The sequence below is a fragment of the Protopterus annectens genome, chromosome 14.part0, assembly GCF_019279795.1.
Source record: "Protopterus annectens isolate FY-2018-M chromosome 14.part0, PAN1.0, whole genome shotgun sequence".
Lineage (NCBI taxonomy): Eukaryota > Metazoa > Chordata > Ceratodontiformes > Protopteridae > Protopterus > Protopterus annectens.
The window spans coordinates 1016191717-1016335895 of NC_056748.1; positions in this window are offsets into that span (position 1 = coordinate 1016191717).

Consider the following 144179-nt stretch of genomic DNA (forward strand, 5'->3'; position numbering starts at 1 on the left):
TGAAATATAAATGGTAAGCTCAAGGAGTTTGATGTAAAATTATAGAAATGTAAAAGTCACAGTTTGAAAATGCCTATCTAAGGGAATGTATCAGGTTGAAAATCATTCCCAAAGGGTTACATTTATGGCATTATCCAACAGGCCTATTTGAAAATTCTGTAGTACATACTGATTTGGTAACGCTGTTTGCTAGGTATGGTACCGAGATTCTTGAGATACTAATAAAACATAACCAAGTTCAAATTGAAGCATTAAGTGAGAGTTAGATACATTGGATAGAGACATCCAGGAAGATAGTACATACAAGCAAGTTAAATATGATTTTCTTTGTATTTATAACAGCATTGAACAGGATGTGAGCAAATTAAAGATGGGGAAATTTAAATAAATCAATAGAGATGCTCAAAAATATACTAACAGAACAGCTTACCCTCGGCCCCCGACCTTGCAAAAATGGGGTAGAGAACAAAGTAGAAATACAGGTGACATTAATTATAACCATCTAGGGGACAATACTCAAGGCAACTCACAAGATAGAAACAACTTTGGAGATGGCCTATTCAATATGATAACAATAACTTTCCCGAGTTGAGGAGATCGGAAAGGATAAAAAATAAAGGAAACTACAATAATAATAAATTTCACCAAGGAACAGGGTTTCGATCAACAGGACCCAAGAACAATCAATGGAGGACATAGTACACCTAATAGCCTCTAGAACTGTACCATGCTCTGTGAAGATTGGGTACAGATGGGTGAAGGCAGCCAGCCTAGCCAAATAGAATTTGATACATAATTCTATTATTGTTAAATACTGTGAATGTTGAACTTAAAACAATGTGGCAACATTGCCATCTGCTGTATGGAAAACTAAGTCAAGCATTTCACATCTGTTCTTTGAAATTAAAATTATGTCTTGTATGTTATTTTGATCTCCAAAGCTCAGAGTCATTATGTCTGGACTACCACATTATTTCTATTGATTTAAGGCTAAAGTTAATGACCAGAATTTACATGTGGAATGTCCTTTATTGCTTTAAGTGTAAAAGAATGTAAATGCAGTTTCTGTGTGGCCTGGGAACCAGGAAAGTGTCAAACTGATGTAATGCATATACTGGGAAAACCTAAGTGTCAAATGATGTAATCTGGGAGGGCCCAGCAGAAAAGTTTGTTGGTGATTTTAACAACTATTGCTCAGAGAGAGACTGGAAGCATTTTGATCTTGGACATCTAACTTAGCACTGCCTATTGTCTTAAATAAGTTTTCTTAGAAGTGTGTTTTCTGGTAGAAATAGCTAGGACTATAAAGATTAGACTAAGGGTTTTTCTGTTATGTCAGAACTGTACTACTGAATTATTTTAAGTTTCTGTGTGATCTCTAAACTCTTGAATAGCACTGTGGTGTAGTAGTATTGTGTTGTGTTTTTAGTATTTATTATTAAATATTTTAACCCTTTTCAACTGTGGCTGGTTTATGTACAGATAAATTAAGCTCTAGAGTACATTACATGCTTATAAGTGATCCTGGACTAAGCCCTTCCAAATAAGCCTTAAGACTGTTTAGTCACTTACTATTGGATAATAATATTGCACAGTAATAATTGGACACCCTTTTAAGGGCCTTTGTGTAGCTGATAATTATTAGCTGGTGGTGGCAGGAATTACTACTGTATAGTCTGGGTATTGGGGCACAGCTGGAGAATTTGTGTCAGCCTTTCCTAGGAGTGTCTGTGAAGTTGTATAAATACTTTTCTCAAAGTGTGTGTCAGCTACTTGGGCAGGGGCAGGAAGCACTGGTGGGATAGAGAGAGTACTGGAGGTTTTAGCTGCTAGCTATGCTGAGATCTGGACACTATAACTGTGCCAGTGGGGAGTCTTATTGGGGACCTGGGGAGCAAGGGAGCAACCAGCCCCGGACTGACTGTGATCTCTGTATGCTCTTAAGGGAAATTGCACTTTACTGTGTGTATTTGTTATCCTTTCCTTTCATATGAGACACCCTCTCTGGTGTTAGTGGTGAGGATTGAGGCTCCTTGATTGCTGGGCCAGGACACATGTGGTGGCAGTGGTGGGATATCCACATCACATATTAAGTAGTTGCAAATACTAATTGGCTTGTACTGGTGTAGGTAGAGTGAATCCTGTAGCATATGTACAGTGAGGTTTGAAATTGTTTTGTACTCTAAAACAGCCATGCAGTGAATACTCAGAGTTCGTATCACAATTGTTTTATTTCTTTTGTTAGCTTAGTTAGTTAGAGTGAGCAGGCAGCATGTCAGCCAAGGAGTATGTAAAGCTGATAAGGAGCCAGCTGGTGGAGATGTGCCAGGCTAGGGGACTTGTGCATGGAAACCTGAAAAAGCAGACCTGATTGCAGCCTTGGTTACAGCTGCATCAGAAAACAGCATCCAGGAGGACAATCAGACTTGCAATTTCAACAATTGGCTTAAGTATTGGTGACATTCAAAGGGGATCCAATGCCTGTCAGCCTGGGATGACATGCTCGACAAGCCATGATGCTTCGCTAGGGATGGCTTGCACCTGTCACCCCTGGGCTTTCGGATATTGGCAAAGGCTATTGCTACCCCCATAGTGCCTTTTTTAGCAAGGCTCAAAAGACAAACCCACCTCCATTGGTATCACAAGGGATAAGAAACTAAGAGTAATGCTACTCAACGCCAGAAGTCTAAACCTCAAGATGCATGCACTCAAAACTCTCCTTAGCATGGAGAACATTGATATCTGTGCAGTAACAGAAACCTGGTTCAAGGCTCCCGAGAGCACCCCAGCACTACCAGGTTATACCTCATACCATGCTTTGTAGCCCCAAAACCTGGACCAAACCACAAAAGGAGGGGGAGTATCAATATTTGTCAAAGATACCCACACCTCCAGGTTGGTGGCACAGCACGAAGCATCAGAGACTATCCATGTGCAACTAACAGTGGGTAAAACTGCCTTCCCGTTTATAGCCTGCTACAGACCACCCTCCCATACCAAGGAACCCCACTTGGCCTTCCTGAGAACACTGGAAAATATGAAGGTCTCTCCAAACACCATTATATTGGGCGACTTCAACTACCCAAACATAGACTGGGAGCATTACTCTAGCTCCAACACCCTAGCCCAAAGGTTCCTAGAATTTATAAACTCAAATGCTATGGAACAACTTGTTACCACTCCCACAAGAGGGGAAACATACTGGACCTGATCATCACCAAGATGGGGACTCTATGCTCCAGACCAGAAGTGTATCCCTCACTGGTAAGATCAGACCATAAACTAATCTCACTGGATATTCACATCCCGACCCCACCCCCTGCCCAGAAAACCACAGTGAAAAACTTCTCTAAAGCAAATTTCACACTCCTCAAAACTGAGGTGAAATCCTTCAAAGCCTCCGGGCCTGTGGAAAATACAGCCCAGACTGCAGAATCCTTTATAAACGCATTCTGTGAACACCTTCAGGAATGCATGGATCATGCAATCCCAAATAAAACCAAGACCCAATCCTCCAAAGGCAGACATCCTGTCTGGTGGACCCCAGCCATAAACAAACTATACAATAGAAGGAGGAAGCTACTACATGATAGAGCAAAATCCCAAAAAGGGAAGGCATCTCTGATCAGTATTAGCAAAAAACTATGGGCATTCATAAAAATCGTCTAAGGCCAGCTTCGAGAGAAAAATTGCACAGGACACTAAGGATAATCACAAGGCTTTCTTTAGTTATGTTAGGAACCTGGGTGGGAATTCCCAGATATGCTTAGAATTAGTCCAAAATGACAAAAAATACACAGAACCCACAGACATTGCCAACATCCTAGCTGACAGGTTCAGCGCAAACTTCTCCCCCCCCTCCCAACCAAAAGGGCAAATATCTATCCCAGCAGAGTGCTGCCCCCTTGACATCTCAGATGCTCAGGTAAGAGCTGCCCTCTCCACAGCAAAAAACACAGCATCAATGGGACCAGTCGGTGTCCCGGGCTGCGTCCTACATGAACTCCAAGAAGAGCTAAACCCAAACATAAAACTACTGTTCAATCCCAGCCTTACTACAGGATATGTACCCAAAGAGTGGCGTACAGCAACAGTGGTCCCTCTCCACAAAGGTGGTGCCTCAACGGATCCTGAAAACTATCGCCCCATAAGCCTGACTAGCTTGGTCTGCAAAGCTATGGAAAGGATCATCATGAACCTCATAAATAAAGATATTGGGGACCTACAGACACTGGATCCTACCCAGTTCGGCTTTGTTAAGGGCAGATCCTGCCTCTTAAACCTGGTCGATTTCTTTGAAACAGTCACCAAGGCCATTGACGAGGGGAAGGTGGTCCACACAGCCTACCTGGACCTCGCAAAAGCCTTTGATACAATACCCCACTCGGGCATTATAGATAAGCTCACCAGCTTAAATATAAACCCCTATGTCACTAGATGGGTTGCAAACTGGCTCAAGGACAGAACCCACATGGTTAGAATTGCTGGAGCCATGTCAGACTCCAAACCAGTTACAAGTGGCGTCCCACAAGGCTCAGTCCTGGGACCTCTCTTGTTCGGTATATATTTCTCGGAAGTACCGGCCAACACGGAAGGACTGTGGCTGACCGAGTTCGCAGATGACTGCAAACTGGGCGCCATAATTGACTCTCCAGCCGACACAAGCATCCTCCAAAAGGGCCTCATAGAAACAGGCAACTGGTGCCAGAGCCATGGCCTCAAGCTAAACGCCAAAAAGTGTATAGTCATCCCCTTTGGCAAAAACAAAGTGCCCACAAATTACCACATAGGTGGTAATCTATTAAGTACAGAAGAAGTAATTAGGGACCTGGGGACCCAAGTTAATAGCAATCTCTCATTTGACAACCACGTGGCCAAAGTGGTTAGAAAAACATTTTATGTAGCCCACCTAATCATGAAGGGATTCACATCTAGATCAGGGGAGGTCACCGTGCCTCTTTACTCATCCCTCATCAGGCCCACAATTGAGTACAATGCCCCTTTTGGGATGTACCTTACCAGACACCTGCAGCAACTGGAAAGACCCCAAAAGTACCTCACCAAGAGGATCAAAGGGCTCAAACAGATGCCATAAACTCCAGCTCTACTCAGTGGCATACCGCCTGCTCAGAGGCGATCTGTGCCTGACGTATAAAGCCATGTCCAACCCAGAATTAATGGGCATGCTGCACCTCGGAAAATCCAAATCCCATCGAGCTATGCACTCGGGAGACTTGAACCTCAGCACTGAAATAAATAGGACATGCTGGAGGGACAGATTCATAACCCAGAGGCTCCCTTCACTCTGGAATAAAATCCCAGTCCAGGTTAGGCAGAGTCCCTCACTGACACTCTTCAAGAGGAATCTTGATGAGTGGATGAGAGATCGTAGGTTTACCCCGGGTATCACTTCTGTGTCACTGTTAGACAGAGGCACAGTATACTAACCTCGAAAAAGGGCATAGCAAAATTAATTTAAAATGGGTGGCGAAAGCCAAACACACTCTGGCTAGGCTTATAAATGCCCTAGGGCAGATAGCCTAGTATGAACCTATGAACCTATGAACCTATGAGATACAATATCCTCGGAGAATGGACAGCTCAACCTTTCTGCGAAGGACAATCAGACTGGCAGTAAAGATACAATATCCTCAGAGAATGGACAGCTCAACATTTCTGCAGTGGACTTAAAAATCCAGCTGAAGCTAAACAAACTTGAGTTGGAGGCCGGGGGTTGGAGATAGAAGCCGAAGAAAAGGAGCATCAGAGGAGGCATGAAAGGGAAATGCTGACTCTTCACCAGAGTCATGGAGGTAATGGGGAAGGGAGTAACTGGACACCAGAAGCACAACAGGTTAGTAAATTTCTTCTGCAATTTAAAGAGGGGGATAATTTTAATAGTTTCATTCATATGTTTGAGAGGGTATGGTATAGTGTTGACCTAAGGCTCTGGGTATGGTTCCTGACCCTCATACTCCATGGTAAAGCTGTAAATGCATTGGCTACAATGCCTGAATGTCTGTTTTGATTATACTGCTGTATAAAATTGTCTTTTAGAATGTTTTAAGCTAACACCTGAAATGTATAGGAAAACCTTTTATGAGCATAGACGCAAAGGCAGATGAAAGTGTGTGTGAATATGTTGCTGAACTGAGCACTTATTTTCATAGCTGGGTGAGTGGATGTCAAGTCACCTCTTTTGAAGGGCTGGCAGACATTTTGGTGAGGGAACAAGCCCTTAGCACTTTGCCTGAGGACATGAGGATCTGGTTAGCTGATAGACAATTTGCTACTTCAGATGAGTTGGGGAAGAAGGGAGAACTATACCTGGCCAGCAGGGCATTTCTGCACAGGAAGGGGACCCCCAGTACTGCTCAGGAGTCTAAAGGAACCCATGGTGGGCAGCTCAAACTGCCCCAATGGAATGTGCCAGTAGCAGGGGAAGCCACTAGTCCAGGTACATGTCCAGGAGCTAGGGTTAAATGTTTTGAGTGCAATAAGTGGGGCCATGTGGCATACAGGTGTCCATGGAGGCAAGGTGGGGAACCAAAGGTGAGGGAGCCAGTAAGTGTGAAAGACAAAATGCCAATAGTAGGGTGTCTTGAGACAACAGGGGTACTAAACTACCATCCTGCAGATGCCCTGAGAGGGAAGCATTTGGATGAGGCAGTACCATGTACTTATGCAATTACACGCAATGAGGCTAAGAGCAAGCATGTGGGTCTGGTAGCCTGGGTGAGACCCAGACAGACTGCATACTTGCAGCCAGGACTGCTGAGGTGGTTACTTCAGGGAGTGAGCTACGCTGTAGCAGTGAGACTGAAGGTTAGCCACAGCTGCTTGTGATTACTGATGTTCCCTTGGAAAGGGTAACTGCAAAGGTAGAGGTGAGTAGTAGTACCCAGGCTGACAGTGAGGCACTGATGTCAGAGGATGCCAGACCTCTTGTGGAAGGGGAGCTGGGAAGGGTTGCAAGGAAAGAGTTGAGACAGGCTCAGCTCTCAGACCTTACATTGCAAGGCCTGTGGCAGGCAGCTAGGGAGGCGCCTTATTCTCAAGAAAAGGGTGAATCTGTATACTGGGACAAAGGGTTACTATACAGAGAATGGAAACCTGAGGGAGGGATAGAAGGTGAGAGAGTACAGCAGTTGGTAGTGCTTAAAGCCTACCATCTGGCACTTCTAGCCATAGCCCATGATATTCCCTTTGCAGGCCATATGGGCATAAAACATACAAAGAGGCATATTATGCAAAACTTCTATTGGCCTGGAATTTCCAGAGATGTAACAGGGCACTGCAGGACCTGTGAGCAGTGCCAAAAGGTAGGCAAGGCAGGAGACAAGATGAGAGCTCCTTTGTTGCCCTTGTCTGTGATTGAGGAGCCATTTCAAGGGGTAGCTATGGATGTTGTGGGTCCTCTAAGTACCCAAAGTTCCACAGGGAAAATGTATGTCCTAGTGGCAGTGGATTATGCTACACTATAACCTTAGGCAGTGGCTTTGTCCACCATTGAGGCAGAGAAGGTGGAAAATGCTTTGTTAGAGATTTTCAGCAGGTTGGGTTTCTGAAAAGAAATACTGTTTGACAAAGGTGACGATTTCATGTCAGACCTGTTGGCTTGTCTGTGGAAGTTCTGTGAGGTGAAGCACATGAAGACCACCCCCTACCATCCCCAGACTAATGGTCTTGTTGAGAAATTAAACTCTACAATCAAGTCTATGCTACGGGCATTTGCAGATCAGTTTAAGAGGGAGTGGGACAAATATTTGCCCCATTTGTTGCTTGCTTACAGAGAGGTTCACCAGGAATCCACAGGTTTTTCACCCTTTGAGTTGCTGTATGCGCACAGGGTGAGGGGACCTCTAAATCGAATCCGAGATGAGTGGGAAGGTGAGTGTGAACCTCACAAGGAGTCTGTTGTGGCATACATCCTAAACCTCAGGACAAGGCTCAGGGAACTCATGGGCTTGGCCCAGGCGAACTTGGCAGCATCCCAACAACATAAAAACGTGTGGTATGACAGGAATGCTCGAGCTAGAGAGTATGCTGTGGGACAGCAGGTAATGGTTCTCATTCCTGTCAGACACAACAAGCTGCAAGCAGCTTGGGAAGGTCCCTACAAGGTGATAAGAAAGGTAATGTTAACTACATGGTGGAACTGTTAGGCAAATGGCAAGGGCAAAAATTGTACCATGTTAACATGAAGAAACCTTACCATGATAGGAAGTCCCTTGTGCTGAACATTTGCAGTGGATTGCAGGAAGAGTCTGAGGGAGATCTGGGGACTGCTCTTCTCAGTGAAGCTTGGGCTGACACCTCAGTGGAAGGGCTAGCAATGTACCAACAGCTATCTCCTACCCAGGTTCAAGAAATCCGAACAGTGTTGCAGGAATTTGGGGACGTGTTCACTGGGAAACCAGGGTGCACCCACCTGGTGCAGCACCGGGTGGATACAGGACCCCAAAGGCCTATTAGGCAGGCCCCTTATAGGGTGCCTGAGAGAGTCAAACAGACTCTGAGGGAGGAGGTACAGGAGATGTTGGAACTAGGGGTTATTCAAGAGTCCAACAGTCCCTGGACTGCCCCAGTGGTGCTGGTGCCAAAGAAGGATGGCAGCACCAGGTACTGTGTGGATTATAGGAAATTAAATAGTCACACAGAGTTGGGTGCTTACCCAATGCCTAGGACAGATGAGACCCTAGAGCAGCTGGGTGGGGCTAAGTATCTTACAACCATTGATCTTACCAAGGGTTACTGGCAGGTGCCCTTGACTCCCAGTGCAAGAGAGAACTCAGCGTTTGTGACTCCTTTTGGCTTGTATGAGTTCACAAAGATGCCCTTTGGGATGAAGAATGCCCCAGCGACTTCCCAGAGGCTGGTAGATTGTATTCTAGCAGAAGCAGGAGGGTTTGCCCTTGCTTACCTGATGATATTGCCATCTACAGCCATTCCTGGCCAGAGCACCTTCAGCATGTCAGGGAGGTGCTGGGCAGACTACAGAGGGCAGGGTTGACCATTAAGCCCAGCAAATGTCAGGTGGGTATGCAGAGGTCTCCTACCTGGGACATAGTGTGGGGAGTGGTAAGATTAGGCCAGACCCTGCCAAAGTGGAAACCATTCAGGCATGACCTGCACCTGTTACTAATCTTGGACTAAGCCCTTCCAAATAAGCCTTAAGACTGTTTAGTCACGTACTACTGGATAATAATATTGCACAGTAATAATTGGACACCCTTTTAAGGGCCTTTAGATAGCTGGTAATTATTAGCTGGTGGTGGCAGGAATTACTACCGTATAGTCTGGGTATAGGGACACAGCTTTTCCCAGTAGTGTCTGTGAAGTTGTATAAATACTTATCTCAAAGTGTGTGTGTGTGTGTGTGTGTGTGTGTGTGTGTGTGTGTGTGTGTGTGTGTGTGTGTGTGTGTGTGTGTGTGTGGGTGTGTCAGACACTTGGGCAGGGACACAAAGCACTGGTTGGATAGAGAGGGTACTGGAGGTTTTAGCTTGCCAGCTAGGCTGAGATCTGGACCCTATAGCTGTGCCTGTAGGGAGTCTTATTGGGGACCTGGGGAGCAAGGGAACAACCAGCCCTGGACTAACTGTGATCTCTGTGTGCTTTTAAGGGAAATTGCACTTTACTGTGTGTATTTGTTATCCTTTCCTCTCATATGAGACGTCCTCTCTGGTGTTAATGGTGAGGATTGAGGCTCCTTGATTGCTGGGCCAGGGCACGGGCATCACATGCTCTATGAACGAAATAAGAATAGATCAGTTGACAATAGACCATCATTACAGATGTGAAGAAGTGAATAGCAGAACGAACGAAGGAGTTTGTGAAATAATTAAAAATAAAAACAAAGACTTTAATATATTTAATTTTTTTGAAATGCAATGTGATTGTAGTATTGCTGATTTGTTAGCTAGAGGTATGACTTTCATACCTAGCAGTGATTTGAATGAAACAAGCACCATCATTGATTAAAAAATGTACTTGCGAAAAATCAATTTGCTTTTATTATATGATGAAAGTATAAATAATCAGATAACTAATAAATATGCAGTTAGCAGCACTTATAATCCACCCCTACATCCCCTTTTGGCTACTTATGAGAAGGCATGTGAATTGGATTTTAGAAAAATGTTTTCAAATAAGAAAAAGAAACATGAAAATAATTTCAATTTAGATGAGGAAGAACAAGTTATGTTAAAGCATTTAAAAGAACAACAGGTTAGAATAATGAAGCCTGATAAAGGGGGAGGGGTGTTAATAATGGATTTGCATGATTACAATGGGAGGTTGGAAAACATTTTGGATACTAACACATATCAAAAAGGCTCATTCAATGAGTTAAATGGGGCATATTGGAAAAAAGAAACATGCAGCTAAACATTTTGTGGCGGACGTATTGACTTAAATTTATATAATTATTTGACTATTATGTCACCTAGAATCCCTGTCTTCTTTGGGGTTCCAATGATCCATAAAAACGTGGAAAATCCACCTATGCACCCCATAGTGGATGGTATGGATTCAATTACGCCAGCTTGTGCTAACTATATAGACTATGAATTTAAAAAAATACTAAATAAGGAAACAAATTTGCAAAGATTCCTGGACTTTTTTGAAGTTCATAAATCCAGTCCAGTATGAATCATCTGATATGTTACTAACTACTGATGTTCACGATCTATATACAGTAATTCCCCAGGAAGTATGTTTGGAATGCGTGACTGAAATGTTAACTGAATATCATATACCACAAGATCAAAAACGGATACTAAACTGATATAAACGACCAACAATACAAAATGAAATATCAGCAGAGAAAGACCGCAACCACCAATAGATAACGACCAACAAGTTTATTATAAACTTGTTGGTCGTTATCTATTGGTGGTTACGGTCTTTCCCTGCTGATATACCACAAGATAAAAGCAATCTGCTATTGGAACTTTTAGAATTAATTCTCAACAACACTTATGTCAAATTCAATGGCCAATATTACTTACAAAAGAAAGGAATTGTGATGGGTTCCCCATGTGGGGGGTATGCCAATATGTTTATGGCATACATGGACAGAAAGTATGTTTTGACACTGATTATTATAATAACGTAAGATCATATTTTCATTTCCAGGATGATGTTAGTATCATATGGAAAGGATCCCAAAGTTCTTTGGATGAATTTGTTGGCTATATTAATGGCACCACTACTTTTTTTTACATTTCACATGTAATCACAATACTGATTACATGATTTATTTAGATGTCCATCTATCAAAGGATAGAGATAAGGGGCAATATATTTCATGTAGTCATAGGAAGGATACATATTGCAACAGCTTCCTGCACTATAATATCTCCCACCCAGAACATCAAAAGCAATCTGTGGTCAAGGGAGAGCTCGTAAGGGCAGCCTGAATGATCACAACACAAAAACATTTTTTTGCAAGAGTGTGAGAACTTGCAAATTTTGTTTCAGGAAAGGGCATATCCTGATGTAATAGTGGAAGAGCTAATAATAAGGGATCTGGGGACTGAAGTAGATAGTAACCTCTCCTTTGATAATCACATTGCCAAAGTGGTTAGAAAATCCTTCTATGTGGCCCACCTAATCACAAAAGGGTTTGCATCCAGATTGAAAGAGGTCATTGGGCCCCTCTACGCATCACTCATCAGACCCATCATAGAGTACAATGCCCCATTTGGGATGTACCTTACAAGACACCTGCAACAACTTGAAACACCACAGATGTTCCTCACCAAGAGGATCACTGGCCTCAAGCAGCTGCCCTATGCAGCTCGACTGAAGAAACTCCAGCTGTACTCAGTTGCATACCGCCTACTCAGAGGTGATCTCTGCCTGACATACAAGGCCATGTCCAACCCAGAATTGCTGTACATGCTCCACCTAAAGAAAAACATATCCCCTCAAGCCACACACTCCAGGGGATCTAAGCCTCACCACAACAATAAATAGGATGTGCTGGAGGGACAGATTCCTGTACCAGAGACTTCCCATGCTCTGGAACAAGATTCCAATCTACATTAGGCAGAGCTCTTCGCTAACCCTCTTCAAGAGAAACCTTGACGAGTGGATGGGAAACAGAAAGTTTACCCCATGGATCACTTCAATGACTCTGCTGGACAGAGGTACAGGGAACTAATCTAAGGGGGTGGCAAAAGCCAACACATTCCAACTAGGCTTATAAATGCCTTCGGGCAGATAGCCTAGTACCTACCTATGAACTTATGAACCTAAGATGTTAGAGGGAAAAGAGAATGTGGTTATTTTCAACCTATTTTGGCATGTAAAGCCACAGATAGTGACCTTTTTAATAGCGGGATTAATAATGAGAGTATAGAATCAGGAAGGATTGAAACAAATGGGTATGGCAATATAATGCACACATATCAAGTTAATGAAGAGCATAACAACACAGATTTTACAAAATCTTTTGTTACTAAATATATTGAAGATTATAAGAAAATGAAATGGATTTTAAACAAAAATTGGCCTATTTTAGCAGGTGATTTAGGTATATGAAAAACGTGGGGGCACAGCCATGTATAATATATCACAGAGGGTTAACTTTTAAGAACTTACTTGAATCTGTTGGAAGACATGTTTTTTTATGGAAACAATGGCATGACTCAATGTGGAGCATGTAAAGCGTCTATATCACGTTATCAAAATCTTACTACATTGAATCACTAAAGGTCGACCTCCAGTGATCGATGTAGTAAAACATTGAATAACGTTTAAAAAAAAAAAACAAACAAAAATAAAAATTCACTAGCGTAGGCAGGGGGGCAAGCCCCTCTGCACGCCTTATTCCAACTCCGAGACTGCACTAAATTGAGGTAAACGGAAATCTCCTACAAAGATTTCCATTTACCTGCATGATGTTCTGCGCTTTCGATGTTGTGGTGCCAACAATATCAGCTTCGATATTGTCGGCTTTCGACATGGTGAAGTAGACCTCATGTAAATGGTGTCAAAAATAAATATTGGCAACAGATTCACAGTAAGGAATATATCATATAATTTAACGGGGAAGTATAATTGTAATACAAAAGCAGTAGTATATCTTGCAACATGTGAATTTTGCCCAAGTTTCTACATCGGCAAAATGGAAAGGTGGCTCACTCAGAGCATCTATGAACATGAATATGCTATTAAAAATCTAGTTTGAGTAACGCTGTGGCGAAACATGTGCAAGATAACCCCAGTCATCAATTTAAATGCATGTCTACTGATAATGTGAAGATGGATGTAAAAAACAGCATGGATGTTACACTTAGAAAAGAAGGAGTTATTATGGCAGGTAGGATTACAGACGGACAGTTAGCCAGGAATAAATGAACATAGCTCTATAGCACCCATATTGAAGTTAAAGGCTTTAGAAAGAAGAAGTTGTGAAAAGCATTAAGGAAAGTTTTTATATACATTTTCGCAAGTTTAAAATCTTATTTATATATGTTTTTAAAATAATTTTAATTATGTGATAACAAGATGGGATGAATTATGTTTAGTAATGTTTTAATGTAAATAACATCAAGTGTTTTATTAGGTATACAGTCATTGATCGGTCGGTGGATGGCTGACCGGAAAATGTTCGAAAGCAGTGCAGCAAATTCTCCCAATAGCAAACGCAATTTATGCGAAATGCAAAGTATTCCCCCTTTTTGACCCATGGTAGCGCTTGTTTAGGTGGTAGAGTGGTCAGAAACGTTACATTCGGTGTTTTGTATGACATTCCGATCGTTCGTCACTGAGAGATTCGACATTACAACTCGACATTATACCTGTTCAAGGTAAGTTAGGTCTCAAATGAACGTATTCTGTTTTTCTGTTTTATTAATGTATTTACAGTTAAAATGATGTAAGAAAAGTTTGGTAGGGCTAAACAATCAGGAGTAGGCTGCTGGTATTTAAAGGTGCAAATAATTAATGATTAATGTCTGATGATATTTATTACTGTAATAAATGAAAGCACTAACAATAACTTTTGAAATCTGTTTTTTATCCTTCATTAAAGTACACGCAGTGATTTGGAATTACCATCCGGTCTGTCGTCTGTTCATAGGGAGTGCACAGTGTTTTTTCTCACAGCCGAAAGTTTCTTTAGTTTGTTTTTTCATGTTATTCAATAATATCATAATCTCCACAAATAATGCAGCTTGTGATAGTAAAGTATACAACTGCTTGGAATTCCAGTGACATGAAGAACATGTGGCTTGGATGGTAACTTCACAAGAACATGCAAACAAAGTATTTGAACCATTTGTAATTAAATTGCTCCATTTTTACTTCAGCATAGCAACTTTGCATACTGTTTTCTTGTTTGAAATATCCTTAGCACAGCACACTGCTGATAGGGTTATCACTCATGCTCCCACAGCTGAAGTTCTGGGTTCAAATCCCATGTGGGTGGAGTTTCAATGTTCTCCCCATGTTTGCGTGGGTTTATTCTGGGTACTGTGGTTTCCTCCCTCAGTCCAAAGACATGGAGGTTAGGTGAATTGTCAATGTGAAATTGACCGTGTCTATGGTTTGCAAGTGAGTGTTGTAGTCCGTGCCCTGCGATGAGTTGGCGCCTTGTCCAGGGATTACCCAACCCAGTGCCCTATTCCCTCTGTAGATAAGCTCCAGATCATTGTAACCCCGAAATGAGAAAAAGCGTTTTTTGATAATGTGTGTGTGTGTATGTGTGAAATATCTTCAGAAGCAGCCAGTGTGAATTGAGAGACTTTATACCTAGGGATGCACTATGAGTCATTTGAACTGTTGTACAGTTCTATTACATCCCCAAGATAGTATTTGATGACGTATACAAAAGTTTGGCTGTTGTTGCAAATTGTGTAATAAGAGGTAAAATCAACCATCTTTTCAGCATCTGCAAACTCAGTGGCCTGTGCAAGGTGTGTGTCCTCCACTTGATAAGCCATGATCTTTTTCTTTCACTTGTAACTGCTCTAGTGTCTCCTGCAAGCCTTAATGGTGTGTATGAGCCATTATTTCAGTGGTTTTACTGTAAGTTTTTGGATACTTTAGCAGATTAAGGTTATAAAAGTCTACAAATCACCCAATGTGAATTTCAAGAAAAACTTACACCAAGCTCAGTGCTTTAAATCTCTGGTCTGCAGCATACTGAAATAAAGCAAATGTTTGAAATTAATTGTATCATTCTCCTGAAACCTATGTGTTCTTTGTAAGGCTCTCTGCACATCACTGGGCAGCACCTTTACTAACACCCTACTTGTTCATCTCTATTTTTCTGCAAATACTGGTACCCCCCCCGTAAATTTCCTTCCTTCCTTTTTATCCCCTCTCACTGCTTTGTGTTAAGTCTGTGATATCTAGTAAACCCTACCTTATACTATAGCTCAATACCTTGCATTTCTCTTCCTTTTACCCTTTCCTTTGCATTCCTGTCATTAAATATTCAGTTTTGTATTAGAACATTACCCCACCAGATGCGCAGTAGCAAGGACCACCCAAACCCCGCCCAGCACTATGTGCATAACGTTTACTTTTAGAAGTGCTTTCAATAAACATAGGAAGACCATCGTCAGAAAAATCAGTATGCTAAACTTTGTAATTATTTCAATGCAACGCCTTTATTTCCTCCCTTATATATGAAAATTAAATGGGCAAATTAGACTAGATAATGTGCCCATTTAATTTTCATTAAGTTAGTAAAAAGTCATATCTGTTACATGGTGACTTTTTATCCCTTTCATTTGGAGTGAGTTGCTTTTTTATAATTACACTGAATTTACAGAGTCTTTAAATGAACGAAATACTGTTAAATGTGTTTTTCCTGCTTTATGAAATTTCACGAGGTAACACGATAATTTCTTAAGATCAGGTGTTTGTCTGTTTAGTTGGTTTATAAAGTTAATTAACTTAAACAGGATGGACTTGACAGTAGTTCGGTGTTGACATTTGAAAAGTTTCTGTTACTTTTCTGAATGTCACAATTAAGAACTGCTAGTTTTGCAGGATCCCTGTTGTGCACACAAAGTATCATATGGCTTTATGCCTGAATTCGCACAGAGAGGTCTGGTATTTCCTTTGAAAAACTTAAACTTCCTGGATGGGGTACACAGCTGACTGTGGGGTAACCAGTGTACACCACATGTCAGATATTGCTATTACATAACAAAGGTTGTATGGGAAAAAAAAATTAATGTTTAATAGTCCATACGTCTTGGGGGGATTACCTTTTAAAATAACCCTGCAAGATGGAGCACATGTATCGTTTTTTGCTCCACTTTTTAATTTCCTTATTAAAAACTAAACAGACTTGTTAACGTTTTGTTTGAAAATGCAGTTGTAAAATGATATTCTGCTTAACACTGGTTGTTTAGTTTGTATGGAGAGCAGCCATGTGAAATGGGGAAATGGTGTGGGGGGTGCAGGGTGGCTTGTCCCCTGTAAAAGCAATTACTGCACAAAATTATAATTAAAGATACCATAAAAAAGCATGAAGCCTGTGTTAAAAATGGTCAGAGAATGAATATTCACAATGAATATTCAGCTATGTCACTGAATACTCTGCGTGGCTTGTCACTCAGCCGTGTTTCCCATGCAATGTCACACAGGCTTGCTCTGTCAATCATTTTGGCCACACCCATTCCTGCACAAAAATCATGGTGGAGTAATGTTCTAATACAAAGCCAAATATTCTATAATAGTCTAAATACTGATTATTGTACTCTTCTTACATTTCCAGTGATAAGATTCTGCTGACAGATGCAGTCTGGTTTCACTTTCTGTATGTATTCCTGTACCTAACCTTTTTGGACCCATTCTTGTCCTGTACTTTCATTTCTTTACTCCCATACTGCCTTGCTACCTTCAAACAGTTTCAGTCAGTGTTTGACACCATCTTTTCTTTCACTTTTAACTGCTCTACTGTTTCCTGCAAGCCTTAGTGCTGTGAGTGTATGAGCCATTATTTCAGTGGTTTACTGTAAGTCGTTGGATACTTTACCAGATTAAGGTAATTTTTTTATCTTCATTTAATGTACATGTATTTTTCTTTTTTGAAATCTGCTTTAGTAACAATGCTCCATTGCAGGTATTTGTATTCAGCTGTAACTGTAGTGATTTCTAGCAATATATTTAATGTTTATTTTTGATTGCATCTATCTAGGATTATTTCTGGGATATTTCCGAGTTTGCTAACTGTTTCAGGTGTCTATACAGTAACCTGCCTAGCAGATAAACCTCATACAGTATAAACTGTTTTATCAGTTTAGAGGTTTGGCTTATTAAATGTTGATTTAGCTACATGAATCACTACAGTATGGTGAGATTAATGGTCTTTTTTGTTGTTTGTGTTGATTGTAAAGACACTGTAAACTTAACTAGCTGATGGTTAAATTTGTTGCATTTCTTTGCCTATAGATCATGTCTAGTCACATCTTTGTTAGCTTATACAGTAGTAGCACTTTCAGGAAATGCATGGTAACAAAAACTCTTATTCTAGTAACTTTCTAAGATTATACAAGTAATATTTCAAATGTGTCCCTGGTTTTGGGCCTTTGACCACCCCCCCCCCCCATAAATTTAACTTTTTCCAGATGTCTTGTACTACAAAGTTGAGAGAGATGGCTGAGTTTCAAGTGCATTTTACAAGGAGCTGAGAGCTGCAGGGGAAGAGAAGTTTAGTGCTGCTTATATGCCAAGTCTGTTTACAATGTTCAACTGTTGTTTAGCAAATGATATCACTACTATTGTACTAAAGTATTTGCAAGCATTAGTAGCATGGCAGGGAGTATACTTGCTTTTGAAGAAGGCTGTGGGTTCTACTCCCTCACCATGCAGATTGAGTGCTGGTATTGCAATGCCCTTTTGATTGCTAATTATTTGGTCCATTTTAAGGGGGGGGTATGGTTCTGCACTCCTGAGTGTGCCCTCCTTTGTATGAGATGCCTATTAACTTGGCAGTTTGTAAGTCATTCCATATTGCAAAATTGCCAGCTTACCAATTTTTTTCTTTTTAATTTAACATCAGCAGTTCAATTCTTCAAGGGCAGCAGGCACTGAATTTTTTAGATGAAACACTGACATGTAAAGTTCTTTGCTAGCAGCAACCTCTTACGTTTCTGTTTAATGTGGAATTCTTCAGATGATTTTTACTTCTGCAGAGATTGTGCTTATTTACTGATATTGGTGGATTGTAATGATAGATGTCTGTGTGTCCTTTTATGTTTGAAATTTTCTGAATTGAGTAGTTTTGTCATTATTGGTTTATACATTTGTTTCATTGCTTACTGAAAGAATGTTCAAAACTACAAATTTAAAACACATTCTAACAAGTGGGGCTGAATTATACAAGAAATATAATTTAATAGAATCAGAAAGGTGATTCAAAGAACACATACATGTATGCAAGTCCCTGAAATTCATGCAAGGAGCCTATGGTTTGAAAACAGCCAAAGGTAAATGTAATCCTCCAATGGCCAGATGCATTTTATCATACTTGCATATTATCGCAACCAGGTTCCAAACACACAAGTACCCACATTTTGTTTTGTTTTCTTGAGGCTACTTGGGTGAGTTTTAATGCTGTTTCAATGAGTTTCAAGGCAGAGAAGTTTACTGGTCATGCTAAGTCTATTGTCATTGTGAGACTGTGTTGTTTGTTTAGCAAATGGATATCGGTGTTTGTGCTATTTTATTTCAATATCTGTGATCATTGTAGAAGTAAATAAGAAAGCAGTACACAACAGGTATGGTAACTGGGGAGAAATAGCCAACTCATGAACACTTGAATGGCTAGGGCTGCTTTGGAGGTGTAGGGGGTTGCTGCAAGAGGGGCTACTCTGGGGGGGCCCAATGTCAATTGGCAGTAATTGGTTCATATACTGCTGTGTAGTGGAGCCAAAGCTGTTCAGTGTGGAACAATGGGTACATTTATGGCCAATTGTGGAGCATTATGCATAATCTGGAGCAAATGGCTTCTCTTTTGTTTTAAGTGTTTGTGGACTGACGGGTATGATTGGAAAAATCCCCACAAAAGGTATGTTTTATTCTGGGAGGAGGAGGGGCGAGGGGTGGTAAACTCAACGACTGCATCTGGCAGCATAAACTCTAACTATGCCACTGGGCCCACCTAGGTGCGATCTGAAGTTGTTGCAGTTATTTATTGCTAATAGTCGACTTTACCAGAAGTCCAGCTCAACTTTTGAGCTGATGGGCAGGTTTTCTACATTTGAAAAGTAAGTAGAGAGTTGTTTACTGGGCCATTCCCATACTGCAAATGAGTGACAATTTTTCTTGCTTCAGTTAGGTTCATAGGTAGGTATTGGGCTATTGGCCCTAGGGCCTATATAAGCCTAGCCAGAAAATGTACCCTGGCTTTCGCCACCCAAGAAAATTATTTTCTTGTACCCCTGGCGAGCAGAGCCACAGAAGTGATCCCTGGGGTGAATTTCCCATTTCCCATCCAATCATCAAGATTTTTCTTGAAAAGTGCTAATGAGGAGCTCTGTTTGACATAGATAGGTAGTCTGTTCCAGAGTATGGGAAGTCTCTTGGACAGGACTCTATCCCTCCACCGTGTTCTGTTTATTGTGGTGACAAGGTTTAGGTCCCTAGAGCATGTAGCTTGTAGGGATTTCTTTAAGTGGAGCATGTCCAACAGCTCTGGGTTTGACATAGCTTTGTATGTTAGGCAGAGATCGCCCCTGAGTAGGCGATATGCGATGAGTAAAGCTGTAGTTTTTTAAGACGGTATGCGTAGGGCATCTGTTTGAAGCCAGTAATCCTCTTTGTGAGGTATTTCTGTGGTCTTTCCAGTTGTTGTAGATGTCTTGTGAGGTACATACCAAAAGGGGCATTGTACTCTATAATGGGTCTAATGAGTAATGAGTAGAGGGGAACAATGACCTCTTTTTTTCTGGATGAGAATCCTTTTGTGATGAGATGAGCCACGTAGAAGGATTTCCTGACCACTGTGGTGATGTGATTATCAAAGGAGAGACCACTGTCCACCTGTGTCCCAAGGTCTCTTATCACATTTTCGAATTAAGTAGATTACCAGCTATGTGGTAGTTCATGGGTACAGAGTTTTTACCAAAGGGGACGACAATACACTTTTTGGCATTGAGCTTCAGGCCATGGCTTTGACACCAGGTATCTGTCTTAGTGAGGCCCTTTTGTAGTTTGTCCACATCGTTAGGAGTTTTGATTATGGCTCCTAGTTTGCAGTCATCTGCAAACTTTGTTAGCCAAAGACCTTCTGTATTAGCCTGCACTTCAGAGAAGTAGATACCAAACAGGAGAGGACCCAGGAATGAACCCTATGGTACTCCACTTGTCACTGGTCTGAAGTCGGATTTGGAATCCGCTACTTTCACAGTGTGGGTTCTGTCCATGAGCCAGTTGGCAACCCATCTTGTGACATAGGGATTTATACCTAGTTTAGTTTAGTGAGCTTATCTATAATTCCAGAGTGGGGGATGGTGTCAAAAGCCTTGGCGAGATCTAGATAAGCTGTGTGAACCATTTTACCCTCATCTATGGCTTTGGTGACTGCTTCAAAGAAGTCAATCAGGTTTAGGAGACATGATCTGCCTTTTACAAATCCAAACTGGGTAGGGTCCAGAGTTTGGAGATTACCAATGTCTTTGTTTATGAGTTCTACAATGATACATTAAAGCTCGTCAGGCTAATGGGGCGGTAGTTCCCGGGGTGCGTCGTGGCTCCCCCTTTGTGGAGTGGGATAACCGTCACAGTACGCCATTCAGTGGGTACAAAGCCTGAGGTGAGGCTGTGATTGAACATGGTACTTAGGTTGGGTGCCAGTTCATTCTGTAGTTCATGTAGAATGCAGCCTGGGATATTGTCAGGTCCCATGGATGCTGTGTTCTTGGCTTTGGAAGTGTGTTTTTTACCGGTGCAGCTGTGATTATAGGAACTTTGCATTATTCCGGTATAGAGATGGGCCCCCTAGGGGGTGAGAGGGGGGTAAGGTTAGCACTGAACCTATCTGCTAGGATCTTGGCAATATCAGTTGGTTCTGTATATTTAGTGCCATTGTGCTGTAACTCGGACCAGATCTGAGTGTTCCCATTGAGATTCTTGACATAGCTATAGAATGCTTTGTGGTTGTCTTTAGAGTCAGTGGCAATTTTGTTTTCGTAACTAGCTTTGGAGGATTTTATGAGGGATCTCAGCTTCTTACTGAGGTTGACCAGGGAGTTCCTCCAGTCATTGGGATTTTACTCTTTTTTGCAACAGTTTCTTTCTTCTGTTGTAGAGTTTGTTTGTTTATGGCAGAGGACCACCAGATTGGCTTCCTTTTTTTGGAAGATAACATCTTGGTTCTGTTAGGGATAGCATGATCCATGCACTCGTGTAAGTGCTTATAAAGTGCATTTGTGTAGGATTCAGCAGTCATTTCCATCTGCATGGGTGTCATGAAGTTTGCCACTTCTGTCTTAAGAAGTGTGAAGTTGGCTTTGGAGAAGTTTTTTTACGATGGTTTCCCTAATTGGGGGTGGGATGTGAATGTCTGGGTTGATTAGCTTGTGGTCGGATCTGACCAACGAAGAATTCACCTCTGGTGTGGAACACCAGTTTCCCATGCTGGTAATGACCAGGTCTAGGATATTGCTGCCCCTGGAGGGGGTGAGAATAAGTTGATCCAAGGCGTTGGAATTTATGAATTCTAGAAACCGTTGAGCAAAAGAGAGTTGGTACATGAGTAGTTTTCCCAGTTAATGGTGGGGTAGTTGAAATTGCCCATTATTAGGGTATTGGGTTGTACCCTAATACTTTCCAGTGTATCAAGAAATGAGGAGTGGGAATCCTGGGGCATGGTGGGTGGTCTGTAGCAAGCTACAATTTGGATTGCGGTCTTGCCCAGAGTTAGTTGCACTTGGATAATCTCTGATACATTATGCTGTGCAACTAGCCTGGAGGTGTGGATATCCTTAATGAATATGGACACGCCTCCACCTTTAGTGCTTTGTTCTGGGTTAGGTGGCCGAAAGGTGTGGTATGAATTGTAGCCTGGTAATGCAGGGGTGCTCTCTGGAGCTTTGAACCAGGTCTCTGTCACTGCACAGATGTCAATGTTTTCCATTTTAATGAGTGCCTCGAGTGAGTGCATTTTGAGGTTTAGACTTCTAGCATTACCCTCAGATTTTGCTTGCTTGTACCTGTTACGGTGGTGAATTTGTCATTTGAACTTTTCCTGAAAAAGGCACTATAAGGGTGGCAAGAGCCTTAGCCAGTATTCGGAATCCTAAGGGCGACAGGTGCAGGCCATCTCGGGAAAGCATCGTGGTCTGTCGATCATGTCGTCCCAGGCAGACAAATACTGGATCCCCTTAGAATGACACCAGAAGCTTAGCCAATTGTTGAAGTCAATCATTTTGTCCTTGTACTGTGGTATCATTCTGGGTGATGGCAGGATGCTACTCAGGGTTAGAGTCATACCTGCCTGGGATACAAGATCGGAGAACTCCTCCATGTCTCTTTTCATGTAGTCCAGGGAGGTACATCTCAGGTCATTCACATCAACATGGACAAGGACAGTGTCATATTTGTACATATTGTGGAGTGACCTGAGTGCATGCGTTATGTGGCGGATCCTGGCAAGTTTGTAAGATGTAATGTCTTTCCTTGTGTTTTGTGGTATGCTTTTGTGAAATGTTTGATTTTAATGCATACCTGGAGACATTATTGAAGGGGTTGCTTGGGTGAAATGCTTTAATTTTGTGCTTGTGCATACCTGGAGACATTACTGAAGGGATCGCTTGGGTGAAGTGTTTTAATTTTAGTGCTTTTGTATTTTATGACACATTATACTTCTTTGATTCATTGATGTAAAAGTCACCTTAAGAGAAGTTGGATAAAAATTTATTATGTTGGATATTATATTTATGTGCATTACTATAAAATTTCACTTTTAAATGAACTGAAGATTGTAATTGTTGAAAATAATAAGTTGCTTGATCATTTACTGTGTGAGTAACTGTGTTTTCAGCTGCTAATATAGCCTCTCTAAAGAGGATTTATGTGTCTCTTTCCTGGGCCAAAGCACTTTTTCAGAAGGAGAACCATTTGGAGACTTGCTCGTAGTGAAACTGAGGTAATCACATTTTGACAAATTTTCTCATGGGACAACCTTTAATATAACCATGAAGTATGTTCTGTTATCATATAATCATTTCATGACCATTATACATTTTAGAGACTGCATTTTTTTATGTTTCCTTGTTCGTACAGTCAGTGTTCTTTGCCTTATAATTACCATTAAATATATGTTTCTCATGTACAAGGCAAAGAATCAGACCTGTGTAGACCAGCCACCTCCTCTTGGACCTATGTTTTCAGCCTCTCTCTTAGCCCTCGTCCCTCTCCATCCACCCATAATTCTCCAAAGCCAAGAGACCAGCATGTTATCATCAAAATTGTACAGCTTCCAAGGGTCTATATTATATCATCGAATGCTTAAAGTGAATGATGACTAATCAACCCCATGTAAGCGAAAACTTACAATCTCAAAAGCTGAGAACAGCGATTTTCTTTTTTCCCAAGGGAAAAAAATCACTGTTCCAAAAAAGAAAAAAAAAATGAAATAATACATAAAGTGGGGGGCTTTGCCCCCCACACCCCCTACTTAAATATACCAACTCCGAGATCACACTACAGTGTAAAAAATGGCAAAGTAACGGAAGCGGCCAGGCAAATTCTTTCCCTGGGAAAGAATTTGCTTAAAAGCTGCTTTGCTATTTTGTCTTTTCGTTGTTTTAAGTTCAACCAAGACACGTTCGATAGAATGTATCTTCAGTCATCTAATAGGAACCTGCTTCTAAGCCTGCAGTATGTCTTCTACACAGAGATGGAGCAGTCGAGAAACATATTTTTTGAAAAGCAGCATGCTGGACAAGAAGGTGACTACATCCTTTCGAAAGATCTTCACTGTCAATTAGTCAGAAATATAGTGACAAGCATGATTTCCATTAAGTGAGCATCTGGGGATGCCTTCCAGTACCCATGCAGATGTGAACTTACTGTTATGGCAAAGCATCTCACAGAGTACTACCCAATGCTGCAGGACGAATCTGCACCCATTGGAGCTCTGTGTATGTCAGTAGTCTGCTATTGATGTTTCCAAATTCAGCACTGTGTATACTTGCCCGCTAAACTGTAAACATCTGACACCAGTGTTAGGAGGTGTTTTATGTGTAAATCAGGCCAGCATGTGTCTGTATCTATTAATTTTAGGTCAACATGTGTCTGTATCTATTAGTGTTATGAATCTCATTTAATAAAACTGAATCCAAAAATTAACAGTTATGTTTGTCTGTTAATTATTAGGAATCCTTGAAGAAGCAGCTGTTGAAAAGGGTTCAGAATATGACAACCCCCAAAAAGAAGTAGGGAGCGACCCCTTCAAGAAAGAGACCACAACACCTTAGCTTTCAAAACAGCCAGGAGATGTCCACTGATGAGACTGATGACTCAACTCTGTGATAGAGAGGTCACCACAAACAATGTAGCACCCCAGAGCTTAATAGGTTAGATGGTAAGAACCCAACAAGAAGGATGTTTCACGGCTCTGGACCTTGAATTCCAAGCAAGATGCACCTTCATTGACTCTGACTCTGATGTTACTAAGGAGCAGGACAAGCCTACCAAGATTCTTCAAGCATATTTATGCTTCAGGGAACTGGATCATGTAAGCAAATGTGTTCATTTTAAGTAAACATATATTTAACCAAATTCTAAATGAGATATGGTGTAGCAATATCAGCTGAGTCACAATAATGAATGCAGAATAAAAGATGCAAAATTTATTTATTTATTTAACATTTGTTTACCGGGAAAGTCTAACTGGACACGGATCCCATTTTTGGTGGAGCCCCGGGGGAGAAAAGCTACACAAAGATTAGTACAGCAAATACATTAAATATAGGTTCATATGTTCATAGGTAGATACTAGGCTATTGGCCCTGGGGCCTATATAAGCCTAGCCAAAAAGGTACCCTGGCTTTCGCCACCTAAGAAAATTATTTTTCTGTGCCCCTGTCAAGCAGAGCCACAGAAGTGATCCCTGGGGTGAATTTCCTATTTCCCATCCAATCATCAAGATTTTTCTTGAAGAGTGCTAATGAGGAGCTCTGTTTGACATAGGTAGTCTGTTTCAGAATATGGGAAGTCTCTGGGACAGGAATCTATCCCTCCAGCATGTTTGGTTATTGTGGTGACAAGGTTTAGGTCCCTAGAGCATGTAGCTCTGAGGGATTGGAATTTCTTTAAGTGGAGCATGTCCAACAGCTCTGGGTTTGACATAGCTTTGTATGTTAGGCAGAGATCGCCTCTGAGTAAGCGATATGCGACGGGGTAAAGCTAGAGTTTTTTGAGACGGTCTGCATAGGGCATCTGTTTGATGCTAGTAATCCTCTTTGTGAGGTATTTCCTTTGTGAGGTATTTCTGTGGCCTTTCCAGTTGTTGTAGATGTCTTGTGAGGTACATACCAAAAGGGTCGTTGTACACTCTAATGGGTCTAATGAGTGGTGAGTAGAGGGGAACAGTGACTACCTGTTTTTTTCTGGATAAGAAACCTTTTGTGAAGAGGTGAGCCATGTAGAAGGATTTCCTGACCACTGTGGAGATGTGATTATCATAGGAGAGACTACTGTCCACCTGTGTCCCAAGGTCTCTTATCACACTTTCGGCGTTAAGTAGACTACCACTTATGTGGTAGTTCATGGGTACAGGGTTTTTACCAAAGGGGATGACAATACACTTTTTGGCATTGAGCTTCATGCCATGGCTTTGACACCAGGCATCTGTCTCAGTGAGGCCCTTTTGTAGCATGTCCGTATCATCAGGAGTTTCGATTATGGCTCCTAGTTTGCAGTCATCTGCAAACTTTGTTAGCCAAAGACCTTCTGTGTTAGCCTGTACTTCAGAGAAGTAGAAACCAAACAGGAGAGGACCCAGGACTGAACACTGTGGTACTCCACTTGTCACTGGTCTGAAGTCAGATTTGGAGTCTGCTACTTTCACAGTGTGGGTTCTGTCCATGAGCCAGTTGGCAACCCATCTTGTGACATAGGGCTTTATACCTAGTTTAGTGAGCTTATCTATAATTCCAGAATGGGGGATGGTGTCAAAAGCTTTGGCGAGCTCTAGATAAGCTGTGTGAACCACCTTACCCTCATCTATGACTTTGGCGACTGCTTCAAAGAAGTAAGTCAGGTTTAGGAGACATGATCTGCCTTTTACAAACCCAAACTGGGTAGGGTCCAGAGTTTGGAGATTACCAATGTCTTTGTTTATGAGTTCCATGGCCTTGCAGACCAGGCTCATCAGCCTAATGGGGCGATAGTTCCCAGGGTCTGTTATAGCTCCCCCTTTGTGGAGTGGGATAACCATAGCGGTGCACTATTCAGTGGGCACAAAACCTGAGGTGAGGCTATGACTGAACATGGTACTTGGGTAGGGTGCCATTTCATTTTATAGTTCATGTAGAACGCAGCCTGGGATACTGTCAGGTCCCATAGATGCTGTGTTCTTGTCCTTGGAGAGTGTATTTTTTACCTGTGCAGCCGTGATTACAGGAACTTTGCATTCTTCTGGTATAGAGATGGGCCCTCTAGGGGGTGAGAGTGGGGTAAAGTTAGCACTGAACCTATCTGCCAGGATGTTGGCAATATCAGCTGGTTCTGTATATTAAGTGCCATTGTGCTGTAACTCAGAGCAGATCTGATTGTTGCCATTGAGATTCTTGATATAGCTATAGAATGCTTTGTGGTTATCTTTAGAGTCAGTGGCAATTTTATTTTCATAACTAGCTTTGGAGGATTTTATGAGGATCTCAGTTTCTTACTGAGGTTGACCAGGGAGTTCTTCCAGTCATGGGATTTTACTCTTTTTTGCAACAGTTTCTTTCTTCTGTTGTAGAGTTTGTTTATGGCAGAGGACCACCAGATTGGCTTCCTTTTTTTGGAGGATAGCATCTTGGTTCTATTAGGGATAGCATGATCCACACACTCGTGTAAGTGCTTATAAAGTGCATTTGTGTAGGATTCAGCAGTTGTACCTCTATTATCAATCTGCATGGGTGTCATGAAGATTGCCACTTCTGTCTTAAGAAGTGTGAAGTTGGCTTTGGAGAAGTTTTTTATGGTGGTTTCCCTAACTGGGGGTGGGATGTGGATGTCTAGGGTGATTAGCTTGTGGTCGGATCTGACCAACGAGGAATTGACCTCCGGTGTGAAACAGCGGTTGCCCATGTTGGTAATGACCAGGTCTAGGATATTGCTGCCCCTAGTGGGGGTGTGAATAAGTTGATTCAAGGTGCTGGAATTTATGAATTCCAGAAAATGTTGAACAAAAGAGTTGATACATGAGTAGGTTTCCCAGTTAATGGTGGGGTAGTTGAAATCGCCCATTATTAGGGTGTTTGGTTGTACCCTAATACTTTCCAGTGTATCAAGTAATGAGGAGTGGGAATCCTGGGGCATGGTGGGGGTCTGCAGCACGCTACAATTTGGATTGCTGTCTTGCCCAGAGTTAGTTGCACTTGGATAATCTCGGATGCATTATGCTGAGCAACTAGCCTGGAGGTGTGGATATCTTTAATGAATATGGACACGCCTCCACCTTTAGTGCTTCGTTCCAGGTTAGGTGGCCGAAAGGTGTGGTATGAATTATAGACTGGTAACGCAGGGGTGCTCTCTGGAGCTTTGAACCAGGTCTCTGTCACTGCACAGATGGTGATGTTCTCCATTTTAAGGAGTGCCTCGAGTGAGTGCATTTTGAGGTTTAGACTTCTAGCATTGAGTAGCATTACCCTCAGATTTTGCTTGCTTGTTCCTGTTACGGTGGTGAATTTGTCATTTTAACCTTGCCTAAAAAAGGCACTATAGGGGTGGCAAGAGCCTTAGCCAGTATCCGGAATCCCAAGGGTGACGGGTGCAGGCCATCTCCGGCAAAGCATCGTGGTCTGTCGATCATGTCGTCCCAGACAGACAAATAGTGGATAATACACATGTTAATAAAATACAGTACAAAGTCAAAAGTTAATAAAGTACAGTTTCAAGGCCAAGAAAGGCGCAAAAACTAGATATACTATAAGGAGCACATACAATAAACAATACAGTTGAAAGGACATTTTGTTCAGTCATTTGGTTACGTTCATCAGTGGCTAGTATAGTAAACACACGTTGATTAAGAGTTTAGAAGTTGTTGCAAGCTTTCATAGAAGGTTAAGGTATGATATGATCTAATTAAATGAAGCTACACAGGGTCAGAACAGTTACATAACCAAGAACTATGTAAATGGGACCTGAGGAGTTTTTTAAAATTATTTTTGTTTTCAGTGGTCCTAATATCTATGGGGATGGTAAAACAAGGAGACCCCAGAGCTATTGTTGCTTTATTATTTTTGAATACCCACAAAAATATTAAAACATTTGATCTTTTCTGGCTAATCTTTACTTACCTAGCTATAACGTTTACATATGTTTGACATTGCGCTCTCTCTTTCTTTCCTTCTTTCCTTCTTTCCTTCTTTCTTTCCTTCTTTCTTTCTTTCCTTCCTTCTTTCTTTCTTTCTTTCCTTCCTTCTTTCTTTCCTTCTTTCTTTCCTTCCTTCTTTCTTTCTTTCCTTCCTTCTTTCTTTCTCTTTTTTTCTTTCTCTTTCTTTCTCTTTCTCTCTTTTTTTTTCTTTCTCTTTCTCTCTTTTTTTTTCTTTCTCTTTCTTTCTTTCTTTCTCTTTCTCTCTTTCTTTCTTTCTTTCTTTCTTTCTTTCTCTTTCTTTCTTTCTTTCTCTCTCTCTTTCTCTCTCTTTCTCTTTCTCTCTCTTTCTTTCTTTCGTTCTTTCTTTCTCTCTCTCTCTTTCTTTCTTTCGTTCTTTCTTTCTCTCTCTCTCTTTCTTTCTTTCGTTCTTTCTTTCTCTCTCTTTCTTTCTTTCTTTCTTTCTTTCTCTCTCTCTCTCTCTTTCTTTCTTTCGTTCTTTCTTTCTCTCTCTTTCTCTCTCTTTCTTTCTTTCGTTCTTTCTTTCTCTCTCTCTTTCTCTCTCTTTCTTTCTTTCGTTCTTTCTTTCTCTCTTTCTTTCTCTTTCTTTCTCTCTCTTTCTTTCTTTCTTTCTTTCTTTCTTTCTTTCTCTTTCTTTCTTTTTTCTTTCTCTTTCTTTCTCTTTCTTTTTCTTTCTCTTTCTTTCTCTTTCTTTCTTTCTTTCTTTCTTTATTTCTTTCTTTCTTTCTCTTTCTTTCTCTTTCTTTCTTTCTCTTTCTTTTCTTTATTTCTTTCTCTCTTTCTCTCTCTTTCTCTCTTTCTCCCTCTTTCTCTCTCTCTCTTTGTCTTTCTCTCATTCTCTCTCTGTCTCTATCACTCTTTCTTTCTCTCCCTCTTTCTTTCTCTCTCCCTCTTTCTCTCTCTTTTTTCTTTCTTTCTCTCTCTCTTTTTTTCTTTCTTTCTTTCTCTTTTTCTTTCTCTTTTCTTTTCTTTCTTTCTGTCTTTATTTCTTTTCTTTTCTTTCTTTTCTCTTTCTTTATTTTCTTTCTTTCTCTCTTTCTTTTCTTTCTCTCTTTCTTTCTCTCTTTCTTTCTTTCTCTCTTTCTTTCTCTCTTTTTCTCTTTCTCTTTCTTTCTTTTCTCTCTTTCTCTTTTCTCTTTTTCTTTCTTTCTTTTCTCTTTCTTTCTCTTTCTTTCTTTCTTTCTCTCTCTTTCTTTCTTTCTTTCTTTCTTTCTCTTTCTTTCTTTCTTTCTTTCTTTCTCTTTCTTTCTTTCTTTCTTTCTTTCTTCTTTCTTTTTTTCTCTTTCTCTCTCTCTCTTTCTCTTTTTCTCTCTCTCTCTCTTTCTCTCTCACTGTGTGTGTATGTCAGCTTATGGATGAGCTCCAACAGATCCCTGATTGAGGGAACTACTGTTTAACTGATCTGCAGACTTGCTGGGGGACCTTTTTCTGAGAAGGCACAGCTTTATGCAGTATTCAGAAAGCTCATAAAGCCATCGTTGCTGGACAAAGGTAATTATTAGCTTTTATTTTCTTCCATGTTATAGTTTGCTTTTGCAAGCTTGGGCTTATACCTTCATACTGTAGGTAACATTCTGAGTATGATTAAGTACTTCCTACTATAGGGTTGTCAAATATATGGAAAGTATCGTTTTGATCATGTATTTCAATTCATTTTTTTCATGGCATCTACTCTACAACGTGCACTTCCAGTTCACTCTTGACTATTGAGAGTGGGCTACCACCACACAATAATTACCTCAAACCTATCAAAAAATTAAACTCCACATAGGTCTCAAGGAAAGTGTTTCTTTATCACTGAATAGACTTTAGATAAAGAATTATTTAAGCAGTCAGTCAATTTGTAGTATAGTATACCTTTGTCTGTAAATTCCAGGGTATTTTGTCTCATTTCAAGACATTTAAAGCAGCACTGAATGTTAAATTCAAACAAAATTTCCTACAATTTTAGACAAAAGGGCTTATCTTTTGCTTTGCATCTAAAAAATACTTAGTTTTAGTCTGGTTGCAATGGTTTTAAGATATAATTCCTAAAAAAATGTTTCAGGACAATCACTAGCACTTTCTAAATTGAAGTAAACTTTCCTACATATTCAGAAAATACATCTTAATTTATTTCCGTTGTACTAAACAAATTTGCTTGTTTTAAGTCTGAATGCACTAGTTTTAAGATGCCCGTGGGGGGGTTGGAGGTTAGAAATATTTATTTGTCTTGACAAGTGAAATTTTCCTGTTCTGTTGGCAGATAATTTTGCTTATTTTAAGTAATATTTACATCTTTTATTTTTTACTTGTTTTTGAGAGATGAGTTTTTGCAGTGTATGGTTATCGCCTATGTCTGTAAATGACATTAGTTCTATGAAAAGGCCAAAATATGTGTTGTGTATTGGACAGAAGTTTGTGAGTATTTAGGTATTCCATGACTTGAGTATGAATATACCTCTCTAGGATTTTGGATAGAGGGAGAGAATGGTGATGGCATAGTAGTTAGTTCTTTAGAATTACCTCTTTTGTGAAGTGGGATTATGTGGGATATTTTCCAGATATCAGGGACTAGATTTTCAAATTAGCTTCATAGGTTTATAGGTAAGTACTAGGCTATTGGCCCTAGGGCCTATATACGCCTAGCCAAAAAGGTATCCTGGCTTTCACCACCCAAGAAAATTATTTACCTGTGCCCATCAAGCAGAGCCACTGAAGTGATCCCGGGGTGAATTTCCTATTTCCCATCCAATCATCAAGATTTTTTGAAGAGTGCTAATGAGGAGCTTTGTTTGAGATATATATATATTAGTTTGTTCAAGAGTATGGGAAGTCTCTGGGACAGGAATCTATCTCTCCAGCATGTTCTGTTTATTGTGGTGACAAGGTTGAGGTCCCTAGAGCGTGTAGCTCAGAGGGATTGGGATTTCTTTAAGTGGAGCATGTCCAACAGCTCTGGGTTTGAGATAGCTTTATATGTTAGGCAGAGATCACCTCTCACCTCTCAGGTGATATGCGATGGAGTAAAGCTGGAGTTTTTTGAGACTGTCTGCGTAGGGCATCTGTTTGAGGCTGATAATCCTCTTTGTGAGGTATTTCTGTGGCCTTTCCAGTTGTTGTAGATGTCTTGTGAGGTACATACCAAAAGGGGCATTGTACTCTATAATAGGTCTAATGAGTGATGAGTAGAGGAGAACAATGACCTCTTTTTTTTTTCTGGATGAGAAACCTTTTGTGATAAGGTGTGCCATGTAGAAGGATTTCCTGACTACTGCGGCGATGTGATTATCAAAGTAGAGACTACTGTCCACCTGTGTCCCAAGGTCTCTTATCACACTTTCGGCATTAAGTAGACTACCACTTATGTGGTAGTTCATGGGTACAGAGTTTTTACCAAAAGGGATGACAATACACTTTTTGGCATTGAGCTTGAGGCCATGATTTTGACACCAGGCATCTGTCTCAGTGAGGCCCTTTTGTAGGATGTCCACATTGTTAGGATTTCGATTATGGTTCCTAGTTTGCAGTCATCTATGAACTTCATTAGCCAAAGACCTTCTGTGTTAGCCTGTACTTCAGAAAAGTAGATACCAAACAGGAGAGGACCCAGGACTGAACACTGTGGTACTCCACTTGTCACTAGTCTGAAGTCGGATTTGGAGTCTGCTACTTTCACAGTGTGGGTTCTGTCAGTGAACCAGTTGGCAGCCCATTTTGTGACATAGGGATTTAAACCTAGTTTAATGAGTTTATCTATAATTCCAGAGTGGGGAATGGTGTTGAAAGCCTTGGCAAGATCTAGATAGGCTGTGTGAACCACCTTACCCTCATCTACGGCTTTGATGACTGCTTCAAAGAAGTCTATCAGGTTTAGGAGACATGATCTGGCTTTTACAAACCCAAACTGGGTGGGGTCCAGAGTTTGGAGATTACCATTGTCTTTGTTTATAAGTTCCATGATGATACGTTCCATGACCTTGCAGACCAGGCTAATGGGGTTGTAGTTCCCGGTGTCTGTCATGGCTCCCCCTTTGTGAAGTGGGATAACCATAGCGGTGCACTATTCAGTGGGCACAAAGCCTGAGGTGAGGCTATGATTGAACATGGTACTTGGGTAGGGTGCCAGTTCATTTTGTAGTTCATGTAGAACGCAGCCTGGGATATTGTCCGGTCCCATGGATGCTGTGTTCTTGTCCTTGGAGAGTGTATTTTTTACCTGTGCAGTCGTGATTACAGGAACTTTGCATTCTTCCGGTATAGAGATGGGCCCTCTAGGGGGTGAGAGGGGGGGGTAAGGTTAGCACTGAACCTATCTGCCAGGATGTTGGCAATATCAGTTGGTTCTGTATATTTAGTGCCATTGTGCTGTAACTCGGAGCAGATCTGAGTGTTGCCACTGAGATTCTTAACATAGCTATAGAATGCTTTGTGGTTGTCTTTAGAAACAGTGGCAATTTTGTTTTTGTAACTAGCTTCGGAGGATTTTATGAGGGATCTCGGCTTCTTACTCAGGCTGACCAGGGAGTTCCTCCAATCTTGGGATTTTACTCTTTTGCAGCAGTTTTTCTTCTGTTGTAGAGTTTGTTTATGGCAAGGGACCACCAGATTGGCTTCCTTTTTTTGGAGGATAGCATCTTGGTTCTGTTAGGGATAGCACGATCCATGCACTCGTGTAAGTGCCTATAAAGTGCATTTGTGTAGGATTCAGCAGTCGTACCTCTATTGTCCGTCTGCATGGGTGTCGTGAAGTTTCCCACTTCTGTCTTAAGAAGCGTGAAATTGGCTTTGGAGAAATCTTTTACGATGGTTTCCCTAATGGCAGGTGGGGGTGGGATGTGGATGTCTAGGGTGATTAGCTTGTGGTCATATCTTACCAACAAGAAATTGACCTCTAGTGTGGAACACTGGTTGCCCATGTTGGTAATGACCAGGTCTAGGATATTGCTGCCCCTGTTGGGGTTGTGGATAAGTTTATTCAAGGCATTGGAATTTATGAAGTCTAGAAAACGTTGAACAAAAGAATTGGTACATGAGTAATTTTCCCAATTAATGGTGGGGTAGTTGAAATTGCCCATTATTGAGGTGTTTGGTTGTACCCCAACATTTTCCAGTGTATCAAGAAATGAGGAGTGGGAATCTTGGGGCAAGATGGGGGATCTGTAGCAAGCTACAATTTGGATTATGGTCTTGCCCAGAGTTAGTTGCACTTGGATAATCTTGGATGCATTATGCTGAGCAACTAGCCTGGAGGTGTGGATATCCTTAATGAATATGGATATGCCTCTGCCTTTATTGTTTTGGTCCAGGTTAGGTGGCCAAAAGGTGTGGTATGAATTATAGCCTGGTAATGCAGGGGTTCTCTCTGGAGCCTTAAACCAGGTCTCTGTCACTGCACAGATGTTAATGTTCTCCATTTTAAGGAGTGCCTCAAGTGAGTGCATTTTAGATATATTTATAAGTATGGCTACAGGGTAGGCAAATTGTCTACAGCTAATAATTCCAAGAGGACTGAGGGTTTTGTTAATGCCTGCATAAGGTAATGCTATACCGCAACTGTTAATAGAATGGCAAATGGTTAATTTAGAGTGTAGCTGCAAGTATATGCAGCTGCTCATTAAACATGCACAAACTGAGATTAATGAACTTTTTGTCCAGATAAAGGATCTATATAATGTACTATTTCATGACTTTGACAATGATTTAGTCGATAAATACATAACGGAGGTCATAGATTCTGTTACAGCGTATGAACGCAGACTGTGTCGTATTAAGCAGAAGAAATTATGTAGAGATAGAGCAGACTTTGCACAAGGCATTGTCTTTGTGGCCGCGAATTGTGCAAGATGATGCAAGTACTGTCTCTGCCACTCATAATCTACATGCACCATTGAGCAGAAATGCTGCTCCTCCTTTGAGTGAGGTTTGTGATCCAGGCAGCGAAGCGTCTCCACAGCCGGCAAGCATTGAATCAGCAGATATGCCGGCTGTATCAGCAGGAACGAGGAGGCATATTTTTCAGGTTACAGCGCAGGTGCACCAACCTAATGTTTGCGGGAGTGTGGTTAAGAATACAACAGGTCCTGTGTCATCGTCTATGAGTTCAGTCCAAACAACAGGCCCTTTTTTACAGGGCAATGGAAGTTTCCCTTACCCATCAAAATGTTGGTGAGGGACACAGACAGGTCTCGTTCTCTGGGGAGAAAGCGAATGAAGACAAAGCCAGAAGATGAGGCTATGGGTACAGCGACCATCAAGAAATTCCTGAACAAGGTATGAATCAACTAATTTGGAACTTGTCCAGTCATGTATTAACTGCCACTGAGATTAGAGTATTATCGAAAGGACTAACATTTATCCCTACTCAGAAGCAAGACTTCGCGGAGGCAATTATTGACTTTAAATTGTTTATTAGGAATATTTTATTGAAATTGTGTTTTAAAAATTGTGAAAGAGATAATGGTAGGAAATTGTTTAGTAAGCCCAGTATGTTTATACCGAACCCGCATCCTTTAGTTACAGCTTTTGAGAAATTGTGTTTGGAGGATTTTTATAAAATGTATAGTTCTGGTAGTAGTAGAACATACGGTAAGTCTAATATGTCTAAGGATGAGTATCAAGCTTTAAATGGCCTACAAAATAATTGTCATTTAACCATCAGACCCGCTGATAAAGGTGGGCCTATTGTAATTTTTGATACTGAGGTATACAACAAAGCTATGGAAAGTATGTTGGGTGACGAAAGCTTTTACACAAGAATTGCTCTTGAACAGGTGGATGCTATGATCAAAGAGGTTAATGGCACTTTTTTAATGCTTTTAGATGGTTGTATTATTGATAGAGAGTTGTATAACTATTTGATAGTGAGGGGAAGCATTAATACCTGTCATTCAGGGCATGCCCAAAATACACAAAAAACCCTCAAATCCACCATTTCGACCTATAGTAGCAGGGAGGAACTGGTGGACTGAGCCAGCCTCCATTTATGTAGAGAAACAGTTACAGTATTGAATACATGTCTTATATTGTACGAGATATGCAGCATTTTTAAATGGCTTGTATTCCTTTCTTATGTCATATGAAAAGAGGCGAACATTGCATTTAGTGACACTTGATGTCACTTCTTTATTCAGTGTCATCCCAAATGAGGAGGGTTTATCTAGTACTAAGCATTTTTTGTCACAATACACAGATTTTGGCAGCATTAAAATAAGATTAATATGTCAATTATTGGAGTGCATTTTGAATAATAATGCTTTTTTTATTTAATGGGCATTATTACTGGCAGAGACATGGCGTAGGTATGGGCACTTTGTGTGCCAATAGCTATGCTATGTCGTGATGAATGTAACAAAGGTTTATATGTGAGGGACCATTTAAAGCTCCGGTGGTTTTCTACTGTAGGTTTGTGGATGACATTTTCCTCATTTGGGATGGTATGAAATCTATGTTGCAAGATTTTATTAAATATTTGAGTGAGACTACTACTTATTTGAGGTTTTCATGTAACATCTCTACCTCCTTTGTTGATTTTCTAGATGTTAGAGTAATCTGTGATATCGATGGACATATCTACACAGAATTACATAAGAAGCCTTGTCACTGTAATCATCTTTTGTATAATGAGAGTATGCATCCTCTGCACGTCTTGAAGTGTTAGGAGTCAGACTTTTAGGGCTTCTAGATTAAGTGTGAGAGAATCTGACTTTAATACACAGGCTGGGTTGTTGAAAGATGCTTTAGCATCAAGGGGATATAAACATCATGAGATCAGTGAAAACATCGAAGAAGTAGTTAGGCTAAGCAGCACTAGAGCTAGGCCTTATTTTGGAGAAAAGTATGAGAAGAAAATTGAAAAAGAAGTGGGTAGAAATAGTAGACTGAGAGTCTGTGTCTTATTCTAGAGGCGTTAGACTTTATAAGGAAGTCATAGAGAAACATTGGAGAGTTAACAACAGACAGTGACATCACTGATATAGTTGATGTAAGACCATCATTTCTTTATAAGAATATATCTTCACTTAAGAGACGGTTGTGCTACCCTCATAGCCGGCCTTAGGCATAGGCCAACTAGGCAGCCTCCTAGGGCGCCGGTCTAGAAGGGGCACTTTTCCAGCATTTATTTGGTGTAGGTAGACTAGGATGGGGGCACCAGGTAGTGTGGTGGGGGGCGCTGTGGAGCCCTTTTGCCTAGGGCACCAGTTGACCTAGGGCCGCTCCTGGCTACCCTAAACATAAACAGTTAACTGTACATGAGGGATGTACCCTAGTGTGCAGACACTGTCAAGCTTGTAAATATATAGATAGTAGTGGGGTGTTTAGTCACCCCGATCAAGGCAAAATCTATAGGTTTAGTATCCAAGCCTCATGTAATACTCTGCATGTTGTCTGTCTGGCACACTGTATCATATGCAAAAAAATTCTATATTGGTAAGACTGATAGAACATTAAAAGGCAGAATTAGGGAACACTATTACCATATAGGTAAGAATGATACAGTGAGTGCTCTCTCTAAGCACGTCTCTGAGACTGATGGAACACATTATTTTAAATTTTTAGTAATTGGACAAGTTATGGAAAGTAATAGAAAGGGAGATATTAGAAATCAAACAGAGCAGCTGGAGTCGAAATGGATAATAAGGTTGAGAGGGGATTTTGGGCATGGCCTGAATGACAGAATTCCACTGAGACCTAAACTCAAGGCTAGAGCCCTGAAGAGGAAATTAATTATTTTAGGTATTGATGCATTCATTGTGTTATGAAGTAATGCTTTTTTAAATAGGTTTTTTATGTATGCTTCTGTGAAAGTTGTTGTTTCATGTTTCTATAATGAATTATTTTAGATATTGATATATTAATTGTGCTATGAAATGCTTTTTTAAACAGTTGCTGTTTTAATGTTTTATAGTGTTTATTTCTTTAATTTGCTAATGACTTGATACATGTGACTTATTTTAATTGTATTTAAGGATGGGTTTTGTTACTGTGATTTACATCTGATGAAGTAGTGATACTACGAAAGCACTTATGTCCTTGTTTTTTGTGAATTAAAGACTGGTTTATCTACAAGCCTTGCTGTCGTTTCTGGGTCCACCTGCTGTTTTTTGTATGTTTTGAGCATTTGTTTGGAAGGACCTGGGTGCTCACTGTGGTTGGTGGTCATTTTGATTTGTCTACAGCTAATGTTTTGGGTTTTAGTTTTTTTAGTTTTTTACTTGTGGGTCATATATCTCCTTGCTGGAAGGAGATGACAGTTAAGAAGATTTGGCACTTTCAGTAGATTCATTAAGCTTATACAGTCTACTGCCCATTAATGTGCATCATGGGAATCCTTGTTCTCTGCATGGACTTTGCAACCTCCGTAAGTAAAGTGGACACTTGCTGAACTACTCATGGCACTGCCAGCATGGCGACATGCATTGCTCCTATTTTTTAATGTTCCTAACTGCTGCACTGGCTGAAAAGCTTACTGCTTTTGAGAAAATTACTGCAGGCAAATGTTGGTGTGATTATAAAGCTGTGGATGTGGCACTTAATTTGTATTTATTTATTTAACGTTTGTTAACCGGGAAAGTCCAACTTGGAACAAAGCCAATTTTCAGTGGAGGCCCGGGGAGAAATGCTCTAGATGTATGTCTTTGAAAAAGACACAAAAGACTGAATCTGCAATTTTAGAATTGATGTTTTGACATGTTTTCATGATGATCATTTATTTTTATATGATTTACTTTAACTTATGAACATTAAGAAGCTGCTTGATGTAAGGGGGTTATATAAAGGTGGGGAGGGAAGTTTTTGCTGATGTAAGACTTGTTTATATGCAAACTGTGCATTTAGATAATGTTGTTGGTACTCCATATAACCAAAGGCCTGCTTCACTGCAGTAGGACAAGACATTGGATACAGTAATAACAATGTGTGCAAATGTGAAAATGTAGAGAGAAAGGCGCACTAAGACATCTTGTTTTTTTAGTTGTAGGAAATGTGGCACAATTACTCACTTTTTGGATCAACTGTTATTTAGATAAAGACAGGTGGGGAGGGTTTCTAGCTGAAGGTAATGCTTTTAGCGCAGGAGGTACTGAACGTGAAATCGAAACTGCTGTGATGTGATACTCTATACAACCAAAGATTTGTTATTACTGTGGGGAGATGGGACATCTGATACAGCAGTATGATGTCCAAATACAAGTACTGTTGGAGAAGGGGTACACTTAAACTTTTTTACTTATTAGCAGTAAATGTGGCAGCGTTACTCTCTCTCTTGGTGTAATTGTTATTTAGATGAAGACAGTTTGGGGGGGAGGCATGTTAAGCCTGCTGCTGATGATTTAAATGTAAGAGTTACTGAAATGAAACAAAAACTGTTGTGATGCGATGGTGCTATACCATTCTTAACATACATAAGGTGCTCAACAGCTAGATGGAGGGTTCTCAGAGGCGCCACTCAGGGCAATTACCTGATCTAGCATTCCCATCAACTTAAAGTTAAAGTCCAAAAAAAAAAAATCCCTAAACTGTAGCAAACCTTGATACAAATATATCAAGTGTTTTTTTATGACTAACAGGGAGTAGTGAACACTTCAGCCCTGAGTGAAGGCATGAACTAAACTGTACATGTGGTCCTAAAGTGCTTCCACAAATTCATTAGCAATATTGTACAACTGAATGCTGGTAATGAAGAATGCACTCCCTGGCTGCCAGTTTGCCCCACCTTAGCTGCACCTCTGGTTGTTGTTTATGAAAACTAATTTGAATTGCTGTCCCAACATAGGGATTGTGTAGTGGGGGCTGATTTGCTTCCTAAGGAAGGTTATTAATGTTAGAATCAGAAGAAGCATCTGAAAAAGGACTAAAAAATTAAAACTAAGAAGGATGCCTAATACTGATGTTTGTGCTAATAATATCCGTTCCCTTTAGAGTATAATAGTATGAGCAGCTTTTCTTCTCTTTCTATACTTCCGAAACAGTTACAGGAATTGGAAGCTGTTATGAGACTTAAATTAATATGGAAAAGGGGAGGAGGAAGGGGGCAAGTGTTTGGAGGTTATTATTTTTTGTAAATGTGGCAAGTACATGAATTCTGCTATGAATATGGTGAGACCTGTAAGGTATGTGACATTAGATATACTGTGTAAGGGGGGAATGCACACATCACCTGAAAGTAGGAAGGTGTGGGTTAAAGGTCTCTTTACTGGTTAATATGTACATCATGTGCATGGGATCTTTAAATATGAGCATGTGACAGTGGCAGAAAGTGAGTGCAGATGTTAAAGAATGAGTTGATATGTGTAAGTAGGGCTACTTTTCTTTATGTGACGAGAGTGTGTACATATTATCAGGCACATACCACAACTAGATTGATTATATGTTCATACCTGCAAAATGAAAGGAATGCATTGCTGTGGTATTGGTGCTCCTTTTTCAGATCTGTTGCTGTCCGTCATAAATTTAGTGAGGATACAGCTATATTTTTGTTGAGGAATGAATCAAAAGGTTGAATGCACTTAGTGAAACAGTCCTACTGTGAACAGAAAGTGGCTACCACTTTGGGTGAGCACTTGTGTTTGACACAATATTGTAAGGTGTGGAATAAATGCTGGTGCTCCTGGAAATATATATTTTTGGATGTACAACAGAGTAAATGGCTATAGCTAGCAGACAAGCAGGAGTATAGTAAACTGATAGATATCCTTAATGAACGGAAGTATTTCCATATTGTAGGTGGGCAGGAATAATTGAAATAATTCAGTATTTTTCTGGGGCAAAAATTACATGTAAACATAAATTTGTTGCTGGGACTCTCTACTGAAGTGTTAGCTGACAAAAATACCAAAAACCTCGAAGCAAATCTCAAAAATAGCACCCCTGTATCCTTGAACTTTATACATGATATATACCAACTTCAATATCCCCATAACTTGGAGAAAAGGGAATATTCAGTAAAATAGCAGCTTGGACTTAGTATATGTAAGGCTGTTCTTTTGGCCATTCAGTCTGTGTATTTCGGGACTAAGTTTAGCAGGTCTCAACATTTCAAATGGTCGCCTCATTGTTGAGTGTTTGGATAGAAAATCTGGAAAGTGTAATGGAATCTTTGACCAACTCTGAAGGAACAACTTATTTTTCTTAACAAAAGAAACTTATGGATTTTGTTTTATTCCTTCATTCTTTCTATGCATATTTTAAATACAAGTGTATGTTTTGATGTTAGTAATGAGACTCTTCCTGTTTTGTCACAAGCTGAAAAGGATTTCATTGATGAAATTATAACAGTTGTTGAATTTATGCTAATTTATGTTGTTTGTAAATTGATTTCCGTTACTGGTTCTGACTGTGGATGACATGACCATTTTAAGTCTTTGTCAAGTGCCGTAATGCCTTTTTGGTTACTATACCATAAGGGTGATATGGTAAAGATGCATGTATCTGGGAAGGGATGGTAACTGGTATAAAATCTGTCTGATGAAAAGAAGAGGGAGAAATGTTTTCTAGACAACTGTTCTGTGTCACAATGATTATAAGTTGCTTATGAAAATTTACAGTTAAGTTTGATGGCTGAGATGCAGGACTATGGTGGAAAAGGTACGGATATCATGGGAGTTTTGAACTTGAAATACAGCAGCACGCTGTTAACCAAATCAGTATCCAAAACAGCAAAAAAACAATGGCAGCACCAGGAAAATGACGTTCAAGATTTAATCTACAAGTTCAAGACAATATTTCAAGTAAAATACAAGCCAAAAGTAAGCACTTTCATCTCCTGCAATGGAGACTTCTTCAGACTAATGGCTTACACTTAAACAAAACCTTTTTAAATACTAAAATAGTAGTCAATTAAACTTAATTGACAATCATTAAAAGCTGAATTAGCAGTTTTTAAACAACAGTCAGCCTAACGCTGACAAATACCTCTAACTAAAATCCCTAATGCTTCAGTCCCTTCCTTTTTAAATACATAATACATTCTTCTCTTTTATTAAGTCCTGGGGGAAAACATGCATTTAATCTAACCTGCCAGCAGTATTCCAACCACCCTAATTCTTCTTCTACATTAATACTTTTAACATCAGGATGCACTGAATCTATTGCCAAACACTTAAAATTAATTTTACATCTATTTTCCACATAATGCTTACCCATAGCATTTTTACTTCACCCTTAAAAATAGCATAGTGGTGTTCATAGATTCTCCTATACAATTCTCTTTTTGTTTTGCCTACATAAAAGGAGCTACATTCTACACATATTAATACATAAACTACATTTTTAGATCTACATGTGAATCTATCTGGGACTACTACTAAAGTTTTCCCAAGTGTAATTTTGTGACTTTCGATGTATAAATATTGACAATAATTACAACTGAAGCACTTTACCATTCCTTTCTTTTCTTCCACAGCCTTATTTTTATTTAACTTCTTTAGAAAAAAAGTCTTTAAAATGTTTTGCTCTTTTTTGTACAAATTTTGGTTCATCTCCTAATTTCTTTATAATTTCACTATTTCCTTTTAATATTCTCCAATTCCTTCTAACTATACTTTCAATAGTATTCAAATCAGTACTATTCTGTAATGCTAAAGCTGTGGTAAAATCTACAGAGATTCTCTCCTTTGGTTTATCTACAATTATATTGTTACTTTTCATAATTTTTTCTGCCATCACCTTATCTACCATTTCTTGGGGTAACCTCTACTTAACATTCTCTTGCAAAAATTGTCAGCCTCAACATGAAAGATTTCGTCATCTTTCGTCAAATTACTAATTCTATTTATTTGACCTTTGGCAATGTCCCACTTGGTCTTTTTTGGATGTAAACTTGAATAGTGTAAATACATGTTGTTTTTTGAAACTCTTTTTTATGAATTTTAGAAACTAATTTGCCATCAGATTTATAGATCATAAATTCATTCTGTATTAGTTATGCGTAAACTTAATATAGGAACAGACATTGTTGATATATCTGAAAAATGTATTTAGTTCATCGACAGCGCCATCCCATATTATCAGAACATTGTCGATAAATCTCAACATTTTGATAATATTTTTTGCAAAAACACTTTAAAAAATGTTGGCTGACTCCCATCCCTGCATAAAAATGTTAGCATAACTAGGGGCTAACGCAGCACCCATAGCAACCCCATTTGTTTGCACAAATAGTTGATCATAAAATTCTAAGTAATTGTAGCTCAAAACCAAATCTATCATCTCAATTAACAGTCCCACTGTATTAGTAGAAAATTCTCTCTATTTCAGTAGCTCCATTCTAACCATCTCCATACCTTCTTTGTTTGGTATCATTGTTCATAGGTTGATACTAGGCTATCTGCCCTAGGGCATTTACAAGCCTAGCCAGAGTGTGTTTGGCTTTCGCCACCCTTCTTAGATTAGTTGACTGTGCCTCTGTATAGTAGGTCACAGAAGATGGCCCATTTAAGGTTAGTTTACCGTGCCTCTGTCTAGCAATGACACAGAAGAGATCCCAGGGGTAAATTTACGATCTCCCATCCAAACGTCAAGATTCTTCTTGAAGAGGGTCATTGTGGGGCTCTGTCTGACATGGATTGGGATTTTGTTCCAGAGAGAGGGGAGCCTCTGGGATATGAATCTGTCCCTCCAGCATGTTCTATTTATTTCTGTGCTGAGGTTTAAGTCACTGGAGCATGTAGTTCTGATGGATTTGGATTTCTTGAGGTGGAGCATGTCCATTAATTCTGGGTTGGACATGGCTTTATACGTCAGGCACAGATCGCCTCTGAGTAGGCGGTAAGCAACTGAGTAGAGCTGGAGTTTCTTTAGCCTAACTGCATAGGGCATCTGTTTGAGTCCCTTGATCCTCTTGGTGAGGTACTTTTGAGGTCTTTCTAGTTGTAGCAGGTGTCTGGTAAGGTACATCCCAAATGGGGCATTGTATTCAATTATGGGCCTGATGAGTGATGAGTAGAAGGGCACAATGACCTCTCTTGATCTAGATGTGAACCCCTTCGTGATAAGGTGGGCTATATAGAATGTCTTTCTAACCACTTTGGCAATGTGAAAATCCCTAATTACTTCTTCTGTACTTAATGGATTACCACCTATGTGGTAATTTGTGGGCACTTTGTTTTTCACAAAGGGGATGACTATGCACCTTTTGGCATTTAGCTTTAGGCCATGGCTCTGGCACCAGTTATCCGTCTCTGTGAGACCTTTTTGGAGGATGCTTGTGTCAGCCGGTGAGTCGATTATGGCCCCCAGTTTGCAGTCATCTGCAAACTTTGTCAGCCATAGTCCTCCTGTGTTAGCCTGTACCTCAGAGAAATATATACCGAACAAGAGAGGTCCCAGGACTGAGCCTTGTGGGATGCCACTTGTAACTGGTTTAGAGTCTGACATGGCACCTGCAATTCTGACCATGTGGGTTCTATCCCTAAGCCAGTTTGAAACCCATCTTGTGACATAGGGATTGATATTTAAGCTGGTGAGCTTATTTATGTTACCCGAGTGGGGTATTGTGTCGAAGGCTTTTGCAAGGTCAAGGTAGGCTGTGTGGATTGCCATCCCTTCGTCTATGGCCTTGGTGACTAAGAAATTGACCAGGTTCATGAGGCAAGATCTGCCCTTAACAAAGCTGAATTGGGTAGGATCCAGTGTTTGGAGGTTCCCAATGTCTTTGTTTATGAGTTCCATGATGATACGCTCCATAGCTTTGCAGACCAGGCTAGTTAGGCTTATAGGGCGATAGTTTCCGGGGTCTGTTGTGGCACCACCTTTATGGAATGGGACCACTGTTGCTGTATGCTATTCTTTGGGTACATATCCTGTTGTAAGGCTGAGATTGAACAGTGATTTTAAGTGAGGGTTCAGTTCTTCTTGGAGCTCATGTAAAACGCAGCCCAGGACACCGTCTGGTCCCATTGATGCTGTGTTTTTTGCTTTGGAGAGGGCAGCTCTCATTGGTGCATTTGTGATGTCAGGGAGGCTACACTCTGTTGGGATAGTCATTTGCTCATTTTGGGGGGGGGTGAGAAGTTTGCACTGAACCTGTCTGTCAGGATGTTGGCAATGTCTGTGGGTTCAGTGTATTTTTTGTCATTTTGCACTAACTCAGAGCATATCTGGGAGTTTCCACCCAGGTTTCTGACATAACTAAAGAAAGCCTTGTGATTATCTTTAGCGTCTTGTGCAATTTTTCTTTCAAAGCTAGCCTTAGATGATTTTATGAGGGATCATAGTTTCTTTCTAGTACTGAGCAGAGTTGCCTTCCCTTTCAGGGATTTTTCTCTATCATGTAGTAGCTTCCTCCTCCTGTTGTACAGCTTATTTATGGCTGGGGTCCATCAGACAAGTCTCCTGCCTTTGGAGGAGTGTGTCTTGGTTTTATTTGGGATAGCATGATCCATGCATTCCTGTAGGTATCCATAGAATGCATTGGTAAAGGATTCTGTGGTTTGGGCCGTATTTTCCACTGGCCCTGGGGCTTTGAAGGATTCCACCTCAGTTTTGAGAAGTGGGAAGTTTGCTTTTGAGAAGTTTTTGACTGTGATTTCCTTTGCGGGGGGTGGGGATGGGATATGGATGTCCATAGTGATTAATTTATGGTCAGATCTTACCAATGAGGGGTATACCTCTGGTATGGAACATAGAGTCCCCATGTTGGTGATGATCAGGTCCAATATGTTTTCCCCTCTTGTGGGAGTGGTGACCAGTTGTTCCATAGCATTTGAGTTTATAAATTCTAGGAACCGTTGGGTTAGTGTGTTGGGGCTTGAGTAGTGCTCCCAGTCTATGTTTGGGTAGTTAAAGTCCCCCAATATAATGGTATTTGGAGAGACCTTCATATTCTCCAGTGTCTTCAGGAAAGCCGAGTGGGATTCCTGAGTTTGGGAGGGTAGTCTGTAGCAGGCTACAAACTGGAAGGCAGTTTTGCCCACTGTTAGTTGCACATGGAAGGCAGTTTTGCCCACTGTTAGTTGCACATGGATGGTCTCAGATGCTTCGTGCAGTGCCACTAGCCTGGAAGTATGGGTATATTTGATGAATATGGATACTCCCCCGGGTCGGTCCGAGTTTTGGGGCAGAAAAGCATGGTATGAGGCATAGCCTGGTAGTGCTGGGGTGCTCTCGGGAGCCTTGAACCAGGTTTATGTTACTGCACAGATAATGATATTCTCCATACTGAGGAGAGCCTCGAGTGCATGCATCTTGAGGTTTAGACTTCTGGCGTTGAGCAGCATTACCCTTAGTTTTTTTTTTCTTGTGTTGTCTAAGGAGGTGGGTTTGTCTTTTGAGCCTTGCCTAAAAAAGGCACTATGGGGGTGGCAAGAGCCTTGGCCAGTATTCGAAAACCCAAGGGTGACGGGTGCAAGCCATCCCTAGTGAAGCAACATGGCTTGTCAAGCATGTCATCCCAGGCTGACAGAAACTGGATCCCCTAATACTAATACTTTAGCCAATTGTTGAAATTGATCATTTTGTCTTTATACTGTGGTCAGGGTCATACCGGCCTGGGCCACATGATCAGAGAGCTCCTCTATGTCTCTCTTCATGTAATCCAGGGAGGTACGTCTTGGGTCATTCACACCAGCATGGACAATGATGGAGTCATATTTGTACTTGCTTTGGAGTGACCTGAGTGCTTGTGTTATGTGGCGGATCCGGGCACCCGACAGGCAGCTTACAGTGACCTTCTCCTTGTTCAGCCTGGTGAGAGGGACATCAGTGTGTCTGACAATAGAGTCACCTATTACAAGTGTATTAGGTGTGTTGTTTAGCCTTAAGGGCTGTGACTGTGTGGCACACTGACTTTGTGATCTATGTGATACGTGGGTATTGCTGGGGGGTAGAAGTTGCTTGGATGTCTGCTTTGGAGGTCTCTGTTGCTTGGGAAGATTTTTATTTAGAGCCTCTGAGTATGTTTTTGTGTGTTTTATGTGTTTGGTTTGCTGTTGTGGTAGGTCTATGTGAGACTGGATTTGCGGTGTGTGTGATTACCTTCTCCTCCAGACTGACCGTGCCAGTACTATGTTGAGAGAGCTCAGCCTCCAGTTTGGCTAAATAGTTGCATCTCTCACATATATTTGAGCTTGTTGGGAAGAGGAGAGGGTGGTCTGTGTACATAAGGCTGTTGTAACATTGCCTCAAGATTCCCATATTCACTAGCTGGACTGGAGAGTAAACCTGAAACTAACTTTTGGACATGCCAGAATTGTATAAGGAATTACTTTTTGACTTGATCAAAAAGGACCAATAAGGAGCCAAGTACTTAAAAGGAGTATAAGAGGGTGCAGTGCTTTAGTTTATTTGTGCTTACTTATAAGACACTTATCCTAGCTACTGCTGGGTTTTAGAAGGAAAATAGAGTGCTTACTTTGAGATCTGGAACAGTTCTAAGGGAAAAAGTGAAGAGCAGACTTTGTGGAGCCGGGAATAGTTTAAACCTGATTAAGGGGCGCTGCCCGATGCTGCGCTATGCGCAAAAACGCGCAAAAGAGGGTTTTAAGAGAGGGGAATCAAGGAGTTTGGAACTGACCAAAAATGGCCAATAAAACTACAGTTTCTAGGCAGTAACCACTCCCACAGGGGCAGGCAGGCTGTTCAGTGTTTACCACTGCCACTGATGAACACAGAGACTTCCCTTTAGCCCAAGCAAGCAATGGCTTCCAAGAAACTTACAAACAGTTCAGAACAGCAAATCTGTAACTGAACTTTTTTTTTAATTTCAGAAAGTGGGAAAAAAGCAAGATTTTTTTTTTTTTTTTGTTTTGTTTAAAGATAGCAGAGATACACAAGTAGCAACACGTTAGAACAGTGCAATAAATGACCCCACACTTGAGTGCTAGGCCAGAGACAGGTAAAATGCAAGTTTTAAGAAAAAAATGATTTTAAAATAAGTGCAACACAGGAAATGCAGTAAACAGGCTCTAGATGTGTTCTAAATGCAGTTCCTAATACAGATATCAAATTTAGCAAGCTGGAAAACGCCAAAAAGTAGGCGGCAATGCAGAAATCTTAACAAATAATCTGAAGAAAAGTACTTAAAATCTCAGAAGTGGTATATAAAGAATTAATGTTTAAAGTTGGTAATATGTCAGAGTCAGAGACCTTAATATTATTAAGTTTATTCATACAATCATGGCTATCTTTTATATATGTGACGCTCTTTGGTACCACTTTTTGTAGGTGTTTATCTACTAAAATAGACATTCCCTCTGTCTTACTATTTCTACTGGCTACTATTGGTCTTAAAGGGGGAGAATCGAGAGAATTTTCTACTAATACAGTGGGACTGTTAATGTTATTTTTATGGACCACTCATCTATGCAAGATTCTATTAATAAGAATCCTTTCTTTATTTCTATTAGATTAACTTGTTTATAAAAGTTACAGTCAGATAACATTTCTTTCATTTTTCTTTCATAATCATCCCTTTCCAACAAAACCATCGAACCTCCTTTGCCAGCCTTAAAACTAAGTATGTTTTCATCTTTAACTAAGGCATCAAAACATTCTTTCTCTTTTTTAGTTAAATTATAATATTTAAAGTTGGTATCATTTTCTAACATTTCGAGCATCTGCATTTCACACATATTAAGAAACATTTCCAATTCTTTAGATAAAGGTGGATTATAACTGCTAGGTTTATAAAATTCACATTTATTTTGTTTTTGATTTTCAAATATTAATTTGAGGTTTAATTTCCTCACATAATCTCTTAACTCATTGATCGTCACTAATTTATTTGCCCTTTGTGCCGGGGCAAAATTTCACCCCTTACTCAGTACACAGCAGTCATCATAAGAAATATTCTTGCTACATAAGTTAATAATTTTAAATTTCACACTGTTTACATCTTCCATTGTTTTTGTTGGTAGTCCCAGTTCTTTCTTGGACCTTTCCTGCCACCCCAGTTTTTTTGTGGCTGTTGTTTTTTATAGTCTGTTTTTTCATTATGACCATCTGCTGTCACTTGGGCCCATGTTCTTCTTTGATTATCTATTCTTTGATATACATCTATAATTTGTTTGCTTTCATCTCTCAAAGTTCCTTTTAGATGTGCTTCCTCACTGTTTCTTTTAGTTTTACTGGTATCCTTAACTTTGGGTCTCACTGCTGGTTCATTTGCTTGTTGTTTAGTTTCCCCTGTAGTATTGAAATGAACATCAGCCACAACAACTTGCATATTATTCTTACTGCCCAGTCTTTCCGACCTCCCTACAGTATTAACTTCTTCTTCTTCTAAACTGACAAGACTTGCACTAGCATCTTTGTGTGTAATATTGCTGGCATTAGCTTGCAACCGTAACCCATATGCTGTAGCAACGCCATTTGCGTATTCATTTCTATCTCTATAAAAATTTTTGGTTTTCCTTTGACACAACTCCTCATTTAATTTATGTAAATTTTCTTGGATAAGGACCATTTTACTACTGAAATTGTCCCTGGAAGTATTGTCTTTAAGCATATCATAATTTGTTTTGACTTTAGTGGTTATATCTTCTATTTTACTCATATTGGCATCACGCAACAGTTCCATATATTGAAGTCCCGCCCTTTGATTAATATCAAGCCATTTATCAGTAAATTCCATGGGTAAATCTCTACCTGCTGGCAATTTTTTTATTCTCAGTCCTCTGGGGACTTGTTGCACTTTTAAACAATTTTCGAAAAATAAGTTGTCCCACTGAAGACGTTTTAGGGACAGCAAATCTTTCTCTAACCAGTTAAACCTCTCTTGCATATTGTAAACAGAGCTAGTGCTTGATTCCAGTACAACATGGCCCTCAAGAGAAAATGAATTAACAGGCGGGGCTAAACACCCCCCTCAATAAATCTTCATCATTAGTAGTATTCAACATAGTTCTTCTTTGATTCTTATTGATAGAATTTACAGTACCTTCATTCACAATGAACGAACCGCTCGGGGTATCGTTCAAAACACAACTGGCGGAAACGGCTGCAAAACTGATGCCTGAAGCAGAACCTCTTTCCATGACTGCCACACTATACCCCTGAGTGTGTCATCCTTGGGATGATGCATTAAACTTAGGTCTCATCTGCTTGAGTTGGTGGTATCTCAGGTGGATTTAGAGTATCTCATAGCACCTGTTCCAAAGAGTTTGGGAAGTTCTACTAATGCCCTGGCTAAATTTCCCCTAAGTGGTATAAATGCTACCTTGGTCTGCCCTGAAAAGAGGTGACATACCTAGTAGACTAACCCAGTCAACAAAGGATAAATAAATACATTTCCTAAAAATAGAGATTTTTTTTGTATGGTACAGATCATTGTAGCATATTTTTCATTAGTTTGGGGCTTAACATTTTGACCTTATACTTTTGGTACATTATGTGAAAGAAAGAAGAGGGAACAGATTTTAAATGCAGTGCATGACTTCAGAATACAGTTTGTTTGAAAAAAGGCATATTTGCTTAATAATTTTTCTTATGTTTGATTATTTACTGGACATGGATCTAGAGTTTGCCACTAGATCTTGACAAATATGCTAACACTGCGTTTTACTTTTTTTAGAAGGGCTCTTAATTGAACTCGGTTATAAAATAGATTATTTGTAGTGTTTCAAGAAACAGAGGCTCAATGTCGATTAGTTCTATTGCTTATTTCACTTTTGTGCATTTTCATTTTACATTAAAGGAAAAATGGGTAACGCTCATTCTCTATTTAGTAAAGTTTTTATAACAAAATATACTGAATTTTTGGTACCTTTCTCAAAGGGGTAGAAGAAAGTTGTATAATTAAAAATAGCTTCACTTATAAGTGCTGCGGAGCTGCTACTTGGTCAACTAAACCCCCCCACCAAAAAAAAAATCTTTCACTCCAAATTGTTCCTTGCTACAGTTACTCGGTTACTTCAAGCACTGAGCTCCATGAATACAGTATTGGCATTCATTACAGATGCCACGGCCTCTTATATGTACCCTAATACTGTACTCATGTTTTTTGGCAACTGCTGATCATGCCGTATAACAGCTTGGGTGTGCAGCAGCCCAACATCTTCACCCTGCTGTAGTTACAGCTCTGGAGTATTACTGGAAAATTAGTATGCACATCTGTGTTCCATTCCCTAGCTACAGAAATAAGGCTAAATGACATGAGGGGATTATGGCCCACCCAGTATTATTGTATCAATGCATGGTATCGGGGTTTGCAGCGCAGTATTATTATATGATGGATGGGGCATAATGGCCTAGTGTTATATCAGTGCATAGTAAGAGGGGATTATGGCCCAGTATGATGCTATTAATGCATGGACTGACATTGCTCAACAGAAAAGGGGTTGTATTTACAGGGTCCAAGCCTGATATAAACCTAATGAAGACTGAAAAAAAGTTTATGTGAAGGTTACATTTATCTAAACTTTCTTTGAAAAGTGTAATGAACCATAAACATAAATATCTAAAGAAATTGCAGAGTTTTGGGATGTGCAGTCAGAAAGTCTAGCAAACAATTATTTTTGATGTTGTAAATGGATAGCTCACTTCTGGGATATTAATCAACATTTTTATTTTCAGAAAGTATATGGAGGATTACCATGGATGTCATTCAGTATGTTTTTTTTAATTCCATTCCACCCTAGATTGAATTTCCATTGTTCTTTGGTTATGAAGTGTGATTATACATTTTCTTCTGCAGAAGCTGTTAAATATGATAAAATAATTTTTGCTAGTTTAAGGCTGATATGAACAGACAAATGTGGGAGGGTATATTCAACAAAATATCACACAATACAACATCATTGGAGAGTATTTTTAATGCATATGGTGTTATGTGAAATACATTTTAAAGTACCCATACTCTTCCCATGCCCCAACAGACCTGCATGATGGCTGTCCTTTTTGTCAGTGAAACAGATGTCTCTGGGCTACGCTAGAGTCCTAAGACATGCTGTTCATCGCTCAGGGCTCCTTGTTAGCCTGTTTATTTCATCTCATGGCAAAACTCTGGTGTTATGGAGTGGAACAGCATATTGATTCATTTGGGCAGTGTTTCCCTTCCCTATTGTAGCACCCCCCTTGCAGTTGCTCACGTAGCTCTGTTTCCACACTGTTGGCCATGGAGGCATGCCTCTGCATTTTCAGTTTATGTGCATGCATGCAGACAGCTCTTTCTGTAAGTGCACTACCTTGTGCTGCCACTAGGTGTCAGCTGATTGAGTAGCTAGCTTCCCCTGAGTACCTGGCAGTCCTTTCCTGCCAGCTCATACTGATGCTTTAGGTACTAGTTGAATGCAAGTCACCTGTGTTGTTTTAGAGCTGTATCCCTCAAAGGAGCTGGCACCTATAATATTTTTGATAAGTGCCATGGGGCCTTTTATCTGGGCTACCACTTACTCAGGTAGATGGAACTTTAGTTTAATGTCTCATCTGAACACAAACTGTAATTTCTTTAAGGGCTGTACAGCATTATTGATTTCCTGGCCTGCATGCTAATTATTTATTCATGATTATTCTTGTCTTTTAGAATAGGACTATCCAAACAATTAGGATACTGCTCCAAGGGCTCAAGCAGTGTGAAGGTGTTAAGATCTACAGAGACCAGACTGAAGATTTGGATGTTGACCAAAAGAAAATGCAACAATTCAAGGAATTACTAAGGGCTGTAGCAGCTCAATAACAAGAAGAAATAGTTGGAGTTGTAGAAGAATGCCAGCGCTGCAAAACAGCATGTGTGAGGAGTTAGAGAACAGATATATGGCCAAGCCAGGTATGGAAATAAGGTACATAAGGAAAGCTGGTGGTGAAATGCAGAAGTCCAGGAAGTCATTGGAAGAAAGAAGGAGTGCAAGAAAAAGTGGGAGATAGAAAAGCTGTACTAGGCTAGGAAGAAATACTGGTTGGCTAACAAAGAAGCAAAAAAGGAGTTGCAATAGCAAAGAACAAGGCATCAGAGGAACTATACCAGCTTCTGGAAAATGACTCGGTAGATGGCACAAAGAAGCTATATCAGTTTGCAAGGCAAAGACAGAAAGCTAAAGAAGATAGTCAGACACCCCTCTTAAGAGATGCCAGCAACGACCTGCTCACCAGTCCACAGGACCTCAAAGGCAGATGGAAGGAGTATTTCCAGCAGGTTTTGAATGAAGAAAACCCCACAGAAGCTGTACTGCCACAAACACAACCTATGATGAATAGGAGAAGGAGACTACCATAGAAGAAGTAAGCAGAGCACTAAGGAAAATTAAGTCAGGGAAAGCAACAGGCTCAGATGAGGTCACAGCAAATATGATAAAGATGCTGGGGGGGGGGCTAGGGGAGAAATGGGTACTGAAGGTACTCAAAGTGATGTTGAGAGAATGACGTATCCTAGATGACTGGAGAATAAGCATACTAGTAACAGCAGTCATGAATAAAGGGACATTCACATCTGTGGATAGTGCAGAGGAATCAAACTCCTGTCACACTGCACGAGAGTTCTGGAAAGAGTGATTGATTAATGAATATACAGAGTAATTGAAAATAAAATGGAAGATGAGCAGTTTGGATTCAGTTTGGGATGCAGCACAACTGACTTGATGTCTGAAGTGAGATAGATAATTGATAAGAAGCTAGAGATAAGGAAGCAGTCCAGATGGATATTCCTAGACTTGGAGAAAGCATATGACATGGTTCCATGAAAGCTAACTTCAGTAGTCCTGCAGTGGTTCAAAGTACCAGAAACACTGATAAAATTAGTGCAGGCTATGTGCAATGATTCAAGTGCTAACAGCGTTCAGTCTCACAGAGGGATACCCAGTATTAGTGGGTGTGTATCACGGTTCAGCTCTGAGCCCACTGCTGTTCATATTGCTGATGGACTACATTAGTAATCTGGTCAGAGGGGACAGATGAACAACGTTGCTGTATGCAGATGATGTGGCATTGCAAGAAGACTCTGAGAAAGAACTTCAGAAAAGGATGGGAAAATGGAATGCAAAATTGAATGCAAAACTGAAGGCACATGGGATGAAACTGAGTACAATTAAGACAGTTGTAATGGCAGCAAATTGGAGAAATCAGAAGAAGCTGTGAATTGTGATAAAAGGGAAAATAGTGGAACAGGTTAACAGCTTCATGTGTCTGGGTGGGGTGGTTGAGGAGAAGGGAAGTCCGAATGAGGAAGTCATAGTTAAACTCTGAGAGGCTGCACTAAAAAGGCACAGAGTGCCAGGTGTGGTATTTGACAGAATAATGCCAAAGAAGCTGAAAAGTAAGGTGTATAAAACAGTGGTGTGACCAGTACTACTGTATGGTACAGAGACCTGAGCAGTAAAGGCAGAGCAATTGAGAAAGCTAGAGGTGATAGAGATGAAGTGCCTGCAACAGGTGGTAGGATGCACTCTGTCAGACAGATGAAGAAATAAGGACATTAGAACAGAAGCTAAAGTAGCTCCAATTGCAGAGAATGTCAAACAGATTACAGTGGTTTGGGCATGTGCAGAAAAGCAGAAGACAGCCTGATGAAGAAGATTTTGGACACACAAGAAGAAGACGAGTAAACAAGGGTGTCCAGCAAAGAGGATGATGGATTGTGAGAGAAGACCTGTGACAGGCAGGCATGAGTGTCAAAGAAGGTAGGAGAGTGGCACTAAGAGAGTGAGATGGCAACAGCTGATACGACACCCAGACCCCATGCAGAAAATGATGGGAAAATGTAGATTGATGATGATATATAGCCAAGTGGTGTAAATGTTAAGTTTATGTTTTATTGTGATAGGAGATTGGAGTTGGAGGTGGTGAGTGTTGATACGTGTGTTTGTCGGTTAGGGTAGGGGATAGGTGTGTGTTTTTGGGCAGGTATGAGTATTTTAGGGTTAGTGGCAGGGTTAGATAAGAGGATAGATGCAGTGTGTGTGTGTGTGTCCGTCTGACTGTCTTGTGTAGCAGCAGTGTTATGGGAAGGTTTTTATTATGGTAAAGTGCAGGTTTTTGGGTAGCATCCATTACTAAGATGGTACTGAGGGCCGCAATTTTATAAGACCATAGAATCTTTCCTTCACTACCTCTGTGTGGTTGTGAGCCCTCCAGTAACTTTCCTTGACAAAGGTGTGCATATGTTTGGCTGCCTTCCCCATTATAGTGGGTACACTGCACAAAAGTTAAGATATACATGATAGTGTCAAAAATGCTGAATATGTAAAGTATTTATTTTTTAATGAACCATGCCATATTAACAAAAGATTCCTGGAATGTAAAAAGAAATGAAGCAGGTTATAAACCTACAAGCAATTATCTTCATGTGAAATTTCTTTAAATGTGAACATAAGCGTTGATAGCACTTGTATATTTCAGTCAGTTGGTGTCGCTATTTAACATTTTAAAATCAAATGTGCTAACTGTATAGCTGCTTTTTCCATGTACCATTTGTGTTTTTTGTTAATTTAATTTTCAGGTATCCTCCAAAGCTGCACATGATTTTGAAAACAAAGTGGAGTTTATAGTATTTTTTTTTATTTTTATTTTTACTGTCTGTTCAGTTTTTCTTTATGACTGTCTGTACCCACAGAAAGATGCCCTGGTACATATCGAGCAGGGATCTGTATAGACCCATGTGGTTCTCTAGGTAACAAAAAGCAACCTAATTCTTTGGGATAGCAGCTTTACACTTATAATTGTGGTTTCAATTCAGCATTACATGTGTTAATTTTCAGTGTGTAAGGTGTTCAGCCTGCATTTTCTGTAAATAAAATTCTACTGGTCCTGAAATTAGTGTTGAAATACGGAAGAGTAGACAGTAGTTTAGATAATAAGGTATTGTGGGCACATCTCTCTCTGGAATATAAGAACATAGGATCAGTACTAGGTAAGCAATTACAGGTACCATGAAATTCCTAGCCATATTCACGTCTAAGAAGTGACACTTAAATGTTCTTGGCACTATCAGTAATTAATCATACTTTCCTCCTAAATCAAGCAAGACCGTTTATGATAACTTTGGTGTAAATTTAGGTCTACCAATATGATTGTTAAGACTAACCTTAATGCAGACCTGTAGTGGTAACTTATTTTACAGGATGCAGTAATAAATATGTGTATTCCCAGCATATTGAATAAGTTAAGAAGATATCCTCCCAGCAAATCTTGCATATTTATTTCTATAAATTTAGGTCCCTAGTACTGGTGATTTTTGTGGACACACTGGTTTAAATAAGAAATACGAGCTCAAATAGGAATGAGTCTTTCATGGATTTAAAAGTGAGAGGTAGGTCACCTCAGAACAGCCATTACACTACTGCTTATAAGGTGAGTTGTACTGACCCATCAGGATAGGTGACCATTCCACTACTTAGTATGAGAGTTGCACTGACCTGTCAGGATAGGTGACCATTCCACTACTGAGTATAAGGAGAGTTGTACTGACCCATCAGGATAGTTGACAATTCCACTCCTAAGTATAGGGAAAGCTGTACTGACCTGTCAGGATAGTTTAAAGATTTAAGACCTTTAATTGTTTGGTTAAAAATAATTGGGGCCTTTGCCTGGATTTTTACATACCAGAAGGGGCACTCCGTGTGTGATGGGACAGATAAGGGAAAATACAATGCTAAGATGACTTCTTTTGATAATTAACTGGGCCAGATAGAAAGGTTTCTTAATTATGGTGGATATATGATTGAATGAGTAAGAGTTGTCCATAGAACTATCCAAGTCTAATTTAAGTGTCTCTCTCTCACATAGAACAAAAACACCAGGCCAAGCAAGTGTCATGATCAGTCAAGTCACTCGAGCTTAAGTCACTCAACCACAAGTTCTGGTATGACTCTGTCAAGAGTCCATGAGGGAAAGAATGACTTGAGATGTACCTCACTGGATTATATGAAGAGAGAGACATGACTGCCATCTCCGATTGTGTATCACAGGCAGGTATACGCTTAGCCTTAAGCAGCATTCTACCTTCTCCAAGGATGATGCCACAATACAAACAAAAAAATCATTGACTTTAACAATTGCCTTAGCTTCTGGTGTCAGTCCAAGGGGATCCTATACCTGTCAGCCTGGGGAGATATGGTCAACAAGCCACACTGCTTTGGCAGAGAATATAGGCACATGTCTCCTATAGGTTTTCGGATACTGGCAAAAGCATTAGCCATCCCCATTATGCATTTTTCAGGCAGTGTCAAAATAACTAACCTCCAAACATAACAAAATCCTCTCTAGGTAAACTACTGGTGCTGCTGCTTAATGCTAAGAGACTAAACAAGAAACTGCACACCCTGGAAACATTCTTCACTTTGGAGGATTCTGACATCTGAGCAGTCACTGAGACATGGTTCAAAGGTACAGAAAGCACCTGATCCATGCAGGGTTACTACACCTTTCATACATGCAGAGTGTGAGAAGTTCAAAGGAGGAGGTGTATCCATCTTCATTAAAGATAAGTACACTTCAAGACTGGTCAAACAGTATGACTCTCTTGAGCCACACTGTGTCCATTTAACTGTAGGCAAAGATTCCTACCACATCATAGCAAGCTATAAGTCTCCTCCATAAAACAGGAAAAGCATACCCCAAACTTGGACTTAATGGAGCCACATGCCATACATCCCAACACCTGACTCATGGGTGATATTAACTATCCTACCACTGACTAGGGAAACATACACAACCATAAACATGCTGGCTCAGAGGTTCTTGGACTTTATCAGCGCAAATACTCTGGAACAGCTAGTCAGCACACCAGCAAGATGCTCAAATGTCCTGGACTTAGTACTTACTACCATGGGTGAGCATTGTGGCCCGCTATGTGATGGTCCTCCCTGGTAAGATCAGACCATAAATTAGTCTCATTCAATGTAAGTATAAGACCAGATACCCTGTCAGGCTCAGAAATGCTTAAGACATTTTCTAAGATAAATTACCTCCTACTAAGTGATGGTATAAGCAGTTTCAAAGCCCTCTCAAAAGCAGGTAACGCAGACTCCTATGCAGAGCTGTACACTAATGCCCTGTATGACCACTTAAACAGTTGTATAGAAAATAAAAAAAAGGCCCATATAGTGCTGACCAGACTTTGGGGACCACAAAACAGGAATTCCACAGTAGAATAATCAATAATAAGCAAAGTCACTTCAAACTTATTTGGACTATTGATTATTCTACTGTGGAATTCCTGTTTTGTGATCCCCAAAGTCTGGTTGGCACTATTTGAACTGCTTTTTGTTTTGGTTATTTAGTTTTCTTGGAGGGCTCCATGGTCACAAGCTGCTGTTTCTTCTTTGAAGCTGTATAGAATCAGCTGTATCTGACAGGATTAAAACCAGGTCTTGCCAAAAAACAAGCCACCCTGGTGGCCCCCTAGTATAAACTGGCTATACAACAAGAGAAAGAAACTAATGCCCAAGAACAAGAGGGAACTCATTCAGCAGAGGAATAAATCCCTCTCTAGCTTAAACAAACAAATTGAAGATCTTGTCAAGTCCCCCAAAGGTAATTATAAAGCAAAATGCCTCCCTAGCAGCGCATTCTTTGACTACATCTAAAATCCAAAAGGGAATTCCCAGCTATCTGCCAAACTGGTTGTGGATGGCACCACCCATACTCAACTGGAGTTAATAGTCAAACTGCTAGTTGACAGATTTGGAGAAAACTTCACCCTCCCTGCCCCCTCTAGCCATCCCCCAAAGTATACCTGCCATCATTCCTCAGCCAATTATCTCAAGAAAGCAGGTTATCTTGGCACTCTCCAAGGTCAAAAACAGGGCATCAGTTAGACCAGACAACATTCCAAGCTGCCTTTTAAACAACTTAAAACATGACCTAGCAAACCCACTTGGATCCCAGTTTAACCACAGCCTGAGAACTGGCTATGTTCTGATGAAATGGAGGACAGCAACAGTATTCTCTCCACGCAAAGGGGATCATCAACCAACCATGGGAATTATAGGCCCATAAGCCTGACTAGCCTCATCTGCAACTCCATGGAAAGAATAAATATAGGTCTTATTAACAAGGACATAGGTAGTCTCCATACTATGGACCCAACCCAGTTCAGATTCGTTAATGGTAGATCATGCCTGTTAGACACGGTTGACTTCTTTGAGAAAGTCACCAAGCCCCTGGACAAGGAAAAGACAGTGCATACTACATATCTCGACCTAGCCAAGGCATTTGACACAATTCCCTACTTCCAATTTGGAAGTAACCCCTACATTATCAGATGGGTAACTGTTCTTAAACTAGTACTTGCATTAATGTAATTTGGTAGTCTATTCCATGCATCTGTTACTCTCAGAGAAACAATTAGTACACTTCTCATTGCTATAGAATCTTCTACATACATTGTCTGATAATTCTCTAGTACTTTTTGATAACCCCAAATATTCCCAGAGTTGGTTGTCTCTAAATGCCCTATATCCCTGAATAAGATCTCCTCTTAGATATCTGTCAGAGACACTGTATGAGTTTAGATATTTTAGTTTTTCAGAATAACTTAAATTTTCACATCCGTGGATGGCCTTGGTATATTTCCACTGTATTCTTTCCAGTTTACTCATGCTTGTTTTCTTGTAGGGTTTCCATATTTTTATTCCATACTCAAGTTTCGGTCTAATGTAACTAACAAACAATGACTTCATTATTTTTGATTTCCTAGACTTCATAAATATTTTTATGGAACCTATAGTTCTATAACTATCATGAACTAATTGGTTGATATGATTAGAAAAACTCATAAATTAATCTACCCATATACCTAGGTCCTTAAATGAGTCTACAGTTTCAATCTCTGTGTGCTATATTAAATACTCACCTTTCAATCTATGTTTTCCAAATCTCATATGCTTAGTTTTTGATGTATTTATCAGCATATTATTCTCCTGTGTCCAAATGGACAATTTAATCAAGTTATTTTGCAGACATACCTTATCTGTAACACATGTAATCAGTTTACCCTATTTCAGATTGTCTGCATATAGACTGTAGAACACCTCAGATTAAAACATTAGGGCTGAAAGATACAATCTAAACAAGTAAGGGCCTAGGACAGAGTCCTGTGGGACACCCTGACTGTAACCAAGGATTTCACCTGTCCAGTTGCTGTATAATACTTGCCATGTCCTATTTGTAAGCCATGTAGCTATCCATCTTATCAAAATTACATCAATATCTAATTATACTAATTTATTGATGAGTGTTTTGTGTATGATCTGTCAAATGCTGAAGTTAGATGTATAATCACAGCACAATTTTTCATTCTTAGCTATTACTATATTGTTATAGAACATCATGCTACAGGTGGTAATCTATTTTCAACATACACAGGCTGATATATGGTTTCAAGTCCCAACCTATCCAGTTCTGACAATAACTTAATCCAATATTACCTTCTCCATTATTTTTCCACAACATGAAAGTAGACTTAAGGGATCTGCCACATAACGCATGCACTCAGGTCACTCTACAACAAGTACAAATATGACTCTGTCATTGTCCATGTTGGAGTGAATGACTTGAGATGTACCTTCCTGGACTACATGAAAAGAGACATGGAAGAGCTCTCGGATCATGTGGCCCAGGCAGGTATGACCCTAGCCCTGGTAGTATCCTGCCTTCACCCAGAATGATACCACAGTATAAGGACAACATGACTGACTTCAACAATTGGCTAAGCTTCTGGTGTCATTCAAAGGGGATCCAGTATCTGTCTGCCTGGGACGACATGATCGACAAACCACGATGCTTTGCCAGAGACGGTCTGCAACTGTCACCCCTGGGATTCAGGTTACTGGCTAAAGCTCTTGCCACTCCTATAGTGCCTTTTTTAAGCAAGGTTCAAAGGACAAAACCACCACCATAACGGATACAAGCATGCAAAATCTGAAGGTAATGCTACTCAATTCTAGAAGTCTAAACCTCAAAATGCACTCTCTCAAGGCACTCCTAAAAATTTAGAACACCAATATCTGTGCAGTAACTGAGACCTGATTCAAGACTCCAGAGAGCAACCCTGCAATACCAGGCTACAACTCTTACCACACCTTTCGGCCACCAAACCAAGAGCAAAACACTAAAGGTGGAAGAGTGTCCATATTCACCAAGGATATTCACACCTCCAGGCTAGTTGCCTAATGCAATGCATCTGAAATTCTCCAGGTGCAACTAACACTAGGTAAGACTGCAGTCCAAATTGTAGCTTGCTCCAGATCCCCCACCATGCCCCAAGATTCTCACTACACCTTTCTAAACATACTGGAAAATATTAAGATACAACCCAACACCCTAATACTTGGTGATTTCAACTATCTTGCCATTAACTGGGAAAACTACTCGGGTACCAACACGTTTTCCCAGTGGTTCTTGGAATTCATAAATTCCAATGCCCTGGATCACCTAATCCATTGTCCCACCAGGGGCTCCAATATCCTAGACCTAGTCATTACCAACAAGGGAGATAGATGCTCCACACCAGTGGTCACCCCCTCATTGGTCAGGTCTGATCATAAACAAATCACCCTTGACATCCACATCCCACCCCCACCCCCAATAAGGAAACCTCCATAAAAAACTTCTCCAAAGCCTACTTCATGCTACTGAAGTCAGAAGTGACAAAGATCATGACACCCATGCAGACAGGAACTGAAAGTTTGACTGCTGAATCCTACACTAAGGCACTGTACGAGCACATCCACTCATGTATAAATCGTGCCATCCCAAATAGAACCAAGATGCTCTCCTCCAAAAAAAATGGAAGCCAATCTGGTGGTCCCCTGCTATAAACAAACTTTACAACAAAAGGAAGAAACTGTTGCAGAAAAGAGGAAAATCTCAGGATGCAAAAAACACCCTCACCAGCCTCAGTAAGAAGCTGAGATCCCTCATAAAATCCTCAAAAGCTAGTTATGAAAATAAAATTGCCAAAGATTCCAAAGACAACCACAAGGCATTCTATAGTTACGTCAAGAATCTAAATGACAATGCTCAGATCTGCTCTGAGCTACAACAGAATGAACAGAATGGCATTAAATGTACTGATCCCAAGGATATTGTCAATATCCTGGCAGATCAATTTAGTGCCAGCTTCAACCCCTTCTCACCCCCTAAATGGCCCATCTCAATACCAAAAGATTGCCAAGTTCCAGTAATCATGGCCACACAGGTAGAAACCACACTCTACAAAGCTAATAATACAGCATCCATGGGACCAGATGACATTCCCGGCTGTGTACTACATGAACTACAAACTGAACTGGCACTTCACCTAAGTGTCATGTTTAATCATATTCTCACCTCAGGCTTTGTGCCCACTGAGTGGCGCACAGCAACAGTTATCCCGCGCCACAAGGGGGGATCCACCTTGGAGCCCGGGAACTACCGTCCCATCAGTCTGACGAGCCTGATCTGCAAGGGCATGAAACGCATTATCATGGAACTTATAAACAAAGACATTGGTAACCTTCAAACACTGGACCCCACCCAGTTTGGGTTCATGAAGCGCCGATCTTGTCTCCTGAACCTGACTGACTTCTTTGAATCCGTCTCCAGAGCTGTGGATGAGGGTAAGGTGGTCAACACAGCCTATCTGGACCTCGCCAGGGCCTTTGACACCATCCCCCACTCTGGAATCACAGATAAACTTACTAAGCTGGGCATAAATCCCTACTTCACTCGATGGGTTGCCAACTGGCTTACTAACAGAACCCAGACTGTAAAAGTAGCCAACTCCAAATCCAACTCCAGACAAGTGACAAGTGGAGTACCTCAGGGCACAGTCCTGGAACCGCTCTTGTTTGGCATCTACTTCTCTGAAGTACAGGCCAACACTACGGGACTCTGGCTAACAAAGTTTGCACATGACTGCAAACTGGGAGCCATTATTGAATCCCCAAATGATGTGGATATTCTACAAAAGGGCCCTACAGAGACAGATGCTTGGTGCCAGAGCCATGGGCTCAAGCTTAATGCCAAGAAAGTTATAGTTATCCCCTTTGGGAAAAAACATGTACCCATGAATTACCACATAGGTGGCAGTACACTAAACACTGAAATTATGATGAGAGACTTAGGGACACAGGTGGACAGTGGTCTCACCTTCGATAACCGCATCACCACAACAGTCAGGAAATCCTTCTATGTGGCACACCTCATCACTAAGGGCTATTCATCCAGAAAAAAGGAGGTCATTGTCCCACTGTATTCATCCCTCATTATACCCATTATAGACATCTGCAACAGCTGGAAAGGCCACAGAAATACCTCATTAAAAGAATCACAGGCCTAAAGCAGATGCCCTATGCTGACCATCTAAATAAACTCCAGCTATACTCTGTGACATATCTTCTCCTCAGAGGCGATATCTGCTTAACATACAAGGCCATGTCAAACCCTGAGTTGTTGGACATGCTCCACGTAAAGAAATCCCAATCCTTCAGAGCCACACACTCCAGGGATCTAAACCTTGGCATCACAATGAACAAAACATGCTGGAGGGATAGGTTCCTGAGCCAGAGACTCCCCATACTCTGTAATAGACTGCCCATACATGTCAAGCAGAGTGCCACCTTGGCCGTCTTCAAAAGGAACCTTGATGATTGGATGGGAGATAGGAAATTCACCCCAGGGATCACGTCAGTCACCCTGCTAGACAGGGGTCCAGGGTAGTAAATATTTTGGGAAGAAATATCGGGGGAATTGTTTGGCTAGGCTTGTATAGGCCGTAGGGCTGATAGCCTAGTACCAACCTATGAACCTATATGACACTGGGTTTGTCCTACTCCTCCGTCCCTTAAAGACAGGTTTAATAACTGCATGTCTCCAATCTTGAGGAATCTCTCCATATTTATATGACCTAGTGAATAATAGATATAATGGTACCATAAATTCTTGCTGAAGTGTTCTCAGGCCATTGTTACCAATTATGTCTCATCCCTGTGCTTAGTTTTGATCCAGTTTGCGCAGTTCTTTTTCAATAAAATCTAATTTGATTCCGGTATATGGTGTTTTCTGGACATCACTAGGACAATTTATCACCCCTTTTGTGGAGCCAAACTGTTTTGCATAAGATTTTGTAAATATATGTATAATCTGTTGTGTCTGAGAATAAACTGTGTGAAGATTCTAAAATTTATCAATTTGTGTCTTTACTCCTTTCACATCTTATGTATCTATAAAAAGGTTTCCTATTATGCTCAATATCTTTATATAAATTTTCTTCAAATGTTTCTTGATCGTTTCTCACACTATGCTTAGTCTGCTTGTCCAGCTTGTTTATTTCAGTTTTTAAAAGGTGTAGTTCGACATCTCTTCCATTTCCAATATTTTTTGTCTCTCTCACCTTAATCAGATATCTCGTTCTTATGGAAATATATCCCCCTGATGTTGTAAGCGTAGATCCTGATATTAAACATCATCATTATCATCAGCCCCCTTTTTTCCCATTTTTCTACACAGGGTCAGGGTATCGTGTTAACCATCACCACCTCTCTCAATTCAGTGCCACACTCCTGCCTTCCTTCCTTCAACACTCATGCCTGACTGTCACAGATCTTCTTTCACACAATCCAGTCACCTCTTTGCTGGATGTCCTTGCTTCCTTTTAACTTCTTTCTGTCTCCCAAATCTTCCTCACCAGATTGACTTCTGCTTTTCTGCATATGTCCAAACAACAGTAATCTGTTCTCTTTGATCTTTCCTGCAATTGGAGCTACTTTGGCTTCTGCTCTTATTTCCTCATTTCTTCATCTGTCTCATAGTGTGCATCCTTCTTAGGCACTTCATTTCTATCACCTCTATCTTCTTCAACTGTTCTGCATTTACTGCCCAAGTTTCTGTACCTTACAGTAGTACTGGTCATACCACTGTCTTGTACACCTTACTTTTCATATAGAGACCAGTTGGCATAATGGTTAAGGTCTTTGCCTCCCATGCGCAAGGTACAAGGTTTGATCCTGACCTCCGACCAATACCTTTTTGGAGTTTGCATGTTCTCCCTGTGTCTCTATGGGGTTTCTCCCATGTCCAAAAAACATGCTGAGTGTTTCCGTCACAAACTCACCAATGACTGGAGCTATGGGCAGCAGCACAAACTCTACATGGTGCCCTATACGGGGAAGAATTGTACAGAACAACCACCTTGGCATCTACTGTGGTTCACAGTATCCTCACTATAGGAGAACACAGATTGCATGCTGTGGCAGGGCTAGCCACTCAACATAAAATATGGCTCTAGGTGATTCGGTCATTCTGATGTTAAACATTTTTTTTGGTTTTCTATTTGCAAATTCACTCCTGGTGTGATGCCCATATCCCTCCTGGACAGAGAAAGTTAGTATTAACTACCAAAGACCTATACCTGTGCAGACTTCACTTAACTGACCACCGACAATTGGGGCAACTCAGGATAAGTATGCCTGGGCTTGTATATGAGGTAGGAGGAGCTTTTTTTGCTGATCGCTACTGTGATGCACTTTTTTTGCATTTAGCTTGAAACAATTTCCAGTGCATCATATAGGTACATGTTCCACTCCTTTAGTTAGAGCTGTTCATATCAGTGGATGAGTGGATAACTGTTACCAGCTTGCAGTCATCACCAAACGTGGACAACCACTCTGGAATATTGACTTGGAACTCTGAAAAATAAATGACAAATAGGAGATGCACTGATCCTTGTTGTATATTAGTAGCTACAAGTTTGCATTAAATGATGGTGCCAGCAACTTTTGCTAATTGGCATCTGCTGAGTAGCCAATTTGGAACCCAGCTGACAATGTAGAAGTTTACATTGTTTGTTTAACTTTTCAATAATACCCATATAGGGGTTAGCATCAAAAGCCTTTCCCAGATCATGATAAGTAGCATGCACCAAGTGGCCATTGTCCACAGCCTCTGTAACATTTTCATAGAAGTTTATTACTAGGTACAGGAAATGAGACCTGTCCTTCACAAAACCAAATCAAATGGGATCTAGATCAGTTAAGCTGATTATATAAGCATAAATGGGTTCTGTTGTGATATGTTCATGGTTTGGCATATAAGACTGGTGAGGCTGATGGGTGTATAATTACCTGGGTCTGTAGAGGACAACCCTTATGTACAGGACTCACAGTGGCTGTTCTTCAAGCATCCTGTGGATGGATTAAGGTTGAGCAGTTTAAGTAGAGACTTGGATAGTGCATATGTTACACCGCTGAGAAAATAACCTGGCATGTTATCTGGTTCCCCCCCCCCAAAAAAAAACCAAAACAAAACATTTTTTGCTTTAGACAGACATTCTAAAAATTGTTCCAATGTCATTTCAAGGGAAATTACATTTTCAAGGATAGTGGGTGCAACAAAGTATGTAGGTGAGATAAAGTTAGCACAAAATTTATCTGCTAATCTGCAATTTATAGCCTTGGAATTGGACCGTGAGATGATGTTATGGGTAGCTCAGTGCGTTGTTGAACATTATTCCTTAATTTCGTGACCTAAATGAATAAAGATTTGTAGTTTCTTTTGGTACCTGTAGCAATCTTAAGTTCATACTCTGCTTTACATTTTGTAATGGTGGTCTTTAGTTCCTTGCTTTACATTTTGTAATGGTGGCCTTTAGTTCCTTGCTGGCATGTTTCATTGTTGTCTTGAGGTAGGAGGATTGGTATTACTTACAGCTTTTTATTATTTTCCTTTTTGATGTCATGTCAGGAGTGTTCAGCTCCACAAAATATTTCAGGGGGCTGGCCTTGTCAAAAAACACTCTTTTTTGCATTAAAAACTATTTAATTTGGTATTGCATATGGTAAGAGAGTGGTCACACCTAACTCCAAGGGTCTGTATTCTTTCTGTACTCCTAAATGTACCATTATTTGGATAAGACATTCAACCAAGGTCCCATTTGCTTGTGTGGTGATAACTTGGGAGGATATAAAAGATCCCACGAGACATATTGAAGAGAGTAGAGAATGTTCCCTGACACCCTGGCCAAATTTCGCCTAGTAGTATGAATGCTACTGTGGGTCTCCACTGAAAACAATCTATTAGCCTAGTGAGACTAACCTGGTCAACAAAGGTTAAATAAAAATATGTAAAAAAGCAGCTGAAATATAAAGAAAACAGAATTCTTGTTGACCAAGAGTTTCCTGCAGTCTTAAGGGGAAAATAATGCTCAGTTTTCTCCTCTAATGTGATCTTAAAAATTGCGGACATTGTTTTTACTATCCGGTGATCATGAAAATGTTCTTTTGTCACTGGTCTTAAGAATTAAAGAAGTTTTTTTGTATTAAGCTTCAAGCCATGTATGTGATTCAAAGTCTAAGACAGAGTGCAGAAGTATCTGTAGTTTAACAGATCTCAACTAATAAAGGCATAAGATATCAACTAATAAAGACATATGGTGGAAGGTAAGTAGCAAGTGCCAGTGCTAGATATATATCCAGCTGTTCTCAGGTGCAAGGCGCTGCTACAGAAACACATAAAACAAAGAGAGAGAAAAGGAACAGCACTGATTGTGGTGGTGAAGGCATCAGCTTCATCACAGAGGAACTAAAATAGTTTATGAAATGATAATATAGATTTTATGGAAGGGTAATAGGGATTTTATGGAAGGGTAATATGGATTTTACTGAGTTTTGTGCTAAGGCAGCTGTGGACATTACCAAATGATAAATTGTGATGCTGCTTATGTCTTTTTATCTAAGCGCATGCAGGGAATGTGGAAGGAGTTCATACACAGCAATTACTCTAAGAGTTGTGTGCCAGGGCTCCCCCTTTCATTTAATGGAAGTATGTATTCAGTATGAGCAGTTCACAGAGCAGACATCAGTAATGATTCTAATGGCAGAGTGTTTGATCTTACTGATGTAACATAATATGTACACAACCCTGTTTGTATGAATGGTGTAATGTCAGCAAGGCAGAATATTCTTTAACTTGTTCTTCTTCTTTGAATAGAAATTTACCGGGACACTGTTGTTGTTGTGTCTTTTGGCTTTTCCCGGTTAGGGGTCACCACAGCAGAACTCCGGTCCACTAATGATTGGCAGTAGATTTTTATGTGCTGGCTTGCCGGGCCTAATGCACAACCTTCAACGAAGGAACGCCCATTCACGCATGTCGCCACATAGAAGACGCTCTGAGAATCAAACGGGCAATGTCTAACTGTGAGGCGACAGTGCTACTGTAGCACCACCACCGCAATTTCAAAAAAAAAAAAAAAGAAAGAAAAAAATGCATTTTCATGAGATGAAACCCAAGTACCAGACCTTTGATTTTGAAATGTACTCGCTGATTTCATTATACTTTTCTTATGCAGTTATTTATATTGAAAATAAACCAGATTACAGGCACAGATCATGCAATAATATGAGCAGAATATAAGTGAGTGCTGTGGTCCAAAACAGTTTTATTCACAGGAACATAAATGCAAAACTGCCTTCAGCAAAATAATGTCTGTGGTTACACAACATAAGGTTTTACAGTACCTTAGCTGCTGAAAATTTTCACAATAAAAATGTAGGCTCTGCTTCTTGCAAAAAAAAAATGGTCTCAACCTCTTGTTTAATTTCATAAATTCCTCCAAATTCCTCTGGATCTTATGTGTAATTTTATGATATGGACTATCAAAACCCTTTTTCTAAATTAGCTTCGTTTACCAAACGAACGAAGTTCACAGCAGTACTTGATAATTCAGCTTAAAGGGGTATAAACTTCACCTAACTTTAGCATCAGTGACACTGGAAATACTTTTTAAACCAAAAGATGTTTACCTTCTTAATGGAAAGTACCACTTTGTTACTTTTGTAGATGTGCACACACAAACAATCACAAGCACAGACACATTATGTGTGTGTATGTATGTATGTATGTATATATATATATATATATATATATATATATATATATATATATATATAATGTGTGTGTGTGTGTGTATATGTATATATATATATATATATATATATATACACATACACACACACACACACACACACACACACACACACACACACACACACATACACACACGTATATATAATCTTTGAGAGAGAGAATGCATATGTAAATATTATTAAAGTGGATATATCCTTTCTTGATAGAATCAGCTGCTGATACCTAGGAATAGCCTCAGCAGAGAACTCTTACTATAAGCATAGCAGAGTTAAAAATATGTGGTACAGGAATTTGATGGTGATGAAACCAGAAAGGGGGTGGGGGAGGGGGTACTGTTAATGGACCAAATGGATTATGTAGGGAAAATCAGCAGAAAAAAAACGTCCACTCAGGACAAACAATGTCCAATATAAAAAACATGATAAGTCCACAATATATGAAAATAATATGGACACTGAAGCATGGCACTAGTATATGATTTAATATAAAAAAACACAGTGAGGTACAGGTAAATATAAAATTGTATTACAAAACTTCATGAGATAAATGTTTTCACAATATAAAACATTGCTTCATCAGACCACACAAAGATTAAAAAAAAATTAGTATAAAAACTTTTATTAACCAGTCAAATAAAAGATCTTCAGAAAAAACATCAAACCACAACAAAACAATCATTGTTTACTAAGTATCAATAAAGAATTACTATACTTCATTTGATCTCACATTTAAAAGGCTACATATCCAACAGGACAATTCAGACATACAGGCTAAAAACATATGGCATGTAATATTGGAAGGTGAGTGGCAAATAAATAAAATAGATCAAATCCTATGTAACCTGCGAGCCTTCAGGGCAGGTTACAGTGGAAGCTAGCCATTCAGTCCAGAAACTCTATCGGCTGTCATTCTGGTAATCCATCCAAACTCGCACCTCTCAGTACCATTTTTCAGATCACCTAAACATGAATTTCCATATGTTCAATTTATCACTATAAACTTAAGTGTGTGCAGCTCCTTTTTCACTCACAAGCTTATCCAGGGCATTGCACTAAGAGCGGATATAGGTTCTGTTCTGAATAGCCAGGTTCTACTGAAACCTGCCTTGAAGGCTCACAGGTTATGTAGGATTTGATGTATTTATTTTATTTGCTGCTCACCTTCCTGTATTATATGCTATATGTTTTTAGCCTGTATGTCTGAATTTTTCTGTTGGATATGTAGCCCTTTAAATGTAAGATCAAATGAGGTATAGTATGTCTTTCTTGATTCTTTGTAACCATTTATTGTTTTGTTGTGATTGGATATTTTTTCTGAAGACCTTTGATTTGGTTAATGAAAGTTTTTATACTCATTGGTTTTTGTCTTTTTGTGGTCTGGTGAAGTGATTATTTTATATCGTGAAAGAATTTATCTCATGAAGTTTTGTAATAAAATTTTAAATTTACCTGTACCTCATTGTGTTTTTTGATTTTATATCATATACTAGTGCTGTGCTTCAGTGTCCGTATTCTTTTTTATATATTTGTGGACTTATTGTATGTAGGGAAATTGTTCTCTTTACCAAATGAAGAGATCTACACTACTGTGTCTATTAATAAAATCCACATAGCATACCATAACATAGATGACTGGATATATGACATGCTTATATAAGAGCAGATGGATGAAGCAATCCATGTTTTATTGGTACAAAAGCCTTGCATACCTAGTATATTTGATATTCCATAAACCCATAAGGATGTTAACAACCCACTCCTTAGGCCTATAGTTGATGGTGCAGTGGTGCACTATTCCTGGATTTATTAATCATAAGTTAAATAAATGGGAGATTTCCGTCATATTTACTAAAGAATTCCTAGCATACTTAATTTTATTTTGGTAACTATAGATGCCAAAAATTAGTTTTAGTGATTCCTTATTTTATTGGATTAGAATGGTTAGCAGATGTTTTATCTTCATCACTCATTCACAAATCAGCAGATATATATAGCTTTTGAGTCAGCTTATGGAAATTATATTGATTAATAACTACATATCATGACTTTCTGGGAGAAAATAATCTGTGCTTAGCTCGCCATATAGGGATTTTTGGAATTTATACTTTTAGATTCCTAGAAAACATATGTATCTTTTTGGTTGACTCGGTGGACAAATTGAATATGTTTATTAATTATGTGGAAATAAAAAAGCCTCTGAGGGTAAGGTACCTGCTGAACACCAAAAATCAAAATTAAGTAGAAAAAAGCTGCATGTACTCCACGACAAACGAAGCCAACCAGTTTCTTTAGAAAAACACTGCTTTAATCAAAAGAATAAGCGCTTTCACATCTATACAAGATGCTTCATCAGACTTCTGCTTTTTGATTAAAGCCGTGTTTTTCTAAAGAAACTGGTTGGCTTCACTTGTCGTGGAGTACCTGCAGCTTTTTTCTACTTAATGTTTATTAATTATGTTAAATCCACAACAGAATTTGTACAATTTATGTCTGAATATTCATGTTAATTGGATGCTCAAACCAGTCACAAGTTTGCATCTAATATATATATATATATATATATATATATATATATATATATATATATATATATATATATATATATGAAGCCCACTTATGCCAACGCTTTGGGTCATTTTTCTAGTTGCCATCCCTTTGCACAAAAATGGTTTCTGCAAGAAATTACAATCTTGAAAAATATGTTGCAAATTAGGGGTTACCCCAGCTATTTAGTGGACAGTATTTCTGGTGAATTTATTAATAAAAAAAGAAATTACATACATTGTCCACATATGAGAAAAAGGAATTCTGCCTTGGTAAAAAGGGCAGATAAGAAGGGTGGGTCTGGCATCCTTAGGTCAATGGTTATGACACGTAGAATGGACTCCAATAGGTTCATAGGTAGGTACTAGGCTATCTGCCCAAAGGCATTTATAAGCCTAGCCAGAATGTGTTGGCTTTCGCCATCCCCTTAGATTAGTTCCCTGTGCCTCTGTCCAGCAGAGCCACTGAAGTGATTCCTGGGTTAAACTTTGTTTCCCATCCACTTGTCAAGGTTTCTCTTGAAGAGGGTTAGCAAGTAGCTTTGCCTAATATAGATTGTAATCTTGTTACAGAGCATGGGAAGTCTCTGGGACAGGAATATGTCCCTCCAGCACATCATATTTATTGTTGTGATGAGGTTTAGATCCCTGGAGAGTGTGGCTCGAGGGGATATGGTTTTCTGTAGGTGGAGCATGTCCATCAGTTCTGGGTTGGACATGGCCTTGTATGTCAGGCAGAGATCACATCTGAGTAGGCGGTATGCAATCGAATACAGCTGGAGTTTCTTCAGTTGAGCTGCATAGGGCATCTGCTTGAGGCCAGTGATCCTCTTGGTGAGGTACTTCTGTGGTCTTTCCAGTTGTTGCAGGTGTCTTGTAAGGTACATCCAAAATGGGGCATTGTACTCTATGATGGGTCTGATGAGTGATGCATAGAGGGGCCCAATGACCTCTTTTGATCTGGATGCAAACCCTTTTGTGATTAGGTGGGTCACATAGAAGGATTTTCTAACCACTTTAGCAATGTGATTATCAAAGGAGAGGTTATTATCTAGTTGGGTCCCCAGATCCCTTATTACATATTCCGTATTTAGGGGGCTACCACCTATGTGGTAGTTTGTGGCCAAAGGGATGACTATGCACTTTTTGGCATTTAGCTTGAGGCCATGGTTTTGACACCAGGTATCTGTCTCAGTGAGACCCTTTTGGAGGATGTCTGTGTCAGCCGGTGAGTCAATTATAACCCCTAGTTTGCAGTCATCTAAGAACTTGGTCACCCATAGTCCTCCTGTGCTTGCTTGTACCTCTGAGAAGTATATGCCAAACAGGAGTGGTCCTAAGACTGAGCCCTGGGGAATGCCACTTGTAACCGGTTTAGAGTCAGACCTAGCTCCCGCAACTCTTACCATGTGGGTTCTGTCCGTGAGCCAGTTGGCAACCCATCTTGTGACGTAGGGGTTTATGTTCAGGCTGATGATCTTGTCTATAATACCTGAGTGGGGAATGGTGTCGAAGACCTTTACAAGATCTAGGTAGGCTGTGTGGACCACCTTTCCCTCGTCTATAGCCTTGGTAACTGTCTCAAAGAAGTCCACCAGGTTTAGGAGGCATGATCTGCCCTTAACAAAGCTGAACTGGGTAGGGTCCAGTGTTTGGAGGTTTCCAATGTCTCTGCTAATGAGATCCATGATGATGCGCTCCATAGCTTTGCAGACCAAGCTACTCAGGCTTATAGGGTGATAGTTCCCGGGGTCTGTTGTGGCTCCACCTTTGTGGAGTGGAATAACCGTTGCTGTGTGCCACTCTGTGGGCACGTAGCCTTTGGAGAGGCCGAGTTTAAACAGTGTGTTTAGGTGAGGGGTTAGTTCATCTTTGAGCTTGTATAGGATGCAGCCTGGGACACCGTCCGGTCCCATTGATGCTGTGTTGTTGGCTTTGGAGAGAACTGTTTTAACCTGAGTGTCTGTGATTTCAGGGGAACTACATTCTTCTGGTATAGTTATGGGCCCTTTTGGGGGTGAGGGGGGGGGTGAAGTTTACACTGAACCTGTCTGCCAGGATGTTGGCTATATCGGTCAGTTCAGTGTATTTTGTGCCATTCTGCACTAACTCCGAGCAGATCTGAGACTTGCCACTTAGATTCTTGACATAGCTAAAGAATGCCTTGTGCTTATCTTTGGAGTCCATGGCAATTTTTTTTTCGAAGCTAGCCTTCGATGATTTTATGAGGGGAACGTAGTTTCTTGCTGATACTGATCAGGGATGTCTTCCCTTCTTGGGATTTTACTCTTTTCTGTACTAGTTTCCTCCTTCTGTTGTATAGCTTGTTTATGGCAGGGGTCCACCAGACTGGATTCCTTTTCTTGGAGGAGTATGTCTTGGTTTTGTTTGGGCTAGCATGATCCATGCATTCTTGTAGGTGCCCATAGAGTGCATTAGTAAAGGATTTTGCAGCTTGGACAGCGTTATTCTTTAGCATAAGGGCTTTAAAACTTCCTACCTCGGTCTTAAGTAACGTGAAGTTTGCTTTTGAAAAGTTTTTCACAATGGTTACTTTGACCAGGGATGGTGGCGGAATTTGGATATCCAGAGTGATTAGTTTATGGTCAGATCTAACCAGCAAGGAGTTGACCTCCGGTGTGGAACACCAGTTGCCCATGTTGGGGATGACCAGGTCCAATATGTTGTCACCTCTGGTGGGGCTGTTGACCAGTTGATCCAGGGTGTTTGAGTTTATAAATTCAAGGAAATGTTGGGCAAGGGAGTTTGTACTTGAGTAGTTCTCCCAGTTAATGTTTGGGTAATTGAAATCACCCAATATCAGGGTGTTTGGTAGGACCTTTGTTTCCCAGTGTTTCCAGGAATGCGGAGTGGGGGTCCTGGGACAATGTGGGTGATCTGTAGCCATCTATAATTTGAATAGCAGTTTTGCACATTGTTAGTTGCACGTGGATGATCTCTGAAGCATTGTGCTGTGCCACTAACCTGGAGGTGTGGGTATTCTTGATGAATATGGATATGCCCCCGCCTTTTGTATTTCGGTCCGGGTTTTGTCGCCAAAATGTATGGTATGAGTTGTAGCCTGGTAGTGCTGGGGTGCTCTCTGGACCAGGTTTCTGTTGCTGCACATATATCGATTTTCTCCATACTGAGGAGTGCCTCGAGTGCATGCATTTTGAGGTTTAGACTTCTGACATCGAGTAGCATTACCCTCAGTTTTTTGTTACTTGTGCTATTTATGGCGGTGGGTTTGTCTTTTGAGCCTTGCCTAAAAAAGGCATTATGGAGGTGGCAAGACCCTTGACCAGTATTCGAAAGCCTAAGGGTGACAGGTGCAAGCCGTCTCTAGTAAAGCAGCGTGGCTTGTCGAGCATGTCATCCCAGGCTGACAGACACTGGATCCCCTTTGAATGTCACCAGAAGCTTAGCCAATTGTTGAAACTTATCATTTTTTTCTCTTTCTCTATACCATGGTATTATTCTTGGTGAGGGCAGAATGCTAGTCAGGGTCATACCAGCCTGGGCCATGTGATCACAGAGCTCTTCCATGTCTCTCTTCATGTAGTCCAGGGAGGTACGGCTCAGGTCATTCACACCAACATGGACAATAACAGAGTCATATTTGTACTTGTTCTGGAGTGACCTGAGTGCTTGTGTTATGTGGTGGATCCTGGCACCCAACAGGCAGCTAACAGTAACCTTCTCCTTATTCAGCCTAGTGAGTGGGACGTCAGTGTGCCTGACTATAGAGTCACCTATTACTAGTGTTTTGGGTATGTTATTTTGCCTTAAGGGCTGTGATTGTGTGGCACACTGGTTTTGTGAAGTATGTGTTTCATGGTTTGTGTTGGGGGGGGGGTGGAGGTTGCTTGGATGTCTGCTTTGAAGGTCTCTGTTGCTTCTGTAGATTTTTATTTAGAGCTTCTGAGTATGTTTTTGTGTATTTATGTTTTTTTTTGACTGTGCTGGTTTCATAGGTCTATGTGAGACTGGTGGTGTGACGCAAGTAATTCCCTTCTCCTCTTGACTGCCTGGTCCAGTCTCGGGATGAGAGAACTTAGCCTCCAGTTTGGCTGTATAATTGCATCTCTCGCATGTATTAGTGTTTGGTGGAAGGAGGAGAGGGTTGTCTGTGTACATGAGGCAATTGTAACATTGCCTCAAAATGCCCAGATTATAAAATGCTATCATTTACTATAAAAATAATGTCAATACTTGTAAAATATGTAATACCCGTGGAGCATTTTACATAGGGAAAACTACCAGAAAGTTTAAAAGAAGAATCTATGAACATCTTAACGATATTAAAAAAAAATGGAAGAAAATAATGCCCTTTACAGACATTCCACTACTTGTACTTCAGCTAAATATGGGTTTTATGTCATAGAGAAAATAGACATGGACCCACGGGGGGGGGGGGGGGGGGGGGGAGACCCTGGGAGACCACAGTAGAATTTTGCGAATTATTTTGGCAATTAAAACTGGAAGCCAATAAAAATCTAGGGCTGAATGATTACATTTCTTTAGCACCAGTTTTAAAGCTTAGAGCAGCCAAACTGTAAGGGCATATTTACTAGATGGAAACCTAAGGTAAAACTGTTGGTTTTGAACAGGGTACATTTGTCCTCTACTTATGTTTGTGTTGTGTTTATATCACCTGCTACAATGTATAAAGTATTGATATTATTTTTATAGTAAATGATAGCATTTTATAATTGTTTTAACATTGAAAGGCTATTATCTAAAGTATATTGACACCACTTTTGATTTTAGATTATAGGATTTCTTAAGAGATTTTGAGTTTTATGTTTTTAAAACATTTTAATTAGTTAATTGGAATAAAATGCTTATTGGGTGATGCAAGGGAGGGGGAAGAATATATTAAGAAGACTGCTCACTTTAATGGTATATCTGAAGAAGTCTTTGATGTGATAGGACGAAAACGCAGTGTTCAATATAAGCGTTAAGTTTTGTATTAAAGAGAGTAACCTTCGGACTTTATGGTGTGGCATTTTTTTTTCCTTCAGGAACTGGGTGTCAGTGTGCTTTTGTCACTTTGGATTTGTGTTATGTTTGAATGGCTTTGGAAGGCTAGCTGACTTAATAGTAATGTTTGTTTTAAGGGATGGTGAGATGTGGTATACTGTAGGTTTTCTTAAAAGGTAGGGATATAGGGTATAGAAAGAATGGATAGTGCTGCAAGTAAGAGAAACAGATTTATAAATATGGGTTTGTGAGTTAAGGGCATGGTGAGGGAGATTATAGAATGTAGTCAGAAGTGAGGAGATTGGTAGAGAGAGAGTCTGGAGTGAAGCAGTATTTAAGGGGTAGTAGAATTATTCTTAGTATGAGAGTGGGTGTGTAGGTATTTGATCTGTAATGAGCACTTGACAGCTATTGGATAGCAAGGAAGAGGGTGTGGCTCGAAGTATAAATGTAGGAGCACTGGGAGTATGTAGGAATTGGGGGTAGGGTATGGGAGAGGAGTGAGCCTGCAGGGCAAACAGAGCGGATTAGAACAGGTAAAGGAAGATTTTACAGAGACAATCTGAGAGCAGCAGATTCCTGAGACACTATAAACAGTTAGAGGTAAGTGGAGTGTGGTAATGCAGGTGTAAGGTAGTGAAGGATAGTAGAGTGGAAAGTAAGAAAAAAATATAACTAGATTGTGGGGAAAGAAAAAGGTAAGAGCAGTGTGATACAGCAGAAAGATTAGAAACTAGTCAAGGGATGAAATTCGAGAAAGTATTCTGAGATGATATTTGGGAAGGTGGAGTAAGAGATATAACCCAAGGCTAGATACGGGTGCCACCTATTGGGCAGAGAGTAGAATACAACAAAAGGTATCTGTAATAAAGATAGCTGGTAGAGGTAGCTCAGATAATAGATCCCAAGGGGAGAAATAAGCAGTTGCTTCATGGGTAGAGAGGAGTATGGCTGCTGGCTTCCTGACTCGGTAACTTAATTACATTCAATAAGCCGCTGTGGTGCAATGGTTAGCATTGTCGCCTCACAGCTAGAGGTTCTCCTGTTCGATTCTCGGCTGGAGATCCTTCTGTGTGGACCCTGCATGTCCTCCCCATGGTCGAGTGATGTTAAAGACATGCAGGTAGGTGCGAGTGTGAATGGGCATGCTTTCTTTGAAGGTTGGGCATCAGGCTGGCAACTCGGCACCGTGAAATCCACTGCCAATCATAAGTGGACCAGAGTTCTGCTGTGGCGACCCCTAACCGGGAAAAGCCAAAAGATTAGGTAAAGTACAAATAAACAATTCAGCTTAATAGTTAGGTCTAGGGTAGAACATACTTTCTTAATCCCTTTGGTAACTGGGAAAATGTACTGGGGCAGCAGGTTTCTTTGGCCAGACGGGATGGCTGAAAGTAAATGAAAGGAGTCCTTAATGACCAGGCAGGTCCCTTAGTGCAGGATAGGAGGTAGAGAGCTAGGAAGATTGGAAAGATAAAAAAGTACAAGTTAGGTGTTAAGGCAACATTAATGTCTGCTTTACTATTAAAACAATCAGGGTGAAGACACAGTTATAACAGTAAATATACACTATTTAAGGATGCTAAGATCTTAATCTTGAGTTAGCACTACAATAGAGATCTTTCCTATTAACACAATTAAATCTTTTCAGATAGACGCAGAGACATAAAATAAGCAAGCAGTTGTATGCAGGCACATGGGACTGGTGAGATTCCCTTTAAATTACAATTTTAAGAGCAATAAAGTGTAAAAGAAACCTACTTGTGGATAACACAAAAATAGTCAGTATTACACATAGTCAACTAGATGGCAATAGAATAATTACAACAAGCCTATTCACAGAAATCAGTACTAGGTCATGATGTAACTACTCAACAAGTTTTGGACAAGTTCTCCACAATAAGGTGCAAGTAACGGCCACTTGAATTGTTTCTCCCACAGAGGTTTGCAGAATGTTCTTTTCCCAAACCGCCTATCCACCTAACAAAAGTACAGCTACTATGGGCAAACAAAGTTCTGTTGCCCAATACCTGAATAAAACTATCCCTACAGAGTCCCTGAAGCATCTATTCTCACTGAGCAGGCTTATTCCTTTCTGCTGTGGGGGAACTGACTACTTTTCTTTTAAGGAAGAATTAATAGCAGTGCCCCCACCACATCTTATCCAATAGTACCCAGAAAAAAGTACTTAAAACTAAGATACACAAAGGCCTAAACAGAAAAATAATAAGAAAGCACCAGGCTGACTGCTTATTTGAGCTCTCCGGATAAAAACAATTAAAAGTATCCTTATATCTAGGGTAAAAAAGACCACTCAGCATCAGCTATATAGCCAGAAAGGTAGACAAAGCCTTTCTAGAGACTATCGCTATTTAAATAAGCAGTCCTAGCTTACAGGAAAGTTACTGATATATAATAAAGCTATTTAGGGTAAAAAGACCACTTTTGGATTCAAGGCCAAGATTGGTTAGGTTAACTGAAAACAGATGGGGAAACTAGATAACTTTTTTCAGACAAGTTAATAGAACTGGAGAAGAAGATAAGTATTTCTATCTCAGACCCCAAGCTTAGTTATGTATAAACAAAATTATTGTTAATGAAGAATTTCCCTATAGTGTGAGAATCTACCAAGTGGGAACCATAGTGCCTTCTTATCATGCTCTCGTAACCATGTTTATTTTAGTTAATTGTGGAATTAAACATGTTTAACAGGCTCTCGCATTACCTACTGTTTTTCTTGATGTGGTAAGCTTTAGATGGTGATGCCAGGAAACAATCTTAGAGAATTTAGGTGTGAGATTAGGAGAGTCAGTGGATTAGAGTTTAGGAGGGAAACTAAAGTGGTCAAGTTGAGATCAAAAGAAAAATGAGGAAAGGAGCAGAGACAGTGGCAGAAAAGTTGGATGAGGTATTAAGATTGTTAGAGCAGACTTTGGATAGCTTTTGAGTGAGTATAACGTGACAATTTGGACAGCATCAAGGAAAAAGTGGTGGATACGTGAGAAATGGAAATCTGAACAACACAGACAAATCATGTATTTACAATCTGTGTTACAGAGGCTGATTTAGGCAAAGCAAATGGAAGTCAACAGGGACAAGGCTGAATCATTGAATGTTTTAGAGAAGAAAATAAAATTCCAAAAGATTGTTGTCAGTAAATTTTACTTTGAGAATACCTCCAGATCGTTGAAATCCTTGGTTGATTGGATTGAGACAGCACAGAGTGAGAAGGTATATGGGATGTTGGCAAGCACTGATTTTCCATATAAGGCAACTAGGTTAGATTTTGAAGGTTTTAAAAAGTACCTCAAACTGAAGTTGACTAAGCTTTGGCATCTCTAAATGATTAATTGTTTTGGGCTTATGACAAGTGCTTTGTTTAGTGCACCCTATTAGATGTGTGATTTAATCACAAGGTTAAATAATATTTAAACATATAAGAAAAGCTAGAATATGTTCATTTTAATATTTTGTTACTTTCTCCAAAAGACTATAAGCTTGTTTCATTTATTTAAATAAACTATTAGTTCTTAGCTCTATGAACTTAAGTTTTGATTCTTGAATCTTCTATACAGTTTCTTAATCATCTGTTTTGACAAGGATTGAGAGATAGAGAGGTAATAGATGAATGGCATCTTTTTTAGAGTTCTGATATCTGCTTTGTGAGATATTTATGTAAACATGTATACATTTTATTTGCTTTACTATTTAAGTTTGTGTTTTTTTCCTGGGAGGTTTCTATTATCTCCTGATACCAGTGATAAATATAGTTAATGTATATTATTTCAAACAAGCAGAATAAAGTACAAATGTGTCGCATATGTTATATACGCACCATGGAGTGTATAATTATGCTATGTTAGATTTTGTAACATGGTCTAATTTGATACTTGAAGAATTAATTTAACTCAAAGTAAATAACCTGGTTTCTTTCAAATGTTTTTCCCTCCTACTGACCCTGTATTAGTTGTGTTCTTAAATCCAGTGCATCAGTTGTTGCCTGCCCTTATAATTTCACAACATAATTCCTCCCTCTCCCCACATTGGAACAAGTGCAGGGTAACCCCCAGAAAATCCTCACATAGTGGAACCATAATATCAACAACCATTATCATAAAAGGAAAAGAATTTTGACTAAAAGTTAAGAGTAATTCCCAGAATGTTAGAGCCCTTCTCACTGAATAATTAACTCTTAAGCTTAGTAAAATCTATCAAAGCCAAGTCTGAAGCTAAAATAGCTACCCAAGCCAAAGGCAATTGCAGGTATTTTTTAGTTATTCTTGTAATCTTAAAAGCACAATACAGTAATATGCTGTGCTGATTGTGACTGATGTTACTGACACCTGAGGTCAAACCCACTGGCCAATAAATTTGGCTCTAACTTTACCCATCTGCCCCTCAAGATATATCTGAAATTGGATTACCTCTAGCTATCACAAAAGACCAAGTCCTTAAAGTGCTATCAAAAGCTAAAAATTCTGGATTGATGGGTCCTGATAATATCCCTGGATGTATCTTAAATAGCATGAAGCATGATTTAGCCGCCCTCCTAACAACACTGTTCAGTGTCAGCCTCCATACAGATTTTGTACCAAGTGAATGGAGAACAGCTACAGTCATTTCTGTTCATAAGGGAGGACCTTCCATAGAACCAGGCAATTGCAAACCCATAAGTCTAATCAGCCTCATATGCAAAGCCATGGAGGGACTTACAACTAATCACTTCAGACATAGGAAATCTCCAAATACTGGACTCCTCTCAGTTTGGATTCAACAGAGGCACGTCATGCTTACTCAACCTTGTTGATTTTTTTGAAAAGTCACCAAAGTGATGGATGAAGGCAAAATGGTACAACACCGCTCATGCCTCAAACTGGTCCAAGCTTTAGACGCAATTCCCCACTCGGTCATAGTTGTTGTATCTTTCGTCTTTTCCCGGTTAGGGGTCACCACAGTGGAACTCTGGTCTGCTAATGATTGGCAGTAGATTTTTACGTACAGAGTTGCCAGCCCTGATGTACAACCTTCAATGAAGGTACACCCACTCATGCATGTCTCCACATAGTAGAAAAGCTAAATAAACTGAGAATAAACCACTTTATCACCTGCTGGATTGCCTACTGGCTCATGGGATGTAGATAATCAAAACGGGGGAAATTACCTCCACAAAGTGACCAGTCCCCTGGTGTTCTGTGGTGGGACCTCTCCTGTTTGGCACCTACTTCTCTGAAGAATTGAGGAGAGGCAATAAGATGTATGAAACTTTAATGTTTGGCATTGCTTATCAACTGTAATGCTTTATCAGCAAATCATCATTTTTTACAAGAGGCAGTACAAAGAAATAAGGCAAGCTCGGGGACAGCTCAGTGGTATTCATTCCCCAATCTGCACACCTCAACTCCCTGAATTGAAGAACAAAAAAAATGTATATACTTTAGTAAGCCACTTGCTAGAAGTGTAAATGTACATTGAAGGAAGCAGCTTGCTACTGTTGTAGTACTGCTTCAGACCCTAACACCAATTACAGTATCTGCATTCAGACTGTATGAATTCTACTACAGTAATAAGCCCCATTGGCAGCAGCCATTGCCCCTTAAAACCTTGCATCTGGTGTAGATGTCCACTTTGCCCCACCCAAGCTATGTTTCTGGGGGGGAGGTTTTTGCTAAATACCAAAATGCTGCATATTTTTTTATATCAAGGACAAGGTCATTCATGTTGCTCCTTTAATTTGTAGTGTTGTGTTGTTTAAAAGGAGGTTCTGTTGTCAGAATTAAGGACAATGGACCATGTTTGTAGTGATCAGTGTATTTGCTGAGGCAGACACTGAAATCAATCTTGACATCTGTGAAAAGGATGCCAAAAGGCGTGACCCCAAGACAGAACACTGAGGGACGTCACTAGGTAGAAGTCTTTCAATGCTTATATGTAGTATAGAATCATGTAGCTAACTGTACACCCAGGTTGTTGTCTTCGGTTACCTACGGATACCTGAGCTCATGAGTTTTTTTAACGTGGTATGGGGTCAAATGCTTAGCAAGTCTGAGATTTGTTATATGTACAGATAAGTCTTCATCAGCGTATGCCCTGAAACTTTTATCGTCTATCTGAACAACCTTTAAAACAAACAGATGTTAGAAGGCTGAAGAACATCCTGCCCATGTACTTCACTTTCCTTTGACTATGTTATTGTTAGGTGGCTTAGAGCTTCTCTTTGGATCACTGTTGGATAACTGCATTTTTACCTAAGAGCAGATGGAAGCATGGCCTGTACATATTGATACAAACAGCAAACACTTTTGTTTATTTGTAAGGGTGTTAAGTATTTTAAAGATTCAGTTTAAAAAGCTGAGAGCTTCCTTTCCAAAATGCAACTTCACAGATATCCATGTGTAACTTAATTAGGAGGGCTACCAGAATTAATGTACTGCACTGTAAAATACTTCTTCATAAAATGTAACATAGTTATTGTTTTCATAATCAAGATACTGTACTGTATTAAAGTTTTTGTCACATTTTCACTGCTGGAATGCTCGTAACATGCATATCCATCCAGTTGTAATGAGCATTTGTCAAAACCATTATGTTATTTCCTGCTGATATACCAGCACAGTCTCCATGCAGTCTAGATTGTGGTTTATCAGGTCATTCCTAAGGCTATAAGGTGGATTTAGATGATGATATATTGTTTTCTTGGCATTTACTGCATGTGTCTACCTCTCCTTCTATAGCCTGTTCCATGTAAGACCACAATTCATATGGTGTTAGTACAACTTCCTGGACAGCCTACGATCATCTTCATGCAACACTTTCAGTATAATGCCCTCACCATTTGGAAAAATGATGATTTTTAACTCCAGAATATAACAACACTTAAGCTGGAATTCATAAAGAACTGCTCAGATATTACTAGTTGTACACCTAAATAAACTAGATCTTCAGAAACATGCAAGAATTATATGGTACTAACCTCAACAAAGGGCAGTTTCTTTGTCTATGAATCACAACAGAGAGGCAGGTACATCTGTGCTAGGAGCTGTAGCTTTCTGACAGGTGCCCTGATATGGTCTTGGACTACTGCCATGACTTAAGGTTGGGAGCTGATCAGAGTTTCATGCAGCACTACACACACACACACACACACACACACACACACACACACACACAACATGAGTATATGTCATTTGATCTAAACCACAGAGTAGATAAACACAACTGATCTACAGATACTTCAGCTCACCAAGTATAACTCAAAGAATCAGAAAAAACATGAGTATTTTTTGCAGAGGGAAGCTCCCTTGCCGTGCCCCCACCTCCTAATTTATATACAAGAACTCCATGGTTGTACAGTGGAAGAAATGGGAGGGTGTACCACCAGCTCAGACAATCCGATACAATGTGAAGTGCATATTACTTATAAATCTATAAGAAGACTAACACCAATAATCAAAAAACACAACCTTTTTCTTGCAGTGAGAGTAATAACTAATAACATTTATTACAGATTCTCATTAGATCATCTGTGATTATATCACTGTTTTAGACCACTTGGAGTTAAAGTGATAGACCACCTGAATGGAACTCACACACACACACACACACACACACACACACACACACACACACACACACACACACACACACACACACACACACACACACATACTTACACACTCTGCACTGGATTACTCACTTACATTTGTGCTGTCTTCAGATTCTCCCCTTCTTTTCAATAGCTGTATTATATTTACAAGTGGCATACGTATACACATTTCTAAAAGTGCAGTGCACTGCCCTCCCATGGTACAGGTTTCTATGAATTCTCTTTCATGCCAGGATCCCTGCTTAGCCATGTTTCTGGAAACATGGAGATTATAGTTATTAAAGGCCATGCCTCATAGTCATCTATTAACACAATGCCTTAGGCTAGCAAGCAATATATAAAGCATCTCTGTGCTATTGGGCACTGAGGTCTTTACAAGTTCAAAATCCATTGTGTACTACATAGAGTATCTGTGAATTCAAGTCTTCTGGAATAATATTGCATAAACCTTGTCTGTTATGTTGTATCATCATGTCAAACCATATTAATATACTTGCAATACAATGACATTTCTTGCAGGCCAGTTTTTAATTTGTTGAGTATCCCATGCTACACTGTCCAGGTCTTAAGGCTATTTTTTATAGTAGCATTAGCCAAACAATTTCCTTTTTAATGTACATCTTTCTTCCTCTGATTAATTTTTTCAAAGTCTTTTGAATTTCTAATACCATGACAGGAATGAACCCCAACCTTAAGTCTGGGAAGAATTAAAGTTCACGAAATTAGTATTGTTTCAGTCTTTGATGTTAGCTAAAAGTGATGATCTCAGCACCTGCAGTGTGCACAGAACTGCTTCCTCCTATAATTCATATGGAGTTACATGTTTTGGTAGTATAGCTAAGTGTGACAGTAAATGTTTTGTTTAGACATCTTGCTCCTGCTACTATTGGAATAGTCTCAGTATCTTTCTTCTACCTTACTCTCATTTCTGCCTGCAAATTGTAGTATTTTTTGACTTTGTGTGTGTCTGTAAGTAAGACGTTGTAATCCCTGGGTATACCAATTTCATTTCTCAATGCTAGCTTTGCCCTTTTTTTAATGGACTACTATATCTGTTTATCTCACAGCTACTTTTATTGATTTGTGGAGCATGTGGATAGCTTTGTGAAGGAGTGCTTTTAGTTTTAAAGAATTTTACTTGTGTACTAATGCATTTGTCTAGAGACTGCAGTGGTGGTGCTGTGGTAGTGTTGTCGCCTCACAGTTAGACGTTGCCCATTCGATTCTCAGTTAGAGCTTCTTCTGTGTGGTGACATGCGTGAATGGGCGTTCCTTCGTTGAAGGTTGTGCATTAGGCCCGGCAAGCCAGTACGTAAAAATCTATTGCCAATCATTAGCGGACCGGAGTTCCGCTGCAGCGACCCCTAACCGGGAAAAAACAAAAGACACAAACAAACTAATGCATTTGTCTGGAATTTTCAGTAACCATTTTCATAATATTTTTTTACCTAATTCTTATTTTCCAATTTCTTCCCAGTAAATTGTTGTCAACACGTTTCACAATTATTGGAAGCAATATTTCTTTTTTCTTGTAAGGAACTCAGTGTCATGTATGCACACTTGTATATTCTACTGTATCACTTTTCATTATAAGATTAAAAAATGAAAAGTTGTTCTCCAGGATTCAGGAAGCCAATTTTTCCACGCAGGAACAGTGTATCCGTTCCTGCTCGGAATATGGTCACCAAGCGATCCAGCAAACAGCTGATCTAATGTGAACAAGCGTGCCTACACTGTTCTTGTATGGTTATGGTTGAAGAATGCCAATTACCTCATTTACTGGTGAAAACCATGCAAATGAGGTGAATTCACCAAGCAGCTAGGTATCTGTTAATGTATTAAGTTACTAACCGAATACATTTCTGCAAATAACAAAAGGGAGGCATGACCGCTTTCAAAAAGGCATGTATTACAGTGGTTAGGCATGCCAATGGCCAAATATATGGCCATTGGCATGGAAAACTGTTTATTTTTTATAAAAATCAAACTTTTTTTTTTGGTCGATCTTGGCCGTTTAAGCATAGGGCAGTGGCGTGCAAACGGGATCGGATGGAAAATAAAAAAAAATGTGAAAACTTAATTTTAAAGGAAATCTGCATTTTGCCATTATAATCTATGGCATGCAGAATGAAAACAATACCAGGGAACAGTGGTTGTCAAGGGGAAAGACTCTGTGTAAGTGCAGTAACTATGGACTATGCAAATGGAAAATGTACTGAATCACAAAAATCTACTAAGTCCCAAACTGCATCTGACCGTGTAGGTGCTCTAGCACAATGGTATAACTAGGAGGAGCAATAGACATGAAAAGGGGCTGTGTAAGGCATGTTGTAAGCACACTGAGGCCCTAAGGTGCAGAGATGAGCTTACCTAAGCACAGCTAAGCAAGGTGGGTGTGTCTGAGGCTGTATCGTCTTATTCCATGAACTGAGTAGCATGTTTACACCCAGGGGTGGGCCATTTCTTGCTGTTTACATAAGCTAAACAGGTTTGCGCAGCGCGCACCCAGTCTTAAAAAAATAGGACTATTTACATTTGTGCACCGGGTTTACGTGGCACGTCATGAGGCTTAAAAGAGGAGGAAATGGGAAGGGGAAAAAGAAAAAAAAGTAAAAATAGCAGAATTAAAGCAATCAAGTACAAATAACTTAACTGGCAGATGGAATGCATCATAGTCAGTCAATCATACAGGCAGCATCTGCAGCACAACAGTATAAACTATGCAAACACCTTACAGTCTGTTTTTTCCACAAACTCTGCACTATTGGTGTACACATGCGGGGGAATTTTAACTGGAAAAATGTTAGGAGCTTCCATTGTTTTAATCCATCAGTATGTGCTAGAGGCTGACAGTGGAAAGGAGGATAATGCTGACAACCTCCACAGTCCAAGGAGGAGGAGAATAGTGCTCAGACCCAGGGTAGCTTACCAGGGGCTACATGATCTGGAGATAGTAGAGTGCTACAGGGTGGACAGAGACATACTTCAGAAAATCACTGAACTGTGCTGGCCTCAGCTCAGGCCTAGAACCAACAGAGGGGAACCCATCCCAGTGGTATGTGTAGCCTTAAGAATTCTAGCTACAGGTACTTTCCAAAGACCTACTGGGGACATCATGGTGGTCTCAGTCATCTGCATCCAGGGTACTCCACCAGTTCCTGGATGCCATGCTACCACATGCCGGTGAGAACATTGACTTCCACAACACCCGTGAGTAGCGGACCAGCAATATGCATCTTCTACCATGTACCAGAATACCTGGAGGTACTGGGTGCCATAGACTGCACGCACATCCATATCAAAGCACCACCCGGTGAACAGGATGGGGTCAACATAAATCGCAAGAGATTCCCCTCCATCATCTGCCAGGTCATGTCCAATGCCTGGGCATTACCATGAATGTGTGTGCTGGCAGCCCTGGAAGCTATCACAACTCCCACATCTGGCATTCGTTGCAGCTGTACCAGGCATTTTCCAGTGGGGGCATCCTGTATGGCCATTTGGTGGGGGATGCTGGCTATGCAGTGGAGCCATGGATGAGGCCACCCATCAGAAATGCACGCACACCCACATAAGAATGCCATAATGAGGCACACACACAAACCAGGATCATTATAGAGCATGTGTTTGGGATGCTCAAATCATGGCTCCACTGCCTTGACATATCTGGTGGAGCCTTGCAGGACTCTCCAGTCACATGTGCACACATGTTTATAGTATGTGCCATGCTACACAAAATGATCCTGTGGAAACAGCTGCAGCAGGAACAGCACAGGGAAGGGTTACACAGCCCGCTATCATTGCCAAGGTCACCACAGGCACAGAAGGACTCACAGGAGGAGGCCCCGAGCCTGCTCCTGTAGGCAGACGGAGGCATGCCCAGTATGCTCAGGCATTGGCAAAGAGACAATGCATAGCACACATACTGACACTGTAAGGACCCCAGGGACTGACACCTCTCTGATTCGCACACACAGTAAAATGGATTACACACAAATTACATTACCTGTAACTTACCATGTATAGGCAGTGCATCCAACATAGGCAGCCCTCGAGCACCATCCTCACAACCGCTGCAAGCACAAGGTCAGTCTTCGTAACAATAATTTATTTTATTTATTTTACATTTGTTGACCGGGCTATTCCAACTGGATATATGTGAGCAAACTCAGTAAAGCACATCCACAGCGGCCATGCACAGCAGAGACTGTCCACAGTAAAGTGGAGCATAAACATATACCACAGTACTTGACTTCAAATGCTAAATAATGCGAATAAAATCCAGGTATATATGCAGGTTTGGAGATTAATAACCAGAGATAAGTGCTGCGGTAGCGTTGTTGCCTCACAGTAAGACGCTGTCCGGTTCAATTCTCAGCTTGAGCGTCTTCTGCGTGGTGACATGCGTGAATGGGCTTACCTTCGTTGAAGGTTGTGCATCAGGGCTGGTAACTCGGCACATAAAAATCAACTACCAGTCATTAGCGGACCAGAGTTCCGCTGTGGCGACCCCTAACCGGGAAAAGCCGAAAGACACAACAAGCACAGGGGCATAACCACTGTGATTTAAAGTATGACTTCAGTTTGCTTTTAAATAGGGTTATTGAGGAAAGGGAGGTTAGGTCACTGGGGAGGTAGTTTCAGGTTTTACCCACAGTATTAGAGAACAGAGAATCACCAGCCAAATTGTTAGTTTTACTTATTTGTACAAGTAGTTTATTTGATGAGCATAGGGTCTTGAGGTTATTATAGGGGGTGATAAGGTTCGTAAGTATAGGTGTGTTAGTAGGTTGATATAGGATTTTGTGGGCAACTGTTAGTTGGTTAAATAGTAATAGATTTGGCAACTATAACCATCCTAGTTGTTGAAGATTGTTACAATAATGGGTTCTGTATGTAGACCCAGTTGCAAATCTGGCAGCATTGTTATAGGAGGTAGCCAGCTTGTTCAAGTTGCTTTTACATAGTTTAGTAAATATAGGGGAGGCATAAAGAAGGGTAGAGATTAGGTGGTTATGGGCAATAGCGGTCCTGGCTAGTGGGGTCAGAAAGGGTTTGATCCTGTAGAGGGAACCGGATTTTTTTGTTGACTATTTTTATAGTATTGTTAATATGGGAATCCTAGATAAGGTTGTTGTCTATTAGTACCCCAAGTAGTTTTGTAGTAATATCAGGAAATATGATGGTACCATTGCTTGATGTAACATTAAAATAAAGAGGGGGTGGGCCTACAGGTTGGAGTGAATAGTAGCAGTTTTGTTTTTTGTGGGGTTCAAGATGAGACATCGGTGAAGTAGCCATTTTTCGACTGTATTAAACATGTTTTGGGTTAGGGACTGTAGGTCTGCTGGAGAAGTGGATGAGCATGTTAACGTGGAATCATCTGCATATTGGATACAAGTAACTTGAGGTATTACAGAATGTAGGTCATTTATAAAAATAGAAAATAGGAGAGGACCTAATATGGAGCCTTAAGGGACACCAAGGGCAATTGAGAGGTGGGAAGATAAGTTATTCTCCCATAGTACAGCCTGCTTCCTGTTGATTAAGTAGGATTGGAACCATTGTATAGCCAGTGTGTCTAGTGACAGGTTTTTGAGTATGTTTAAGAGTAAGGTGTGGTTAACCATATCGAAAGCTTTTGACAGATCGATAAAGAGGGCAGGGGATAGAGTGTCATTGTTGCGATTTTTATTAATACAGTCAGAGAAGGATAAAAGAGAAGAGGTGGTGCTATGAAATGGTCTGAAACCATGTTGGCAGTTAGCTAGTGAGTTTTTTTCTAATAGGTAGTTTAACATGTGTTTATGAATGCATTTCTCCATGATTTTTGCCAGTGAAGATAATATGGCTTTAGGTCGATAGTCTGATAATTCAGTAGAGTTACCTCCTTTATGCAGGGGGATAATATGTGAAATTTTCCAGATTGTTGGGATAGTTCCTCCAGTAATGGTTCTATTAATCAGGATGGATATGGGGTAGGCTATGGCTTTTGCAGATTTTTGCAGGTATTCTGCAGGGAGTAGGTCTGCAGAAAGGGTGGTAGGTTTAAGTTTTTGAATAAGTGTGCAGACAAGGGATGTAGGAACAGGTTGAAAGTGAAATTATGGGGTTGGATATAGAGATGGAGGCGGATAAAGATGAGGTGTCAGGGGATAACTTATTGGCTAGAGATTGAATGGTCTCTGTGAATAAATTGTTAAAGGTGTTGGCTATTTGCTTGGGACTATTGTGATAAGAGCCTAAAGGGGTGGGCATGACTGAATGGCCTGGGTGTAGGAGTTTATTGATGCCTGACCAGAATTTTTGTGGTTTGTTTTGGTGAGTTTGTTGGAGCTGAAAGTAGAAGTTTTGTTTGTCCAACAGTATGGCTTTGTCATGAAGGAATGAACAAATGAAGGAATTAGTATATCTTGCTAGCATATCTATGGTAATCCTGCATGCATGCAAGGGAATGGGGTGGCCTACTGGGATAGCAGCACACAACTGAGAGCTATGTGGGACACCAGGAAATGTCTGGCCAAAACTGGCCTCCACACACTATGCAGTAGTACCCAAGGTGGAAAATCCCACTGCTGTTATGTGTGGGGACAACTAAGTGGGGGAGGGTCATAGGTCACAGGCATGGATGTCAGGGTGGGGGTCCCATAACTGCCCCTCACACCCACACAGCAAGCCAGTTGTAGAAAACCACAGATAGATGTCTGATAAAGGCACACAAATGGTGGGAATGTTGAATTACCCCCTACAGACTCACACAGTGATAGCACAGTAGGACCCACAGTTGCAGTAAGGCTATGAAGGGTATGAAGTCTGAAACTCAAATATAAGCCAGTACAGTTTGACCTGGGCTCTTTACTGATATGCCTCTAGTCCCCAAGACAGGGCACAATAGTACATAAATGGAACCAAAATGTAAAGCAAATATCAGCCAGTCTGTGCAAATGTATACAGTTGACAGGTGTGCCCCCCATATATACACACAAATGCAGTAACATGTATGTTTGCAGGGAAATAGCAGCATAGCACACATTGGTAGGGCTGTACCAATACATACTGCCTGTCCGCAATATGCAGGAGTCAATGAGCTATGGGTATGTGTGGTTATTACTATCTGGATCTGGCTAGCACATTCTCCTGGCAGTCGTCTTGTAGTGCCCTAGGTACAGTGCTGCCTTTGACACTGCTATGTGCAGATAACTGAACTGCCAACTGTTATGCATGTTAGTGACACCCACTGCTATGCCACTGACATACCTGGAAGTCACAGTGCTATGTGGAATATGACATCTAAAAGGACATGTAGCAGAGGGGCCAAGACTTTTGTGAATATAAATGCTTTGTGGTACTGTTGTGAGTGGTCATTCCCAATAATCCTTTTTTCTTAAGTTTGTTTTTACATATAATGGACATGCCTGCACAGTTGAATGCACTCTGTACCCACACCCATAACTCCCATCCTCTGAAAGCAAGATGTCTGGACAAGGGCAGAAATAAAAGTGGAACAAAGGCACAATGATAGGCATGTGTTGTAAATATTGCCCTTACATACTGAGAAAGTTGGAAGGGTGAGGGGTTTGCAGTTGTGGGAATTGTCTGAAGGTTCTGAAACAGTAATATCTGTCCTTATTTTGTAACGTCACTTTTCAATTATATGTAACTAACTTGCCATAAAAAGACAAGTTTACGTAAAAAGGATGAAACCACTAGCCAAACACCTGGACAACCTGCCAAAAAATGTACAGGTGAGAGGTATGCCCACACAAGGATATGCCATCTCAGGTTAGAAAGATACCACACAAGCAGGAGATCCCCAGCCAGTGTATCACCAGGTTGCTGGACTGTTTACACAGCTGTGTCATTACTAAACTGGCTGCAGCCACACCTCACAAATGGCCTTGTTGAGCAAGAATTTACATAGCTGCCCGCATAATATTGGTCTATGCATCATGCAACCAGTATTCCTCTGGTAAAGCACTGTGGTGAGCTGAGAATGTGTGTAACTAGGTAATGACACAATACATTGCAGTGTCAGACTACAGATATGTCAGAAAATGTCTGCTAAACAAACCAAGAACCCTGAGGAAAGTCCTGTGTACTCCTGAGAGGTATAGCTGTAGCACACACAACCCTGGACTGGAGTACACCTATTTTTGGAATGGAGTCCCACTCTTACTATAGAAGATCACACTGGGCATGCTCCTACACTTAGAGAATCACAGGACATTTTGGAACCCACATCGGAATATATGACTGTATTGTGTATATATGTCTGTGCATACAGACAGCTATGTGCAACTCAACTGTCCACACACACACACACACACACACACACACACACACACACACACACACACACACACACACACACATCAGACAGGATTACCCTCAGCTAGCTGTAGGTGGCCCATATGTGATATATCTGCATCTGTTGCATGAGATACACACACATATATATGGGCATCAGATAACATATGTCAAGCATACACACACATAGACATGGGGAACTGAGAGAAAGACAAGTGATAGGGAGAGAGACACAGGATGACACAGACAGAGTGAGTCACACACACAGATCCCCTGAATGGCATACAGTGATCTCCTGCTGTGGACCAGGCATACCAGTTGTAAACAGTTGGACATGCTAGCATAAAAGGTGAGCCCCATTGTGTAACAGTACTGAAGTTGGGTTTATAATATCACATCACTGGTGTGTGTGTGTGTGTGTGTGTGTGTGTGTGTGTGTGTGTGTGTGTGTGTGTGTGTGTGTGAGACCGTTGTGTATGCGAGTGTGTGTGTTTGTAGGCGAAACAGTTTTAGACCATTCCGACCCACAACACTTCCCAGTGCCCCAATTTATCAGTCCTGCTGATGCCATTCCCCTTATCAGCACCTTTGGCCAGTTGTCAGCCCAATAAGCTCTGTAGCTCATGTGATAACTGTGTAACACTGTAGTACAAATAGCTAGATAGGCAGGGGTTCTACTCTCAGATATGGCAAATGTGTGTGCGAGTATATAAGTGTGTATGTTTGTAGGAAGAAGTATTGATAAGTTTCCCACCCACTGCTTTACTTTATCAGTCCTGCTGATGTCATTCCCCTTATCAGCACCTTTGGTCAGTTGTTAGCCCAGTAAACTCTCTAGTATGTTTGATAACTGTGTAACACTATAGTACAAATAACTAGATAGGCAAGGATTCTACTCTCAGATCTGGCGTGTGTGTGTGTGTGTGTGTGTGTGTGTGTGTGTGTGTGTGTGTGTGTGTGTGTGTGTGTGTGTGTGTGTGTGTGTGTTTGTAGGAAGAAGTATTTTGATATGGTTTCCACCCCCTGGCCTACTTTATCAGTCATGCTGATGTCACTCCCCTTATAGGTTCATATGTGTGTACTGGGCTAATGGCTCTGGAGCCTTTACAAGCCTAACTCATAGAAGTGCCCTGCCATTGTGCCATCTGATGTTAGTTCCCAGTGCCTCTATCAAGTAGAGCCACTGGAGTGATCCCTGGGGTGAACTTTCTACTATCCATTCACTCATCAAGATTTTTCTGGAACAGGGTCATCTAGGTGCTTTGCTTGACATGTATGGGAAGTCTATTCCAGAGCATGTGCAGTATCTGGGTGAGGAACCTGTCCCTCCAGCATGTTGTGTTCATTGTGGTAATGAGGTTGTGGTCCCTGTAGTGTGTGGTGCAGAGGGATTGGGATGTTTTTAGATGTAGCATTTATAAATGAGCTGGGTCAGACATGGCTTTGCAAGTCAAGCAAAGATCGCCTCTAAGTAGGTGATATGAGACAGAAAATAGCTGGAGTCTTTTGACTCTGTGTAGGACATGTGTTTAATGACTAGGATCCTCTTTGTGAGGTATTTCTGTGGCCTCTCCAGCTGTTGCGGGTGTCTAGTGAGGTACATGCTGAATGGGCCATTATACTTGATTGGTCTAATGAGGGAAGAGTACACAGAGACGATGACCTCTTTCTTCCTGGATGCAAAACCCTTGGTAATGAGATGTGCCACATAGAAGAATTTCCTGACCCCAGTGGCAGTGTGGTGGTTTAAGGAGAGGTTGCTGTCAACCTGTGTCCCAAGATCTCTTATAATGCCTACAGTGTTCATTGGGTTCCCATCAATGTGATACTTAGTGGGAAGTGAGTTTTTACCAAAGGGGCTGATGATGCATTTTGTGATGTTAAAGCTTCAGGCCATGGTTTCCACACCAGTCAGTGATTTCAGTGAGGCCTTTCTGTAGGATGTCTGCATCACTTGTGGAGTTAATGATGGCTCACAGCTTGCAGTTGTCTGTGAACTTGGTCAGCCAGAGTTCCTTTGTGTTAGCCTGGATTCCTGAGAAGTAAATGGTGAACAGGAGAGTACCCAGGAGTGATCACTATGGGACTGCACTCATGACTGGTTGGCAGTCTGACTTGGAGCTCATTACTTTCACACTGTGTTCTATCTGTGAGTCAATTTGCAACCCACCCCCAATGATATAGGGATTGATGCCAAGTTTGGTGGGTTCATCAATAATTCCTGACTGAGGAATGGTATCAAGATCCTTGGCCAGATTGATGTAGGCTGTATGCAGTGCCTTACTGTCATACACAGCCCTGGTGACCGACTCAAAGAAGTCAACCAGGTTGAGCATTTTACAAAGCCAAACTGTGTGGGGTCCAGAGTTAGGAGATTACCTATATGTTTGTCGATCAGGTTCCTGATGATGCACTCCATAGCTGTACATATCAGACTCATCAAGCTAATGGGATGATTCCCCAGGGTCTGTAGTCACTACCCCTTTATGGAAAGGGATGACTGTAGCAGTGCACCATTTGGGAGGGACAAAGCCTGAGGTGAAGCTGTGACTGAACAGGGCACACAGATGTGGTGCCAGATATCTTTGTAGTCCATGTAGAACACAGCCATGGATAATTTTGGGTCTCATGGAAGGTGTATTCTTGCCCATGGGCAATGCAGGTGTTAACTGGGTGGCAGTAATCCTGGGTGCCTGGCATTCTTCTGGCATTCTGACTGTTCCCCTGGGGGGTGAGAGGGGTAAAGCTGGCACTGAATGTGTTGGCAAGAATGTTGGCTCAGTATAGAAGGTAGCATTGTGCAGTAACTCAGAGCACTTCTGGGTATTGCCGTGGAGGTTCTTGATATAACTATCAAAGGATTTGTGATTGTTGTCAGTGTCTGCTGCAATTCTGCCATCATAGCTGGCTTTAGATGATTTCATGAGGGATCTCAAGTTGTTGTTGAGGCTAATAAGGGAGTTTTACTACTCTTGGGACACCACCTTTGTCTGCAACAGTTTCTTCCTTCTGTTGTACAGGTTATTAATGGCAGAGAACCACCAGATTTGCCTCCAGTGTTTGGAGGAGAGTGTCATGGTTCTGTTGGGTATGGCTAGTTCCATGCATTGATGTACATGTTTGTACAGTGCATTTGTGTATGGTTTGGCAGTCCTGCAGGTATCTTCTATTGGCATGGGTGCTGTGTGTTTTTAGGAGTCTGGAGTCAGCTTTAGAGAAGTTTTTCAAGGTGGTTACCTTTGCGGGGGGTGTGGGTGAGATGTGGATTTCCATGGTGATTATTCTATGTTGGATCTGACCAGGTAGGGATTGACTACTGTTGTCAAGCAATGGTCCTATATGTTAGTAATCAACACAGGTCAAGGATGTTGCTTTCTCTACTGGGTGTCAGAATGAGCTGGTCCAGGGCATTGGAAATGATGAATTCCAGGAAGCGCTTGGCCAATGTATTGGTGCTTGAGTATCTTTCCCAGTTGATGGAGGGGTAGTTGACATCTCCTAGTATGAGAGTGTTGGGTTGGACCTTGACAGATTCCAGGGTGTTGAGGAATGTGGATTGAGAGTCTAGGGACATGGATGGGGACCTATAGCAGACTATGACCTGGATTGCGCTATTACCCATTGTCAGTTGTACTGGACGTATCTCAGATGCTTTATGCTGGGATACTGTGGTCCATGTTTTTGGGCTGATAGGTGTGGAATGAGTTATAGCCTGGTAATGCAGGGGTGCTGTCTGCTGCTGTAAACCAGATCTCTGTTACAGCACAAATGTCAATGGTTTCCATTTTGAGGAGTGCTTCGTGTGACTGCATCTTGAGATGTAGATGTCTAGTGTTGAGCAGCATGACCCTCAGATTGTACTTATGCTTAGCTGTTACGGTGGTAATTTGATTTGGAACACCACCTAAAAAGGCACTATAGTGGTGGCAAGACACTTAGCCAGTACTTGGAAAGCCAGGGGTGATGGATGCAGGCCATCTCTGCCAAGACATCACAGCCTGTCAGTCATGTCATCCCAAGCAGACAGATACTGGATCACCTGAGAATGACTCCAGACACTTAAGCCAATTTTTGAAGTCAATCATTTATTGTTTGTACTGCAGTATCATTCTGGCTGACAGCAGTATACTGCTTAGGGATACTGTCATACCTGCCTGGCTCCATCAGGTTTCTTTTCATGTAGACCCGGGAGGTGCATCTCAGGTTATTCACACACACATGGACAATGAAAGTGATACTTGTAGTTGCTGTGGAGTGACCTGACTGGGTGTATTATGTGTTGGATTCTGGCACCTGATAGACAGCTGGCTGTTGCCTTCTCCATGTTCAACCTAGTGAGTGGGACATCTGTGTGCCTCACTATTGAGTCACCTATGATTACTGTATTGGGTAAGGTGGTTAGCCTTAGGGGTTTAGGTTGAGGGGCACACTGTGTAGGTATGATATGTGTCCTGTGAGTTGTGGTGTGTTGTGGTGGTTGAGTGGGTGTCTGTCTTAGTGGTCTCTGCTGTTTGGGTAAATGTCTATTGAGTGCCTCTGTGAAGGTGGGTGTGTGGTTTTTGTTTGTATGTTAGAGCTGTGATAGTGGGTGTTCTGGAGGGGTATGTGTTCCATTTGGTGTGGTGCGGGTGTTGACCCTTCTCCTCTTGACCAGCTAGTCCAGTCTTCGCTGGAGAGTGCATAACCTCCACTTCGATGATATAGGGGTATCTGTCACAAGTCTGAGTGCTGGGAGTTTAGAGGAGAGGGTTGTCTGTGTACATGAGGCAGTTGCAATAGTGCCTCAGAATGCCCGTGCACCAGGTTAATGGGCAAAAGCACAGAGAACTGCACTTTAATCATGCCAGGAGGGGTGGTCATAACTATTAAGTACTGGAGCTAATTCTGTGAGGAACACTATTGCCGATGGCTCTCAGGTGTGCTAGATTAATTGATACAAAAACCTGTTGAAATGCAAAGCTATTAGGCTATTTGAAGTGCAAGTGAGAAAGAACTAGCAACATCTAAGGGAAAAACTGAAGGCAGACTTTCTGGCACCTGTAATAGTTTTTCCTAAGCTGTGCAGTTATCAGCACCTTTGGCTAGTTGTCAGCCCAGTAAGCTCTGTAGCACGTGCTATAACTGCATAACACTATAGTACAAATAACTAGATAGGCAGGGGTTCTAATCTCAATACTGGCAAGTAAGTGTGTATTTGTGTGAGAATCATATACTGTGTGGGTTATACCATTTCGAATTGTGTACCACCCTGTAAACTTCCCATCACCCTACTTTACTAGGCCTGCTGATGTCATTCACCTTAGGACTGGGTGAAATCGTAAGCTCTATGGCATGTCTGATAACTGCATAACACTATAGTAGAAATTATTAGATAGGCGGGGGTGCTAATCTTAATACTGGCAACTGTTTGTGTGAGAATCATATACTGTGTGGGTTATACTATTTTGAGTTGTGTACCACCCTGTAAACTTCCCATCACCCTACTTTACTAGGCTTGCTGATGTCATTCACCTTAGAAGTACCTTGGGACTAGCTGAAGTCATGTAAGCTCTGTGGCATGTTTGATAACTGCATAACACTATAGTAGTAGTAACTAGATAGGTAGAAGTTCTAGTCTCAATACTGACAACTGTGTGTGTGTGTGTGTGTGTGTGTGTTTGGGTGAGGATCATATCCTGTTTGGCTGATTCCATTTTGATGTGTGTACCATCCACACTGTTTAACACCTCCCAATGGTATTATTTTATATAGCGTGGTAATGGCATCTGCCTCACATGCATGTGGAACCATTATGTAGGCCATACCAGTCCTCTCTACAGATGTCTATGGCATATCCAGATGTTTCCAACCTATATGTGATCTGTGTCCCTTAACAATGCACATGTATGTGATATCGTTGCCAACTCGACCACAGTGAGTGTAGTGACACACACGCCAGCATCAGGTATCATACCTGACTGAAACATCATGCTGATACAATGTCTGCTACACTATCACTTGTTCAGGCTTGTAGGAGCATAGGAGCAATACAGGACTCCACATGCTATTTCTGGTAGGTTATCTCACCATCCATGAAGGCATTCAGAACATTACATGTTGTAAGAGGTAGTGTTTTATGTCCCATGCATATAATCTATGTGGGGCATGTGATGTGTATGTAGTACCAGTGCATCAAAGTGGAAATGTAGGTTTACTAATCTATTACCAACTGTGTTTGTGTTACTGTATGCACATCCCTGTAACAGTCCTTACTGTGTGTATGCAAAGGCTATACCATTTTGTCTCCCTGTTCCACCCGATGAACTCAGGAATACATACCACAAACCTGTCATACACAGTATTATGCATGTCCTTATCAACTGCATCAGGGTTGAGTGTATGAGAAAGGAATGGCAGGGCCAACAGGTGTTGACAGGTGAATCTGTTGCAGTTAATGTAATGGCTACGTTTGTGTGGGACCTGCTGGCAGTTCTGCAGTATCCTGTTCTGTATGTATGAGCCTGTGGTACTACACAACACTGAGGTGACATGTCTCAACAAGTTCATGTATGTCACCACATAAATCAGGAAGAGTTGCATCCACCACCCTGAATATTTGACTGGTGTGGCATTCACTACAAGCCTGTGCATCCATGACAGCCCAAAACATGTGTCTGGTGACACCTGCTGTGGCACTTGTGACAGCAGCTTGATGAGCAGAAAATCTGTTACACAGACCTCAAAATACCCAAATGGTTTACATGCATGACACACGGCCCTCAACATCATGCATTGCAGTCAGTTTTACTACATGTAACTAACAATATAGAGCTCTGGGATACATGAGTAGTGTCAGTGGGTGATGGCCTTTCCCCAGCACAGACTGCACCCATGTACACATCATTGCTGTTTACCTGTATAGCACAGTGGCAAGTACTACAGAACAACTGTACAGATCCTTGCAGGTTGTGTAGATTTCTGGCTCATATGTTTGCTGTTTCTCATAACCCCTGTGTTTGTTTGATACATAACTGGGATGATCTGAGGAGTGACATCACTGACTAATGACATACATTTGAGTTTCAGACCTCCAAACCAACAGTAATCTACTCTGTAGTATATTCACCCAGTGCATCAGACCCATATTAGCATGTCCCTGCATCGATGCTATGGATGACAGGGATGTGGCACAGGTATCATCATATGCACAGGGTGTGGTGTGGGTTTGCCAGAGGCCTAGGCTAGGCCATACAGTTGACATCATGTGTGTGTGTTTGGAGGGGTATCCAATAGATGGGCTGTGCAGAGGTGCTGTGTGTCTGGAGGTAACCTGCCTGTAATACAGATGTGTGTGTATATGTATGCACACAGTCACACCATGTAGCTGCCCTACACAGGGGTATGTTGGACAGCTGTGGACTGTACGTCAGGGTGTCCAGTTCACCATCTCCAGCCACGGACATGGGAAATGGTCCTGCCAGGGGCACCACCAGGCCCAAGGCCAGATGCAGTACTGCTTCCTGATGGTGACTGCTGTCTGCTGGAACCATGCCCCTGATGGGACCAGCTAGGACCACATGCCCATGGCCTGCTCTGGTGTGATGTGGACAGCAACTCCCCTTTGGTAGTGCTGGTGTCACTGCCATTACCAAAGTGTGAAGGTGCATGGCCCCGTAGACTTTTAGCTGTTCTTGGTGCTGACCTACTTCCACATGGCCGATGCCCATCTCCCACCACATGCTCTAGTACAGACATGCCATGGTCAAAGATTGCCAAGGTTTCACCCCATCGTCAATTCATGACTTCAGTATTGTGAGGTGTGGCCTCAACAAGTTCATGTATGTCACCACATAAATCAGGAAGAGTTGCATCCACCACCCTGAATATTTGACTGGTGTGGCATTCACTATAAGCCTGTGCATCCATGACGGTCCAAAACATGTGTCTGGTGACACCTGCTGTGGCACTTGTGACAGCAGCTTGATGAGCAGAAAATCTGTTACACAGACCTCACAATACCCAAATGGTGACATGCATGGCACACGGCCCTCAACATCATGCATTGCAGTCAGTTTTACTACATGTAATTAACAATATAGAGCTCTGGGATACATGAGTAGTGTCAGTAGGTGATGGCCCTTCCCCAGCACAGACTGCACCTATGTATACATCATTGCTGTTCACCTGTATAGCACAGTGGCAAGTACTACAGAACAACTGTACAGATCCTTGCAGGTTGTGTAGATTTCTGGCTCATATGTTTGCTGTTTCTCATAACCCCTGTGTTTGTTTGATACATAACTGGGATGATCTGAGGAGTGACATCACTGACTAATGACATACATTTGAGTTTCAGACCTCCAAACCAACAGTAAATGTGTGGTCACACAATTCCTGTTATACTACCAACCTTCTAAGCTTACATTGGATATAAGTGTACACAACCCTGTTAACAAGCCATGTTCTTGTAATATATAAGTTGAGATCACAATAATGCATTCAAATATATTACCCATCTTTCATGTGACATATGACCTGTGCAATCCAATCGCTAAACAAACAAATGTGCTACTTGTAAAATCTAATGCATGAAATATGTACAGTATAGTGGTTGAAGTGTGCACACCCTTCAAATGATACTTTGTTGAAGTACCTTGTAAGTGACTTACAGCATTCACTCTTCTTGGGAAAGTATCTATCAGCATGGCACATCTTGACTTGGCATTATTTGGCCACTCTTGCTTGCAAAGTCCCCCAACTATGTCAGATTGCAAGGGCAGCTTATGTGCACAGCCCTCATCAGGTCACACTGGGGGGTTTTCATATTGGGTTTAGGTCTAGGCTCTGGCTGGGCCAATCAATAACCATGAGTGTGTTCAAGTGGAGCCATTCTTAGGTAGCTTTGGATGTCTGCTTTGGGTCTTTGTCATGTTGAAGGCTGACACTCCTCCCCATCCTCAACTTTCTTGCAGACTCCTGATGGATGTGGGCCAGAGGTGTGTTATTTTGAACTGTTCAGAATTCCCAGCACCATGACTATAGGCCCAGTTCCAGCTTTAGAACACCATCCTCACAGCAGACCAATGCCAGCAGCATGATTCATAATGGGGATGGTGGTCTTCAGGGGAAGAGAGATGTTGCTTGTGTACCACACGTACCTTTTGGTATTGTGGCTGTGAGGTTGATCCATAGTCTCATTACACCATAACACATTTTCACACATGCCTTTGGGAGATTTGATGTGCTGTATTGCAAGTTGTATCCACCCCTGGATGATTTTGGTGTGGGGAAATGCTTCCATCTTCTCACCCTACCCTATAGGCCAGACTTATGCTGAATATGGGAGATTGTTCTCACATGTAGTACACAACACCAGTACTTGCAAGATATTCCTGCAACACCCTCAGTGTTGCTGTATGTCTCCTGGCATCCTCCCTGACCAGGTTTGGACATATCTTTTCATCAGTTTTTGGGGGACTTCAGGTTCTTTTCAATAGCACTGTTGTCCCATATTCAATCCACCTTTTGATGACCGTCTCCCCTGTGTTCCACGGTGTATGCAATGCTCTGGTAATGTTGTTGTACCCTACTCCTGAGTGATAACTTTCAAATATGAGATCCCTTCGTTGCTTTGTAAGCTGTCTGCAAGCCATGGCTGTTGCTGTTGCAGGCAACTGAGCAAATGTCATGAATATCCAACTTAGACAGCAGACTGTTGTTCAGTGTTACTCAGAGTGCCTTTACTTGATGGCAGGTGTGTACCCAAGCAGACTAAATGCTGTCAGTAAATCACAAGCTGCTGCAATAAAATATTATCTGAAGGGTGTGCACACGTATGCATCCAGCTTATTGTAAGGTTTGTATACTCCATATTTGGTGGCCAACAGATTGGTTGGTCTTTCAAGTGAATTGTTCATGTTATAGGTCACATTAAAGGTTGGAAAGGGTGTGGACTGACATATTGTGGTCTCAATTTGTATATATCACAAACACCTGGGATCTTAACAGGGGTGTGCACACTGTTTATATCCACTGTATAAGAGTAATGTTTTACACATGTCCCTACCTTAGGCCATTGGGCACCCATTTTGCTGGTCTCTGTCCAGAAGTCTTGCACTGACAGGTTGTGTGGTATGCTACAGGAATGTTATATTCTCTTCAGTTAGGCCTGTGTGTTGACCACTGTCATCATGCAGTTAACCCCACCACAAGTGAACATGCACATAAAGCAATACGGCTATGACTGACGGTTGTGTGCATGGTAAATTGCATGCCCTTCACATGCCTGGGGTATTGGCAAACCACAACAGAACAATTCCATACTCACCAGCTTCAGGCTGCTGTCCCACATGTAGACCAGAGGGACCTAAGTAGTTGTGGGGGAGAGGTATTGTCAGCAAACTCACATGTGGCATTGGTGCAGGATGGATGCAGCATGTCTGCACATTTACAGTACAACCCACAATACTACACAATTTGCTGTCCTTCACCATAGATATGTACTTCTGTGCATTAGAAAACCCCATTCACAACTGCAATCTGACCTAACACATGCATGTAGATACTCTACAGATATAAGTATATCTTCTGAACTAGTCTAGTAATCTTTACTGGGGCCTTACCTGCAAACTCCTCTTCCATTGTCTGGGTGCCACCCACCTCCAGCATGTGGGGGTCTGTACCCTGTTGTACTGGGATGGGTGCCCCAAGGTTAGTGAGGAGCTCCTTGGTGGATGTCACTGGGGGCTGCATGGCTGGGCCCCCACCTGTGGCTGTACAGTCCTTGGCCATGGCAGTAGCCCTTTGCTGGGCATGGCATATGAGGTCAGTTGCACAATGCCAGACTTGCTCATATGTACTTATGTGCAGGCCAACATCATTTACCCTGTGGATACGGTCGTCCCACAGGGCGGTCCTCTGCCGCAGATATTGCATGGTGCTATAGTCTGGCTTCGATGATGATGGTAGTCTCAGCCACTGAAAATGTTGCCCTTCTCGGATGCAACATTGTACCTGGAAGACATAAACAAGGAAACACGTCACAGGACCTCATACATTTGGCAACAGTATGTACACAACCTGCACATCCACTCACAATCACACCATACCCCTGTAATCTATCAGCACAGTATCAGCTTGCATTGCACTCCTGGTCCTGATGTGTCATATTCCCCCCAGTGAGGGCCACTTTATTACATAATCCTCTATTCCTCATTCAAGTCTGTGTAGGCAGACGACATTGGCCATCTTCTATGCGAATGGGGTGTGAATGGTGCCGAGGCTTGCTGTGACTACTGTGTGTAATGGAGCTGGGAGCACATGCATGAGTTCATGTAGGATGCAGCAGGGACGTTATTATGTCCAATGGATACTTATGCTTGTTGCCTTTCAGTAGGAAATATGTACCTGCTCACTGGTGATGAGGGGAAGGGTGCAGGTGCTGTGCATATCCACCTATAGTGATGCTGAGCCGGGGGGGGTGATGTTTGCCCTAACCCTATCTGCAGCAGGTTGGCTATAGCTATGTTGTGTGTGTATGTGGTCTGATTGACTTACCATTACATGTTGGGTTGGTTTATTGCCTCTGAGATTGCAGACATATGGGAAGATGGGCTTGTGATTGACTTTGGTGGATGTGTCCAATTTGTACTCTTAGTTAGCCTTACAGTAATTCGCCTGTGACCTTATATGCTTGATTAGACAATGGCTGACTTGATGACAGGTTGGTGCCTGCTCCTACTTTGCCCTGAACAGCCAATATAGGGGCCAAGTCTGTGGTTTGTGTATTGCTGCTGTCTTTCAAAGGGGACTACTGTACTTTGGTGTAGACAGGTTTTGCAAGTAAGGTATTGCTGAGTCCATACAGCTATATAGGTGTTTATATAGCTGTTTGTAGTAGGCATGGACACAAAGTCATAATACAGTTGGACACCTCTCCAATTTCAAACTGATACTCATGCTTATTGTAGTACCCATGGCTGTGTCAGGGCAATGCAACAACCAATAGTTGTAGAAATGCAACTGTTGGATGCACAGTAACTAAGATTACACACGTGTACACGTACAGCTTAAATAACTGACATTTTGCATCCCATGTCTGTTATGAGGTAGCCAGATACACCTACTCATAATGACATGTGCACAGGTAATACCTGATATACATTTCTGTTCTATGTCAGTATAGCACACTGTATTCACACTCTTGCTGCCCAGTTATCCCTCTCAACCTGTTAGAGCAGGATATCTGTAGGACGCCACATATACATGGGGGGGGGATGGGACAAAATTATTGACACTGTCTTAATATTGCTGTAACACACTTGAGTCATTCGATAGCACAGTAGCTTTTGCATTGACAGGCATACCCTGGAGGATGTACAACACTCGTATGGCAGGAAGAGACGAGAAAGGCTAGGAGTGTGGTAGTGAGGATAAGAAATTGTAATGTTGGCAGTATGACTGGTGTAGGGACAGAGCTTGCTGATATGATAGCCAGGGGAAGGTTGCTATATTGTGTATGCAAGAGACCAGATGGAAGGGGAGTACAGCTAGGTGTATGGGAGGCAGGTCACAATTGTGCTATCATGGAGTGGATGGGAGGAGAAAGGGGGTAGGGGTTATCCTGAAGGAACAATATGCCAAGAGTGTTTTTGGAGGATGAAATGAGTGTCTGATAGAGTGATGTTTATGAAGCTGTAAACTGATGGTGTAATGATGACTGTTGTTAGTGCATATGCTACGCAAGTTGGTTGTGCGATGGATGAGAAACAAAAATGTGAAGTCAAGTTGGATGACATGGTGATGACTGTGCCCAAGGGTGGCAGAGTGGTGATTGCAGCAGATTTCAATAGGCATGTTGGTGAAGGGAACAGAGGGGATGAGGAAGTGATGGGCCAGCGACAAGAGGAGTACCACAGGGTTCTGTCCTGGGAAATCTCCTGTTTGGTATCTACTTCTCTGAAGTACAGGCTAACACAGAAGGACTTTGGCTAATGAAGTTCGCAGATGACTGCAAATGAGGAGCCATGATCAAAACTCCTAACAATGTGGACATCCTACAAAAGGGCCTCACTGAGACAGATGCCTGGTGTCAAATCTATGACCTCAAGCTCAATGCCAAAAAGTTCATTGTCATCCCTTTTGGTAAAAACTCTGTACCCATGAACTACCACATAGGTGGTAGTCTACTTAACACGAAAGTGTGATAAGAGACCTTGGGACATAGGTGGACAGCAGTCTGTCCTTTGATAATCACATTGCCACAGTAGTCAGGAAATCTTTCAACATGGCACACCTCATCACAAAAGGTTTCTCATCCAGGAAAAAATAGGTAATTGTTACCCTCTACTCATCACTCATTACATCCATTATAGAGTACAATGCCCCTTTTGGTATGCACCTCAAGACATCTACAACAACTGGAAAGGCTGCAGAAATACCTCACAAAGAGGATTACTGGCCTCAAACAGATGCCCTAAACAGACCATCTCAAAAAACTCCAGCTTTACTCTGTTGCATATTACCTACTCCAAGGCGACCTCTGCCTAACATACAAAGCTATGTCAAACCCAGAGCTGTTAGATATGCTCCCCTTAAAGAAATCCCAATCCCTCTGAGCTACATGCTCTAGGGACCTAAACCTTGTCACCACAATAAACAGAACATGCTGGAGGGATAGATTCCTGTCCCAGAGACTTCCCATACTCTGGAACAAACTACTTATCCATATCAAACAAAACTCCTCATTAGCACTCTTCAAGAAAAAAACTTGATGATTGGATAGGAAATAGGAAATTCACCGCGGGGATCACTTCTGTGGCTCTGCTCGACAGGGGTACAGGTAAATTATTTTCTTGAGTGGTGAAAGCCAGGGTACCTTTTTAGCTAGGCTTATATAGACCCTAGGGCCAGTAGCCTAGTACCTACCTATGGGTATGTATGGTGTTAAGCAAAGGAATGCAGATGATGAGATGGTAGTGGATTTTGCAAAAAGGATAGACATGACTGTGGTGAATACATACTATAGCATGAGAGAGGGGCATAGGATGACATACAAGAGTGGAGGAAGATGCACACAGGTGGAATATATCCAATGGAGGAGGGCCAGTTTGAAGGAGATTGGAGACAGTAAAGTGGTGACAGGGGGAAGGTGTATTTAGGCAGTATAGAATGTTGGTCTGTAAGATGACATTGGTTATCAAGACAAGGAGGAGTGTGAGGGCAGCACCAATGATCAAATGGTGGGAACTGGAAAAAGGTGATTGTGAGGTGGAGTTCAGGGAATAGTTAAGACAGGCTCCGGGTGGCAGTGATGATTTACCAAATATCTGGGTAAGTACAGCAGAGCTAGTAAGAGAGACGGCTAGAAAGATGCTTGGTGTGACATGTGGATGGAGGAAGGAGTACACGACCTGGTGGTGGACTAAGGAAGTACAGGACAGTATACAAAGAAAGAGGTTGGGGAAGAAGGAGTGGGATTCTCGGAGAGATGAGGAAAGTAGACAGGAGTATAAGGAGATGAGGTGCATGGCAGAGAGAGAGGTGGCAAAGGCTAAGGATGAGGCATATGAAGAGTTGTATGACAGGTTGGACACTAAGGAAGGATAAAATGACTTGTACTGATTGGCTAGACAGAGGGACTGAGCTAGGAAAGCTGTGCAGCAAATAAGGGTATTAAAGGATAATGAGGGAAATGTACTCACAAGCGAGGGGAGTGTGTTGAGCAGATGGACACAGTACTTTAAGAGGCTGATGAATGAAGAGAATGAGAGAGAGAGAGACAAGGTTGGATGATGTAGGTATGGTGAATCAGAAAGTGCAATGGCTTACAAAGGAGGAAGTAAGGATAGCTATGAAGGGGATGAGTACCGATAAGCCTGTTGGTCCACATGACATACCTGTGGAAGCCTGAAGATGTTTAGGGGAAATGGCAGTGGTGTTTTTAACTAGATTGTTTTAATGATATCTTGGAAAGTGAAAGGTTGCATGAAGAGTGGAGATAAAGTGTTTGGGAACCATTTTAAGAATAGGGTTGATGTGCAGAGCTGTTGTAACTACAGAGGGATAACATTGATCAGTCACAGCATGAAGTTATGAGAAAGAGTAGCAGCAACTAGGTTAAGCAAGGAGGTGATGAGTAGTGGTCAGCAATATGGTGTCATGCCAGGTAAGAGCACTACAGATGCAATGTTTGCTCTGAGAGTGTTAACGGAGAAATACAGAGGAGGTCAGGAGCTGCTTTGTGTCTTTCTGGACTTAGAGAAAACATATGACAGGGTGCCTAGAGAGGAGTTGTGGTACTGTAAGAGGAAGTCATGAGTGGCAGAGATATATGCAAGAGTGATACAGGATAGGTAAAAGGGTGGTGTGACAGTGGTGAGGTCTGCGGTGGGAGTGATGGATGCATTTAAGATGGAGGTGGGATGACATCCAGGATCAGCTGTGAGCCCTTTTCTTATTTGCACTGGTGATGTACAGTTTGATAGACAAGATCATACAGGAGTCCCTGTTGACTAAGATGTTTGCAGATGACATTGTGAACTGTATTGAGAGTAGGAAACAGATTTAGGAGAACCCGGAGAGGTGGAAATATGCTCTAGAGAGAAGAGGAATGAAGGTCATCAGGGCTATGACAGAATATCTGTGTATCAATGAGAAGGATAGTGGAATGTTGAAGATGCAGGGAGTAGTGTTGGCAAAGGCAGATGGGTTGAAATGACTGGGATCAACATTTCAGAGTAATGACGACTGTGGAGGACAGGTGTAGAAGAGAGTGCAAGCAGGATGGAGAGGGTGGACAAGAGTTTCAGGATTGATTTGTGACAGACGAGTACCAGTAAAAGTGAAAGGGAAGGTCCACAAGAGGGTAGTGAGACCAGTTATGTCACATGGGTTGGAGACACTGGCACTGACAAAAAGGCAGTAGTCTGAGCTAGATGTGCCAGAGTTACAAATGTTAGGATTTGTACTGGGTGTGATGAGGGTGCACAGGATTTGCAATGTGTATATGAGAGGGTCAGCCCATGTTTGACGGTTTTGAGACAAAGCCAGAGAGGCAAGATTATATCATTTTGGACATGTACTGAGGAGGGATGCTGAGTATATTGGGAAAAGGATGGTAAGGATGTAGCTGCCAGGTAAGAGAAAAAGAGGAAGGCCTCAAATAAAGTTTTGCAAGTGGTGAGAGAGGACATGCAGGTGGTTGGTCTGACAGAGTAAGATGCAGAGGACAGTCAAAAATGGCAATAGATGACCCACTGTGGCAGCCCCTAATGGGAAGAGCCAGAGGAAAAAGAATGAGATAGTGTAATGTCAGTCTTCACAGATTTGCCAAAGATTTTCCAGACATAACACAACTCTGAGTAAATGACTACAAATATGACACACACATATGGTCATTGTGCATAACACTGGACAGTTACATGGTATGAGCTCAGTATATCACATGCAGTTCAACACACACATCTGCAACAGTACTTTACTATGTAAATACCATGTATAGGTCTCACATTTCTAAGATAACCAAGTATATCATAGTTGTATTCACAAGTAAGATATGGATATGTATGACATCCTAATAGCCGGCCTAGCATTGTCACAGTCAGTATTGTTCAACACACACTCCAGTAGTAGTCATATGTGAGCCATCCTTTCCTGGGGTGACTCAGGGGCCTGACCTATGATTTATGTCACTGCAGACAGACCCAGATGCTATGGCCATCAATTCTGATCAGCAATATATCAGTACAGCAAGTCTTGTTGAGACATATATGTTAAACTTGCTATTTCCCATTCTTACATACTCCCTACTGCAGTCCATTACATGCTTACTTGTTTGACATACCTTTTTAATTCCAAGTGTAGGTGGTTATATCCTGCTGTTTTTTTCTCAATGTTTCTCTCTCTCTCTCTCTCCCCACCCCCACTCTCTCTCTCATGGATGTAGGATGTACATCTGTTTTGCATAGGCAGCAGCTTGCCTTTTGTAGGTAATGCTCATGAGCAGCTGATGGCCTGTGCACCAATTGATGTCCCCCACTTGCTAATTGCATGCAGAACAGCTGTGTTGTTATTCATATAGCCAATGGCATGGCAACACACTCCTATAATTGAGTACTTCATGTGGGCATTGGCCCCTTTCCTTGCCAGTAAGGAGGACTTCATGGAGGTGTGTGAACAACAGCATCACAGAGGTTATTTGGAAATACCTCTTACAACCAAAGCTGTGGAGACAAGCCAACAAAATGGGGGAGAATGTTCCAGACATAGGGACAGAATGTAAGTATTGCTGTTGTACATTTGGATTAATGCTAGTTTAACAGGGTTTGTGTGGACATGAGTTTCTGCATGAGTTTAACTCTGACAGTGTTATGTGTTTGACATAATTCCCAACTGTAGGGCTATCCACAGAATGGCCAGAGTTTGGACTCCTATGTCTGGTGTGTTCCTCAGACATTTTTTGTCATTGGAAAATCAGTAACATATACTGGGGATTGCAATCAGTAACTGCTAACACCCATTTGTGTTTCTGACCTCATATCCCTCAGAAAAGATATGTTACAACTAACCCTGTTACACCAGAAACTTTCTCAGTTTATAACAGCAATATTTCAAATATGCCCCTGTTTTTGGCCCTCTGTCCCACAATTATGTCAGTCTTTGTCCAGATGTCATGCAGTAAGAGGTTGATAGGTATGATACATTATTATTTAGTGCCTACATTCCTGATTTCATCCCAGTGATGCATCAGACTGCCAGACATGTTATGTGGAAGAGGCCTTATATATGAGGGGAAAGCCTGGACATTCTGTAGGACTCTGTACAGTTGAGATGTCTGTATATTTCTGGCAATTGTTGACAGACTGTCAGAATTGTGTAGCAATGTAGTGTGTTAATGTTATTTAGCCTGTGTAGGGAGGGGGTGGATGTATGTGTTGCTCCTTTTCTATCTGCCTGTGCATGCTACTCCTGTTTCTGATGGTCTATTAGCTGTATATGTTTGTAGGGGCAGACTGAGACATGTCCCATACCATGGTCAGGCATCATACTACACTGTGAATTGGACCAGTATATGTACGGGGAGGGAGAGAGTGGAAAACATGTTGAGATGTTTTTGTTCACACAGTCCTTATACTGTACTGTTCCTTTGGCTTACCAGTGTGTCACTGTGACTGTGATGGAATTGGTTGTGGGTATGCACTTTCCCACTGGTGTCTGCTTTTCAGTGCTTTTACATCCCTGTAATGCCTGATATATTTGCCAATACATGTGTAATTCCTCCTAGCTGATTTGGGTTAGTGTTTGGGTCAGTCTGACTGTAGTTTGGATAGTGCTTGGTGACCTGCTTGGCAGCTGAAAGTAGTTTGTCTAATGTGATGTTATGTCCATATATTTGTAGGATGTGCTGTTGCCTGGCCCCATAAGTGCTGTGTATTTCTGACTCAGCATTGGCATGATGGGAGGATTTCAGTCAGTAACTAGTGTGAAATAATTGAGTGCTGGACTTGTGCTTTTTCAGTCCATATATGTTAGGACAGAATTGACGGTGTTACTGCAGCAACTATGTCAGCTTATCTACTCCAGTATTTCAGATATGTCCCTATTTTCATTCCTTTCTCCCCCCACTTTGTCAGGCTTGGTCCAGATTCGTTGCACTAAGGGGTTCTGAGCCTACCTCTTGACTGTCTGGTTTGATGCAGTATGTCCAGGTGTATTGCTCATATTTCTGGTCTGTTCCACAAATTCATTATTGTTATATCCCTGGTAAATCACTGTGATGATCTGTGGATTTCTGACAGTAAAGGATGAGATACATTTCAGTTTTAGAACTCACATCCTTCTGAACATGTATGCTGAAACAAACCCTGTCACTCTGGCAACATTCAACATTTATAAGGGCAATATTTAAAATATGTCTTTAGTTTGTGCCCATTGTCCCCCCATTTGGACAGCCTTTGGACAAATTTCTTGCAGTAACAGGTTGAGAGGCATAGTTGTGAGGTATGCCTCCACTACATGTTATGAGCACATATATATATATATATATATATATATATATATATATATATATATATATATATATATATATATATTATGTATATATTCATATATATATATATATATATATATATATATATATTATGTATATATTCTTTCCATATAGATGCATCTCTCTCTCTCTCTCTCTCTCTATATATATATATATATATATATATATATATATATATATATATATATATCTATATACAGGTGTATATGTATACATACAAAACCTGACTGAGTCTACGGAATCTTTTCCCTATTGTTGAATGACTCTACTGCATGATATCATTGAAAAAGTATCAGCAGTCCTTACAACTCAAATAGTGTAGTGGTACATTTATCTGACTATGGTGTACAGAGCCCTGGATTTGAGACTTAGGAGGGCTAATTATTTTGTTGCTAGGAAGAACAGTGGCTGATGGAAACAGAGTGATTAAAGCAGCTTTAAGCAGTTGTAAGTGGGCTTGCACAGGTTGGCACGATGCTAAACGATGCCAACACATGGTTAAATGTACAGATACTTAATCTGTGTTGGCTTTGTTTAGCGACATTTACCGGTGCGCATATCCACTTAGCTGAGCTACCTGCTGCTTAGCATTCATGTCTGAGCAATGCTCAAACCTGGCAAGCATAGCTGAGCATTGGTAACAATTGCTCATAGTTCATCCTTATAAAATATCTTTTATATATATTTCTACACATATATATATATATATATATATATATATATATATATATATATATATATATATATATATATTATAATAATAGTATATTATATCCTTATAATATTATTATAATATCTTATATTATATTTTTATATATTTCTTATAAAATACAAAATGTGCTTCCATTGCAGTAGCAACAGGTGTAACTATACTGTATGGGACACATGTATGGTTTCACATATTATATGTACTCACACTTCCATTTTATACCAACTACACTACCCTGGGTGACAAAACTAACTTACCACATATTTTAATATGAAAATATTACTTTTAACACTGCTTTTCCTTGTAAAATTGGATTGCCTGTTGTAGTACTCAAACCATGTATGCCTGCATGCCAAGCTGGGACTCTGCCCACTACACTATCTTGGTTTGGGGATTTGAACTGTATATTTTTATTCATCTCCTATTGCATAGTAATATTATGTTATTATATTAAATGGAGAGTATTAAGGTTTTCGGCCATGTCATCCAGGGCTGCTGTCATGACATAATGGCATACATTTCAGTTTCAGATGTGTATCCTTTTAGAACATTCATACTAATGCATAACCTGTTTTCTATCAACTTTCTGTCTGTCCTTTATGCAGATGGGATGACACCGGTGCTCAGGTTGTGGTTGACTACACTGCAGAATGGGTCTGAGAGCCCATGCCTGTGTTCATGTAGGATGCAGCTAAGAATGGTATCAGGCCTATGGAGACCTCTGTGTGTTGCCTTTGAGAGGGCATTATAGATCTGCTTCCTGATCATGAGAGGAGAGGGACAGGTGCTGTGCATGCACATGTGTACTTATGGGGGGACAGGGGGTGAAGTTTACACTTCATCTGTCTGCAGCCTGTTGCCTATATCTATGGTATATGTGTACATGATATTATTGGCCACCACTACAGAGCAGATATGTGTGTTGCCTCTGGAATTGTGGATACATGTCTGGAAGGCCTACTAATTGGTCTTGGTGGATGTATTCAGTTTGCACTCAGACAGCCTTAGTGTACATCACCTGTGACCTTATTTGCTTGTGCAGAAAAAGATGACATGGCTGCCAATGAGGCACCTGTTCCTTCTTGACCCATCCTGTGATTATTTTCACATATGATGGTGGTTGTGTATTGCTGCTGTCCACCACAAGCATTCAGCCTACAGTGAGGGGGTTGATGTCCTGTCAGGAATTGCTGAGGCCATACAGCTATGTAGGTGCCCACATAGTATTATGGTGTGGGCCTGGACACTGCTGATAGTTCCAACATATGGGATGTCCTTCATGTGGGCCTTGCCCCTTTTCCTCGCCTATGCAGTGGACATTATGGAGGTACTGGGGCTACAGATTCACAGAAAGTAGGTGGAAATACCTCACAGGACAGAACATGTGGAGACAGCCCAACAACATGTGGGACAAAGGTCCAGATTTTAGTACATATTGTATATTAGTGCTGTTATACACATGGAGGGTTGCTAGACTGACAGGGTTCATTTGCATTTACTGAGTGATCTGACAGTGATATACCTCTGACATACCTCTCAACTGGCATGTTGTCCACAGAGTGACCAGAGGTTTGCCTGTTATTTCCTCGAACGTTTTTTTTTTGTGGTGTCAGTAGGATTATGTGAGGATTGTAGTCACTACTGACATCCATTGGTGTTCCAAATATCATATCCTTAAGGGATGTTATGTTACAACAACACATGTAACACCAGCTACTGTTTCAGTTTGTAACACCATTATGTGTGATATGTCCTTCTTTCCGGCCCACTGTCCCCCAAGTGCATCATGCATTGTCCAGATGTCCTGCACTACAAGGTGCAGAGGTATGGTATATCATTAATTACCGACTGCACTCTAGTTATTATCACAGTGACCTAGCAGACTTCTGGCCATGATATGCGGCAGTGGCCAGGATTATGGTTCCACAGTTTGGAAATTTTGTGGAAATAAGTACATATGACAGTTATGCATGTTTGGCCATTGTGAACAGACTGCCAGGATTGTGTAGCAGTGTTGTGTGTAGATGTTTGTTGGGCTGGGTAGGGAGAGTAGCAGATGTGAGTGCCATACATCCTTTTCCTGTCTGACTGTGCATGCTGCAACAGCTGGTGGTGGTCTATCAGGTCTGTATGCTTGTAAGAGCAGACTGTGAAATGTCCCGTAACACCTCAGGATTCCCAGTACACTGTGATTTTGGCCAGTATATGTCAGTATAGTGTGTGACTGGCAATCAGGGTATGTTTGTTTAGACAGTCATTGTACTCTGGAGTTCATTTTGGGTACTGTATGTTGCTGTGACTGTGGTGCAAATGTTTTTGGGTGGACATTTTTGCACCACTATCTGCTTTTCACTACATTTCCATCCTGTAGTGCATGCTATATTTGAATATACATTAGTAATTGCCCAGAGCTGATGTGGGAGAGTGTTGTGTTGGTCTTACTGTGCTTTATAAGGTGCTGGGTGGCATGTTTGGCAGCTGTCAGGAGATTTCCATTCTATTACATGACTGTGGTCATACCTCTACACTGTCCATAGGCCTAGACACTGTCCAGATGCATGGCTCATATGTTTGGTTTGTTACCCACACAGTTGATGTCCTTGGCTAATCAGTAGGATACTCTGAGAAATGCAGTCAGTACATGCTAACATCTATTGGTGTTACTGACTTAATATCCCTCAGAAAAGATTTGTGACAAAAAAAACCAGTAACACCAGCAACTGTCTAAATGTATAACTGCAATATGTCCAATATACCCCTGTGGTTGGGCCTCTGTGCCCCAATTATGTCAGGCCTTGTCCAGATGTCATGCACAAAGAGGTTCAGAGGTATGTAGTATCATTATTTATTGCCTTCATTCCTGCTACCATCCCAGTGATGTCATAGACCGCCCAGACATGTAACAAGGAAGCAGCCATAGATATGAGTCCTGTGCCTATACATTCTGTGAGAAACTGTACATTCCAGAAGTCTCTGTATGTCTGGCTGTTGTTAACAGACTGTCAGAATTATGTAGCAGTGTAGTGTGTACATGTTATTTGGGTTGTGTAGGGAGGGAGGTACATTTGAGTGTCAAGGGCCCTTTCTATCTGACTGCATGCTGCTTTATTTTCTGGTTCCCTATCACCTGTATATGTTTGTACAGGCAGACCATGACATGCCCCATAACACCTCAGTATTCCCACTACACTGGGACTTGGGGCAGTATATATAGGGGTAATGTGTGAGTGGCAAATGGGATATTGTTGCTCACACAGTCATTATACTGCAGTGTTCAGTTTGCTTACTGGTATGTCACTGTGACTGTCATACAATTGGTCTTTTTTCCACGAGTGTTACATCTCTGTAGTGCCTGTTATATTTGCAAATGAATATGTACAGCTCCAAAGCTGGATTTGGGTAGTGTTATGTCAGTCTGATTGTAGTTTGGATGTTGCTTGTTAGCTGAGTGTAGTTTCCCTAATGTTGTGTTATTTCCACACATTTGTAGGATGCCCTGTTGTCTGGCCAATATCATTGGTCTGGTCCCCATAACTGTTATGTATTCCTGACACATAAGTGAGATGATGTGGGGACTGAGGTCACTAACTAATGAGAAGCAATTGAGTCACAGACTTGTGATATTTCAGTCAATATATGTTAGGACATGCAGTGTTAGTACATCAACTTTCACAGCTTGTCTACTCACGTATTTTGGATATGCCCCTAGATTCATGCCTTTGTCCCACCACTTTGTCAGGCTTGGTCCAGATTCATTGCACTAAGGGGTTCTGAGCATACCTCTCCACTGCCAGGATTTTCACAGAATGTCCAGATGTTTGGCCCATACTTTTGTTCTGTTCCGTAATTTATTTGTATTTGTCTGGTAAATCACTGTGATGATCCAAGGATCTATGTCAGTAAATAATGACATAACATTTCAGTTTCCATCCTCATATCCTTCAGTAATTGTCTGCTGAAATGCACCCTGTTGCTGTAGCAAATGCCTTTGTTCCTAACAGCGATAGCTGAAATATGTAACTATATCTGCCCCCCCCCTTTTACAGCCTTTGTACAGGTGTCTTGCACTAAGAGGTTGAGAGGGATGGTACTGAGGTCTGACTGCACTGCATGTAATGTACATACATACATATATATATATATGTATATATGTGTGTGTGTGTGTGTGTGTGTGTGTATATATATATATATATATATATATATATATATATATATATATATATATAATGTATATGTCTATATACAACACATGAATGATTCCACACAGCTTTCTCCCTATTGTCGTATGGTGTAGTGGTGCATTGCTCTGACTATAGTGTACAGGATCTTGGGTTTGAGACTTGGGACTGATTTTTTTTAAATTACTGTTAAATGACCAGAATGCATGATATGTTTGTTAAAGCATTACACATTTTTACAGCACAGATGGTGTAGTGGTACATTGCTGTGATTGTAGATCACAGCATCCTGGGTCCAAGGCCTGGCAGTGCTGCCTATTTTGTTTCTGGGCAGAATAAGGTCTGATGGATGCAGAGTGATTAAGGCACTTTTAAGCAGTTGTAAGCTGGTTATTGTGGGTTTGTGTGATGGTACGTGATGCCAACACATGATTAATCCATTTAAGCTTCTCTTACCGCCGCTTATTCCCACTTTGTGCTAATTTCTTTAAAAGAAAAGAAAAAGGAAAGATAGGAAAGTGGTGAAAAAAGGGGCATGCCAAGGGAAGTACAGTATGAAAGGTATCTAGGGATGTGCAGGGCAGGTGTAGGAAAGGGCCATAGCTGTCCATTTCTTCTACAGCAACAGCTGTGAATTTCTACAGAATTTGGAGGTGAATTTGGACACTCAAACCCCTGAGAGAGGGGTGAGGACAACAGTAATGTGTTGTCAAGCCAATTGAACCAGATTACGGGTTCAGTGGACATGTGTGCAAAATGGACAGCTATGTATGGGGCGTAGCGTAATTTTTTTTGGGAACAGATACCCCCTTTTTTTTTTTGAAAGTGAGAGTGGGATGTTGGGGAAGGATAGTAGGTATATTTGGGGAGGTAAGTTCGGTAGTAAGACAGACAAGACAGCAGATAGGGGCAATATATGACACGTGGGAGGTAAACACCTTGGACGAGGAGGGTGGTTGGGAATCAGATGCCCATCAGCCCCCAAATGTATACAGTGGGACTGAGGTCCCCACCCACGGGCAGTCACCACTGCACCTTCATGGCCCCAAAGGTAGCTGCGCTGGGGGCTGGACAGGAAGGGAGGCTGAACCTCAAAATGCGCTCGGCGGCCCTCAATCTGGCACAGCTGTCCACCAAACTCCTGTTGGATGGCACTATGCACCAAATCCCGGACCTGACTATGGGTGACAGTTTCCTGTCCATGCCTACTCCTGGGGGGGGGGTGATGGGCCCCATCCCCTGAGGCAGTTCCACCCGAAGGTGGTGCAGGACCAGTGGACGAGGAGGTCCCGGGTTGGGTCCCAGATGTGCTGGTGTCCAGTGCCATGGCAAGATCAGGTGGGACAGGCATCTGCCTTCCCAGATGTACTATGGTGTTGAGGTTTTACAAAATATGTTGGTTGGTCATGAGCAAAACATTTCAAAATTAGTTTTAACAGCATTCATGGGTGTTCCAATTAACCCAGACCAACAAATTTGAAACAGTTGCATAGCAAACAGAACACATGCATAAATGGAACAACAGTAGGCATCATAACGGCATGCAGGTTACATTGATAGCAGCAGACCACCAATGATAGTATTTGAATGGGGAATATTAATAATTAAATGATTCAATATTTGTAGAACAATAGGACACATGTCTCAGCAGTAGTTTTAGTGAAAAACATACCGGTTGATTATGAAATATTGGTGCAGATAGGTGGGGAGAGAGAGAGATAGATGTCAATTAACAACTGTATAGGCTTCGATTGTTCACAACTGTACTGATCATTACTGTACTCATTACTCTCTAAATATGACCTCACTTTACATCTGCCTATGGCCTGGGGTTGGGCAGTGGAATGTTTGTATACAATGTATTACTAAAGCCTTCTTAAAACTAATATATACATTTCCTTACCTGCCAGACCTGTGGAGGAAATTTTTGTTAACACTACCTGACTGTTTTTACACATATTTACATATTCAAGGTTACCTATGTGACACTGACAGGAGTGCCCTGAGCTCATACTGTGTATGGTACTTGTACAAAACAAATCCCAAAACAGTAGAAATGCTTAATTTATTAACATAACAGAATAAAGCTTTCGGGATACACCCTTCATCAGTATTCATTCAAAATTTAAAACATGAACCATTTTATACTTTAAAAGTATAATGCACATGACACAGCCAACCAATAGGAACATCCAAATAATTACTACTTAAAAAGACATCAAAGACATCAAATAAACTTTACATAAAAAAATTTCATAAAAAAGCAAGCTATTTTGTGCAAGCACTGACATAAAAAATTGCATACAGAATCTATTCACATTATTATTTATATATCATTATACATAACTTAGCCTGATGTTAAAGTGCCAATCATGCACACCAGCATCTGGGAACTGCACAATATCCTTGCCATGACTTTAACTACAATACTCAATACATTGGTAGTAAAATGTTTCAATACACCAGTAAATTTTTATGTAAAGTTTATTTGCTGTCTTTTTAAGTAGTAATTATTTGGATGTTCCTGTTGGTTAGCTGTGTCATGTGCACTGTGCTTTTAAAGTATAAAATGGTTCATGTTTTAAATTTTGAATGAATACTGATGAAGGGTGCATCCTAAAATCTTGATTCTGTTATGTTAATAAATTAAGCGTTTCTGCTGTTTTGCAATTTGTTTTCTACGTGTTCTTGGGGTTCCCTGTGGTTAACTGCAGTTGACTCGTATCTTTGCATTTGTGTGTGTGCTACTGCCATACTCTGCCTGGATTTCTATTTGTCATCCTGGGTATTGGCAGTGGTGGCCACTAGCCATGACAGCGTGACACTTGAGGGACGTTTATCTGGGGAAACCACTTGGTGTATGTTCTTATCTTGCTGTCATTTGCAGCCTTGGGGTTGGACAGTGGAAGTGTTGCACACAGTGTATTAGTACAGCCTTCTTATGACTAATAGAAACATTTCCTAACCTGGCACACCTGTGGAGGACATTCCTGTTAACACTACCTGACTGTTTCTACACATATTCAAATATTCAAGGTTACATATGTGACACTGACAGAGGTGCCCTGCACTCATGGTGTGTGTGTATGTGTGTGTGTGTGTGTGTGTATATATGTGTGTGTGTCTGTGTGTGCTACTGCCATACTCTGCCCAGATTTCTGTCACCTTGGGTATTGGCAGTGGTAACCACTAGCTGTGACAGTGTGACACTTGAGGGACATTTATCAGTATCATTTGCAGCCTTGGGGTTGGACAGGTTGTACACAGTGTATTAGTACAGCCATCTTATAGCTAAAAGAAACATTTCCTTACCTGGCAAACCTGTGGAGGAAATTTCTTTTAACACTACTTGACTGTTTCTATGCAGGAAATTTCTGTTGACACTACTTGACTATTTCTATGCATATTCAAATATTCTTGGGTGACATTATGCATACAGCTTACTATCACTCCCAGGATTTGAACTGTGCCTGTGCAAAAAGGTACAACAAGGCTGTGTTTCAGCACAGTAAGATGTTCAGGAACTGCTGTCTGTTACTTGACTGTTTTCTGCCTTATACTCTTGGTTGGACAGTCTGATCTTGTAATTCTGACATTCATGCATGGCAGATAGTTCTTGTACTGTGTATTAATACTTTGACATATAACAATCTGGAAAGCAATGGTTAACACTAAGCACTGCTGTAGGGGATACAGTATATTAGTTTACAGATTACTATTCAGGGATCATATCTTGGTGCATGGAACATTTCATATAGTTGATCTCTTATTTTACAGCTTCACAATCTTTGTCAGATGAGCCTCGATTAATTCATGCTGTCGGAGCCATAGTTGCTGTGCATAACCTGTACACATTTAGATTCATACCACCACATACCAAAGTAAACACAACAGTCTGGGTTTTTAAGTTTTATTGAAGGGTACTGGCACTTTTATTGATGGATATCCTGTACATCAGTATTACTCTGCTAATGTCTCATTTATTCATTACACAGAGTACACATTTTAACTTACTGGCAGTTGACATTCTACTCCTTTCTATTTATTTACCCTGAATACTGCAAGCTAGATTTGTACTCACCAGCCTCCCGGTGCAGCCTTAGCAACCTGCTGGCATGGGCATCTACGTTCGCAGCCCTCTCATCTGCAGCTGTACAGGAGATAAACAAACACTTATGCATACCTATCAATCACATGCACAGGCTGGACTATGGTGAACACTAATTGATACTGATACTTACACACTTCTGGGACATTCTGTGACCATGTGTCTTGGGTCCACTGGTTCAAGAGCTCTGTCTTCCTACGCTTGAGGTCAGCGAAATGGTGCTGGATCTGATCACCAGTTTGAGGGATGCCAGTAGCACTGGTGAGATCATGTGCAAGATGGTCCCAGGCCTCCGCTTTGTACTGGGAGCACTGGTACTGGCCCTGCAGCAATATCTCCTCATGGTGTTTCACTAGGTGTCAACCATGACTCTGGATTCCTGAATACCCCCAGCATTGTGCCAAAAGAGTGAACTCTCTCCTACACCAGCCATAGTACCTGCAAGGATGAACTACAACTGGTTATGGCTCTATTCCCACCTGCAAGGTTTAAATAGAGCCAAATTCCCACCCTTTTCTATCATTGGACCATTTTGAATATGTTGAGCTAAGCTAGGTGACTGGCAAACCCACTTAGGTAAGGTGGGCAGTGCTTAAAGGGATAGATGTTGAGCACTGCTTACCAATGCATAAATCCACTTAGCTGAGCTACTTATTGCTTAACATTTACATTTAAACAATGCTTACCCCAGCTGAGCATAGCTGAGCACTACTTAGCATTGCTCACATTTCATTTTATAAAGTATCAGGATTGTGGGATTGATTCCTTATTACTGACATATTGTAATTTTATGTTTACCTTCCATGACATCCCCCTATGTGCTCTCATTAAATTATATTCTTGTGTGACTGTACTGTATGGGGCACTTGTGTTTATATGGGGGCTTCACATCTTTTCTAGACTAACATCTCACTTTTGGACTTGCTACACTACCCTGGTTGACAAAAAGCAGTTGCAACATAATTTAAGTTTACGAATATAATTTTAACACTATTTTCCCGTAGAAAAATAAGCTGTCTGTCTTGGTATTTGAACCATGAACGCCTGCATGTAAAGCCAGGACTCTAGCCACTACACTATCTCAGCTTGGAAATTTCACCTCTATTTTTGCATTCATCTCCTAGGGGATGTTTAAGCTATGCTAAGCAGACGGTCATAATGCGCACACCCGCTTAGCTATGCTTAAACATTCCTTAGGCTTAAAAAAAGGTTTATATTATTTTTATACTATTATGTTACATAAGTGAGTCTTGTGGTGTTCTGTCAACTCATTGAGGACTGCAACCATGAAATAATGGCATTCATAGGTTCAAAGTTTCTTAGGTAGGTACTAGGCTATTGTCCCTAGGGCCTATATAAGCCTAGCCAAAAAGGTACCCTGGCTTTCGCCACCCAAGAAAATGATTTTCCTGTGCCCCTGTCAAGCAGAGCCACAGAGGTGATCCCTGGGGTGAATTTCCTATTTCCCATCCAATCATCAAGATTTTTCTTGGAGTGCTAATGAGTAGCTTTGTTTGATATAGATAGGTAGTTTGTTCCAGAGTATGGGAAGTCTCTGGGACAAGAATCTATCCCTCCAGCATGTTCTGTTTATTGTGGTGACAACATTTAGGTCCCTAAAGCGTGTAGCTCAGAGGGATTGGGATTTCTTTAAGTGGAGCATGTCCAACAGCTATGGGTTTGACATAGCTTTGTATGTTAGGCAGAGATCGCCTCTGAGTAGGCGATATGCAACAGAGTAAAGCTGGAGTTTTTTGAGACAGTCTACATAGCGCATCTGTTTGAGGCTGGTAATCCTCTTTGTGATGTACTTCTGTGGCCTTTCCAGCTGAGTTGTGTTAGGGCAATTTTTCGGTCATGTCCCTAATTTATTATTTATTCCCCCCATCATTTATGCCTTTGTCAACATGCACGGCTGTAAGGGAATATTGGCATACATTTGCTTTCAGACTTCTACCCTTCCATAATTCATGCTAATGCATGACCTGTTAAATATCAACTTTCTATGTTTGTGAGGGCTATATGTGTGTTTTTTTCACTTTTGGGGGATTTATCCCCCGTTATATGTGCATTTGCATACATTTCCTGCTTTAGCAGGTTGCAGAAGTGTCGTACAGCCCTTTAGCAATGCAGTGTGTGTCACAAAACCTGTCACACATCCCCTGCATTGCTTTCTTGTTGCTGATGTTTATTTCCGTATCTGTGGACACTGAAATGATCATTATTACATTTCAGCATCTGCAGACACTGAAATACTGGCATACTATTAGAGTAAATCTCTAACATTATGCCAGTTCAGCTTAGAAAGTGCCATATGGCACATTCTGAGTGCAGGGGGCATGTTCAGTGTCCGTGCACTTCTTGGACAAACCCCCTGCATTTGTTCACGGTTCATGTCCGTATGTGAAGTACAGCAACATGCCTTCATGAATACTCAAGGCGTGCTGTTGTTCTAAATGGACACGAACCACTCTGTGCAAGAATAGTCTCATTCTTGCACGGAATTTGTTGAATCCAGGGGGTTATTTTTCCAGTGTTATGTTATCAGGGTTATACTACATCCAGTGTGTATGATTTAAAATTTATAACCTTGGTTTCTATCTGTTTTGCTACCATGAATAGCTTAACTTTGTTTAGACTTCAGTTTTGACAGGATATGTCAAAAATGTTTCCTGTGTAGAACCTGTACTAAGCATATGCTTTAAAATGTTTATTCCTCTAAAGGAAAACACGTGAACAGTCATTGATAATTATCTCTTCAGCTGTAGTTATAACACTGTTGTGAAAATGTTTTTTTAGTTGTAATCATTTTTACTTTATGAATAATTGTATCACAAACCGGACTTTTTATTTTAATTTACATTGAGGAGCTGTGTGGTGTTTACAAGTGCACCTTTAATAAGCATCACCTTTGCTACAATTCATAATCTTAGGCCTATCTCTTGTACTGTTCTGATCTTTATTACATGCTTCTGCCTTTTGTTTCAGTTGCAGACCTTGTGCATTCTTATTTACTGCTACTGCTATCAAAGTAATACTTGTGGTATATTCACATGTCAGGTTACTTTTACACTAAACTTCCTTGCACTGCCCTGTAATGCTTCTCCATAGCTTCAGTCTTTGATTTGTTATTTAACTTTGCCACATAGTTAGGCATTTAATTAAGCTTTGCAGCATAAAACTGCAGTTTACATCAATGCAGTGTCTTGTTAGGTTTTATGATTAAAACTATTTTCTATTAAGATCACCATTTGCATACATGTCTTTTTCCCATTTGGCTAAAAATTAGAGGTTCTTCATTAAATTGTTGGTTTCAGTCCAAAGGTAACAAAGAGTGGGGATATTCTTCTGCTTCTCTTCTATTGTCATAAGCAATGAACATGTCCAGTCACGCTGTTGTAATCTTTCTGGAACTGAAGTTTCACTTAAAATGTCACTAGATTTCACGTAGTTTCCATATCATCTTCAGTTTGAATAAAAGTGCTGGATTGTGGAGCCTCACTGCAATAAAACTGGAAGGTATTTTAAACTGGTAGGGATATGAAGACCAACACCATTAAATTATTTAGCAACTTTAATAAAAAAAAAATCTAAAAATCATTTGAAAAATTGAAAATAATAAAAATAGTCTTTGTGGCTCTATTGCAGAACTATTTTTTTCCAAAAGAAGCATTACAGATTGATACTGAGGCAGGGAGGGTTACCACAGTACAATTTGTATTATCAGTACTGAATGCCATCTAGATAGATCTAGGTTTACCATTTGATAGCTAAGATACTGGACTGCTACCAGAATAGCACCTACGATAACTCTGCTAATTAAGACTCAACCAGAAAAACACAAAGTCAGTCACTTTGGTTTCATGTATTATTATGTAGCTGAATGTATCACACTTGCATCTTCCTGTTCACAATATATATTCCGTATTATTTGATGAAGTTAAAAGTATGTCAATAACTAATAATAAGTATTAAAAGCACATTTCAGTTTCAGGGAAAATAATCACTGAATCCAGAAGGAAATTAACCAGTTAATGCTCTGTATGAAGAATAAACATCATGGGAAGGAAAACCTCTGTTGAACAGATATCAGTGATAAGTAGAGCTCACATTGACAAGGCAGCAACATTTTTCTTGCAATGACCAAAAAAATCATAGTATTAAATTCTTTTCACAAATCTTGAAATAAAATATGAGTCACTGATATACTATTTGTGTAGAATTATGCCTGGCTTAATAACATACTACCAATTAAAAAAAAACACTTATAATTGGATTTCCAATCATACTTAATATAGTTTAGAATAAATTAATCACCCACTTCTTTATTGTTAGCAAGGAAATTAAGAATTCTGAACTGTAGTAGTAATTTGTTTAAAAAGAAAGTGCTAAAATATCATCAATTATATGTTGTGCCAATGTGACTTAAATGTTTCGAAATAAACAGCAACAGAGTTAAAACCTTGTGAACTACCCAATGCCCCGCAGTTATTTAATCTGTGCTACACCTGACTTGTTAAAATCAAGCTGCATGTTACATGAAGACTCACAGAACAGTTGTCTTTTAATGACTTAATCTGCATAAAGTGAGATATAAGCTGTTTCTCTTAGTTCAAATGTTTTCAACACAAAACTCATCTTATGTATTTTTCCTAGCCACCACTCTAAAAGCCATATTCCTGAATAAATGCACCTTAGTCCTTTTTCATTTCCCATCAGTAGATCATCTGCTGTATGAGTGAATGACTGTGCTGATATTCCATTAGCATTGAGAATTACTATCCAATACATTCCATCTTTCTCATTTGTGACAAACCGAAAGCCAATGAATGTCCTGAGAACATGATTGTCAAAGTGAGAATGAGTGGGAGGGAGAGAAAAATGTAAACTTGATCCAAAGTTTAGTAAGCAGTCTTGTTTATTAATTTTACTTTGAGCTTTAATGCAGAAGACTGCAGTCACACAGACTTAATTTAAATGTTAACTCGCCAAAGGTAATGTCTAATTCTAAATGCAGTGATTTTACCAAGAAATTACTTTCTCTGATTCTAATGTATTCTATGACTGAAACTGTAACAGTGCAACATATATTAAAGTAGCAAGCACATCTTAGCATTACAAACTACAATTTTATTTCATCTAAAGCCCCTGCTCAGGTTTCTACATCTTCACAAGTAAGAATAAAATATATTTTTGCAGTGTACCAGCAGTTAATTTCCAGCATTAGTTGTTTTAAGTTAAACTAAACTCACTGAACCAGCTGTTCTCCAGTGCTTTATGTGCTGTTATGTATCACTGTTGATGGAGATATATATATATATATATATAAGATCGTCATTTATGGATGATAAGTTAGATTACTCCACTTAAGCTGTTATGAAATGCTTCTTATGGTTATGAACAGGTTAACAGATGAGATCAGACAGGAATCCCCGTGGACTATGATGTTTGCAGATGACATTGTGATCTGTAGTTAGAATAGGGATCAGGTTGTGGAGACTCTGGAGAGGTTGAGATAGGTTGAGGAGACTCTGGAGAGGTTAAGATATGCTCCAGAGAGGAAAGGACTGAAGGTCAGCAGGACTAAGGCAGAATATATGTGTGTGAATGAGAGGGAGGATAGAGGAATGGTGAGGATGCAGGGAGTAGAGTTTGCGAAGGTGGATGAATTTAAATACCTGGGATCAACATTTCAGAGTAATGGCTAGTGTGAAAGAGAGGTGAAGAAGAGAGTACAGGCAGGATGGAGTGGGTGGAGAAGAGTGTCTGGAGTGATTTGTGACAGACAAGTACCAGTAAGAGTGAAAGGAAAGGTCTACAAGAGGGTAGTGAGACCAGCTATGTTATATGGGTTGGAGACAGTGGCATTGACAAAAAGGTAGGAGTCGGAGCTGGATGTGTTAGAGTTAAAGATGTTAAGATTTGCACTGGGTGTGACGAGGGTAGACAGGATTAGGAATAAGTATATTAGAGGGACAACCCAGGTTGGACGGTTTAGAGACAAAGCCAGAGAGGCGAGATTATGTTGGTTTGGACATGTGCTGAGGAGGGATGCAGAGTATACTGGGAAAAGGATGCTAAGGATGAAGCTGCCAGGTAAGAGGAAAAGAGGAAGGCCTAAGTTAAGGTTTATGGATATGGTGAGAGAAGACATGCAGGTGGTTGGTGTGATAGAGAAAGAAGCAGAGGACAGGAAGAAATGGAAACAGATGATCCACTGTGGCGACCCCTAATGGGAACAGCCAAAAGAAAAAGAAGAAGAAGAAGATTGTCAACATAAGATTAAAAGGTAAAGATCACTGCACATACACAGTGAGAAAAAGTTATATACACAGGTTGTGAGAAAAAAACTTCTGATTTTGCTAAAAAGGGAATATGTGTTATAAAGGAAGGAAACATTTTGAAATGGTACTAAAAATGCTTTTTAAATATTTTAGCCCTGTCAACACTGTAACCATCAAATCTTTGTTCCTGATTAACACACTTGTTTCTTTCCCTTTCCTAGCTTCAGAAGGCACCAGGTCTGACAGGTAAACATCAAGGGACTATGGCTATTACCAGTGGAGATTAAAAGACTTTTATGTGCATTTACTATCACTCTCCCTATAGGCTTGCAAACATGATGTCTAGAGCCAATGATTACTTCAGCACACTTGTGATGTCCACAGATTGTGTGAGCACTACTTGTGCACACTTGTGATGTTTATGGATTGTGTAAGTACCACTTGTGCACACTTGTGATGTTCACATATTGTGCTCACACTTCTTGTACACAGTTGTGATCACAGATTATGTGAGTGTTTCTTGTGCACACTTGTGATATTCACAGATTGGGTGAGTACTACTTGCGCACATTTGTAATGTTCATAGATTGTGTGAGCACTCTTTTCTGGGATCATACTTCAGTCCCTATGTAGTGGTGTACTATTGTAGGCCATAATCTCAATAGTTCTCCTGTGGTAGGATATTACCTGGTCCCTCCCCAAGAACATCAGCTGCTTCCTCTTCATCTGGATCCTTCAGCACTCAGGATACTAGCCAAACCCAAGTCATGTAGAACATAATCAGGGCCAAGACAGCTACGACATAGAGATAGCCAGTAACAGCTGAGGTGGCTTACTGGTAAATTGCATAGGCTATGATTTGCAGGGTCATGGGTTCAAGTCCTGCTAGGGCTTTTTATTTATGGTAGTTTGTCTAGCACTTAGTGCAGATGAGTAAGGCTATGAGTTGTTAAAGAACTGCTTCCTGTAGTAGTGTAGTATATATGTAGTAATGCTGACTGCACTTGCAGAAAAGGCAACACCTCTTAAGCTTATGGTGAGGTTCCCTTCATCAGTAATGCACATTTCCTCTGCAAGAACACTCTGAGACACAGCTACTACTAAAATTTACTTTACTACATGTATCTCTTATCCATTTTTTCTCTCCATGTCTCTTCTCTAGTCTATTCTGTACTTAATAATTTGACACAGTCCTTTCAACACTATAAATTCCCTCCACATTAGTTTCCTTATTCCCTAGTAATATACGAAGCAAATAATCTAGGAATATTTTTTTGCTTTCCTTATTCAATATATGTAATTTATTTCCAGGATAATAAAGCAAATCCACTGCATAGTGTACAAAACAGTGTTTGTAATAAAGCAAATTGTCTGCATATTGTGTAAACCAGTGTGTATTTATTTAAGTAATAATATAACAATAAAGGTTAATGACTTAAGCAAGCTTCCTGTTACTGTTCCTATTTTTTCTTTTTCCCTTTTGTATTAATTACACCAGGATGTCACTGAAAACGGGACTCCTCTGACAAGGTTATGTAAACTTATCCCAGTTAACAAAGAAAATAAACAAATGATGAATCTAAAATTGAAACCTGGACACTGCTATAAATACATTTGAACCAGAAGCCTGTTATCTGTGTAGCAGTAAAATGATGCAAAACCTCACTATTTCTAAAAGCGGGATCATTCTGCTTTAATTTTGCTAGGTAAAACTTTTCTTAGAAGGTTCAGTGCATCACTGTCATGTGAGAACAACCTTAAACATCAGTGAAACTGTTTGAACTTTGTCAAAAATACCTACACGCCATAACTCATTGGAAGCAATTAATTAGTAATCCCAACTTTAACACGGGAAATGCAGGACAGTATGCATGGGTCCCTTGGTAAGAAAGTTCCAGATGAATAGGAAATGTAACAGAAACAGGACACTTGAGAGTTGACTGCAACCTGGGCAAGATATTACTGCAAATTCTACAGCTGTATTTTTACTCTGAATAAAATGCAGCAGTTAGGCTTGGCCTTTGAACTTGCAAGATCTTACAGGCTCTACAGATATGCAGATAGAAAGGTATAGAACCAGAGCAACCACGGTGAAGGCAAATCAACAGCTTTATTCACAAATACCCATGATGAGCACTTTCTTCTCGTAAAAATACAAGGAACTTCCTCAGAATAAGATCCAAAACCATAAAGGGCTGAGGGACCCACAATTTTGACCAGTTGTGGATGGAAAACGTTCCAAAACCTGTTTCATTAGCAAATACTTGGACAAAAAATTGCAGGTAGGTTTAACAGCCTTCCCATATATTAGCAAGGGATCATGTCAATTTTTGGAAATGGTTGGCAGAATATGGTTAGATAGTGACATTTTTATGGTCACTATAGATGTTAGTCTCTTCACCGTAATACCCCACGAGGAAGGGCTAGTTTGGTTGGATGCCCAATTACAGAAAACCGGGGTATATGATGAGGATGACATTAACACATACGTAACATTAATGGAAGTGGTCTTGCAAAACAACTACTTATACTTTGAAGGACAGTATTATAAGCAAAGTACAGTGGTGGTGATGGGGGCCGTCTGTGCCCCTGTCTTTGCAAATTGTGATACCTCATTCTGGGAACAACAGTACATTATGCAAGGTGAATACTATTCCAACATTTTGTAATATACAAAGTTTTTGGACGACCTTTTCATTATTTGGAAGGGCAATGAGTATGAACTGTGTCAATTTTATGACTACATAAACCAAACTGTGAGCTTCTTAAAATTTGCGTACTAACCTAGTAAAACCACCATCTCATATTCAGATGTAAATGTAACTATTACTGATGAGAATAATTTGGAATCTGGAATATACAGAAAACCAACTTTCTCGTATTCATATTTAGAATTCAGTAGTGCACATCCTTATTTCAAAAAAAGTAGATAATAAAGGGGCAGTTAGTACGGGCTGCCAGGATGGTAAGCTCGGCTACAACCTTCTTGGAGGAAATTCAATTTATTTTGAAAATGTTCAAAGCCAGAGCGTATCCCCAAGAATTATTGGATAATATTAGTAAGGAGATTATACATAAATGTAACAATGGTACATACAAGCCAATTTTGAATAATGTTAGCAATGCTAGTAATGGGGTCAATATATTGGAGCAACATAATATGACTGAAAATTTGAACATAGGCTTCATCTTGTGCCTGTAAGGTAAACACCTTCACCACAAACTGCCATGCTAAAATAAACTCTGCTGAGAACTTGGATGGTCTCCAATCAGAAAAATTGCTTTGCTGTTTGCTCAGTGTTGGATTTTCACTGTCGGACTATATTCCACTTCTCATAACAGTCATGTTCATGAATAAATACAGTGTTGCTCTGTGTCTGATTTTGACTTTCTTACCACTTCAAGCATTGCTTTTTTGCTTTCATGCAAAGGCCACCTGACTGCTATGGTAGTAAAGGGCAACACATTCAGGATGATGGTTTACAACCAGAAGATATGCAAAGCAAACTAAATTTTACCATTTTGAATATAGTTGTGTGGCTTGTGGTAATTTTAACCCACTTTTCTATTTTTTTTTTTTTTTTTTTTTCTGTTTCTCTGTGTATATATCACTCATGCTCTAAGGACATGAAGTGCACCTTTGCACTTGATAGCAACTGTCTTTTTGCTGCTAACCAAAGCGCTCACCTTCCTGTTTATACCTCTCAACCTTTTAACATAAAAAATCTGCACATAGCGTAAAATGAGAAAAAGTAGGAACCAATTTTAAATATTGCTCTTATACACTTAGAAAATTGATAGAATAACATGATTTGTGTTTGCATGCATTTTCTGAAGGATATGAAGTCTGAAACTTAAATGTGGGTTGTTATTTAGTGACTTCAATCTTCAGCGGTTTGCCAAAAAAAACACATTTTATGAAGAAAAGATCAAGAATATGAGGTAAAAAACTTGACATTCTACAAAAATCTGGACAGTTGAAAGGTACGCCAGTCTACAGCAGAGCAAGTCTAAACTAACACATCGTGCATGTCAACATCCTAATATATTCCCCTGTAGATTCCTTGAAGGGTTTTGTGAAACAGATGCAGCACTGTTATATAAATTATATATGCCATCAGTGCTACAGATGGAAAATCTGGGAGCACGACAATATGGAGATATAGTGAAAAATGAATGCCTTTAATCTCAGCTGACATAACTGTCGGTCGAAAGACATGTGAAAGGTGGACTGGTGACTCTAAATTATAGGTATTTTGTGTATATATGTGTATGGACAGTGTATGAGTAATTTTGGGAAGAAAAAGATCTTACAATCTCTGTCCAAGCTGCATTTGCATAGTAAATCATGTGAATGATGAGAGCTGTTCATTGGGTTGAAACATGAATCAGGTGTGACTTGACATCATTGGGTGGATGTACTTCTCTTACTACTGGTTGATTATCTATTGATTTATTGACATTTGACAACTGAGTGAGTGGACTGGTCAATTGACCATTTTCAGAAACAGCTTGAGCTCTAGAGAAATAAAGCACATAATACAAAAAAAAAATGAAAGCAAACATGAAAATACATCTTGCATCATACAATAACAAAGATGTATATAAAAGGTAAATACATATAGAAAAGGAGCAAGAAACGATAATAAGTCAAGCAATGAAGAAAATGTACACTATTTAAAGGGTTGAGTTCTCTTAGCTAAGTAATTCCTGTGGGAACTACTTGTAAACATTCTCACTAATGTAAGTCCACAAGCCCACAGCAACTTGTTGAGTGTGTTGTGAAAGCAATAATAGAGATTCCTGGACTGTCAATACAAATGCCCTGGAACAATTAGAGTACCTTCTATGGAGAATGACATCTTGGATCCAAGGGTGTAGCCAGCCACACTTCTTGTACTCTACTGAGTACATTTTTTTTTGAGCACCACATCAATATGGCCTTTTCAGATCAGATTATGTCTACAACTGTTTAAATTAATGTGTCCAACAACAGATGCAATATTTCTAATCTAAAAACAATATCTGTATTAGTTTTAGGAGGAACAGCTGAAAATGTTACTTACATTTATTAAGTGTTTTGGGGAGCGGCATTTTGAGAAATGTGTACATTTTTAAGTGATCCTGCTTGGATCTTGACCTTAATAACACAGGAGCATCTTATACCATTCTTGCATGCCTTCATCAATTGTTAGGTTTGACCATAATGCAGCTACCTTCAAAATAAAATGGAAACCAGAGATCCCTTCCACCCAAGGTACATTTAGAAATTTAAAAACCAAGTAAAAAACAACCAACCAATAAAATAAGATCCACAGTCCAAAGCACAGCAAAAGATGAAAAACAACTAGCAATCACAGCAAAAGATGAAAAACAACTAGCAATCACAGCAAAGTTGTTTTTCATCTTTTGCTGTGCTTTGGACTGTGGATCTTACATTTAGAAATTTCTTTAAGACAAACTACCTACACCTACGTGATACATTTGGCAAGCTTCAGTTCCTCACCAAACGCAGTTAACTGCACTGAACATGCAGAAACATATACCAGCACTCTATACTAGTATGTAAACAGCTGCATAGATGTAGCTGTATCCTGTAGGAACAAGTTCAGGGCAAACCCCAGAAAGTAACCCACATGGTAGAATCATAATACAAGCTTTATAATAAAAGGAAAAGATTTTTGTCCAAAAGTAAGAAGAGTAATTCACAGAATCTTAGAGACCTTGTCACTGAAATAAACAACTCGGAAGCTTAATAAAATCCACCAAACCCAAGTCTGAGGCTAAAATAGCTACCCAAGTCAAACACAATCACAAGACACTTTTTTAGTTATGTTCATAATTTAAAAAGCACAATGTATCATTACACTGAGCTGATTGTGAACAATGTTCTCTGCACTGAGGCTGAAGATTTAGTGAACCTCCTGGCCGATAAATTTAGCTCTAACTTTACTTCTCTCTCCTCTCTGTCTGTCCCTCAAGATTTACTTGACCAGCTATCACACAAGACCAGTCCATAAAAGTGTTATCAAAAGCTAAAAATACTGCATTGATGGGTCCTGACAATATCCCTGGATGAATCTTAAATAGCATGTGTGAAGATTGGGTGAAGATACATGAAGGCTGCCAGCCTAGCCAGATAGAATTTTGGAGATAATTCTGTCATCTGTAAATATTAATGTAAACCACAGGATTGTTGTCTTAAATAGTAAAAATAGTGTTACATGTGGAACTGGAAAAAATGTAACAACAGTGCACTCTACTGACCAAGTAAAGCATGTTGTGACCCTTTGATGTTAGGACTCAGAGCCAGTGAGTCTAGAGTGGGGCATCCTGCCTATTCTTTTAAGGCCAGAGTTAATGGCCAGAATTTGCATGCATAAATGTCCTTTATTGCTCTGGTTTCTTCCCAGAGGTGAAGAATGTAAATGTAGTTTCTGTTAGCCTGGGAACCCAGGAAAGTGTGAAAAATGATGTAATGTTACCCAGGAAAGTGTGAAAAATGATGTAATGTTACCCAGGGAAGTGTGAAGAATGATGTAATGTGAACCAGGAATGTGATTTTAAAAACAGAGAGAATCAGAGAGCATTAAACATTTTTGTCTTGCCATCCAACTCATCAGCACTGTCTTGCTCTATATGTAAGTTTATCTTAGACTTGTGTTTTTCTCTTAGAAATAGCTAGAAACTAGAAAGATTAGACTGTGTTTTTCTGTTATGTCACAACTGTACTACTGAATTATTTTAAGTATTTCTCTGTGATCTCTTGACTAGCACTGTGTAGTAAAAAGTATTGTCTTGTGTTTTGACTATTTGTTACTAAACATTTTTAAACCCTTTCAGCTGTGGCTATTTTTGTAGATATAATTGTACAAAGCCACTTCAGTAGCTTTAGCCCTAGGCTAGACAACCAATTGGATAATAATATTGCACAGTAATAATTGGACACCCTTTTAAAGGCCTTTGCGTAGCTGATAAATATTAGTGGGTGGTGGAAGCTGGCACTACTGTATAGTCTGGGAAAAAGGGGCACAGCTGGAGAACCTGTGCCAGCCTTTCACAGGAGTGTCTGTGTGGTTGTATAAACTCTTCTAAAAGTGTGTGTGTGTGTGTGTGTGTGTGTGTGTGTGTGTGTCAGCTACTTGGGCAGGGACACGAAGCACTGGTTGGACAGAGAGGGTGCTAGAGGTTTTAGCTTGTCCACTAGGCTGAGATCTGGACCCTATATAGCTGTGCCAGTGGGGAGTCTTATTGGGGACCTGGAGAGCAAGGGAGTGACCAGCCCCGGACTGACTGTGATGTCTGTCTGCTCTTAAGGGAAATTGCACTTTACTGTGTGTATTTGTTATCCTTTCCTCCTATATAAGATGCCCCTCACTGCTGTTAGTGGTGAGGATTGAGGCTCCTTGATTGCTGGGCCAGGGCATGGGAGTCACAGCATGAAGCATAATTTAGCCATACCCCTAATACTATTCAACATCTGTCTCCATACACGTTTTGTACCAAATGAATGGAGAACAGCTAAGTCATTCCCCTGCATAAGGGAGGAACTTACACAGATCCACAAGTCTGACCAGCCACATATGCAATGCCATGGAAAGACTTCTCATGGAACTAATCATTCAGGACATAAGGAACTTCTAATGGCCATGTCTCAGTTTGGCTTCGTCAAAGGCAGGTCATTCTTACTCAACCTGTTTTTTTTTTTTTTTTTTTTTTTTTTTTTTTGAAAAGGTAATCAAAGCAATGGATGAAGGCAAAATGATACACGCACTGTGTACCTCAACAAGGCCAACCATTTGACACATTTCCTCACCTAAGCATAGTAGTAAAGTTAAATAAACTGGGAATAAACACTTATGTCACCCTCTAGATTGCCAACTGATTCACAGAAAGGATGCAGGAAATCAAAACAGGGGAAGTTATCTCCACAAAGAATCTAGTCACCAGTGGAGACCCCCTGGGTTCTGTGCTGGGACCTCTCCTGTTTGGCTTTTACATTTGCAAAACACCCACACACACACACACACACACACACACACACACACACACACACACACACACACACACACCAGCCATTATTACCCTAACTTGTTCTGCTCATGAAATATTACTGTCCTATTTAGTGTTCTTAAAACCTCTAAAGGCAAGCATAACCTATGGGGAGAGGTTTCTATAAACTGTTGGTTCCTAAGCAATGAAATTCCCAAATCTCTGAAATTGAGACATTTATCAGTCAGACCCTTCAGTGTTAAGCTAAAGCCCTTCATATCAGATTCTTTAGATGCCTTAAAACTGTACTTCCCTAACTCTGACTCTTTGCTGAATTTCCATATAGCATCCCCCTTTGTCAGACTTGTTAATTCGTAAGAGCATGTTATTTCCAAATCTATGCAAGATTTGAAAGAAGGCTTCCCTTCAGTTGGGCTATCTATAGTATTATCATAAGCACAGACTCTTCTGTTATGTTTGTCATTTGGGAACTTTATACTATAGATTTACCTTGGATGTCTTGCCTTGCTATAGATTTACCTTGGATGTATTGCCCTGCACTCAGTTATTACTAGTATCAGTACATTACTGCAGTGAATCCCCACAAAGCTTGCCATTGGCATGCATACCCTCCTCGCCACCTTACATGTATTTACTTTGTCCTTTACACATTAATAGGTAAATACTAGGCAACCGGTTTCAGATTATTACATGTTTATCTAATACCCAGACAGTGAGAATCAAACCCTGTACTTTGTGTCTGTGAGATAAGCATCTTAACTATCATTCCAACCCCAACCTCCTCAGCATTTTGGGCTCTTTGGTCTCAAACTCTTGTACCTGTGCATTATAATCCAGTGCTCTACAAGTGCATTATTACCTTCTGTTTGTGTAGTCTAAATGTTTTTTATAACAATTATTTACTGTGCACTGGTTAGTCATGCTCATATGAATGCACCTTTAAATATTGTTTGTGAGCTTTGTGATCCAGATAGGATGCTGCCAGAGTAGTTTTTAATGCAGCTTTTTATCTGCCAGATCAGCAATACAGTTTTGGCCTCTGGATGTTGTTTGGGTGGACTCTCAACATTTGCAAGCTGTTTGCATGAATTTTGTATGGATTATTCTTATTTCCTGTCAAAAGCGATGCTGCTTAGATCAATTGGTTAAGCCAATAAATCAGGCATAAGTTTCTGCAGATGGGGTATTTATTCCCAGATCCCCCATGTAAAGGAGCCTTTTATTTATTGGAAGTAACTTTAGCAATATTTCAGTAAAGAAACATCTGAATTTGTGTGCTATTTTTGTATACGGCATGAAAGAGATATTAATGAAAATCACCAGCATTTCAAAAGTTTCTAACTTTCATCATCTACATCGTGAAGCTCTGATTTACAGTTTCACTTGCATAAAGAAGTGGCGTTACAGCTGTGAATAAATAAAACTCTGACAGCTCAACTACTGGACCATGGTATACATGTGACAATGTACAGCAATTACCTCACTGAGGCGGTGATGTGAAATGTTTACTTAGGCATCCATAATTGCTAAGTGTATGTCTGTGTCACTAACTACTAAGGAATGGCTATTAGAAGTTAACACATTAATCCCTCTTGATGCACTCTGGTGACGTTTGTAAGAACTCAGACTTCACTCTTAATGCTACTGTACATTAATGGGATACATCTCTATGGGCCAACAGTGAAGTTAGTCTCCTCCAATCATAGATATTTCTGTGGTGTTATTGTCATTACTGGAGTTTTGTTCTACATGTCATCCTTGAGAAGGGCTTTGAATTAATGTGTTGCATGTCAACAGAATGTGAGCATACATGCACCTCTGTGTGTGTTTGTGTGTGTGTGTATGTATGATTTTACTTTATATGTTCAAGACTTCAAAATGCTGAATTTCATATGGTCGAGACCATATGATCAACATTTGAGATGTCGAATGCATGAAATAGAAAAGTAAAAAAAAAACGCCTACCTAAACACTGCTAGCAGGAGGGCAAGCCTCCCCTGCACTCCCCCATGGGGGCTTCGCCCCCACACTCCACACCCGTAACTTAACTATACCAACTTCGAGATCGCACTACAGTGCTGGAATGAAAATCTTTCCATTCCGCACTGTACAGAGATGCCGGTTCCGCATTTCAAATGTCGATCATATGGTCTCGGCCATATGAAATTCAGCATTTTGAAGTGTCGGCAATGTAAAGGCTACCCATATGTATGTGTGTGTGTGTGTGTGTGTGTGTGTGTCTGTGTGTATACATTTGTGCATGTGTTCATGCTGGAGTGTACCAGTTAATATGTTTGCATATATTTACTGTATGCATGACTAAATAAATTCCTGATGTCTGTTGGAAACAATGTGAGGCTCATTTATAGTATCCTACTACGTATAGTTGTACTGAACTGCAATAAAATGCAAATATAATTCTACAGCTGTAGAACTGTTATCCAAAGCAGGAGTGTCTCACTTACAAGGCTCCTGTTCTGTCTTGTTGAAAGTGCTTTTTTTCATCCACTCTCCATAGTAAAATATGCAGAACTTAATTCAATGTGATATAATAACTTCACTTTCAACTAATGTAGTTTTTCATTCTGTCAACTTAAATTCTAGCTCATTATAAATCATATGCGAAATTGCCTTAATGCGTACTTATGCAAGTAGCTGTCACTAGTCATTTCCCTTTTTCATCTACTTTATTGTCCTTTTTCATTTTATATATTGGTGTGAAGAATTACATAGCAATGCATTTGATTCCAGCACTGGTTAATATCCCTGGCAAGTTAAATTAAAAGTGTTCTTAGTCAGTACATGGATATCGGCATATAAATGGTTTTAGAATTAAATGAGACATTATTTCATCTTGGAGTGAGTTCAGAAAATGAAATAATCATTTATCTTTTGCCCACAAAATTATTTTCTTTTCAAATCTCATATTTTGTACTGTATATATTAGAAGTCTACAATGGCCTCAAGTGGAGTGGGAACTATTCCATTTCAACATATTTTAATACTTTTTGAAGTCATAGAAATAAGGCATGCCCAAGCAGGCCTGGATATGTAAACATACAATGACTTTTTGTTGCACACAAAGTGGCACAAGCTTACATTTACCTCACATTATCATTGAAGTGATGATTGCAGACCTGATGGACAAACAAGCTTCACAAACTGTAATTGTTAAGGCAAATTGAATAACAAATGGTAGTTGTCAGTAGGCATGTAGGGCGGCCACGGTGGTGCAGTGGTTAACGGTGGTGCAGCGGTTAGTGGTGCCGCTTCACAGCAAGAGGTTCTCCGGTTCGAATCTTGGCTGGAGTGCCTTCTGTGCAGAATCTGCATGTCCTCCCTGTGGTTGCGTGAGTTTCCTCCAGGTGCTCCGGTTTCCTCCCACATCCCAAAGATATGCTGTAGGTGGATTGGACACTCTAAATTGGCCCTAGGTGTGAGTGTGTGCATGTGTGTGCCTTCTGTGGAAGGTTGGGCATTGGGCGCTGGGCTGGCAACTCGACACCGTAAAACTCCACTGCCAATCATGAGCAGACAGATGATCTGCTGTGGCGACCCCTAACTGGAAAAAGCTGAAAGAAGAAGAAATTGTTGTCAGTAGGCATGCCATTAAAGGTCCAGATAGTTACACAATGATCTTGCTGTCAGATAAGATGTTGTCTCAGGTATTTTTCAGACATCACAGAAAAGGCTGCTGCTCTGATAAATCTGTCTCAAAGGGAATTCTTTATGTAAAAACAAAAAAAAAATGCATATAATTTAAATGGAATAAAGGACAGTAGTTGTTCACACATTACACATTGCACTGGCTTCATTTAATTTCTTGAACATTAGCTGCCACTGATATGATAGAATTCTTCTATACATCATTTTCTAGCACGTGGAAAAAGAGCAAGATTTTATCCATGTCAGTAAAAGGACACAAGTCAACCCAAGTAGTTGTGTAAGACCTTCCTTCTAGAGTTTCAAGAAATGAACAGATGCCCTCAGGAAATAATGAATCACTTTGATTTCACATTCATATGTGAAATAACATGCATGCCAAATGCTATATACTCAGCAGTCATCTTATCTTAATATGGGAATTAGACTTATCCCATACAGTTTCCCTAAATAATCTTTCCATGTTTATCTACTACTTAGGTAGAAACATTATTAAGCATGGATTAATCATATTATCCTTCAATACAGAGTACGTGACATGAAACAAAGACCTAAAATGCATTCCTTGTTAACACACTGAATGTGAAACATCAAAACTTTACTGTTAGTATCAGAATATCAGACTTGCTCTTATATTAGAAGCAAATGTTAAGGCAAGGGAGATATGAATCTTGTACCCTTGCATGAGTCAAGTGTAGTCTTGCATCCTCACTATCTAAAAATAGTGGGGATGCACTATTTCTGAAACAGATACAGTACTTTTTTTTCCACCAAAACCATATATTCCCTTTACCCTAAGTGAAAGCAGCCTCAAAGTTAACAAATGTGGGTTGGGGTGTAGGTTCACAGCCCCCACATCAGGGGTGAAGGAGAGCACAGCTCCATTGCAAAAAAACTTGAAATTATCTTCACTTACTCTTGGTGTTTCGGTCATTTTGTTAATCATATGACTCAGTTTTATTTTTGTTCCTAAGATGTGAAATTTTACACACATTAAAAGACACTTTTAACTTTTAACTGCTGCTGCGGTGGTGGTGCTGCGGTAGCATTGTTGCCTCACAGTACGACGTTGCCCTGTTCGATTCTCAGTTAGAGCGTCTTCTGTGTGGAGACATGCATGAATAGGCATACCTCCGTTGAAGGTTGTGCATCAGAGATAGCAACTCAGCACATAAAAATTTACTGCCAATCATTAGCGGACCGGAGTTCCGCTGTGGCGACCCCTAACTGGGAAAAGCCAAAAGACACAACAAAAAAGACACTATTGAAATAGCCCTACTATGTCCTTTAGATGAACACTAATACCTATATTTATAAAAAAAATGCATTAATTATGTTACTGGTAGAACTTTACTACTGGCATAGATGATATTTACCTTTATATTTTGATTAAACAACGTACAGTCTTTGTTGCACTTGCACCAGTGATATAAGCAGATTGCATGGCTTTCAGAGTGAATGAACTGATGCTGCACGCAGCTATAGGCATACGCCTTGATTTATACAGTGAATGACGTACTAGTATATAAATGTTTTCAGCAATACATACTTGATATTTTTGTAATGAAGATGATGCTTTATTTTCCATTATAATAAAGTTGTTGTAATCTTGACTAACATTATATTGCGTGCTCTCCTTTACATCTACATGAATTAAGATGCAAATCAGGATGTTAATCCCAGCAAAAATATATCCAGTCTTATTTCTCTAAAGAAAACATGAATTTGGCTAACCATTAGAAAGAGGATAACTTGGGAAATATCATAACCTACATTTCTGGCTATCAGTATAGCTATTTATGATTTGTTTTATCACTTGTGTCCTGAGATTTTCACCCAACGATAACTTGTGCCAGAAGTGCAAATGGACAGACTGCATTACAAGAGTGTGTGTGTGTGTGTGTGTGTGTGTGTGTGTGTGTGTGTGTGTGTGTGTGCGTATGTGTGCGTATATGCATGCACAAGCTCTTTTTATCCATTGGTCATGTAACCTTAGCTGAAACCTGGTTCGATAAGTCATCTCTATTCTTTAAATCAGTTTATGGTTAATTCTGAAAGGTGTATGCTTTTGTAGTAGGACTATTTAGATACTGAACACAAAATTAAAATATAGACTATTATGATCTCTAATCATAAGCAGGATGTAATGTGCTTGAGACGATGTCAAGAAATTCTTCACTCTTGAAATGAATCTTGACATACATGCCAAGAACACGTAACATCTCACATCATGATTGGAAGGACGAAATTATAATTTTTTGCAGTGCACAGAGCTTTACCTGCCCCCATGTATTACAGAAGTTAAAAAATAAAAATAAAAAAGTAGTGCAGTAGCAGTAAGTGTTTAACAGCTTTGAAAGCCATAACACTCCAACCGCTGCCTCACAGACAGCAGCCACCCAAGACAAACATTGTGATGCTAGTAAACATTTCAATCAGACTTAAACTGGTCATTCAGGGTTTTTTTTAATTTGGTTTACTGGCCTCCTGTAACAGCTGAGCACTGCTAAGCACAAAACTAGTGCTTAACAACTCTGTGTGATGCTTAACAAGCTGAAATCAGGAAGGTTGTTGACAAGTCTGTCTTTTCACCATTTTCGGAGCATCACTGTGATGCTCCACAAGATTATTCATAGTAGGCAATGGTAAATGTCTATCTGTCTGTCTTTCTTGCTGCCTGTCCATCAGCTGTTCTTTGCTAACAAGTAATTGTATTGATCGTTGCCGATAATTGTCAGGGATGACCCGATAAACCTATTAAAGTGTACAGACCAGTCAAGACAACAAAGACAACATGAAAAATGAATATGAATAAAATGGTAAACAAAATCAAAATTATGCAACAAAAGGACATTGAGATACATTTACAATGGAGAATACTTAGCAGCTTTATGGAGCATAAAATAAGTTTAACAATATTAATGCACATTGCTACAAGGTAACTGTAGATCACAATGTGTGATATACCTTTAAGAAGCATTCCAGTCAGTGGACACGTACATTAAGTACTGAGCACGTGCATGCAAGACTGCCATTTTGAGTGAGCAGCCAGAGTGAGAGCGTGCAAGTTTGTGGTCAGTCAGTTAGAGTGTTCGTTTAAGTTCAAGGTTCCTGCCATCCATCCTGATGTGTTTGTATACAATAAACTACTTAAACAAACACCCAAACATCATCATCTTCTTAATACACATAAAATGAGTGGCATGGTATCAGAATGGGATCCAGAGTTACAGCCATGAGACAACCGGTAAAAGTTGGAGGAATATACAGGAGTGGATCATCTCTACTGCTCAAATGATTCACAAAACAGGTCAGAAACAAATTTATGGTAACTAAAACTCATTTAAATGTTTTCTTTCACTACAAATATAAAACAAAGCACTCAGAATGATCAAAACAAATTTCTTATTAAACGAAATGTCCAAAACTGTGACATAAATGTTTGAAACAATATCTGAATTGCATAAAATGTGCCAAAAAAAGGGAAAATAACCATATTTTTTTCACTATGTTCTACTTTTTCTTATTAACTAAAGCTATTCAAAATATCAGGTGTGCAAAGTGTTTGGAAGTGTGTGCAGTATTACAGTGCAGTTATTTCACAAAGTACAGTTGTTTCAAAGTATATTTCGCAAAGTACAGTCATTTCAAAAAATATTTTGCAAAGTACAGCTGTTTCAAAACATATTTCGCAGAATACAGTATTTTGAAGAGTTGATTGTGCATTTCAATATTATTACAAGTACCTGGTGTGTGTGAATGTTCATACATAATTACAAGGGCCAGTTTGATTTGTGTTTTACTATAATTTGTGGGCATGGCAAAAGGATTTCACAGACCTGCACTGCTTGTGTTTGATAACAATATTGCTAAAAAGTGGAGAGTGTTTCAGCAGGAATACAATATTTTCATACAGGCTGCTATTTCTGACAAAGACACACATACAAAAGCATTTATTCTGCTTAATTTAGTTGGTTCAGAGGCCATTGAAAAAGAGCATTAATTTGTGTATGCACCTGCTGTGTTTGCAGGGGAGGGGGAAGACTGCCATATTGTGGTACTGGCTGAAATGCGGGAAAACCCTGAGTGCTTAAAATGTAAATTTAGAGAAATATGTGACCCCTAAATGAATTTGGAAAGGCACTTACTTTGCACAAGGGATCAAAAGCCTGGTGAAATCTTTGCTGCATATATAACTGACGTGAAATAAGGCTAAAACATGCAGATTTGGTGATTTGAGAGATGAGTTGATAAAAGACAGCCTTGTGTGTGGTATTAATAATGCCACAGTGAGAAAGATTTTGCTTCAAGGCAGTGATTTGATATTAAATAAGGCCATTGACATTTGTCAGATATACAAGCTTACAGAAAAGCACACAAGTATGCTTACAAATGGGAATAACTGTGAAATGCACAGTGACTAGGCTCATGTAGATAGTATGCAACATGTGGTTAAAAGAAACAGGCCCATGCACATGACAGCTACTGCTGGTCCTGTAACAGTCCCTGGGAAACCCCCAAGTCTTTCCAGCAAATTCCAGGGCATGCTCAGTGAAGCATAAGGGTGAGTCGGCAAAGTCAAAACATGGATGAGAGTTTCTTCATATATATTCATGAGAATTGGTTTTAATGAATTTCATTGGGTGATTCAAATTGTGTCAGTATATAAAATGAGTGTTAATTTTATTGTGATTTGTCTGATGAAGTCTTGCAAGTTGTTGATGAAAAACTTGGTGGATTGTTCAACGTTTAACCTAGAAATTAAAAGTCTTTATACTACTCGGCTGTCCGGTGCGTTTGTCCTTGCCACAGTGTTTGTATCGTTTATTAGTGTTCGTTACACTGTGTCTCGCATTCTAGTTTACTAGATTTCTAAGAATGCCATTTGGGATAAATTCTGCCAGTGAAGTGCTTCAATGTGCAATGGAGCAAATTTGTTCTGGCTATCCCTGTGCTATTCTAGTAGGAGGCAATGGTGAAGTCGAACATGACAGACCTCAAGAAAATTTTGGAAAGAACATGTGAAGTGAATCTTAAGCTGAATCCTCATTAGTGCAAATTCAGGCTACAAGAAGTTACTTATGTTAGTCACGTGTTTACCAGTTCAGGCTTATGACCTGATACTTCCAAGCAAACAGCAATTCTCGAAATGCCATCTCCCAACAATGTCCAAGCCTACAGCATTTTCTTGGCATTGTCAACTACCTAGGCAAGTTCATTTCAGATTTAAGCTAACTTTCAGCACCGCTAAGAGATCTGACATGCAAAGATGTTATTTGGTGATGGTCAGAACAGCACCAAAGAGTATTTGATGTCCTGAAACAGAAAATTGCTAGTCCACCAACTCTCAGCTACTTTGATGGTCACAAACAGTTACTCTTTCCTGTGATGCTTCTAAGTTTGGTCTAGGTGCAGTCATTCTTCAAGAGGGTAGACCAGTAGCCTATGCATTGAAAACTCTTACTCAGACTGAGATTCAGTATGCCCAGATTGAGAAAAAGCTTTTAGCAGTTGTGCTTGCATGTTCAAAGTTTCATGATTACATTTATGGTCGACCTATCCAGATCAAAACTGATCACCAACCTTTAGTCACTGTTTTGAGAAAGCCTATGCATGCAGTTTCAGCTAGACTGCAACGTTTTGTTGTTTGTCTTTCGGATTTTTCCCAGTAAGGGGTTGCCACAGCGGAACTCCGGTCCGCTAATGATTGGCAGTAGATTTTTTACGAAATGCCGAGGTGCCAGCTCGACACCCAACCTTCAATGAAGGCACGCCCATTTATGCACGCATGTCTTTCGAACACTACCCAACTGCGGGGAGGACATGCAGACTCCACACAGAAGGCACTTCCAAGCCAAGCCGAGAATCAAAATGGAGAACCTCTTGCTGTGAGGCAACAACGCTACAACCGTACCACTGTGTCTGCAACATATTATGCTCAAATAGATGTAAAATTTCAATGTTGTTTGCACAAAAGGCAAACTTGTTTATCTTGCTGATACTTTATCTAGATCGCCCAGAAAAAAATGTAGAATAGCATAACTATGAACAACTTGATTTTGAGGTCATGGAAGTGAGAAATTTTTCTTCCACACATCTTGATGAGCTCAGAACTCAGAAAGCTTCAGATTCATTTTTGAAGAAGCTAATCCTCTTTATCTATCAAGGATGGCCTTCAAAGCAGTTTTGTTTACCAGTAGAAGTGCAACCATATTTTCCATACAGAGATGAGATTTTTGTCAGACAATGGATCATCATGCAAGGTCCTAAAGTGATTGTTCCAAAATTCTTGCAACAGGAGTACATTAAGATCTTGCATTGTGGCAACACAGGAACTGATTCCAACAAAAGAAGGGTGAGAGGTCTAGTATTATGGCCTTCTATGTCAAGATATTGAGAAATGCTTTCATCTTGTAAGCCATATCAACAAAAAGAACCACTTCAGTTAAGCCAGATTCCTGAACTACCTTCATCAACAGTAGCC